The 143,339-nt window shown below is 43.9% G+C and overlaps 7 protein-coding genes and 1 long non-coding RNA gene across 17 annotated transcripts in view; 3 read left to right on the top strand and 5 right to left on the bottom strand.

Annotated features, from left to right (window-relative positions):
* Positions 1-1,465: 1,465 nt before the first annotated feature.
* On the bottom strand, positions 1,466-9,224 carry LOC118222770 (protein FAM199X-like). Of its 3 annotated transcripts, none has more exons than XM_035408593.1 (7): positions 8,702-9,224; positions 7,530-7,721; positions 6,967-7,186; positions 6,326-6,478; positions 6,029-6,190; positions 5,149-5,376; positions 1,466-4,584 (listed from the first exon to the last, which is right to left on the bottom strand). In XM_035408593.1, the coding sequence occupies exons 2-7, from the start codon at positions 7,694-7,696 to the stop codon at positions 4,414-4,416; spliced, it is 1,101 nt and encodes a 366-aa protein (XP_035264484.1). In that variant the 5' UTR covers positions 7,697-7,721; positions 8,702-9,224; the 3' UTR covers positions 1,466-4,413. The 3 variants fall into 3 exon arrangements, with proteins under 3 accessions (XP_035264484.1, XP_035264483.1, XP_035264481.1); XM_035408592.1 differs by having other exon boundaries at positions 1,466-4,587; positions 7,530-7,732; positions 8,702-9,222; XM_035408590.1 differs by having other exon boundaries at positions 1,466-4,587; positions 8,702-9,219.
* Positions 9,225-14,316: 5,092 nt separating this feature from the next.
* Positions 14,317-26,109, top strand: LOC118222769 (LON peptidase N-terminal domain and RING finger protein 3-like). Its single transcript, XM_035408589.1, has 12 exons — positions 14,317-15,116; positions 16,452-16,570; positions 16,806-16,928; positions 17,259-17,411; positions 17,658-17,922; positions 18,217-18,307; positions 19,547-19,661; positions 19,781-19,902; positions 20,510-20,668; positions 21,305-21,467; positions 21,698-21,847; positions 22,492-26,109. The coding sequence occupies exons 1-12, from the start codon at positions 14,462-14,464 to the stop codon at positions 22,648-22,650; spliced, it is 2,274 nt and encodes a 757-aa protein (XP_035264480.1). The 5' UTR covers positions 14,317-14,461; the 3' UTR covers positions 22,651-26,109.
* Positions 26,110-31,368: 5,259 nt separating this feature from the next.
* Positions 31,369-66,706, bottom strand: zgc:66433 (uncharacterized protein LOC321250 homolog). Of its 6 annotated transcripts, XM_035409367.1 has the most exons (13): positions 66,540-66,706; positions 62,497-63,469; positions 50,621-50,697; positions 46,840-47,008; positions 45,982-46,114; positions 44,753-44,911; positions 42,953-43,000; positions 38,965-39,123; positions 38,423-38,540; positions 36,182-38,134; positions 34,432-34,565; positions 33,247-33,280; positions 31,369-32,964 (listed from the first exon to the last, which is right to left on the bottom strand). In XM_035409367.1, exons 3-13 carry the CDS (start codon positions 50,685-50,687, stop codon positions 32,798-32,800), a joined length of 3,141 nt encoding a protein of 1,046 aa, XP_035265258.1. In that variant the 5' UTR covers positions 50,688-50,697; positions 62,497-63,469; positions 66,540-66,706; the 3' UTR covers positions 31,369-32,797. The 6 variants fall into 6 exon arrangements, with proteins under 6 accessions (XP_035265258.1, XP_035265257.1, XP_035265256.1 ...); XM_035409366.1 differs by lacking the exon at positions 62,497-63,469 and having other exon boundaries at positions 66,540-66,705; XM_035409365.1 differs by lacking the exons at positions 62,497-63,469; positions 66,540-66,706 and adding an exon at positions 66,293-66,437.
* A 1,378-nt stretch (positions 66,707-68,084) lies between these two features.
* Positions 68,085-71,986, bottom strand: LOC118222767 (lysozyme g-like). Its single transcript, XM_035408588.1, has 6 exons — positions 71,615-71,986; positions 71,321-71,413; positions 70,829-71,016; positions 70,080-70,218; positions 69,513-69,615; positions 68,085-68,385 (listed from the first exon to the last, which is right to left on the bottom strand). Exons 1-6 carry the CDS (start codon positions 71,616-71,618, stop codon positions 68,331-68,333), a joined length of 582 nt encoding a protein of 193 aa, XP_035264479.1. The 5' UTR covers positions 71,619-71,986; the 3' UTR covers positions 68,085-68,330.
* On the top strand, positions 69,656-71,332 carry LOC118222768. The gene is made up of 2 exons (XR_004764328.1): positions 69,656-70,321; positions 70,394-71,332. It is a non-coding gene; the product is annotated as an uncharacterized LOC118222768 (long non-coding RNA).
* Positions 71,987-72,352: 366 nt separating the features above from the next.
* LOC118223705 (lysozyme g-like) lies at positions 72,353-75,094 on the bottom strand. Its single transcript, XM_035410604.1, has 5 exons — positions 74,970-75,094; positions 74,551-74,634; positions 74,093-74,295; positions 73,330-73,468; positions 72,353-72,995 (listed from the first exon to the last, which is right to left on the bottom strand). Exons 1-5 carry the CDS (start codon positions 74,971-74,973, stop codon positions 72,862-72,864), a joined length of 564 nt encoding a protein of 187 aa, XP_035266495.1. The 5' UTR covers positions 74,974-75,094; the 3' UTR covers positions 72,353-72,861.
* A 592-nt stretch (positions 75,095-75,686) lies between these two features.
* ids (iduronate 2-sulfatase) lies at positions 75,687-82,929 on the top strand. The gene is made up of 9 exons (XM_035410603.1): positions 75,687-75,974; positions 76,338-76,474; positions 76,622-76,799; positions 77,123-77,211; positions 78,242-78,442; positions 79,127-79,297; positions 79,631-79,757; positions 80,997-81,170; positions 82,034-82,929. The coding sequence occupies exons 1-9, from the start codon at positions 75,896-75,898 to the stop codon at positions 82,567-82,569; spliced, it is 1,692 nt and encodes a 563-aa protein (XP_035266494.1). The 5' UTR covers positions 75,687-75,895; the 3' UTR covers positions 82,570-82,929.
* Positions 82,930-121,339: 38,410 nt separating this feature from the next.
* Positions 121,340-143,339, bottom strand: part of aff2 (AF4/FMR2 family, member 2) — a 176,879-nt gene continuing 154,879 nt past the window's right edge. For 2 of the 3 annotated variants that reach the window (XM_035409111.1, XM_035409114.1), the window contains exons 10-21: positions 140,624-140,783; positions 137,909-138,937; positions 137,634-137,749; positions 135,115-135,361; positions 134,202-134,338; positions 133,558-133,621; positions 132,365-132,501; positions 131,554-131,625; positions 129,809-129,902; positions 129,392-129,441; positions 127,455-127,675; positions 121,340-126,273 (exon numbers count right to left, since the gene is read on the bottom strand). In XM_035409111.1, the coding sequence (XP_035265002.1) occupies positions 126,152-126,273; positions 127,455-127,675; positions 129,392-129,441; positions 129,809-129,902; positions 131,554-131,625; positions 132,365-132,501; positions 133,558-133,621; positions 134,202-134,338; positions 135,115-135,361; positions 137,634-137,749; positions 137,909-138,937; positions 140,624-140,783 (2,449 nt within the window). In that variant the 3' untranslated portion in view covers positions 121,340-126,151. The remainder of the gene's footprint in view (positions 126,274-127,454; positions 127,676-129,391; positions 129,442-129,808; positions 129,903-131,553; positions 131,626-132,364; positions 132,502-133,557; positions 133,622-134,201; positions 134,339-135,114; positions 135,362-137,633; positions 137,750-137,908; positions 138,938-140,623; positions 140,784-143,339) is intronic. The other variant, XM_035409112.1, reaches the window with a different exon arrangement.

Raw genomic sequence — 143,339 nt, 5'->3', positions numbered from 1 at the left:
ACCTGTCGCCAGTAGCCTAAGCTTACTCAAAGGTGCTTCTTTTATAAATGCTAATCTGGTAATTGAACAATATAATAGCAGAGTTAATTTGTAAGAGTGTGGTACGTATAAGTGCATTTTCTATGCCAATAAAGATTTACAATGCATTTAATTCTGAGAAGCAGAGAGAAGGAAGAGAAAGGGAAAACAGAGATGGAAGAAAGGAGGAGGGGGAGGAAATGAATTCACTGACAGGAACAGAAAAGCAGCAATTCCACTCCATTTGACCCAGCGGTTATCCTAGGCGGCAATGATATCCCCAGCAATGGATATACCGCACATATAATGCATCCAAGACAAGTCAACGAGAATGGTAAATGAATACCGGTCCAATCATTAGCAATCCCCCAGACCAAACCAGCACAAGTCTTTAACGCTCAACCTATGCAGTCTCCGTCTCGTACTGCTAAATTCTCAGAAGCTGGGAGAAATAAATCATCGTGAATCCGGGGGAATAACAATCGTTGCCATGGTGTTAGGCAAACTACATCAAATGCGTGCTCTGCGCGAGATGGTGCACGAGACTAATGGAGCGAACAATGCGTTTCAAATTGAGGACACGCTGTGGTCACGTAAAGCCTGCCCAGCAAGTCGGTCATCCTGGAGAAGCTGTCTCCCGCTTCAGAAGAGCCTGACGTTCGTCTATTGTTTTTCAATATGCGATTAACACTGTGAAAGTCATAACTTAGACCACTGCATCCAGAACGATACCTAATCTAGAACTGCACAGCTGTTGGCGTCGGACCAAAGTACCCTATCAAACAGGAAAAAAAGATTTATTTTAGCCTCACTTATTGCAGATCATAGGCCTACGTCAATTAATAGGCTACACTGACAACAAAGTCATTTTTTCCATTTCCTTCCAGATAAATGGACTTAATGCAGCTAAGCAAACACATTACTGCGCCGAGGACAGTGACGAGCCACTAGCCCCATGATTAATCACAAATCAATGCAGACAGGTTCATTTGCACAGAATCATCCCCTTGCGTAACCGTTCTCTTTGGCTCGGAGTTTATTCACATAATGTATTTATTCTAGCTAATGTATTCCTTATTGACCCCGTCTCCGACGATACCGGAAATTGGTGTGCAATTAAGTAGAACCGATGAGGTCTTATATAGCAGTTATCGGCTCCTTATGGTCGTTACTAAACTGTATTGCGTACACTTATGACATAAACACAAATTAATTAAAAGCCAGTGAAACCCTTAAAGCGACACCGAGAAGACAAATATAATATATGAAACCTTTTTATTTGAGAGAAAATGCTCAAAATGTATCACTTTGTCAGCAATAGCTCAAATTTAAAACCGTGAACATGAGAAAATAACACCCGTAGAATCTGGAAAACAGATGTAAAATTAAGAAAGAAAGGAAAAACCTCAGTCATACGTCGCTATAAAAAAGGACAATGGAGAGCTCATGCCTTTTAATCGACGGACTTTAATGAAAGATTATCGGACAGTGACGTACTACTTTTGCGCTTGCGCGAGGTGTCAGTGAAAAAACAGACCTGTAATCATGTTTCACCAATATATTTAGCAATGATTGCCTTACTCTCAAAAATGAACTCATACGCACCTAGCTGCAAAGGTCGAGGGACTCACTGTTCAACTAATTTAAATACATAGTTGATTAATACAATGTTGTTTTCGGTGGAGAGTCTGAAATTTGCCTAAGTTTGGGCATTGGATTTATAAAGCAGTCTTATAAGAAAGCCCTAGGCAAATTATCACCAAATAACAAATGGTCGGATCAGTGCTTTAAACGAAGTTACATCAGAACTCCACTCAATAGATAATCTAATGAAATTCAAATAAGTACAGGCCCATTTCTCCTATTTCTTATTCTACTAATGATAATAACAATTTAGATAATAAACTCGTAAATTCTATAACACAAACATTTATTAATTAAATCTAATGGGCCAGCACAAGTTTGACAAAGTCCCCACTGACATCGTTGGGAACAAAACCAATTTTCCACAACAAATAAGCTTATGCAGCCAATTAGACAAGACAATCTTGTTAATAAATGCATTTCAGGTTTAACTGTATACTAACATTAAATGTTCTGAAAGGACAAATAACTATCCCAGAAACTATCGCTTGGGGTTGTTTTTTAGGTAAGATTCCACAAACGCGTTTCATGGAATATAATTTCACCCAACATATGACCTTTAAAATATCATTTTATTTCATATAGGCTGCAGATATAACGTTTCAGCCTATTGATCCCTTATTGTATCCCTTAAACAGAAACTGTAAAACCACAAACTGGAATTAGAAATGGCACATTTTTTAGTAAATACGTTCATTATTCAGAAACGGTAAACAAAAATTAGGTAAGAACTGTAAAGTTTGCATACATTAAGCATATATATTTGAATTAAAAATTCAAAAAATGAAATCAATTTATAGTCAGTCTCTACCAAGTTATTTAAAAAAAAAAAACATTCATTTCAAAAGCAAGAAACACAGTGAGACCTACTGCCCTCTTGTGGATATTCCAAAAAAGATTCCAGAAGAACACTCATCACAGAGGATATATACCCAGCAGAAAAAGGTTTTAATAAATTTTGTGACACAGTAAAAGCGTCTTGGATGACAAAAACCATTTTACAGAGAAAATATTTTCAAAAAGTACTATTTATCTGTTATAGTCCCTTGCAGTGCAGATTCCAGCATAGTAAAATACAGCATATGGTTCTCAAGTTTAAGACCAGAGATTCATGTCCCCTATAGGGGACAAACTCGAATTGTCTTGAGGATATATAAAATGCTTAAAGAACACTGTGTCTCACGCGAGAGGTCAGATGCCTAGAGGATGAACGGATAAATGTGTTTCAGAAAAACAGACAAATCGGTTGTTGTACGCCAGTATTTATCTTTTCTCAATTTCCAAAAGAATCTTGACATGAAATACACTCATTTAATGTACAGCAGATATCTTCAACAGCAGTGTTCAAGTAATGAGATTAAATGCTTCCACAGTAATGTACATTAATGACTGGAAAGGAACAGGACGAAGGAAAATGTGATTATTTTCAGTTTTTCAGTACGATTTATGAGAACACCCGCATAAGTTACAACATATTATTTACAGGTAGACTCTGTACGAACAACTAATGATTATCTTACAGTATGCCATCAAGTTTAATGCCTGCATGTTTGTATGTCAAAACTCCAGTCTTTGGGGTGCTGCATTGGCAATGTAGGCCTTGGAAACCAAACGTGGATAATTTAGCCAATCAATGATGTAAATTAAGCACTTAAGACTGCGAACACACTGAAAACCAACAGACACTGTGGTCCCCCTAGAATTGACTTTTGAGATCCCTGGCTTAATGGCCACACGAACACAAGAGTTTGGCCACCAGGGGGTGCATCCGTTCATAAATATTACAAGGTACCAAACATCAGTAGCATCGTTGCTTAGTCAATACACTTCCACCAGAAGCAATTCTGAGAATCACAGAAAGAGAGAACCACCAAAGCATCCTACACTCCTGGAGTAGGCAGAACTATGGCAGAGGTATGGCAGAGCTACGAACGGAAGATATCTGGGTCATGTGTAACAGGCTGACGCATGTACAAATATCCTGAAAGCTGTAGCTACAGTTACGTTAGCGAAATAAACTTTTGCTTGCATTAAGACTTCTTATATTTATCAGCTAGCAAGCTAAGCAGATTAGCTATTTTCTCAATTTGTTATAGACCCACATTCAAATTTGAATGTAAACTGAACCAACTGAACCAACAATTGGGGGTAAAAAAGGCAAATACTATGTTTGCCTCTGCTAGTTACAACTTTTATCTACGAAGGCAGAAAATATTAACAAGCAATTTTTTAATTTTATCAATATTATACATTTTGATTCATCAAAGTACCAATGGCCATGATTTCCTTCAACACAAGTCCTGAAATTCAGTGTTCCCTCTATGCCTTTGGGTATATACAACCCACGCAAAAATGCAAAGTCATGTCCGTGAAGAGCCTAGCAACAAATGATTATAATCATTATAATAATTACTTCAATGTGTCAATCGCTGACATAGCAACACAATTCGTACAGCGACTTATCTATTGGAAACATAATAAGAAAATAAACATCTATACATGGTCAATAAGTGCTTAATTTTCTCTGGATTTTGTTTAGGAATTTGTTTAGGAGGTGAAAAATGTGGTATTACATTTTGGCAGCCTTTGGAGATCTGTATGATCATCCGTGAAATCTAATTCTCAGCTGGATAAATTAACTCTGGGGGCAAAGAAACAGAGGCCAGAGAGAGGGCGGAGCTTGCATGGCAGGGGCACCCACCTACGGGGGGCTCCGGAGGCTTAGAGGGAACACTGAGCCGTTCACTCCTGTCACATCAGGACGTCCACGTCGTCGCCGTGGTCCCTCTCCTCGGTGACCCTGAGTGACAGCACCTCTTCGTTGAGGAAGAGGCCGCTCAGCTGCTCCTTGCGGGCCTGCCTCTGCTCCTTCAGCTGCCTCTTCCTCAGGGCTTTCTGCTGCTGCTTCCGCTGCTTCCACCGCTTCTGAAGGGGGGAGGGATGGGGGGGGGGGGGGGGGATGGCCGTCAACACACCACGCAGGCACATGGCTAACTTCAAGCAATTCACATTTTCCTATCTGGGATGATGGAATAGTTCCATAGTTACATTGATCTAACATGGAATAGTTCCATAGTTCCATTGATCTAACATGGAATAGTTCCATAGTATATTGGTAAAGGTTGGCAATTATTTGGGGTTTTTTTTGTAAGGATGACATTTTAGTAGCATTCGAAAGTGAATTTAGAAAACCTGCTTATGAATCACACATCAAGTTTTTCCTCCACTGTACTAATAGCTGAGCTGTAAAACCCATCCTTTGCAGCAGCAAAAAATGTAAACCTCTTAATTACGGGTCTATTCGCACCACACATCCTTATGCAACCAGCTGAAACGAAGACGTTAAAAAACGGTGAGATATCCTCAGACATGCCTTTGAGGACGCTCTGAGACAGTGAGAGATACTGTACACTGGACATGCCAGCTGTGGCTTTCCACAGTCGCGGTGTTCAGGAACCGAACGGCCGCCACGCGGGAGACCCTCACCTTGGAGTCGCGGATGCGCTCGGCGGCGCTGGCCGACAGGTTGCCGTCGCTGTGGGCGTGGCTCATGCCGGAGGCGGTGGAGGCGGAGCTTGCGCTGCTGCTGGCGGCGCTGCTCACCATGCTGCCGTTGCTGCTGCTGCTAGCGCTGCCGCGCTCGCTCCTCTTCCAGCTGTCCCGCGTGCTGCTAGCCCGCTGCCGCGGTCCGTGCTCGCGGATGTAGCTCCTCACCTGCGCCGCGGCGAGGAAGGGGGAGGGGGAAAGCGTTACGGCTTTACCTGGTCCTGTCCTTACACATAATCAGGCCCCTTCATTCCAGGAGGACTCTGGATTCTGTGCCAACTTCTGCTCTAAACTATTTCATTGGCTCGATCATATTTTGAGCTTACATTTGTAAAAACACCAGCTACAGCCGCAGACTAGTAGTTGTTTGGAACAATAAGCATGTAGACCAGCACTCCAAGACCGGAGTTCTGCACCCCTGATCCATGCCCATAATGGCAAGCTCCTCTCTTTATTGGCTCCAATCAAATTTGGCCCATTCTGTGCCTGGTGCAACCAAGCAACCCACATCAACAGCTGGATATGTTCGAGAAACAATTACCACACTCACGGGTACACCTGAACCCTCAACCTTTCAGCTCCAAGTCCAGTTCCCTAACCATTATAACACACTCCTGCCCTAGGTCGAAAACGTTGGCCCCGTTTCCTCTCCCAGGTTTCCTATAGGTCATTGTAACAGGTGGCTTTTGTACAATACTACCAAAAGCATTGGAATCACATCAAAATAATTCAAGCACAACATCAAATCAGAAGCCAGTAATTTATGCAAACTTCCATACGCAACAATTCTTTTCCTCTGCGACACATTCAAGGCCCTTACCTGCTTTAGCTTCTCATCGGTCAGGCAGTTGAGCTCAATGATGAACTCGCTGTCCGTGGGGGAGATCTGCGCACACGGGTCGATGATCTTTATAATGTCCAGCTGCTCCCTCAGTCCCATCTCCATGCTCACCTTTCGACTCAGATATTCGATGTATTCCACCTGAATAGGGGAGATTCCAAATGCACATGGCTCAAGGGTATGCACACATCTGATTGGACACATGAGTTTCCAGTGAAGACTCTTGGCAGACATTGAGTGATGACCGCAGACAAAAAGGAAAGGGGTTTAGGGTACCTGCTCATCGTTGGTCATGGCACTCCAAGGAAGCTCGTCCAGGTTCCTGTGCGGTTTGGTCTTCCGCTTTGAGACAAGACAAGGAGAGCTGGGTACGCTGGGTATGATGTCAGAAAGCACATCACTTCCACTGGCGATGTCACTTCCTGGCAACTGAAAAATAACATGGCACAGCCATTTTAAGAGACAGACTTCAGGATTTGGAAAGTTCAATCTCTAAAAGCAATCAAACTGACAGAACCAGAAAAGGATAAACCATTGCCTAAAGCACAATCAAACCATCGAACCATTTTCCAATACAGATTTAGAAAGATGCTGCCTGTCAATAACAAATGGTAATTTACTTTACGTGTTATGCAATTAATTAATTTTAAATACTTGTGCAGTGTTCAAAAACATGAGTGAGGATATGAAGATCCACGGCAGCCAGTGACAATGGCCCCTTCAGTAAGATTTTGATTTGTTTCCTAGGCATGGCCCTGTGTCTTTGCCAAAAACTTCCCCATGAATCTTAATACGCATTTCAGATCTCCAGTACTCTGAAACTTGTGCACTAACTACAGTAATTGTGAGGCATTCCTTTACCAAGTGAGACACAATCTTAGCACAGATTATCGCAATGGTCAAAGCACTGCACATACCTGCCACTCAAACTCACTGTCGGACCAGTCCCAGTAGGTACTGATGGAGGAGGACACATCGCTGCAGACGCTGCCCTCGGGGAAAAGGTCGAGAGAGGTGAGCTCCTGCTCGTCCAGCAGAGAGTAGCAGTCATCCTGGTCGCCAACGGAGACCGAGGAGAACAGCTCCTCGCTGCACTCTGAGCTTGCCACGCTGGTCCCACAGGAAGTAAGGTTCCATCTGGCAACACAATCCGCATAAACAACAAAGGGCATGAGAGTCACAGACATAATACGGTTGTGTAAGTCTCTCTGGATAAGAGCGTCTGCTAAATGTCTGTAATGTAATGTAATACCATGTAAACAGATCGCATATTATGCATAACAACAACAAGAACTGGCAGAAACTCAACCGATACATAATGGAATACGTGGAACAGTTCAGTAACCTATTGTGGCCATCTGCTGGCTAAGAAAAACACTTCTCTCGAAATGTAACTTAGGGTAAAGGACACACTTCATTGACAAGCAGGAGTTTTGTACTGGAGCCGCAGCGCGCATGATTAATTCCTATCTCCACTCACCTGTTGCTATGGAAGCGGCGCAGAGGGTCTGTCCGATGACAAGAGGACAACTGACAGCCGAAGTCACTCACGTCTAGAGTGCAATCTTCGCTAAGGTTTCCTCGCTGTGACAGCAAGGGAAACGGCTCTTCGGGGGCGAGAAACTTTTCGTACAGATCTTCAGACATGTTTACCTTCGATGTGATGGTAGATCTGAAACAAAACTTTGGAGTCAGTGCGCAACGAGGCAGGTAACGTCAGTGTTGAAATAAAGCATCATTTAGCGAAGACATTACATAACATGCAGCTACTAGCTAGCTTGTTTACCAGTAAGCTGAACGCCGACTGAAAGCTAGTTAACGTTATCTCACCAAACTAGTCTAGGTCGGCCAACGGCCCGCCTGACAAATGGCTACATCCTAAACGGTAACAGAACGTATTGCTCACATCTTGAATTTGCAAAGATATCTGAACTATACAATCTCTGATCGGTGCTAGCTAACGTTGGCTAAGTACCATAGACTACAGCTATAGGTAGCTGATGTTAATTTAGCTAACCAATACGTTATAGCTGACTAGATGTAGCATACAAACTGAGTGAGGCAGTAGATTAGCTAGCCAAATAAACAAGCCGAATCGACATGGCTAATAATGTTCTATTAACTATCTACAATCCCAAAGTCAGCAAGTCAAGTACATATCAAAACAGCAGCAAATAACACCAACGTTAGCTAATTTAACAACGCTACAGTAGCCAGCGTTAGTTAGTGTAATGTAGCCAACTGACCAAGCAAGCACATTGCTCCGTCTAGCAACGTTAACGGTCAGCTACCGACAAAATGTAAATCCTGTATTAAAAAGTAATGTTAACTTTCGCTAACAAATGTGCTATTGGAAACTAATGCCAGCTGTTATTTAGACACCGTTCTACTGAATTTGTGCCGTTGGCAATCGATAACTCGACAAATGGCGTTTGTTCATTTTTTGTCAAGCTAGCTAGCCAGCTACATTTAGCTAACCAGGCAAATCCGTGTAATCTGGCTAACGTTAGAACAAAAGCCGGATTCGCTTATTTGGGCTGCTAATGTTTTAGCAAGTACCTAGCAACTCTAGGTTTGTACCTTTGGTAAACATAAAGTCAATAAAATGTAATTTAAGAAAACATTAACTTCGTAATCGCATCGTTTACAAACCTGATGATTTTTTCGGACGGGACAGGATTTCACTGCGGATCCACTCCATTTGCCAAACACGTAAGGAAAACAAGGAGGCTGTGCTACACAGCCTTAGCCCAGTGATGTCAAGAAGGTGGATAAGAGCTGGTCACACATCGAGGATTAGCTACAGCACCATCTAGTCTGGCGGATTTTATACTTTAAACCGAAAAAAAGGTTGAGACGTTGTTAATGTAACGTGTGCTGTAACTTCATATCATTGAAAACGCGACATAACACACATAACTCACATGTTTACCTCCCAGTTACACAATACACATATGATGTAATGTTTCAGGTTCAGTCCACCGATTGGTCCGATGCGTTCCATATTCATTACAATTGAAAAACTAATTTGCAGCGCCCACAGAAATATCACCACATAACGCAGCCAGCAGTTGGTGGCAATGGACATAGCATTTTTTGAAAAACACGTAACACACATGTAGCTAAATCACAACAAAACCATACCCCATACACATGTCATGCTACAGTGAAATTACTGAAATGACGTCACCTCCGAAATGACTTCACTCAGTGAGTGATCTCACCGACTGAGTAATCATGTTTAAAGGAAAATGCAACATTGAAGACTGCGTTTCCTGGTGAGATCATCACAGTGAACGGTTAGGCCAGTCTTTATTTACTCAACTATTATCGGACATATAAATTGTTCAATGTCATTAAAGCTAGTCTGCTACAGGAAGATTAAGAGCGGAACAAAAACGTCTAATCCAGTAGCTACGACAAAAATATTGCCCCCCAGACGTGTTGCTTTGAGTATGTCACACTGAATACCTCTCCTCTTGTTCCAGTATAATTGAGCATATACAGTCTCAGACTCTGCCAGGGTAACATTTAGAGGTTTTAAACCCCTATTAACCCATACTCATAATTCACATCATGTTGTTGCACATGTTATCTTTGAAATGTTGTGCAGTTTAACTACACTTAGTATCAGATATCTCATTTTTAGATTGTCACCTTTGAGAAACAGACAGTATAATTTGATCCGGAAAACGTTCTGTGTAACCACAGGAATGTTGTCTGTCCTCTCTCTGTCTCCTGCCCCCACTGGAAAGAAATGGAACGGAATGTCTTTCGGCAATAAGGGTCACGTCGAAGGTCTTCTAAATGTATACGTCCTGCAGAGTTCCTCTCTTTTAAAAGTTTTATTGCTTTATTACATGAAGACTCAGATCACAATAACGGTGACCAGAGAATACCATTCAAAGATCACGTTCCTTTTGATTTTAAGGTTGAATGCAATCTGTGACATTTCATTGAAATCACTGATTGAAAATTTTAATGCTTGTATAGATAATGGTTGTTAACTTAGGCCTGATAGTTGAAATCTACACTTTTAGAAGCAGTTCCGGTTTTAAGTGGAAACCAAGTTTGGATACTTAAAAAAAAAAGCCCCAACACATCGATTTGGTCTTCTTCCTCCTTTCTCCCATGAAAAGAAAGGTGTCTCTTTGGAGAAAGCTCCATTTCCCTTGCAATTCTATGCTTTCTGACAAGAACTCATAGAATCCATTCTCTATGATAAATAAATGATGATTGGAGAGCTGATGTGCAACTCCCACCAGCTCTCCTGTCACTGAGAATGTTCAGGCGGTTACAGTAAGTGATTGCTGGTGGGGGTTCCTTTCCAACTGAGCAAAGCTGCACTGCACTGCATATGCTCTGTGGTCTCAGAGTCAGACACACTGTACTGGAAGACCAGTCAGCACTGCAGAGTCTACTATTATCACCCAGTACCGAGGGCTTCTGATGGAGGCTGAATGTGGTCATTTCACTGATATAACACATTTTACCACTAAAATCAGCACGTTTCACAAGTCAACGGCACCAAATATACATATGTAAAATGATGACACCTAGAAACCCAAATAATTATAATGCACTAATTGCTATTCACCAGAAATTATGTGTGTCGGGAAATAATAAAGTGCAAAAATGTCCATTTTTAACTTGAGATAACAGCGATTACAATGAAAATTAACTGATATTACATAGTTAGATATAAATCATGCAACAGAGGAAAGTGTAGAAGAATTTTGTTAATGGCCCACATCTATGAAAACAATTTTAATTTTCCTGTATGACAGTTTTTGTCTTATCTGCCCCTAATGATATATTCAGAAATTTTACATGCAACCCAAGTTCAAGATAAACGATACTTGTATCTTGTATCTTGCAAGTTAGAACCATTTCCACTGTAGTGTCTTCGATCAATCATCCCATTTTTATATGTTAATGTTGCACTAGTTTGTTTCTAGAAATAAATCAAGCTTATAGGGATTGTATGAGAATTTTAAGCAGATATTTATTCAGTTAAGTGTGCACAACAGACCACCATTCGTGCACTGAGCAGTAACAATTTTTCAGATTCAAAAGCATGGATGAAAAGCATTTGCCCTCCGAAGGACACAGAGTACTGGACTCCAATACAGGCAATTCACTTAGCATGCTTTTTTAATCAAAATAGATTCATGTGTCAGTAGGTTTTCAACTTGTGTTTCAACCTTGGGATAACTGAAGGCTACTCACAGCGCGTTAGCGACAATGCTTGTGTTCCCTCCCACCTCTCAGTATGTCACCCTGCATCCACGCATGGCGTTCGACGCATCAGAAGGCTGATATTCTATTCTCAGAACTGCTCTGTGAGGACAATCTGCTCCCAAAGTTACATAACTGCCTGTAAGCAGGGACATAAATGGCCTTGCCACTAAAGTGAAGTACAAGAGGACTAGATTAATTTGCTTCAGATTTTACTGTAGCATACGTATATATTCAGTATATATTCTGTTAATGGCAAACTTTTAAAAAACCAATTGAAATGCCAAAAATGTCAAAGCAGTAAAAACATTTATTTTCAAACACACAATATATGTAACCTACATATGAAACTGCTTTTTATTGAAACCTCTGATCAATCTAGGTACATGCAGTGAAAGAAGAAAAAAAAAACAGAAAAATGAAATGTGATGTGATTGCCACTGGGTGAAATGGTCACGTAAAACCATTATGTAATGATTTAACTCAACCATTCCATCTAAACATATGAGCGCACCCAAACCATAACAAGAAAATGCACCGCATGTCAATTACAGAACCATCATGACCCTTCAACGATGGAATACAGTTGTGTTTCCATTAGTTTTTGTTCAATACCCAAGTTGTACTGCAGGCATTGTCTGCTATGGTTCCAGCAAAATATTCATATTGAATTGGGGTGGTTATGAAATATGTTAGTGACTTGGAATTGTGAGATGCACCCAAATACTTATAGCAAATATAGTCAGCTGCTAACAGCTGTTGAGGAGAATCCATTGATAAATGATATATTGTCATTTCTGCTCATTCCACCTGTTTGTGGCTATAAGCGTGGTACAGGCCAGAACAGACGATCATCCATTTAACAGGAACACAACGGCCATCAGTCTCTGTGAGTTTGATTGGTGCCAAGTCATCACACTGTCACAGCAGCACAAATGCACTGAATCAATTCACCTTTCTACTAATGTTTTATACTGTATTTGTTAAAAAGACATCCATTTGAATGGAAACATACAGCTTTCCTATCAATCTTTTAATCGGTTTATTTTCTGTGATGTTTATTGCAGGATGTTTACTGTAATGGAATACTTGGTCAAAGTTACCACATGGTTACAATCCCAATTTCCCAACCACTATCCAGCACAGCCACGATTCATTAGCCTGGCAATAAGAAAAAGGGGTAATGGAATTCTTTGTGACTCCTAGCTCCTGTCAGAATCTATTATGAAAAAAGTAAAAATGGATCAGGTCTTTTATGAATAATGCAAATTTGCCCTTTAGGTACCAGTCACAAAGGTACTACATTAAAATTCTGCAGGGAAACAAGTGAACATTCTTGATAAGAAATGTTCAGATATTTACTCCCTTACGGCATTATTTCTTTGTGTACTGTCTAGGGGTATAGTCTTATATATATAACAAATATAACTGATTGACCCATTCTGTATGCTGTATGTCCATTTTTTATTATTTGACTTACATACAATGATAAATGAGAACCTGCCTGTATTATTGATCTTAGCTACATTAGTATAAATTGATCTCAACATGCTTACAGTAGCGTCAGTTAATTATTTATCAGATCTAAGCTGGGATTCGTGTATGAGCGCCTGCCAATCACAAATAACAAAAGAGAAGCTGACAGCATGTTTAATAATAATCTTGAAAACTAATAAACAACTAATGATCTTATCTGCTCACTCATCATCTCAATGGTTTCCTGTTAATTAATAAAATAGTTACAATACAAATTCTGTTGAATCTCTGCAGTATTGAAAGAGGTCAATTTCTTTATATTCTTATAATGTTATGTTGTCCAACTTAAATTTTATTATTTGAATATTACTGTCAATAATCAAAATAATATTTCTTCAACTCCAGTTTGTAATTACAGTGCTCCTGATATGAGAACATGACTACAAAACACAAATAATAAAGGGGGATAGAATGCTCTGAGAGCAATACTGCTTGCACCCATTCGTTGTATTTTTTTCTTATTATCTACCATGTATAATTAAACTGGCACATTTGATGTGTTCCCATTTTATATAAAAACGTACACTTGCTTTCTTCACAGAAAAGAAACATATGCCTGTGCTTTATATTGTGAAGACAGAGGTGTGGTATGCAGAGTAATTGTAGGAGCATTTTTAGGCTGGATCCTTATAGGTTAACAGTGATGGAGTAGGCTACTCCAGGTCATAACCTACTCACCGTGTGAGTTGGTAAAATATTATTGCAAATGAGTCTTGTGTAAGATGTGAAAAAAATGCTATTGCGACAATGAGTGACATGGAAAAATAGGTTTCACCCAGCATATTCCCTAGTCTTTGAAAGACAGCCTATTTTCCTAAGCAAACTCTAAACTGTAATGTGGTCCAGGACGTCTGACTGGGAGACTGGTGACCCAGTTACCCAGACTCACTAATATTATCAGGAAGGTTGTCCCAGCCTAGTTTAGAATCCTGTCTGAAAATGGGATTGAGACCATACGATCAATTCAAGATGACCCATATGTAGAACGGGGCAACTGTGGTAATCTTCCACACAGCTTCCATGTGACTCTTTTAACTGCCTAACTACTATGCTCATATTGATATCCTGTCCTGTATGTCCTTTTAATACTATGCAGTCATCTTGAAAATGGTATCACTGGCTTGATTATGAGGCCATAACATTATTTATATCGGTGCGTTGGTCTGCCAGACTTTTATTTGTGTCATATGAACACCTGTTAAAAACAGATACATATGGTGCGAGTATATTTTACTCCTTAGATTTCTCTTTGCTGTTGTATTATATGCTATAAAAACCGACACACAGAGAAGTGTGGACTGTAGCCTACTTCAAACACAAAATATGCCGCCTCAAATAATGAAAATTAGCCAAAAAGCACACTTTACTGAGACAGAATTAAAATGTTACAACTGACTTGTTTTGTAACAGTTACCGAAACCCGTCCAATGAGAACAGCTGCCAATGGTCACGTGACATAGTTTATGTAACACTTTTTTTTTTTTTTTGACGTAGGATCTTTATTGCAGAACGATGGGTTCATTACGGAGACGCGTGTGGGGCAAGAGGAGAAGAGCAAAGAAAATGCGACCGGTATCTGTTACTTCCGAATACGGAACGATATTTTTTAACAACATATAATCATACCTGTGTTTAGATATGGGAGCGAAGAGTGTAGAAGGATTTGTCATGCTGGAGCTCGCTGCCGAAGCCTTCCAAGCAAAAAACTTTCAGCTTGCCGCTGACATCTACGAATGCCAACTACAAAATTTCACCGACCACGCTACTCAACAGGAGCTGTTATTGAAACGAGCTGATGCGTTGGCATTTGATGGCAAGCTTAGCGAGGCTTTCGAAATATACCAACGGGCTTCTAAAATCGACAGGTTGCGACCTGCGCAGCTTGAAAATCTGACTGAATGTCTGACCAACAGCATCCTAAGAAAAGAAGGGATTGTCAGTCACAAGACCCAACCGGAGCTGGACACTATAACATGCGGCGGATATGATGCTTTCACTTGTAGGATATGTTGTGGATTTCTGTGCGAGCCGGTAACACTGCCTTGTGGACACTGCTTTTGCAGAAAGTGCCTGGAAAAGGAAAATGTGCCAGTTTGCTGCAAAGAATGCAAAGACTGTTCAAAACTCACCGATGTACAGAGTTACAGAGTCAACGTGGTCCTTAGCAACTTGTTGTCCAAGTGGTATCCCTCTCAGCTGCTTGTAGTTGAATTGAGGCATGAGGGGAATAGGTTATATGCAGAGAAAAAACTGGAGGCTGCTCTGATGAAATACAACGAAGCTATACAAATAGGTAATTGAATCATTGTGGATGTTGATGTATTTTTATTTCCTCATGTGCTTGCATGTCTTCATTGCCACGTTATATGTTGGCTAATGTCAGTAATTGTTTTATAATTGTCTGTGTTCGTAATAGTGTCGTATTATATTTATGAAATTGTTTATTTTATGGTGATCTCATGCCAACCGTTTGCATTTAGTTTATGATGTCAAGATAGGGTATTGGATCTGACCGGTGACTTCTTGAATAACACTATAGCCTAAATTATAAAATACAACGCATTAGAATGTGATGATTTGCAGTTAGTTAAATTAATTTGGTTAACGTTTTCAATATGGTTTTATAACAAGAGACGTTAAATAATGCTCGCTGTCTGTAGACAGTGAATAGATGTAGGCGTGGAAGTTAAATAAGATGTTAATGTAGGGCAGCGGAACAAACATTGCATAACCTCTCGCTGCATTTTTGTTAATCGCCACTGAGCGCCTTTGATTGTGTAATCTACAACAGCGCCAAATATGTAGGTCAAAGGTTCTAAATGTTCGGTAAAACTCTTTTTTTGTCGTTGATGAACGACTATTGAGTGTGGTAGAAGTGATCATGGATGTTATCTTCAATTAAGGTAGCCATTGATCCGGAATTCTGATACTTAGGGAAGCAGTCCTGCCCTGAAATAGGATAGCTAGGCTACTCTGGGGAAACGGGATGGTAAATTTAAAAAAACGAATATATTTGTTTAAAACGGCAAGACTTGAATTCTGGATACAAATTTCACAATTCCAGTCTACTCCATTCTATATCTTACCTAAAACTTCTGTCTAAAAGTTATTACAGAAACTTTCTTGCTCACTAGTCTTACGTGAGCAGAGCTTGTGGAAATTCTGGTGAACGGCGCATGCTCAACACCCAAGAGCAAATTTCTGCTGCTGTCACAATGAAGACAATGGTTTACTAAACTGTAGATTGTTATTCAGAATAGTCCTAATAAAAATGGATACATGGAATATTTAGATTTAAATTTAAATAGCTACAGAAACAGACTGACGGAAAAAAAACGAGTGAGAAGCTGTGTGAAATGTAATGTAATATCACTTTTCTGACCATTTTATGGATCATGGGAGAAACAAGGGGGCAATTCAGTTCAAATAGTGTGGTTTGGCATGAAAGTTAACGGGGTTTTTTTTCCCCCTCGCAATGTGTTATTAGGAATGAGGAATGACATTGTAATATACTTAATATCCGTACACATAGCTGTTCTGCCACGATGTAAAGAAACCATATTTAGAAACCTATGGAATGTGTACATTTAATATAATTTTTTATATTTATTTATTTATTTATTTTTAGCTCCAAGGGACCATCTGCTGTTCAGAAACCGTTCACAGATTAACTCAGCCCTGAAAAAGTTTGATGATGCATTGAGTGATGCAGACACAGCATGCAAACTTCAGCCTCATTGGATAAAGGTAACCTTCACTGGTTTGGCTCTTCTAAAATATGCCTATGTCTATTGTTATTTAATTAACTTCTGTGAATAGTAGGCTTCAAAAATATTTAATGTTTTTATTTATCATTTTCTATATAACCCTTTGTATGATGATAATTAGTGTAGTCTTGATTTGACAGAATGTTGATCAGTTATGGTGGTGGCAATTCAGCTACATGTACCACTTTTTATTAAAAAGAAAACTTCTTTTAAAGGGACATTTAAGGAAAGCACAAGCTCTTCTTTCGCTGAAGAAGACAGAAGAAGCTTTAACAGAGTACCTGTTCTGCATTGCTCTAGAACCGGAAGGCAAACTAGCAAAGTCAGAAGCTCAAAAGGTAAACATTCTTGTACACATCTTTTGGTCTTTTTTTTAAATAGTTGTGTTTATAATAATCCTGATACTTCGCCATCACAGATACCTTTACCTTCTTCACGTTTTTTGACCTTATACTAACTTGTATTAGTACAAACGAAATCTTTGATTCAATTAATGGTGCAGTGGAGAGCACTGTCGTGTATATGTATTCCTGCTCTTGCAGTGTGCTCTAGACCCTCCAACCCCCCACCCAAAGTTTGTTTTACAACTGAACTTTCCATGCACTTAGAGAAGTAGCTGGATCCGGTAACTCTTACAGGTGTGTTAAATGATGTTGTGTTTTATTTAGCTGCTGAGTGACCTCTTCGCTCCAGTTCCCGATGACGTCCAGGAGAGAATACCAGACTGCAGTACGCTGCTTTCCTCCAGAGCCAGACTAAAGGGAAATGCAGCAACCTCTCTGAGTTCGTTTGGCAGTGCCGGCTCAGTAAATCTCTACAAGGTGAGGGATGTAGTCAGTACTGGTTTCCGTTTAGCTGAATATGTGAAACAGGACAGTGCATTTTCCCTTTGCTGGATGATATAAAGAGTGCAATGTGGTATAAGTTATGCTGCACTGTGGAACATGTAAATAAGAATGACCCTAACTAACAGTGCGCTCTCTCTTTCTCTCTCGCTCTCGCTCTCTCTCTTTCTCTCTCTCTCTCTCTCTCTCTCCCTCTCCCTGTCTCCTTCTTGCACCAAGAAGAATGGAAACGCATCTTCTCCAGAAAATCTGAAGCCGGTGCCAGCTTCAAATCGACCGAAAGAAGTGGACAGTGCGAAACTGAAGCAGGCCTGCTGTGAGGAGGGTAAAGAGGAGGGGGGCATCTCCTCGTTCTATCACCCCACCGTTTTGGACAGGTGCTACATTCTCAAACGCAAGCGCAGCGCCGAGGAAGACGTCGAAGAGGAGGAAGAGGAGGACGGAAAAGCCGGAGGCAGAGAACGGCCGTGCAAACGCTCAAAGTCAGGTGAGCTCGAAGACCACTTGGGGCTCTACGGCGCCCCCTTGTGTTTCACGGGCATTTGCTCCTGAAAATTGATTTGTGCTAACTGGGGGGGGGGGGGGGGGGGGGGGGAGAAAATTCAGGAGCACGTCTACTATTTGGGCTGTATTGGCATGCTCTTAAATTTAGAAGCACATCTGCTAGCAGTAGCAGAAAATGTTAGCGATAGCACACAGCCATGTCACGTGTCAGATACTGAGAGTAGCTCAGGCCCGGTGAACCAGTGGCAGTGGTTCTGATCCCTGATGCTTCTCACAGAGGGAAGGCTGAGAGACGGGGTGTCCTCCTGGTCCTCGCTGCTTGCAGACTGCATTGATGCCGCCGACCTGGAGTGCTCCTTGTGCATGAGGTATGATGCTGCCATTTCCCGTGGACTACTGCTCTTTAAACGTCCAGTCCTCTCTCACTGGCTACGCCATGCTTTTTATAAACCCAGCTAAAGAGTGTAGTTGCTTTCTTGTGGCTTTTTGTCTCTCAAGATTCCTTAGAGGTGATGTTCTGAGATCCTGTTCTCCATCTAAAACTAGGAACAAAGTTTTCTGTTGTACTACTTTTTTTTGTTTCACTTTGAGTGAAATGTATGGGTTTCCCTGAAAACAAAAGTGTAAAAATAAAGACACTGACAATATGACAAACATCAGGAAACGTCTGCCATTTAAGTTTGTTATGTTTTCATAAGACGCCAAGGCAGTATTAGAACAAAATAATAATGTTTGATGACAACAGGCCTGCAACACACCGGGTGACATTCCTGGGAGGGACAGAATAAGTGGACACAGGGAGATGCGATCATTCCAGTTTCCACTGGTGTTTTATTGTATGAGAGAGAGTGAGAGAGAGAGAGAGAGAGAGACAGATGAAAAGAATCGCACCTTTAAACCTTGGGCTGATTTGTAACACAACCCCAGGGCGTGTGCCCTCTTAACCGAAGTGCGAGGCTCCAGATTGGCCCAATTTCCTATGCTAAACCGAGCCCTATCACAAGGCCTTTCATAAGCTCACGTAAGCTTTTCAGTGGCATTTGATTACATTTACTAACCTGTGTTGCCATGGGACCATTTAATGGGAAGTGGAGTATATTAATGATCTAACGGCTTTGGCCGATTTCACAAACCAGGGTGACTTTCAGAGATTTGTAAATGATTAAACAGAAATGATGACTCTCAACATATATAGCAAATAAACTAAAACAACGCAAACCGTAAAATATCAATGTCTTCAAAGTACAGAACAGTTGTTCTAGTTTTCATATTGAAAACTCTGCTCTAGGTCATTTATGAATTGAATCTCTTTATTTTAGAAACCCAAAGTATGGAGAGAAATGTAACATTTCCTCTGTCGACATGTCTTTAACCTGACCTCACAAGTCAGCCACGCATTTACAGAGTCAGTATCTTGATTGTGTTGTGTTGTTTTTAAAGCTAGCTTTGCTTGCATATATTTTATCAACAGAGAAAGGAAGGACATACAGAGACACAGGGGTGTTCTACTAGTGGGAATGATTGTGTTTAGATTTTGTGAGCGTGTGACAGGAATTTCATTCCATCGTGTATGATGAAGTCTGCCTTCTCTCCCTCCTCTTCCTCAGGCTTTTTTACGAACCAGTCTCCACGCCGTGTGGACACACCTTCTGTCTGAAATGCCTGGAGAGGTGCCTGGACCACAACTCCAAATGTCCCCTGTGCAAGGAAGACCTCTCAGAGGTAGAGTACAGGCCAGCCGGTCGCCCCCCCCCCCCAGTCAGATCTGACGTGGCTGCGGTCCAGGCATTTAATCACTCGCTTGCCAACGCATCACATTTTTGTCCTCCCTGTGCCCACAGTATCTGGCCCAGAGACGGTACTGTAAGACGTTCCTGATGGAGGACCTCATCGCCAAGTATCTGCCAGACGAGCTCGTGGACCGGCAGAAAGTTCACGAGGAGGAAATCGCTGAGCTGTCCAAGTGAGCCGTGAAGCCGTTAGCGAAATCAGACCGGGGCGCTCTTTTCGCCGAGCGGGATCACTGAGTCAGCGGGATTTCTGCACCGAGTAAAACCCGGAACCCTCCCAAATCTGGAACATGGACTGAAGTAAAAAGTGCTGTTCTGGGCTTTACTCGGCGCAGTTATTCTGGTAACTCAGTAATCCTGCTTCGTGAAATACCCCCGCAGGCACACATTCAACATAATCACAGTGTTCATCATCAAATGACATGCTTTGAACAATAAACACAACCGACAGTTTTTATTTCCATTTTTATTTCCCTGAACTGTTTTTTTGTTTATTTCATTGGCCACGAAATACAGCTCTGTATGTGTATTAAAAAAAAAAAAAATTTTTAATGCATTTTTCACGGATCACGAACAGGAACATTGTGCTAATTTTAATATGGGCTTTGATCTATTTTACTCGCTAGCATCCGTTAGAACCCTTTGCCTGTGCGCCAGCCTCTTCAGCCGTAATTAGGTTACGGTACTTAACCCAGATAGGGCCTCCTGTTCTTTAAAAACGAAACGGCTCGCTGTGCAGCGCGAGGCCTTCTCTCATGGCCGTGTCATTTCCTGTTGCAGCCTGAATAAGAACGTGCCTATATTCGTCTGCACCATGGCCTTCCCCACCGTGCCCTGCCCGCTGCACATCTTCGAGCCGTGCTACCGCCTCATGATCCGCCGCTGCATGGAGATCGGCACCAAGCAGTTCGGAATGTGCCTGAGCGATCCCGTCAAGGGGTGAGAGGCCGGGTCCCGAAACGGAGCCCCGCTCTGGAGGGTGGGGGGGCTGTGGGGTGGAGGGGGGGGAGGGGGGCTGCCCACCGGCTGTGAAGATTTTTGTGCTGTTATGTGTCTGTGGTTGCGTTTCGGTGCCAAAAGAGGGCTTGGATTAAAGAAAGGAGCATTCACTTTCATCAAAATTCAGAACAGAATTGTTATTTCGTTGTATGTTTTGGGTAGTGGCAAATTTAATTGAAATTTCAGTTCAGTTTAAATTTTTACCAGGATCTAAAGAGTTAAAGTATTTCAGATATGTATAATGACGTCAGAATCTGCTGTCCGCACGGAAGGCTTTTTTAAATGTGCCTTCAGGATCAGTGTAACAATCAGGAAATGCATGGATGTTTACTGTGACCTAGGAAGTAGATACAATTTGACAGATGGAGCTGGATTATATTTTACGCAGGAGCAATATGCTCACAATCTGACCAGACATGTCACCCAATACCACTCTATAGCAATAATGTTTATCTGGCATTTAGGTACAGAGGGTTTGATTGTGAGCTAGGGTGATGCTGCCTCTGGCCCTCTTCCTGGTTCAGCCTGTATGTTACACGTACCGTATCCTAAAGATGTTTTTTTCTCGCGGTTCAGTTTTGCAGATTACGGCTGCATCCTGGAGATCCGGAGCGTGGAGTTCTTCACGGACGGCCGCTCCGTGGTGAACACCGTGGGAAAGAGACGGTTCAGAGTCATCCAGCACAGCCAGAGAGACGGATACAACACCGCAGACATCGAGTACCTGGAAGACAAGAAGGTACGATCGGTCTCCTAGAATGACTGACCTTTAGCATTTATTTCAGCTGACATTTAAACGTATTTTACTAGGCAAACTGTTTACCTGGTCATTTTCTAGTCTTTGGGCTTTTATTTGTTTGCCGTGGCTGTTGTTTGTGGCCCGTTATGAATCCTGTAGTTTTGGATGAAGGGCGTGTGTGGTGTGAAGTCGGCGGTGTGAAGCAGGAACTGATGTGTTGTGATTGACAGGTGGAGGGAGAGCAGGAGGAGGAGCTACGGAAGCTGCAGGACTCTGTGTATGGTCAGGCCTTAGTCTGGGTGAGCTCCCTCAAGCCTGAGCAAAGGGAAAGGATTCTGGGACACTTCGGGCCCATGCCAGAGAAAGAGCCAGAACCGCAGGTAGGCCGAGCACCATTTCTTCCAGGAGTGTTCCTCTTCTGCAGATATATTTAGCCATGTAGAAAGAACAGAGTTTTTTTTACATGCTTTTTTCATCTTAGATTTAAGATTGCACTTAGTTTTAGTTTTTTTTATCTTTGGTTTAAGAGGTCAGCTCGTTCAGTGAAAGCAATTACTTAAGAAATTCTTGAAGTAATTTCATTCCTTTCAGTGACTTACAAACCACAAGTTTAAACAAATAGTCGGATTCATGTCGAAAGTAAAGGAATAATGTTGAAAGGTTTGAGCGATATGGTCCTATCCGCAGATAATTTATTTGTAAAATACAAATTTAAAAATGTTCATATCTTTCATTACTGGATAAAAAAAAATTCACTAGTTTCCCTGTTGTATATTGAAAGAACAGCCAGAGAAAATCCCTGCCTTAATAACTTGAAAATGTTTGATGGAATGGAGTAATCGGAAGCTCTCGATTACCTTTAAGCAGAACTGCGCCAGATCAGTTTCTTTGTGTATCAGTGAATTGGCCATTGTTGGCTGCTAGTGTCACAACCTAGCGTCAGGTTTTTGGCTAATGCTATGTGAATTAAAACTAGGCCATATTCTAGGCTAGGCCATAACGCCGTCATGTTGACCTCTCCTAGGTTGGTCCCAACGGGCCGTCCTGGTGCTGGTGGCTCCTGGCGGTCCTACCGCTGGAGGGGAGGGCCCAGCTCCCCTTCCTGGCCATGACCTCCCTCAAAGACCGGCTGATAGGCATCCGGCGGGTGCTCCTCTTCATGTCCCGAAACCGCTCCCGGTGACCTGCCCGCCGGCGACCGTCTTCCCCGCCCGCGCGCCCGCCTTGTCCCACGACTCGCCCTTTCAGGAGACCAAACCCCACGACGCCTTCTGTGCAGAAGTGCCGCCGGGAGGTGGATTTACTGTTATTCACTGCTATCACTGACTGGAATTTGACATGAGAAGAAGGAAAGAAACACAGAGTGCCAGTCATGTTTCTGGATGTGGTACTCTTCTCTGACTGTGATTCGCAAACCTACGTGCTTTAAAACAGGGGTGAGCTCATTGGACAGGACTGTTGCATCAGCGGGCAGGTGACCTGGGAGGGACGTCCTGAGCTAGTTTCAGCGCGCTTCATGACCCTGGCCCTGCACCTGCTAAACGCTTCCCTTCTAGCGGCGTGATGGAAATCTTGTCGGACTTTTCCTAATGAGACACCCTGGGTTTCATTTTTTTTTCCAGTGTTATTTATGGTCTGTGAGTGTCACACTGTTTACATCACTTGGATCGATGATTAATCAAGCATTATTCCGGTGAAATTATTCATTTGTGAAAGGCTCTCCTTTTGTCCATGTGTTACATGTTGTACTGTTCTTGGCTGCTTGGCTAACAACTTTATAAATTATTATCCATGATCTTCTAATTAAAGTAATAGAAACGACGCACCAAGCAAGTCATTGCAACCTTCCAGGGCTGCCCCAACTGCTGTTCACTTGTGTTTAGGAAACTAAAGTCTGTTTGAAGGACTAAAAAAGACTCATATTTGACATATTTGGACTGATTGGTTTAATAGAACATGCCTGTGACATGAGACCCTGACACAACATTGCCTTATTTTGTCCTGCTTGACCGTTCATGTACATGCTGTGTAAGGGATAAGAAAAGGGGACATTGACAACAATAAGTAGCAGTAAGTTCGGCACACTCTGATGTCCTTCCATTTGTCAAAGTGTTCTTTACTCTTCAGAAAAAAAGGGTATCACTATGGGTTTTAAATACATTTACACACAAACTTTTCATTCCCAAAGCTGAAGGATATTTTTATTTATGTTATGTTAACTGAAATGTATTTCGTCAACCTGAGTTTGGGGGGGGGGGGCTGGGCTTGGGGTGGAACTCACCCACTCTACAGGTGCTTTACGATAATTAGGTAGGCAAGATGTAGAAATTCCGGGACATCAATGACTAATATTTATCTAGCCCAATCGCCATGTTGGCTGATACCAATACCACCCTGTTTTAAATTATAGCACAAATGCTAAATGCAGCCACGTTTCCACATCTATAGAAGATGCAGATGAGCACAGATATCAAACAACCTATAAAGGAAAGATTTTACAAATTTTATTTTTTTAAGAAATATTTTAAACCTAGTTTAGTTCATTATTGAGTGGGGAGCATGAGTCTAGAAAACTACTGAATGTCTATAGTTTACTTGTGAGTTTGGCTGATAAAAATGCTACATTTAAATAAATAATAAAGAGATTCAGATTATTATGATTACTATGATTATGCAATTTATATCCCCTCTCCATTATAAGTATGTATCACCATCATATCAGCCATAATTTTAGCTCTGGGCCGATATTCAGTAAATTCATCTTAAGCTCTTATGGTATTATTATATTATACAATATATACCCCTGTTATCTTTGTGAATCCCTAGCTAATCTAGGACATTTTCATGCAAAATATTATTTAAAATATTCACAAATTTTGCTCCAAATCATAATTCCATACACCTGGATAAATATGGATAAAAAAACTTGTATGTGTTAAAAAATGAAAATAGTCATGTCGATATTAACGATGCTGAGTGTTTAATCTGGATATTGAACAAGAAAATTGGGCTGTTCCATTCCTAATCCAAAATATAAATGCATATCATGTCTGGAAATTGGCTTTTCAAAAGTAAATGTGAAATGCACAACAGTGCTAAGCAGTAATTGTTTGTTTCAATACCGGAGGTTTAATTGGTTGGTATCATCTGAGCCTGGGTCTGCTGTTGCTTATCTTTAACACATTTTAATCGTCTTTCTGACACATCCTGAAGAGCACTACCTTCGGTATTCCTGCTTTTCACTGAGCTAGGGTCCTTTTCCCTTTTGTGTTGCCTCTAACATGTCAACAAAAAGTAAAACATGCTTCCCGAGTGTGCAGATGCTTCTAAAGGCCAGAGTTACAAAATCTATTAGTTACTAGAGCCCTGTGTGTCTCTTTTGCTCTTGTTAATATAGAGAAGGTTGGCATGTTGAAATATTCCATTATAGGTTTCTACTTAATGAAGCTTGTTTTAAAAGAAGAGTGTTTCAAAAGACACATGTGTAGTGCCTTATGTTTGACTACATTAAATGACACCAGTACCATGCAATAATAATAATTCTTATAATAGAATTCAGCAGAAAGTAGCTTTTCCTGTAGCGCTTAGAAAGAATCTTTATGTTTTTATAATTGAAACAGAGCATCTGTTGCATATTCATGTTCCACTTCTGGAGACCTAAGACATCATTTTACAATAAAAAATTTAAATGATACGGGAATTCAATTTTTGGGAATCAAAATAAGTTTTTATCAATTGGCTTGATAAATATACATTTTTACAGTTGCTTGGTTCTGGCCAGAGCCACGTGTTACTCCTTATTCAAAACAAGGCAAATACTCTGGAGAAAGTCGAGAGTAATCACTTCCAAAGTTAAAACATTACAGTGTGGACACATTGTAAAGTCTGTCTCTATGGCCATAGGGAATGGAACAGGTGCTAGTAGCTCAGTTACTGGAGTTCTAAATGTCAGGAAAAAAAATTAATGAAATCACGGGCGACATTTTACATGAGCTGTACTTTAATAAGGTGTTTGTAAATCATATTAGCAGTAATAGGTTGTATTTGTTGATAAATGCTTTATTATGTGACAAAGTCATGAAGCTGTTATGCATGTTGTATGATGATCACATTATGAAAGAACAGGAAGTTACACCAAAGTGTAACTGCAACCATGCAACCATTACAGATTCAATTAGATATTTTTACATTTTTATTTCTGTTATTTGATAAAATTGAAGTCTTACAAGTGATAGATGGTTAAGACAATTCAACCACGTGGGACATTTGGATAATGCTATAATGGTAAAATGAGTTGCATTTTCCTGGCTTTTAAAAATCCAATACTTTGATTTGCACACTAATTATGAATGCTGACCTACCTCTGTGACATATGTGCATTTAGCTAGTAATCTGCTCAAATAAGCTAATCAAAGACAAATATTTTGATTTGGGGTATTTATATTTCTGAAGTAGCGACTAGCGAACATAAGTTCTCTTTTGGTGGCTGTGTGATATTTGTAAAATTGCCTCTTAACAAAATCTGTGTTTACACAACTGAATGTATGTCATAGATGTAGCCGTTCTGTCTGATTGTGTTAGAATAGTAATTGATGATATTGTTATATAGTGTACATATTCTATTAAAGTTTTGTTCATAATATGTGAATTACCCAATCATTTCAACTCTAGTCTAGTTTCTCTCTCCCCCCCCCTTCTCTCTCTCTCTCTCTCTCTCACACACACACACACACACAAATAAATCAACTCAAAAGCTTCCGAAATAAACTTTTTGAGGACAGACTTTTGGGAAAAGAGGTCATCATAGCAACCTCGTTACACGGTGGGAGTGAGCCGCATAGACTGAAACACAGGGGCCTGTTTCTCTGTCTTGCGGGAGACGGGGTGGAAGCCTGTGCAAAGTCAAAAAGCTAGAGGGCAAACTCGTAACTGAGAATCGGTGCCGTTTACGCAAGCACATTGATGTAGGTCAATGAAAGGGGGAAGGAAAGGCAGCCGTGACCCAATGACCCACATAAGCTGTCTTTGCTCCGCCTTTTCGGAGGACCCTTAGAGGAGACCGTGGGCCACCGTGGCCTCTGTGGGCTGAAGGAGCACACGCATTAAATGAAAGAGACAGGCTCGATTTGAAGTCCCTCTGCCTTAATGGAAAATTAAATGAGGCTTATGCAATGGCGACGGTTGTGTTGGGTAACCTTGAAGAGGGAGTGGAGTGCTAAGAGTGAAGGAAAATGATAAATCCAGCAAGATTCTTTTCTGGGGAGCTACAGAAGCAGAGTAAATCAGAAAACAGAGAGTTAAATTATACAGAATACTGGCAACTGTCAACAGTACTCCCAGTTCAAACATTAATGACTTTTATTAACTTGGTTTTGTCAAATAGCCAAGAGTGCAAGTTTTGACCTGTGGTAAAGACAGAAATAATCTAGACAAGAACCTGGGTCTCATCAGAAGCCTTCCCTGCCTCTTTCCAAACTCAGATCATTTACCACAGTCCCTGGGCCAGAATCCCTTCACATACCCCAAGTCAGTTTTATTCTTTCCAAGTAGGGTTACATAACCAAAAGGATAAGGTCACTAGATACAGTGGTTGCTATGGGAACCTGGCAGCTACACCTATTCCTGCTAATAACAAAACACGCATCGCTATGGACAGAAGTAGGCCAGAGCAGTGGATTGTGGGATTGGGTGTTACCTAACTCACCCAGAAAGGGCCGCTGGGGAAGCTGTGCGAACTGCGTGATGGAGCGTGACGCCAGTGTGCGCGGCTGTGGAAGACGGCTTGCGTAAGCAGCGCGTCTGCATATATAATGCTGGACTCAGACGCGGGCACAGAGACTTTCTCTCTACGCAGGCACCCTCCCCCGCCCCAATCTGTATCTTGTACTCTTGCTGCTTCTGACACTGCCTCAGTACTGTGGTTGTGTAATTTGCCGACAGCCTGTCACAATGTCTAATCTTCCAGCCGCGGTAAAAATAGAGGCCTACTTTTATTTGTGGCAATCTATTATTTGTGAATGAATTGGGTTTGCGCGGTCATGAGGGAAGTAAAAATAAAATGCGTCGCTCAGTTTGCGCCATGGGATAAAGAAACAGAGCTATGCATTCATATTTACGACTAACGAGAGAACTGTGAATTAGCCTATATATTATGACAGATTCATTGCGTAAACGGTGTTTATAGTTAATCCTACAATCATCACAGTAAAATGTTCTGCTCGCAATGTAATCAAAATGGGCGTCTCACGCACAAACATAGAACAAAATTGGCATCTGGGCTCACTTTAACAGGTAATTTAACAAGGAAATATACAAAGTATATAAAGTTAGAGTAGATAACGTTATTAAATCGTTTCAAATGTGCACTGACAGTTCTACGATGTTACTTTTTTTTTTTTTTTTACTTTAGAAGTTAGATTTTAATGATGATTTGACTGTTTCCGAGCATTTTTATATATAGGTGTCCTAAAATGTTACAGCTACCAGCGTCCTGAAGCAATTCTACTGCCACTAGACTCGGAATGGCACCAAATAAATAAACCAGCGCTCGCTATCATTTTCAAGTTAGCCAAGTTAGCCAACCCCTGTCTTGACATCATCCCTATTGTTCAATTCCGATTAGTCCAAGTTGTAGGGGCCCTATTTAAAAATGTTTTCTGACACGGCTAGACAGCAAAACCTAGTTTGACCAACCATCTTTTTACGCGTATTTCTTCGACAAGACCTTGTCTACCATGTAGTAAGCCTATATGGCATTTTAATTTTACTGTACTGTTTTTTTTATTATTACGTTGGAAAGCAGACATGCGCCACCTTTTGGATTCTGAATCGCCGCTGCGAAGTATGGAGAGCCAGCTAACCTGCTGCTACATGTTTTCTGGTGGCTAAGTCACCGGGAAACCTAGCTATAACAACGAGATATGTACTTCTTCGCTAAGATCCTATCTACTGTAGTAGTAGCGTAGTATAAAGCGTTTTAGGTTTACGAATGAGTGTTTATTTTATTATTATTAACTGTGAAAATGGGGACATGAGCCTGGTCAATTCGAGTCCCAACTGCAATGGAATTTTTAAGCCCCTGGCGCTAGGTTTGAAAAGGACGTTCTGGCAAGTAGGCTACAGTGTTTTTAGAGTACATATTTAATTTAATTAAATGTCGCATCCCATAACAATACAAGTAAATGCATACTGGGATGGTAGGTATGCCTTGCCTGGGCAGCATGTCATATCCTACCTGTACACCACTGTGAGTTTGGCACTTTTTAGGGTTTCCTGTGGAAATAATCACAATGACCACAGACTCTCAGCACTTAAAAACATTAACTTCTGAACCTTCTGGCCTCATGTGAATAGACAGAATTCACAAACAACTTCACACATTCACACAAGCTAATAATCTTAGAAACACTGGGTAGCAGTGAGTCCACAGAGAGTCTGTGGTCATTGGGGTTATTTCTCCAGGAAACCAATAAAATTGCCAAACTTTCAGTGCTGTATAGGTATGGGGCATGTTTGGCGTAACTTAGTGTAACTTGGCGGGATGGCATACCTGCCAGGTATGCCATCCCGCCAAGTTTGCATGTTTAGAGTGCTGACCATAACTAAGGCATATTTATTTCTTGAAAATTAGGGCAAGTACAGAGATATTAGGAGTTATAGCCTAGTGGCCCATTACCGAATACCGGTGGCTCAGGTTGACCAAGAAGGCTTTTTTTATACCTTTTGTCTGCAATTGATTCTTTTTCTCCAAATATATAAAGTCCGTTTGTATAAGCTGGCCAATCTCAGTATTGCTGTAGAGCTCGGAAACTTGTTTTACCAGCCCGGCTGGCTCCTTTTCACTCCATCAACTGGCTATGGGTCAAGAGAACAATACTTAATTTGCAACCAGTGACACTATATCCAATAACAAGATGCAAGATCATTGGGTGCATTCGCATAACAGAATGGTGTCTTAGCAGGATAAACCAGCAGCTAAGCCGGTCAGGAGGATCTTTTTTTTGTTTGTTGTTGTTGCAACTTGCTGCCCGATTCACGCGAAGTGCTGCCGAGAGATTGGGAGCCAACCTGAGCCAACCCGGAGCTAAAACGCGGTGCCCATTTTTCACGGAGAAACGCTTTCCTCGGTGTAAAGAACGTGTTATCTTCGAGCAGCTGGGAGTAATCTTCGCCGACGCCAGTGCTGCAAAAGCAGCCTTATCTGTTGGCCTCGCAGCCGAGGCCACCGAACAATGGAGATTTTATGACTGAGTGCGTCAGCTAAGTCCCCCCCTGACCCATTTGCTTTTTGTTCACTGGAAACATTTACCACGTGCCCGGTCTGACGAATAACTCCACTAAGAGAGAAAAAAAAGGGGAGTCAATGTAGTGCGGCCTTCTTTCCGGGGGGTGAGTGGGGGGGGGGGGGCATGAGTCTTAATAGTCGCCAAAAAAAAACGAAACAATAAAACGTCCGTCTTTTTACATAGCTTGGTGCCATAAAGACAAAACTTCAGTTGCACATCGACAGCAGAAGCCTCCCACGTGCATAACGGTGACCCTGCTCTGTGCCCGATGATGTTTCATTCAGCGGACTTTAATGCAGCGCTGGATATGAGTAATGTGGTTGTGTAACCTGGAACATGTCATGGGAGATTAGTGACACAAAAGGGAGGCCAAGCCATTGTATTTCTGGAGAGCAACTGTCTACTTGTCCCCGGTCCCTCAGTGAAGTGTGACCATATTTGATGCTGATAATGAACTGGCCCTGCCTAAACTGCATTTTATGTTTATTGTGCCAAATGCTTTTTTAACAGGGGGTTTACAGACCCCCCCCCCCCCGAGGGTCTTTGGAGGTACTGTAGGGTATCCCTGAAGAGACTTTATATGCAGTGACTATATGTAGATCAAGGAGTATATTTATAAATATAGAAACTTTAAAAAATATATAACTTATAATGGGGGTCCCCTGGATGCCTTTGAGCCTGGATGGAGATCCCTGGGTCAGAATAGTTTGAAATCCCCTGCTTTAAATAAGCATCCCAGTGCAAGAGAAGCTTAAGAATGGAATTTTGTGTATGACTCATTGCAGTTCAATTAATTGAGAAAACCTGCAATTTGGAGAGCCCTCTCCATTGAACAGATGGATATAAACTAATAAAAATGCGAACGTTTAAAGAAAATGGTTCCAAGCAAAGAATAGAGTGCCAAACTTTCAACGTGTATTTAGTCACATTCCAAAATGAAAAACAAAATTAACACCAAACACCAAATGAACCCCAAAAATGAGCACTTTTAATCCACAAAAATAAACCCTAAAAGCATTTGAATATTATCAGAGAGCCAACACAGTAAGGATGTAACAGGTGCCTATTAGTTACAGTAGTGCCTGGGTATTATATCGACCTAGCTTCTCTTTAAAATGAGCAGGATTTAGATATCCTGACCCTACCCTTTGCAGAACAAGGCCCCATTTGTTCCTCTGGCATAGGCTACCAATCAGTCAACTATAATTACAAAAAGAACAAATAAATACAATGGTACTATTTATCCCCTTCAAAGGTTGCATAAACTGTTGTAAAATGAACATTGATGTCATACAAGATGCTATTGCGCCCTCTACTGAAACACATTTGCCACTGCAGTTCACAAGATATTTGTGAATGCATAATTCTTTCCTATCTTCCATCATATGGACATCAAAATTTAATCCACAGGAGACTCTTATAATTATAAGCCAATAGATTTTGATGGTAAATATCGAAAAATTCTGGAATATGGCATGGCTAGGTGAGGGGGAAGCTGTTATCATTATGTATTCTTGTATTATTTTTTATATTCAACTCTACATTTAAAACAAATGCAACTATAATGGATTTACAGAGCATGCAGTTAAGGTTGAAAAATAAACACACTGATAAACTTTGTGTAGCAAATAGTTTATAAAGAATACAAAGTTTATTAAAATACAGTTCATTTTCCTGCCACACAAAGACTGTTGGAAGGCATTTTTCAAACATTTTGACTCAAAGTCCTCATGTTTTAAGAGAAAAATAAAACATCAAACATATGTAAACTTTAAACACAACACCCTTTTGAGAAACAATGAACCAGATACTAAGAAGAGAAGTGACTGGGGGATGCTTTTAAATGTGTAAGATTTAGTACTGTAAAAAAAAGGTCAGCGAGAATACGCCATTTATCCAATTTGATGAACTTCCATTTTTGTGCTTTTCTATCAGAATTTACAGCCATTCTTAGATTTTAAAAATTAAATCGTATAAATTATCTCCCCATTGAAGCTTTTATTGAAGAAGACGTGTGCTAGTGCACTGTAATACTTTTCCAGGCTGTATATCAGATATTCAATTTAAAAGTGGGAACAATTCCACAAAACCTCAGCCCATGTTTCTTTTTTATTCCTACGGGCTTTCCTCCAGCGTGGGAACTTCCGTGCTGCTCATATGGAACTGCAGGAAAAAACAAGCTAAAGATTGAAAAATAAAATTTGCCCAGGGGAAGAATACAGCACATATATGAAATGTAGGCATTTTCCTCGTCCTATTTTGACATAATAATAATAATATTAATAATAATAATAATAATAATAATAATAATAATACATAGTATTAATATGTGATATCATTATCATAGCATGTATAAACCATTATAAATTTAATAGTTTAATAGCAATTGTAGTAATTGCATCATCTTTATAACACAATATTTCTACTTGAGACAAACTGTCATTTCATGATCTAGAGGCAGAAGGAGGATAAAAGAGTGAAACAGAGATTTCGTTATTTGCATCTTTTTACTGCACATATTATATACAAGTCACAAATTTATTGTGTTTGCACTTTGGGAGGCGAAATACAAAAATAGAACGCAAAATACATAAAAAGTACACAAAAAGTACATAAAAAGAATAATAAATACAGAGGACCCTCCAGCAGGGACTTTGTTCCACGTCGCACTGTGTTTTTTCCCTGAAATTCAAGATCAAGGCTGGTGACTGAAGAATGTCAGCATGCGTGCGCACGCAGAGAGACGCATGTGGACACCTGCGCTGGAATAAAAACATCGCCGTAACCCCGGGTAACCCCGCGTAACCCCGAGCGACGCCGCGCGGCCGATCGCGTCTAACTCGCTGCTATCTTTCCATGGGCGAGGGTTTGACATTCCATTTCAAGCAGAAGCCTGCGGGCGTTACGGAATAGAGTAAATATAAGACATTTAAAAAACGAAACAAAAAAAAAAAAACACTGTATGTGCAAATGTGTTCATGTTCGACAGTGGGGGTTGGGGTGGGGAGGGGGGTGGGGGCACATTGAGCAGTCCTGTGTGGATATTCACTGCACGATCTGGGGCATCTCGCTCCACGCCTTGGCCTTCTTTTTGGCCAGGGCCAGCCAGGGCGGCTCGTCCTGGCCCGCTTGCACAGGTGGGGGGTGTGGCGAGGTCCTCTTCCCGTCCTTCTCCGTGGCTGCGGGTTTGGAAATCTCCAGGGAGCAGGATACTGTGGAAACAGAGTGGAGGAAGATTCACTATGAGCCATTTCTTCCCAAATTAAAGTATGCGTGTTGTAACACACTGAAATAGAACAGTTACTGTGCATTTCAGGTACTGTCCACAGGGAGACATAGTGTTAATTAAGTTAATTATGCACAGCTGCACTATAGCATGATTCACAAGAGAACGTAGCCTGTATTTTCATAAACAGTCAACAGTCAAAGAAACCAAGAAATATGTATTTATGATTAGAATTTTCAGGTGTGTGTAGAATGGGAAGGGTACTAACCTGTAACAGGTGAGGTTGAAAGATTGGCTTCATCCTGCAAGCACAAGATTAATAAGAATTGAGTACAAGACCTCAGGGCTACCATTAAAAACTGCACAAAAATACACATTCAAAAATACACATGATGCAGTCAGTAGTAAAGATACAAAAGAGGTCCCTCGTGACTAGCTTAGCAAAACTGTAGTGCTGGTGAGTGGCCAGCAGGTGTCAGGCCTGTCACCAAGAAAAAGAAATTACTGAGGTTGCACCGACATCCAGCTTCAGGAGAGGTCATGTGTGAGTCAGTGTGACAAACCGGGCCACTGCATCGAAATTACACAGTAATTTAGAAAACCCTTCTGAGATAGTATTTGGAAAAAAAACTTTTTTTTAAACCCCAACCTTGCATCAGGCAACATCCAACGCTGCATCTCACAACTATCTGGTTGAAAACTGAAAATGTGTTCTCGTAACATGCATGAATACATTATTTACATCATTAAAATAAAAGGTTTTAGCGAAAAGGGGGCCTTAATCTTCACATAACGGTAAGGTTCTACCCACTCTAAAACATTGTTTTCCAAATTTACAACTGCACAGAAACTGTCGCTTTGTACAGTGATACACAGAAAGGGAGGCAGCATTTCATATCAATGCACAGAGAGTTATTGGCTTGGACTAATATTGAATATTTCATTTAAATGGTCTGTATAAGCCCTAGAGCACCTGACACTCAGATGCAAACCAATAAGATTAAGGGATTAGCCAAGCAGGAGTAACAGAAGTAGAAATGGATGGATTTTTACCTCTGAGCCAGTGCTCTAATGCTGAGTTTTAGCAAGTTCACATATACTAGTCAGGTTTTGAGTGAAATCCAAAGCAAACATGGCCTTGCAACAGTGCTTCCAAAATTGAGGATTGGGAGTTCTCCATTGGTAAACTGAAGGGAGTGAATGCCTTACTGTACATAACACAACATTCTGTTGACATCTACGCCTGTTAAATTAAGGTAAACACACATACACAGGACACAGCAGTTTCGATATACTGTATGACCAAAAAAAAAAAAAAACAAACAAACTAAAAAAACTCTTTCCACATTTGAACATATGTTGGGCTATATTTTAATGAAGATGGGTCCCAGGGAACATAGTAGCTAATTAAGTGGATCGTGGGGTCAGAAAGTTTTGGGAATGCTCGCGCTACCTTCTCAAGGGAGCCTTTCCGGGCAGGGGTCTCCTCTATGGGGTTCTCCTGGAAGCTCTTCTGTTTCTGCTTGGCGACGGAGATCCAGCTGGGCGAGGTCCCTGGCTCTGCGGCTCCCTTACTGAGCGCTGCGTCTGGAAAGCACAGGAGAGGCTGAGGCTGGAGCCTGATGATGCGACCACTCGCGCACACATGCGCACACATGCACAAAAACGCACACACGCACAAACACAAACACACACACACACATACAGACACACACAAACACCCACACGCACGTTCACACGCACACACACACTCTCACATATACATGCATACACACACGCACACTCTCACATACACATGCACGCACACACACACACACACTCTCACATACACACGCATACACACACGCACACTCACATACACACACAAACACACACACACACACGCACGCGCGCGTGACCACACTCACACATGCGCGCACACACACACACATGCACACACATGCACAAAAACGCACACACGCACAAACACACACACACATACAGACACACACAAACCCCCACACGCACGTTCACACGCACACACACACACACACACACACACTCTCACATATACATGCATACACACACGCACACTCTCACATACACATGCACGCACGCACACACACACACACACACACACACACACACATACACACGCATACACACACGCACACTCACATACACACACACACGCACGCGCGCGTGACCACACTCACACATGCGCGCACACACACACATGCACACACATGCACAAAAACGCACACACGCACAAACACACACATACAGACACACACAAACACCCACACACACGTTCACACGCACACAGCAGTGCTAATTAAATCACATATTTTAAATTATGATGGATTCTGACGTTTCTTAGGTTTCCAGTAGAATGTATTGATTGATATGTCAAGATCAGAAAAACATAGTGGCATTGAGAATACATGGCCAAGGGAAATAATTTTGTTTGTTTTGGTCAGGACTTTCAATTTAATGGTGGCTGCTCAGCCAATCGAAGATGCAGGCAGTTCCACACTAAGGCCTACTTGTGGAGGACTGAGATAATACAGGCTGTTTAAATTTGGGATGGTGTGGACACCTGTATATATATAAAACAAGAACCACATATTTGAAAACACGCAGCAATACTAATATGCATAAAACAGTAATGGTATCATGAACCCACAGGGTCAGCAATTATTTCTAGGAAGTGCTCAGAGCATTGCTCTCTTTCTTAGCATATAGCAACTGGCCTTTGGATAGTCCTGAACCCATTTTAACATCTTGCTGACCATGTGACTCCAACAGGCTCATACAAGGGTTTAATTATGTGCTATTACTCTGGAATGAGGTCAGTGGATTTACCGCTACCCACAGACACATATAGACACAGTGCTTTGCTGTGGAGAGAACATGGCTCTCTTTACTTACTTTTAAAAGGAGCACAAAAATCTCAAACTCAAAGATTTTCGCTATCCAAGTCACAGATAAGAAATGGCTAGGAGTAAATAAACATTTGTCCTTTTACAAACAAAAAATGAAGAATGATAATTTTTTCATGGTTTGGTGAGTTCAAAGTTAAGGACAAATGTTTACTGAATACAGGCTAATGTCTGGTTTTTGTGATCATAGGTTTACCTGCTGAGTCGAAATTGGCTCTATTGTGTCAATATTCAAAGCCGCCATCCCTTGTCACAAACAATAATTTAGCCACGTATGGGTACCTGGTGTTTTCCTGAGCTTGGAGGCACTGTCTTCCAGCGGGTCAGGCTTTTTGGCCACGGTAGGTCTGGCGCTGGGCAGCCCAGATTGGGGGCGTCTCGCCGGTTCCGCCGGCTCCACGGGAAGCCCAGCCACGGGGGCGTCCCCGGATCCCTCCGCACTGTAGCGGAGCAGGACCGGGGTCCTCCTCAGCCTGATCCCGAACGGGTTTTCGGCGGCGCCCGCGTCCTGAGCAGGGGGCTGTCTGAGAGGGGAGAGGGGCGTTGGGCTCTGGGGCGGGTCAGGACAGGCCGCTGGCTCGGAGGCCGTCTCCGGGGCGGCCTGTTGGAAGGCCTCGGGCCTGATGGGCGAGGCGAACGGGGGCTCTTTGGAGGTTCCGCCGGAGAGAGACCTCTGCCAGGCGGGCGCGATGGTGAACCTCGCTCTGCTGGGTTCAGGAGCGTCTCGCACGTTCCCACGATCCTCTTCCACGCTTGGGCCACTGCTGGGTTCCTCTGTGTCCTGCCCTACGCTGATGTCAGCGCTAGGGGACGGCTTGTGCTCAGGTGAGCTGGGTTCCTCGCTGCTGGGGGAGAAGGCTGCCCCTAGTGGCTGGGGTGGGGCGGTGTCGTCTGTGACCTCTAAGGTGAACAGCTCTGTGTTGAACTCTGACCTCTCCACTCCTGCTGTAGGTAAATAAGACCAACTGCCTGACAGAAGGCCCTGGGCACCTTCCTCCCCAGAGTCCAGGTCCCCAGAGTCCAGGTCCCCAGAGTCCGGTTCTGGCTCCACCTCCTTAGTCTCCTCTGGGTCTTCAGGCTCATTGATGTCTGTAGCCACCTCCACTTTCAGATCGTCAACATCTTCCTCATCATCCTCTACATCCTCCTCCTCAAACTCTGCTGTGGCTTTTTGCTGAGGGGCCTCTGGAGCTATCCCTACTCCCACTTCCATTATTCCCATCTCTTCTCTGACCTCCACCTCCTCCCCCTCCTCCTCCTGCTGCTGTATTACCATCTTCTCCATTATCACCTCATCTTCCTTGATTACCACTTTATCTTCTTCCATTACTGTGTCTTCCTCCTCTACCTCCTCCACAACTGGTTCCTCCACTACTGCCTCTTCCTCCTCCACCTCCTCTGTTACAACCTCCTCCATAACAACTGCGTCTTGTTCCTCCACCTCTTCCACTACCGCCTCTTCCTCCTCCACCTGCTCCACTACTTCCTCCTCCTGCTCCTCCTCCATCACTTCCTCTTGCTCCATCACCTCCTCCTTCAGAACTTTCTCCCGTTCTTCTGCTTCTTCTCCTTTTCCAGCAGGAAGGTCTGCCTCTTTTTTGAGGGGAACTTCAGCAGGGCTCATCACTTCAGCCTCCTCATCCTCATCCTCGTCCGATTCCACACTCTCCTCTTCCTTGACCAGCTGTTCATCTTCATCACGAGAACCAAGGCCGCAGCTTGTGTCAATGCTGGGGGAAAGAGTGCCCTCCTCTTGCTCATCTTCTCCCTGGTTTACAGCAGGTGAGGAGGGCGGCCGGTCCATCGGATCGTCGAGTGGGTCCTTGGCACGCGAGCGCTCACCCTGGTCCGCGCTGACCTGCAGGTCCCTGGCATCTGGCTTCAGCACAAACGCGGAGGTCAAAGGGCACTCCAGCGAGCTCAGCACCTCCTGAAGCAGGGACCCCGCCTCCTCAGCCGGGACCTCGCCGTCGGAGTCCAGCGCTGCGTCGGCGTAGTGTCCACCAGGGGGCGCCAAGGACACCGGGGATTCCTGGAGATCCAGGGCGAGGTCTGCCTCTGGGAGAGACTTTTCCTCATCCAATTCAGCCTCGGAGGAGGAAGAGGACACGCCCCCGGCCTCGGCCGGATCATCTGGAGCCCCGGGCTCCTCCGCCATCGTCCTCGAAGCGGGCAGGACCCTGGGGGAAACTTCGGCCTCCTCCCCACCAGCGTCAGTCTCGATCATCTCCACGTCTGGAAGACAAGCATCCACACCCGTAACAAAGCCGCCATTTTACCACCATCAACAGCCCAATCGCAAGTCTGAACAAAAGCAAGTCACCTCAAAGTTTATCAGTTTCAACTAATAAAGGCCCAGTCACATATTTATTCATGCACTACGTCATTGACACATTCAGTTATTCAAAACATTTCATCCACAGTTGCACTTCCCAATTAAAGGTATGGAGGTGAAAAATCTTCATCCTCAACTCGACTCCACGTGGAATTATTATGAATAAAGCTGCAGCCATAATCGAGTACCTTCATTCTTCTCCTCCGCAGACAGCTCTGTTAAGACCGCACTCGATGGTTCTTCTTCTACTCTGAGCGGCACTCTCCCACTCAAAATCTTCACCTTGCTGCGTTCAGGCACCTCCCTCTGAAACAGAACATTACCCACTTTTCAAACTATTAACCTGCATGACAGACACAGCCTCACACCACACCGTAAATATTTACCGCCAACAGAATACGGAAGGCCCCTTGAGTTGAGTTAGCTTCCACATCAGCGTAATGTGTTTTAAATTACACGAGGGGTCCCTAAGGTGCCGTAATCCAAAATACACAGAGAGAAGTAGCGCCGAGTCAAAAAGAGAAAGATGAAAAAGACCTGTGAAGCACCAACAGGAAGACGAGCTAACTGGCCTCTACGCTGAGGACCGTCTCCTGAGGGCAGCATGTCGAGGCTGGGCAGGTCTGAATGTGTGACTGGCCTGGGTGGTGTGGTTTTTGAGGGCCTCTGTCACAGTGATTGGAGAATGCTTTTTGGGGGGGGGGGGGGTTGTTAGAGGGAGGGTCCTTACGCTGGCAGGCTTCCGCTTGGCGCAGGCCCTCTGCTTGACGGCGATGCGATGGCGGGCGGCTGAGTTGTCCAGGCAGGCGGCGAAGTTGGCGGGCTCGCTGAAGTCCAGCGGGAGGCAGTCCAGCGGGCTGACGGGTCTGGACGAGGCCTCCAGGGACATCTACCGGGACACGGAGAGCCAGACTGCAGTGCGTGACTCACCGTACGGCACGCAGCCGTTTCACAACAGAACATCCAGCTCCAGACAAACAATGCTTCACTGCCACCACAGCCAAACAAGGCTTCGCTACTGAGGACTAGGCTGCACCCTGGAATAATTTGTTTGTACTGTGACTTACTCAGAATTCTGCATTACAGTTCTGACATGGAAATGGGAACGGTGCCTTGACGTTTTGTTTATTCTTTTTAGTCTTATCTATCTACTTTACGTCAACTAACAACGATTAATGGAAATTGAAAACCCAAATTTGTTTTAAGGTTGTATGAATCCAAGCATAGCTGTTTTGTTCCCCAGACTAATCAAAGTGAGTTTTATGAAGTATGGACGTTCAAACAACCAGGAATATGTACTTCTTACAGAACGTCAAGATCTCCAAGAATGGTACTTTGGAGGGGGAAAAAAAACCTAAATAAACAAATAAGCAAAGTAGTCATACAAAGAATTCACTCAGTACTCATCTAAGGACTGTCTACTCAAAAAAGGCATTGAAAAAGATAACATGGGCATCCACTGTCAAAACAATTATCTCAACAAGGCAGCTTGAAGTAAATGCCCTGTTAAGTCCAGATATGTGTTGAATGACATCGGGCAAGCCAGTGACACAGCTTTTTTTTCCCCCCCTCCTCCTGAGAATGACCCTTGACGCCTTTCTTTCTGCAAGAATCCTCTTAACGTTGATCTGGGAAAGGTTTCAACTGCTCACTGACAAAGACATTCTTTGAGTTGTTTTCCTTCTTTTCCGTTTTTTGACAAAGGAAAAAACAAGTCACGGAAGAACCCTCAGCTGGACAAACATGCCGTTACGGGCAGCGGTACTGACCTTTTACCACCCTAGCGCCGTCCAAAAATACCCTCTCTTTGAAGTCTTTGTGCTACATCCTTGTATTTTTCACTTAGTCACACAGCCTCCCCCTTTCTTACCATCTACTACACTGTTAGTTCCTGGCTATTCGCTGTAAACAGAATTCACCTGACGTCACCAAAAATTCCCGATATAGACAACATATGATCTCATTCCTGGCACAGAAGCCATATTTGTTATTTTTTTGTTTTGCATCAACAAGCTGTGGATGAAATAAGCACTCCGATACATGGACGTTAGCATTAGCGTCACTGCTGACGTCTCAGAGAACAGAGCAGGTGAGATTTCACGTGGCCTCAGTGAGGTGGCTACGTCTGCAGTGTCCTCCCGTGTTCCTGCCTGTTTCTGTTCCAGGTTCGGCTAGGCAGTCAGAGGGGTGTAAATACGCCCGTTTCTAATGGAGAGTCAAGACCACTGAAAACACCCGTAGAGCATCCACACTGAAACTTCCCAATGGCTCCCACAGTCAGCACAGGACAACGAGGCCTTCAGAAATTTGCCTTGGTGAAGAACTGTGAAGACTCAGCATCGGAGCCCCAGAGGCTGATGGGAACACTGTCTTTGATTTTTTTATAAAAGCTGGAAATAACGCTGCCTTTTCATAGTGCCCAAAACACTCTCTCTCTCTCTGGTTAGAGCTCAGGTTCAGCCAGAGGGGAGCTGCCAGAAGTGCAGCTGACCCCAATTTTGAGCGGGGTCGGCTTGCGTGTGTGTGTGTGTGTGTGTGTGTGTGTGTGTGTGAGAGTGTGTATGTGTGCGCGTATGTGTGAGTGAGTGTGTGTGTGTGTGAGTGTGTGTGTATGTGTGAGTGTGTATGCATGTATGTGTGTGTGTGTGTGTGTGTGTGTGTCTGTATGCGTGTGTGTGTGTATCACATGAGGGCACTTGTTAGAGCGCATGCCCGCATGTGTACATGTTGTATGCTCGTTTGTTTGTGCGTATATCTGAATCTTAATCCCTGTGTCTATATATTTGACGAATGCATAGTGTCGTTTCTTTTCTCTGCAGTATCTCCACCACGCCAGCAGCTGGCACTGATAGTAATCCCAGGCAGTCCTGTCCCATTGCTCGACTGTATGCCCTCCCAACAGACAGACTCACAGGAGATCTCTCCCCACAAGCCCTCTGCACCACAACAACAAAAAGACTCATAGCTTATACCTAAGACGGTCAATTAGAGCCCAGCATTGGGACCCATTTGGGGAGTAGAGACTAGAGACTGCCAGTTATCTCACCTCTGCCTTCAAGCAATCAGCTAACAATATGAGTTGAGTTTTTCGGGCCATCCCAGAAGATTCCTCTCTTCACATCTGTAATTCTGTAAGGACTTAATCACGCCTCCTGACATTCCTCGCTGCCAGCAGCCACTGGGAGCGCAATCGAACCGCAAATTTGTTTTAAGCGCTGGCTGAATTAGATAATGTCATTTACAGGCAAAGAGAAATTCACCGGGGTACGAGAAACCAGGACTGGCGGGCGAATTCCCACAGACCCATTGCTTTAATCTGCTCCCCCCCCCTTGCTGTCGATGAGTTAGCCATGATACAAAATCAGCAACAAAATGGCAGCCATCCTTACTCCTAATTTCTCTCTTGTGACACCCCCCCCCCCACCTCCCCCATATTCGTTGCAAGCTGCATTAGTAGCTCCTGAGGCCTGCTGAGACCATAAAAGTGGAAGAGCGTTTGCCAGGAACAAAACCAAGCATTTATGAATGTGTCCTGTCAGGGCTGTTTACTAGTCACATGCTTAACTCTTCAAAGTAAACACGTTCCCTAGGGTCCATTTTAAAGGATTGAATTTTCCCCACAATATAATCTCCCATGCCGTCCTTATCCACATGCACACACAAACAGATATAGAGCTAATGTACTGTTTGTATGTACAGTATGTGTGTGTGTGAAGAAGAAAAAGGAATAGGGCCTCATGACATTTAGTTTAATGAACAAATAGGATGCAAATGATGCCTTTTGCTACCACTTTTACAGCAGGTTTGCTCCTTGTAGCATCGAGCACCATATACTGGTGAACCCAGGTATCAGCTTGTGTGTGTGTGTGTGTGTGTGTGTCAGACCTGGGTCAAATACGTATTTGTTTTGGATTCAAATACTTCTCTCTGCTCTACTGATCTTGCCCGGTGTACTTGAGCCTGCCAATATGACCAGAAGGTGGGGTTTGCATTTTTTGAGAGTTCCAATACACCAGACAAGATCAGTAAAGCGTAGAAAGGTATTTGAATCCAAAACAAATACGTATTTGACCCAGGTCTGGTGTGCGTGTCTGTGTGTGTCAGTGCGTGTGTGTGCACGTGCGCATGATCTGTGCTCTGACATGCAAAGCGTCAGCCAGTGATATATGGTTCTGTAATGAGGCTCAGAAAAGTTCTTGTCTTCAGACAGTCCTCAGAATTCAGAGGTCGTGCTCATGGAGTCATCCTTCATCTCTCAGTTACCCTGGGGTGCGTCAGCTACAGAACCCCATAGCTGTACTACAGGATCATCCCTAAGTATCACTGGGGAATTATTTGGTTTGAGTTCCGTACACAAAAGCTCCTCCCCCACCCACCCACCACGCGCACTCTCCATTTTCCTTATAAATTACTACAGCATGTCACAGTCATATCCAAATGAAACGGAACAGCTTGCAAATGTCAACTTTTCATAAGCTCCCAGCTGATCTGTTAGAGGGAGCGTGGCAGTAACCAGTAACACAAAATGGGTGATGGGAAGCCATCATTCACAGACTTCAGATTTCAGCTACCATGTCTCACAGAGGAAGTGCGGGACAGGAAGTGCAGGACAGGACGTGCACGCTGTTCATTTGTCAGAGAGGCTCCAGGGAAGCGTTCTCTGCGGACACGCCTCTCCGCGTGAGCACGGGTTCTCAGGGGGGTGGGGACTCGGTTACCTGCTCATCCTCGCTGTCCGATCCCTCCAGGCTCAGCGAGCTCGTTCTCTGGGCCGGGTTAGAAGACCGAGGACAAGGTGGGGGTGGGGGGGGCGGTGGGGTGGGGGTGGCAGAAAAAGACATTTCACAATTCAACATTTCACAAGAGCAGAGGGAATAATAAAACTATTCCAGAATAATGTGAGCGAGGCTGGCACGCCAACATTTACTGCGCTGCTAAGCTAACGTGGCAAACATCAACAGTGAAGAAAAAAGTTTTCCTTTTCAGCTCCAAAGCTCACTAATCTAATGCCCACAATGTTAGCAGTGTGAGAAGGCAAGGAAGGGTTTTACTGTTTAGGGGTTTATGTAATGTGGAGCAGATAGGGTATTTTAACTGGGAGGGGGGCACACGGCATTCCTCTGCAACGTTTATTTCTTGTCCTCTCTGGTTCGAACACCTGATCACACACAGCAACACCTAAGAAAATGTGACACGAGCTGGTCTTTAAATGACACCCTTGTGGCTATCGTGGAGTGTCCCTGTTACCCGACTACATTTCCCTACCTTCAACACCATTTAAACTGCCTGTGCCTCAGGTCAGTGGTTTAAATACTTTCCATGTAATAACTGCATGCAGTGTACACCGGCTCAGTGCAACTGTACCCTGACTTAAGCTTAACCAGTCCTGCTTGTACAGGCCCTGCCTCTTCTTCCAAAACAGCCCCCCCCCCCACCCCCGTCCCCCAATCCTCTATAAACCTGAACCTGAACTCTTTCTCACAATGTGTCGGTAGCTACATGGAAAAAGTTTGATCACCATGGAGATTTTGCTCCTGTTCCTAATTATTAAATCAACAAATTTATGCTGAAGAACCTCCAGAAAGTCCGTTAAAGTAGCCGCAAAAAGTCGACCGTGAACACAGGGTTCACCCCACCGGCTAATCAGCAGACAGATGACATATTCCTACCTAGAAACTGCCTAGGCAACACACTATACACAAGCCTCCTTTTCATGCCTCACTATCTCCCTTTTCTTGGAGGACGCAACTTCTTGGGTCCTCCTGCTCGCCAGTATCTTCATCCTGCAGGGCCTCTAATTGGTTGGAAACCACAATTTCAAAAAGGAGGCCAGCCAGTTGGACCTTCAGACAGTGATCCTTGCCGTCGAGATGCTCAAACAGCAGGCAGTGAAGGCATAATAATTCTCTGTGTGCGAGACATGAAATCCCTGTGCGGCTCACGTACGCGATTGGCCGCATATTTTAACCCCTATGCGCAGCAGGCAACTTTCCCAGAGTCTGACTGCAATGCCGCCAAGTCACTGACACCAAGTCTCAACAGTGCAATCGTACCAACAGCACAAAGGTACCTCAAAAACATTACAAAGCGCAAAAGGGACAGAATGGTCAAATTATATCAACCTCAAGCCTGTTTTTCATTATAATAATGGTAGTTAGCAAAGGAGTGCATTCATACTATTCCCAATGCTTAGTCCTTTATTATTTTTTTGCTCTCGTGAGCATGGAAAAATCACAAAAAGCTCCTTTGCTAATGATCGGAATGCCAAATTAGCTAGCCCACTGGCTAGTCAGTATGCTATCTCTTTACAACACTAATAAACACAAATGAAACACTTTTTTTTCTAGTGTGAGGGGGGTACTACAGGACTGTTGGGAGTTTTTTTGTGTGTGTTCGGGGGGTACTGTAGTATTGTTGGGAGTTTGTTTGTGTGTGTAGGGGGGGTACTGCAGGATTTTCAGGAGCTTGTTTGTGTTGGGGGGGGTTGGGGGGGGGTGGTGTTGACGGAGAGGCCCTACCCCCTGGGAGGACCCCGTCAGCACGGTGTGCAGGGTGGAGATCTCCGGGGGGCTGCAGGGCAGGCCGTCGTCCTCAGAGAGGGTCCCGCCGTCCTCCCCCTTCTTCCCACAGACGAGGGACTGGGGGGAGCCCAGCCTGATGGCCTGCTTCAGCTGCAGCTGCAGGGGGTGGGGTGGGGGGGCACCAGCGTGTCAGTGGGGACCCCACACAGACGCCCACACAGGTGGTCCTACAGGCCACACTGATAAACTCCATTCAGCCACACTCTTCTATTCAGGTGTAGTATTTGCTGCATTCCACTCAGTCTGGAACACTCATCTACAGTCTGTTAAGTTAGATTTTTTTCCCCGCATGCCAGAGTCTCCTGCGTGTCTCATAACGCAGGTATGCATCCTTGTATATTGCAGTCGTTATGGGGAGAACAGCTGTGATTTACACACAGAAATAAAAACCAAGACGGTTGAGGACAGGACCGAGAGTTAAGGAAATACCTAACGTGCCGTAACCTGAGAACGGACGAGGCCGCAGATCTGACGCAAGGACTGTGGAAACGTACGAAACGGGCCCAGCTCAGCAGCGCACCGCGAGGCGACTCGATAAACACCGGAAAGATCCGTAACTCCCCGCTCCCGCTCCGAAAGAGGGCTCGGCCTTGCGAAACGTCGCCCCCCACCCCCCCCGCCCCCCTCCCAGATGCGTTCCTGCCAGCAGAACCCACGGCGCCTCCCCCGCCGGGGCAGCTAGGACTCCCGCTAGCGTCCTGGTTATTTTTCCTGTCGTTGCCGGAGCTGAGGAAACATGTCCTCGCAGGACGGGTCAGACCATCGGTATGCTGTGGTGAACCTGCCTCGGACGGGACGGGGCCTGCCGCAGCCCTGAGTCATTTCGGCAGCCCCCCCTCCCCTTCTCTGCCCTGGATCGTACTACTACCCGCTCCTCCTTCAGTGGGCGGGGCCGGTAGGCGCTAGGCAGGGGATAGCGGGGGCCACTCCAGGCGCAGCTCTGTGTCCTTGGGCTTAAACGTTAGCCGCTTATTTCCACCCCGGGGCGAGCGGTACCAGGGCGGTAATGCAGATTATCTCTCTCTCCTGCCGCCGCGAAAACACGACCCCGAGCTCCTGTTTGTGAACTCCCGCGGCGCGGGGCGAGTGGCATGGCCCCTCCCCGCCTCTTCCCCCGCCCCCCCCCCCCGCCACCCCGCTCCCCACCGAAGCCCAGGGAACTTTACCTGCAGGGACTTGACCTTCCCGTGAAGGCTGTCCTGGGAGGACGCCAGGCCGTCGTTGGCCTCCGACGAATGGGAATCGGAGACGAAGACGCTGTCGTGTGACATGGCCTTGCTCCCCATGTTGACCTTTGAACTTTTGAAGAACAAACAAAGGAGGGAGAAGTTTAAAGAAACGTGGAAATTTCAAGAGCTCCAGTGAACTGAAATGGTCTTATCATCTTGTCTGGCTTGTATGATATAGCGGTCGCTGAATCATCAGAGACATTATGAGTCAGAGCCAAGTTTCCAAAGAAAAAGTCAGAAAAGTGAATCACTATCGGTTCTGAAGCGACTATGCCTAATGAGTGGAAATTCACTTACAGCTAACGCATGAAAAAGTGCAAAATACAGCTGGTTTATTATGAAGAGGAGTACGTGGAAGGCAGAGCATTAAGCCCCTGATGTATACCTCCTATTAGGAGAAAATTGTGTCTTTACCGTGCACGATAAAGACCTTCAGTGACAGTAATTTAATCAGCGTTTTCACTGTTTATTCTGAGGGGGGTTAAATGGTGTATACGTGGGACGCCAAATAAACTTCTCTGCCCTTACATTACCAGACCGCTTCAGCAATCCATTCGATAGGCATATTCACGCTGATCTACACACATTATTAACCTTAAAGTCAATTTGAATGCCAGCAGGGGGACACTGAACCATATAACAAGTATATGACTGTATCGGAATTCTCTCCAGGACACAATGAGTCCTTTGATTCGCTGAGAGCCGCTGAAAGAAGACACAGAGTACTGCCCCAGAGACAACCGCTCTGCTGACGTACCGGACGGCGAATACGGTCACCGCAAACAGCGGTCTTACCCAGAGTCCTCGTCTGCCTCCGAGTGGGCGGGCGGGGCCTCTGGGCCGTTGACATTGTCGCTCGATTGGCTGGATTTCAGAAGGTTCTCCTCAGGTGTGGCGGGGGCCTCTTTTCTCTTCTTCTTCACAAAAAAGTTCTTGAATGTCTGAAATTTGGACTTCTTCTTCGCTGAAATACAAAGTGTTTATTAATCGCTGTGCCTAGAATTTCCTGCCACAGAACCCAGCATGATTTTCACAGCTCTTTCATATAAGCAGAAAAAAAAAATCCAAATGATCCCATCATTAATGACTTACAATCACAATTCTCTTGTATGCCAATGCACATTCACAATTAGGCTCATGGCAGTATATAGGCCTACTTGCTAACACATTGGACTAATTATAATGTCAACCTGGCCAGGCATAAAAGAATGGATCAAAAGAATTAGGCAGCTTCAGCAGATCATAAATGATGCCTCCGAAGCCCAGTAACACCTCTACCCCCAAACTCATTCAGTTTCTAACTGTAAGAACTGACCTCCACCCACGATACTGTATTACAGTAATGGAACACAGCACGGGCCTAACTGACAGCCAGACTGTGTTTTAAATGCATAAATGTACTCTTGGAACTATTACGGAAACTGCCAGACCCTGACAGAAGATCACAGAGTTCTTCAAAGAGCAGATCTCGTGAGGAATTTCACATCAAACAGCGGTCTTGCGTTTCAACCCCGAAAACTAACTCCCTCCCACACCTTAAACTCATCTGACCAGCTGGCACAGTGCTGGCACAACATCAACTATGCCTCCTGAAACAAGCCCCCCCCCCCCCCCGCCTCACTCCCCCCTGCCCCCATGCTTTGTATTCTCACCCACCGGAGCAATTAAAACCCTGCAATACTCCTCTATCATCGCAGACGTTTTATCTGCTCCCCCATGCAGTCTCAGAACGAAAGAGTAGTCTGCCGTCGGAGCAGCAATAAACCCCAGGTTGTATTAATGAGAGGGGCGCTAAGAACACTCCCCGCGATTTCATTACCATTAGCACTCACTCAAAGAACACTCAACACCCGCCCCCCCCCCCCCCCCCCCGTAAATCCAAGTCACCTGGAACCTTTAATCACTGCCTTTATTTTCCCTCCATGCCCTGAAATGCGTTGCGCAGGAATAATAGCCTGCAGAAACGTTATCAGCTGATACAAATACAAGGCGGCGCTTCCTCTGGAGGAAGCCATGTGTTGTTACTCCAAAAAGTTTACATTCAGGGGAGAAGAAAGGCCAGCTGTGACGGAAAAGGTCAGGCTTATTAGGAGCTCAGAAGAAAGACGCTCAATATTTCGAGATGGGAGGATCACGTCCTGTGCAACTGTGAAGCACTGACCTTCTGTCAAAAAAGCACGGCACTTTATTAGTCTGCGTGTGCAGCTCAAGCCCCGAAAAGACCAGAGGAGACTATATTTATATATATAAACCCAGACAATCCTTCTCTGGCTCGCATGCTCTGAAAATGCTCAAGATCCAATTACAGACAAGGTCTGGCAGCATCTGAGTTCTTTAAAATAGGGGGGGGGGGGGGGGCGGTCAGGAAGGGCGAGGAACCCGCCTCCCGGGCACAAAAACAAAAACAAAAAAACAAAAAAAAAAATCAAACACAGCCAAGGAGGGCGACCGCAGCTGATGGCCGGGCAGTTTGCATGAACGGATGGATTTGGACCGCAGAACGACCGCGCTGTCCTCTCTCTGACATCCCGCCAGGCTAACGTCGTTGCGGCGTGGCGGGCAGCGGGGGCCACAGGGGTTTTTTTCGGGCCCTCTGGATCGAGCCACGAAGGCGGCGTGCGGACCGCTCTTGGGGCACTCCGGCGGGAAAACCCACCGCGGACACAACGGCCCACCCCTGCTCCCACTTAGTCACCCAATCAGATTAAAGCAGAAAACCGTTTACGGCTCGTCCTATGAGAACCGCCGCTGTCAGGGAGATTAAGAAGGGGCGGGCCGCTTTTTTTTTTTTGTGGGAGCACCCTTCAAGTACAGTAATTCAGTTTCCTAGCACAGAAGAGGCCCTTTCTTTAAGATTATGTGCGTAATTACATAACTCAATCCGGTTCCACATTCGTAAGTGGCCAGTGGTGCATGCTCCCTTGAGACTAGCATTAGACTAAGCATTAGAGGGTTGGATTTCAGCCACCAGTTTCGCTTAGCGTGCACAATCTGCTTCTCAGGTTGCTCTGTACAATTTATATTCATGTTCAGCTGCCTCGACCGGGCTGGACTGAGTACCATCCGACTGAGTGACAGGTGGAGGTAGTGGCTCAGCTGGCTCCAGGCCCCACCCACGCGGACAGGTAAGCCGCGAAGGGATTGCGGTAGCGCGGATCGCTGGCACGACGACGGCATGACGACGGCTTTCTGGTGAGATTCCGAGGGGCAATTAAGCCAGGGGCAAATCCTTGATAAGTGCAGCCACGGGGACGGCCGCCGCCCCCCCATCCGGTCCCCACCCCCAAGACCCACGGCCATGCACACCTCCACCACTGACAAACCATTCATTTCAATAGACCCCGTCTCTCCCCGTTATAAAATAAATCCAATAGAGGGGATTACCTCTCCAGTAAGTGTGACACATCCTGAAGGAAATGGCTAATCCGGCTGCCATTTCCTGTCCAGTAACAGAGCGTGTCTGACCTTGCCGTACACGCCTTTCCTGCTCCAGCCAGAGCAGACAGAGCCAGATAGAGGAGAGCTTTGCTTTCGCTCAAGGACTCAGGACCGCGTATGACTACCAGTCTCTTCGTTTCACTTCCTCTCTGTGAGCTAGTGAGCTTCGCTGTGAGCTTCACTGTGAGCTAGTGAGCTTTCTGTGAGCTAGTGGGCTTTCTGTGAGCTAGTGAGCTTTCTGTGAGCTTCACTGTGAGCTAGTGAGCTTTCTGTGAGCTAGTGGGCTTTCTGTGAGCTAGTGAGCTTTCTGTGAGCTTCACTGTGAGCTAGTGAGCTTTCTGTGAGCTTCGCTGTGAGCTAGTGAGCTTTCTGTGAGCTTCGCTGTGAGCTAGTGAGCTTTCTGTGAGCTTTCTGTGAGCTAGTGAGCTTTCTGTGAGCTTCACTGTGAGCTAGTGAGCTTTCTGTCCCAAGAGACTATGTGTGCACTATGCGGCACTGAACACATCAGAACAACACTTTGGAGCATACAGTACCATCACCTAGAAACCATTTATATCATTTAAAATGTTCTACAATATGAAAACAGTATTTCAACTGCCATTGAAACTATTAAGGCAGCCATCCATAAATACTTGTAGAAAGCCTCACCACTCAAAGCACAATGAAAGCATCACCCAAAGTATATATTCCATGGCATTACATAAATCCAGAGCAGGCCCTACTGCTGTATAACTGAAGGAATAAAGCTTGCTTGAAGAGTTATATATATACTCATTAGGTAATAAGGAAAGCAAATGCAGAAATAGCCTTTCCCTCAAAGTTTTCACTGAGCATAATTTAAACTCTGCAAATTACCTAGTATGGGTTTTAAGACAATAGGAAAACACAGGGAGACTGCTGGTAAATCTGAATTACTATAATTTATACTTGGATTAAGCATTTTACTTCCTTTGCAGTTGTCAGAGACTAACCAAATTTCTCAAAGAGGACAACTTCAAACAAACAATGTTCAAGCTACACTGAAATAAGACACTAACATTAGGCCTAAATCGGCAGCAGACCACTCGTCATCCTTCAAAGCACAGCCTAGCATGCCCTCTGGAAGCCCTACACAGGAGGGAAGCCTTAAAGCTTTTACCTGGACACTCCTCCGGGGTTTCTGCTGTCTCCTGATTGGCCGTCACATTTGGAAGTCCCGACGCCATGCTGTCGTCACTGCCGGAGACAGACAGGCATCAGTTATTTTTGGAACAGCTAGTGGAGAGGTACCTCCGTCAGACTGACCCCTCTACTGCCCACCCCCCCCAAAGCGGCACGTGGTTTTATCCCCCCAGTTGTGTGTCTTCCAGAGGACTCCCTCTTCCTCATCCTCCTCCTCCCGCTACGAAACACAGCAAGTGCTGTTTCAACACCCCCGGGCAAATCCCGTCTGATAATTCCTAAACCTACACAGCGCGTGGTTTACGGCAAAAATATCACTGTTACATAAAACGCAAACCCGGCTGAGTAAATTACTAACGTTACGACAGTAAATCTGCATCTGCCTTGACCGAACACTTCTCACGAACAGCCCAGCTGACTAAGAATGTTACATAATTGCAACGCGGGCTAGAGGTTAAATGGTGAAATATACAGCTACTATCCGTTTAACCCCGAGAACCCGTCATGGATCTCTCCACTGGACAATAATACAGACAGACACATATTTCTGCTCCAACACAAAACACAAGCAAAATTAACAGAGCACATACCATAGAAGTATCAGCTTTACCCTAACTGGCAATTGCACGTTTCAAAAAAGACAATTCAAGTCACTGCGGAGTAAGAAGACTGGGTTCTAAAGGAGATTTGGGGCGAGGAACAAGTTTTAGGCGGTGACAAAAGTATGCCGCTTTATCACGGCGGGACAAGGCCGACTGATGATACGAGTGACAAACAGAGTACGGCGGCAGGAGGGTTGGGGTTGGGCCCGGGGGGGGGTGGGGGGGTGTGGAGGGTGGAGAACAACACCCAGCCGAAAGCAGAGGACGGCGCTCTCTCGCTCTGATAAGCAGCTGCCGTCTGTGGCAGATAATCCGAAAAAAAAGGGGGGGGGGGGGGGGGGGGGGGGGAGTTTCCCACCGCCGCCCCTCTGGATCCAGCGGCCGGCTTTAGTCCAGGAAACAGACCGCGGCGTCTCTGACAGCCCTCTTCAGCCAGAGAGGCACTGGGACGGCTAAACAGGATGTGGAAGCGATTTAGACCCGAGCGACGCCAAGCTAAAGCAGTTACTCTCCCTTTAATGAGAATGATTCGGAATACAATTAAGTCCGAACGTCGGACTTCCTGTTGATATTGCGCAGGAACCTGATGGGGCCAGAATCAAGACAAGAATCAATCATTTCCAAGATGGGAACTGAGGGTGGATCCCACAAGAGTCTATTACTGCTGCATATTTCACCAGGTGGATACGAGAAACTGGGGCTGCGCTCTTCTCTCTCCCAGCTCCGCATAAGAATTTCAAATCACTCCAGGCCGTATGGATGTGAGCAGCTTATGAATAAAATAATTTAATAATTCATAATAATAAAAAGAAGAGCACTCTCACAGAAAACGCTGCATAAATGCATCTTAAAGTATGTGGAATTTAAAACTAAATCCAATCATATAAGGGGTGCACCCATAAAAAAGTGACCACATATTCCCTGAGTTTTTGTGTCCAATACATTAAATTGTTTATGGTAAACAGCACAGCAGATAGCCATCCAAAAAGCGTTAGGCAAGAGACAACCCTCCAAAACCAGCTTTAACTGAAGTGCGAGACAAAATTCCATGATAACACAAATCCAGATGCAAATTTAAAATAACATATCTATCAACTGGGCTGTGGCATGTTGGAGATCGTTTGGGTATCCCAGAATCTTTTGTAGAGAAAAATGGGGTGTTACACAGAAATAAAAAATGAAAAACAGAGCGTATGATTTAAACAAGGAAGATTTCTAACAAAAACACTCCACTGAAACATGTGGACTTCAGTTGAGGACATCACTGTTACACACCGAAGAGACAGGATGAGCTTCTTAACAAAAAATGTTCTCTGTAAATGGAATGAAAGAAGTGAAACATTAGAACCTCAAATCTGCACTCACCCAAGTATGCATTGGGGTATAAATAACTTTTAAATCTGGAGAAATGGTTCAAAATTTAATTCCATCTAGATTCGGTATTAGTCATTGTGCCAAGAGTCGATAATCTGATCATATTCACTCTAATCTTTGATAATACTGATCTCATATTCAGGTTCAGCTCATATTCTGGACCGCTACCTGCCCTGGCTGTCTCTAGCACTTAAAGGACAAGTGCTTCAGCATTTAGGTGTGCCCGTCATGGATGTACATTTTGGCAATGAATATTAAAGTCAGACGTAATAGGACACTCTGAAATCTGCTTTGAGAGGCTAGATTTGGGCCTGAATCCGTAGTTGTAGTATTACTGCCACTTCCTACCAAAACAGTTATGCTGTGCTTTCAATTGCCACCCTCCCACTGCCCAGTAAGAAGAGACCACTGCCATGATTTTTCACAGACATGAAGTCTCCCAACAATATAAGCATCTCAGACAATATACGGACTAGATTACACTCTGTGATCTTGCCTGTGTATACTGAGACTACCCACGATTCAACTAGAGGTTGAGGTCTGGCTAATGGCATTTGTATGTTTATGTTCATAGCTTCTTACCCTTAATAGCTTTGACTGAATAACCAGAAATATGTAAAATATGATAAATATGCAGTGTTTGGAGAAGAATAAAAAAACACTGACTATAACCCACTAGAAATCGAATTCCCCCCCGGCACAGTTACGCACACACACACACGTGCATACAAACACCACACACCAACGCACACACGTGCACACACAGTTAGCCATTGAGCGAAATAACATTTGCTGTCCTTGAGCAGTCAGATAAAAAGACATTAAACAAACATACAGTAAGCCTGATCCGACAGCACCTGAAAAATACTGGATTCCATCCGCATTCTCAAGTAGTGTGAGAATCATTCAATATATCATCCATAATGGCACTAAGGAGAGGTGATGGGGATCTGACATCATCTCCACTGTCAATGAGCAGAGCGTTGTCAGGGCACAAGGAATGTATGCTTTTTTGTTTTACGAAATGTCAACAAAACAAGCCAAAGCAGACAAAAAAAAAAAAAAGAAATAATGAGACAAAAAAAATCTGTCTAAAACACACCAGTTTTCACTCCGCGTTCTGAGTGTCAAAACCTGGCTGCAGCCTTACCAAGACGGCAGGTTAATTTGCCGCTGACAGGGCGGAGAACTGCCTAATTCCCCCCTCGCCGGAAGCTTCCGTGAGCAGGCTGAAGCTGACAGTAATTGGCTGCAGCTGGAAGCCTGCTATCACCGCACGGGCCAGGCGTCGCTAGAGAATGCCTTCGTTACCAAACTCCGATCCATCCGCAATTAGAACACATCTCAGTACGTCCCCTCTGCGTCCACCCCTACTAATCAGTTCGTGCAAGCAAGGCCATCGACGCAGCCAATTACCCCTCTCCATTCCAAATCATTACAAATGACACTGTAAAACAAAATGCGAGTCCCCTGCCTCTAATATATCAATATATATATATATATATATATATATCAAACCGCTGATTGTGAACACATGCTCGTCAAATGCAGATCGCACACGAGCTATCCAACATACTTTGAAATCGTGCTGTGAAGTAGGCAATGTGCGGAGATGAAAGTGACAAGATTTAATAGAGCTGTAGGACAACGGACCATGCGGAGGACGTTCAGGCAGGAAGCGCGGAACATTCTGTCCTCGGTTACAACAGCGAATGAAAGGCACTGTTCCAACAACCAGCAAAATGTCACTTACAACAACAGCCCTCAGCGTTTACAGTAACAGATGCTCACAAGGTTACAGTCTTGGCAAAGAACCTAGCTCTTTGTTGACAAGAAAAGAAACAATTGAGCACATCTGACATGTTGCTGGATGAGTGCACTCCATCTTAAAATTACTCTCAATGTCAGCAATATATGGGTGTTTTTTTCAGTCAAGGATGTTAAGTACAACCAAATAATTTATGTAAAGGTTTGGCAGGAATATGGGATTTCATTATTAAAAGTCAAATGAGATGTGTTTAACAGGGCAATACTGATCAGCACAGTTTCCTCATTCTCATTTTCAAACAGTATACTGAACTCTAGAGTTTATATGGAGCATACTTCGAGTTACAGAGAAGATTCCAAGCAGATTTATCAGGGAAACCATTTGCCAAGTGCAACAAATACTGCAGAAGCCACTGACAATCTGCAGCCAACTCACCTTTGCTTTCAATTATTAATCAGACGCACAGCAGCAAAGAATGCTGGGAATTTAGGGTTAGCGGCTAAGCTGTTGCTCTGGGAATCATTTAAAAATTCCCGGCGAGGACACACAGACCAGAGAGATGGCTGGATTAGGCCCGAACATTCCGGGATGCTTGTCAGGGGGCCGGATTAATTCAGGCCCTGTCAAACGGAGCCAGAGGCTGGCCTCCTGCTGACCGCGCGGGGCTTCCCTAAAAGAGGGCCATTCCTCAGCAGCGTTTTCTCTGACACATTTAAGACGGCGACACAGTATGGGCACTCACAGGGGATTTTGCATGATGAAGACCCTGTTGGGTTCAACCGTTGCTTTGCTTTTTAGTCAATAAAATATTGGGAGCTATAATCCAGTGTGCGGACATCCATTTTCCTGCAATCTTCACACGTACTTTTATCCTACACCTGGCCAAATAACTGGTTGGATGTGCACACAGCTGCTCTACTGTGCACTCACAGAGGATCCACAGGCCCAACAGTGCTTCCGAGACGGGTCGGCCTGTCAACCTTACGTCAGGCGTGCTCGTGAAACGGGCTCCCCGAATCGCACCGATTCAGAGACGCGGTCCTCTGCCCCGACACGGACTTTCTACACAGGAAGAGTACCCTTCTGGAACATCGGCACACATATACGGTTGCTATGGGCTAGTGGGAGGTTGCGTAACCACGGCAGCAGGATGTGCACCGACCTCTGGGAGAGAGACGTACGGACGTGACGGACGTTCCCACAGCCGCTCCGTCCCCTTTCCCTCCCGACCGGATTCTCCGCATGTGGTCCCCACGGCCCCTCTGACCCGCCCCCAGAGACACACGGCACTATTTTCACAAGAGAAAACCTCACTGAATGTTCCCCAGTAAAGTTACAGCCCTAACAAGCAAGCAGGGGCTAATGGACTAACCTTGGATGGTTTCCAAAGCTAGCGCTTGGCAATGACGTCCTACTTCATTTCCAAACTTTTGTGGGATTTCAGTGGAGACAGTGGGCGGGGGAGGGACATAGCATTAAAGGACAGGAACAGAACAATTCTTAGACTGAAGTGAAAAATGTTTTTTATGGATAGATAACAGAGAAGATATGCAACAGCTGTGTAACTGCTTTTTAGTAATATGCAACATGTGCAGGGAAAATTAATGTGGCCACAGAAAATAATGATCAAATGGTAACTATGAAATTTAATCAAACTTCATGTTCCACCTTCTCTCTGCAATTAAGCAATTAAGACTTTGCTTTATTGTAGTCACCTTTTAAAGCAAGTTATCATCAAGTCATTCTTTGTTTTGCAGTTTTTTTTAAAATTTTTTTAACAGATCTGTCTTGAAAGCCTTCAGATTTTGTCACCTCTGTTACGCAGTCATGGATTACTGAACACCTTACACAGGCATCTGAATAAGACACCCATAATACCTTGATTAGTGATTGCATACACAGTGATTACATAGGCTACTCACTACAACACCATCTGGCCTAAGTCTTTCACAGCTGATGTTGACAAAACAATCACCCAGTGGCATGTAATTTAAACCTACCTTTAGCCTATCCTATGGACTAGAAGTCAGTTTCTCCTTTTGCTAAAGATAAGTGCAACATTCAGTATTATACACTTAATAAATTAATGTTTATATATTAGCTACAAACAAATCGATAACAGGCTATATGTCACTGGAAGACAAACAAGATGTAACTGGTTACAGGCACTGTATGATTGAGACGCAAAACAAATTCTCTGTAATCGGATCCCAGAACACCTGAAATCTGTTAAAACGGTGATTGCAGTGCTCGGCAAAGGTACCACACCTAATACACTACACAAATTTCCAGCTGACACGCCTACGTGCTTACACTGTTCTGCCTGAGGAGAGAGAAAAAAACGGATGGGACCACGTTGTTCTATTTTGCAGTTGCTCAAGTCAAGCCGACTGACTGAAAAATGGATGCTTTGTTTTTTTGGTAGCACACCAAAATGCCTTTAATTAGAGGTTGGGAAATTACACATGACATGGACGTATGCAGAATGCCATTAAACGCAGCTACGCATGTTAAGAAAGTAGTACAGCCTGCAGTAACCACAGCAACTAAAACTGGAACTAAAATCCAGTGCAAGGAAAGGACACATTTCGCGTGTCCTTTGGAAGCTCGGTCCCACTCACAACAAGCCAAAAGAAATCACGGAAAAACAGGAGTACTCGGTAAGAATTAAGACTTGAAACATTTACGCTACGCTTCGCTAAACCTCTCTTCGGTAAGTCAGAGGGAAATTAATCAGACAAGGGCTTCCACTAACGTCAATGGCTAATGCTGCTCTAGTACTAATCCACTACAGCAGGAATTCTGATCCTTTACAAATGTTTCTAACCCTTGGTCCAATTACATTTTGTAAGATGAGTGTCATGACCCACTTAGCAACGTAGTTGCTACAAATCCAATTTAATTATTGATATGCAGCACACGAGCAATCACTAACACCCTAGAAAGCCTCATGGGTACCTTGTGAGAAAATAGAGCCTAGGAAGGGTGCGGTTGGCTGTAAAAAGCAATCAGACTACATATCAGCTTTGTAATAGCCCTTCACTTCCTGTATGATTCCTACCATGAAACCAAACGCTTCAGAAGGCCTTTTCAAAAATTTGAGAGTTTTTCAGAGTTTCAGAGTTTTTCAGAACACACCTTCAAATGATGTTGTTCACCTGAGAGTTTATCATATTAGGCTTAACACGTCAGAACAAAGATTGCATTTTATTTTTTGAAAAACATTTGGTTTCATTACATTACATTACAGGCATTTAGCAAATGCTCTTATCCAGAGCGACTTACACAACATTCTGAATAGCATTTACATTGCATCCACTTATACAGCAGGACATACAGTATACTGAAGCATTGCAGGTTAAGTACCATGCCCAAGGGTGCAACGAAGCCAACCGCACTGGTGCTAGTCAGCAACGTCTCTCTACAAGACCAGGAAGTGAGCTTTCCACCGAAGCCAATGATGTCACCAGTTGCTTCTTTTCACACTGCTAAATCTAAGGCCAACCTTGCACAGACATGGGTGGGAGGAATACATTTCATTAGCTTTATTTCAGCTTTAGCAAGAAGACCACTGGCACCCAATCAACCAGTGGGGGGTGCTAGAGAGCGGCAAGGGACAGATCCCTATCCCTGGGCAATGCTATCACCTACCGCCAAATATTATCCTGCATGGCTACTGGAACTAGTGCCTCAATGGGGTGAGCGACCCAGACCATCCCACTGATTTTTTGTGACATGGTCTAATTTTCATCGATTCTTCAATGAATCTGTTCCATGATTGGATCTACAGACTTCTCAAGCCACCTGAGACCCAGCAATGACCCAATCACAGCCAAGTTCTGGCTCCAGACTCTCCAGTGCTGGAGAGATTACAGAAGAATAAAATGAAATTCTTCCATTAATCACAGTTGGGACATCTTTTGACATTCAGTGGGCAGATCACACTGGAAAATATGCCAAGCGTATATTCATCAGAAACCGTTATCTCTACCAAAAAAACAAAGCAATCTCTCTGAAACTATTCATCTTCTTGTCCTTGCTGTCACAGTCAAACTTTGGGGAGTCTTTTAAAAAAATTTTTTTTTTTTTTACAGGGGCTGATATTTATTCATCTGCTCTAGGTGATACAACACACAACGCTGACATGCCAAGCTAAACAAAAAAAGTATTTTTGGACCTTGGTATGCTCACAGCAGGCTGGTAAATATCATTGTCACTGAGGTCCTTTTAAAAAGGGCGAGAGTATTGAGCTTCACTTTTAAACCATATGAGCCTCTGCTGTACTTTTTATATTAAATAACAAAGACTTCAATAACTTGCAGCAATCACCCGTCACCAAGATATTATATGTCCCCAAGAAGCATATTTGTCACCAACTGAAAACAATCACTACATGTCAGATTTGCTAGCTTCAGTAGAATTAGGCCTAGTCAGAAAATCTTCCTGAAATAAAGATTATATACGGTGCACTTTCTGTTGTTCCTGAAGATTAACAATATTGAAGTGGTTTATAAATTGAATTAGATGTCCATCTAAATAGTTTGAATTTTCTGGTATGCTTTCTAAAACAATTTTTGTCTAAAAATAGCCTACCTCTAACCACTAGTTGGAAATCTGTGTCAATTCTTCCAAAATTATCCAAACTCACTCTGATTCATCAAAAATCTGTAATAAAGTAAATGTTGGCATTTATTTTGTTGTACAAATGCCTCCACACTAAAGAATGGCACTAAAGGAAAAGTTTCAACCAACCAGAGGAGAATCCTGGGACAGTACAGAACCCCAGATAGAACCCTAGGGAGGGAGAGTTTGTTACGCTGACTTTTGAACTGAGGTCAGAACCAAAACAGAAGACCCAACATTGTACGAGACTCAAACATGCCTCAGATACAAAGTGTGGCTCAATGTAGCCAACACATAGGTTAGCAGTTTTAAAATACCCAGTGATGACGTAGGTCCATAGTGCCCAACCATGTACACGGAGGGCCAAGAGTATGCTGGCATTCCAGCCAATCGCTGCCCCTGCACGAATGAACACACCTTCAACCAGAAAGGACGGAACTAGTTTGTGAAAACAGCAGATGAGGTGATTGGCTGGAATGAAAACCTGAATTCTCTCGACTCTCCATGACACATGATTGGGCACCACTGCTCTAGGTAAACAAACACAACACAACACAACACAACACAAAAAACCCTATCCTGGAAAAACCACCCATTTGCTGTAAGTGCACCTTTCTTCCTAACTCACAACATGAAAAAGAGAGGCCAAAAACCTGAAGAATGAGCAAGAGATTTCACACTTGGTAGGTTGACAAAAGAAAATCAATCTTTTTCCTCCAAGAGAATTAGGCCTACTTCCCAGAATTAAACAAAATTACACAGACGGAGAAAGACACCAATTCCATCAGACAGCAGCTGTTGGATGCTTAAATTGGAAAGCACTAAGGGAACAACAGGGCAGATTAGACTGATATGGGAAACATCAACAAACTTGTTAAAGTACACAGATGAAAAGCAGATGCAGTCCATTCCATTGGCCGAGGCATCCCCAGTTCTAGAAGGTCACACAACTTCAAACTGGCTTTGGTGAACACTGCCACAACAAAGCTACAGCAAACCAGTGCTCTATTTTAAATGTGGTGGCGGAAACGAAATAATAAGTTACAGTACGATTTCATACAAGCACTGTGAAACTAATGGGAATTGCAATAATTCAAGGGTTCAAGAGTGTATGTTGTTCAAAAAGATTATTCAGTGCAGTGACTCAACAATTTTCATTTTGTTCAAAAGCTCACCAAAAGAAAAAGAAAAAAGACATGCAAGGCTACTTCTTTTACACAGTCACGAGTAAAAAGAAAAACGTGGTCCCAAGAAGTGAGAAGACAGGGAAACATGGGTATGTTTCTGTCCATGTTTAAACAAGCGCTGCTCTCAGCTCCAACACAGACAAACATCTCACACAAACAAATTCTCTCATCAGCTGATTATAAATGCCTTTATCAAATGAACAATCTCTACTCCTGCTGCCACTTGAGAACTAGACGATCCCCAAAACGAATTCCTTGAGAGCATTCTGCAGGGAACAGCAGTAAATAATAATCTTAAAAACTATTCCCACAATGTACACAAATGTTCACGCATACCCAAACACAAGAAACACGGTTCATGTTCACAAAACAGACTGGCAAGAGGACAAAGACAAAACTGCCCATGTTTCACTTTAGATAAAAGCTTCACGGATACGCAAGCAGCACGCGCACGTTCGCTAATGCAATATGACATGTTTCAGCAATGCAAGGAGATCCCCACGTGCCCTGACAGGAAATCAAACCAACAAACCATGTGCCATGTTTACTCAGAAACCAGCGCAGACTTACCTTCCCCCCCGCAGGCAGCTATAAAATCCAGCCATCGCTCAAAGATGAAGAAAGTGAGCGAGCAAGAGAACGAGAAAGCAACAGAGACGGTCTCCTCTACTTCATTCTTCCTCAGTGAAGCCCCGAGTGAAAAAAAAAAAAGTCACACAGCCCCGGCGTCGATCTTCAGCCACAAGTCCTCTGATAAGTGGCCCTACGCACACTCAGGCACATTAAGACTGTTCCCCGGCACACTGAGGAGGGCAGACTGTGACACAGTTAACTTTGAGAGGAGCCCCTTCTACGGTCGGCCAAAAGTGGGATGGGATGGGCTGGGTTAGCTCCCCATAGTCCGCCCTGTTGCTCTTAACCGCTTCAAACCCCATCTATTCCTCCTCCTCCACCTCCTCCCACTCCTCCTCCTCCTCCTCCTTCTTCTCCACTCTCCGTCACATAATCCTCACAGCCTGCTGCCATTGTCTCAGCCTGGCAGCTTTAGTGTGGATTTGCCCAGCGTCTCCGTGATAATTAGGGGCGGTGGGTGGGTGGGTGGGGGTTTGGGGGACGGGGGTTGGGGGGGGGGGGGGTTGTGTCCCAAGGAAACGTGAGGGGTGTCCTGCCTGAGAACTCCCTCCATCTAGTCACACAAACAACAGGCCCAGCCAATCAGGAGAGCCGGGCCTCAAAGCCTGAATCAACAAAGGCAACAGATGTCTTTATCTCCACCCCCTTTCGTACCAACTTCGCTATAACCTTCATCGCTAACCACCCGTCCCACAGAGTGGCGAACGGTCTTCCAGAGACGACTTCGGCAAATCACCTCCATCAGCGGTGATCTATTATTTTTTTAATTACCACACTAACGCAGCACAAAGACTGACAGTTTGAATGGCGATCATGTGGAACACGTTATCTAGACATCCAGTCAGAAGAGAGACTGCCGGAAAGAAAGACACTTCTTGTTTTGCGATGGGAATTAGATCATTTTGATGTATGGCAGGGCACAGAGACGGGATTCTTCCTTCATTGGCTGCTTCTCCTCCTGGACTGAAGAGACATCGGCCAAATTAGGCACAAAACAACACAGAAAAACACGCACGCACGCACGCACGCACGCACACACACACACACACACACACACACACACACACACACACAAACAACTGCTCTGCTAGGCCTTTATCCAAGCCTCTCAAGGAAAATATGTGTCCGTGTAAACAACTGCAAGACCAAAGTGTCTACGACATGTTTGTGGCATTTCAAGATTAAATATTTTTATTCAACTGAACGTTGAAAAAAAAAAAAAAAAGAGACACTTGGCCTGTCAGACACAGCAGGAAATCAGTTTGTTTATAAAATGTGCTCTGCCAAAAAAAAAGGGAAAGAACATGAACCTAGTTCAGTCTGCACACATTTCATAGAAATATGCAGCATAATTTCATTCATATGATCACTTCTTAGTCAGATTACATACTTTCCCCTTCAAAGTTGACATGGCCATTAACAGTTCCCTTTTTTAGATTTGCAGGGTCGGCATCATATTTACAGCAGACAAAAAGCTACAATCATTGCAAACCTTCTGACATAACAATCCTTTCTGTCTGGAGTATTCAACACTGCAGATGACAAAGAGGACAATGAAATTTACCAGAGTGTACAGTTATTCAAAAAATGCAGTATATTTTTCTGAATGTCATCCAATGAATATGAATGTATGTGTTCCCCCTTTTAAGTGAAGCACATATCCTACCTTTATTTCCAGAGGTTTGAAGGAATGTTGGCCACATTTTTTCTTCTTGGAAAAAAAAAAAAAGTTCGGTATTTCCTGAAACATTTTCCACGCTGACCCAGCAGTGCTCTGAAACCACGGTCAATTTACTGAAAACTCACTATGAAATGTATTGTCATTAAAAAGCCTTAGAGAGGATCTGTTTGAGATCCACACTCAGTCTGCAGGGGTAGCAGAGACAATCTCTCAATAATCCTATTAGAAATATTATGCACCACCTTCAGGATTTTTCCCACAGTACAGACAAGCCATACAGAATACTGTCAGCGTTCAATAAAAATATTTATAAAAGTTTATGGTCTGAATCTCTTACACAGGCCACATTTCATTAAAGAATGTTCAAATCAGACAGCTGCTTACTTTGACTTGAAGTTTACTATCATTACATTAACATTTCTTAGGTAACAGAAGATACGGCACTAGCCCAACAGGCATTCTCCAGGGGAGAGGGGAATTCTTTTACATAATTTGTCTCGGGTGTATTCATTTCTACATAATCATTTCTGCCTTAATTTATGACCATGACTAAAATACAAGCAATCTTCTGATTATAATGCAAAAAAACATCAAATAAAGGCATTGCAAATGTCCCTCCGAACACTTTCAAGACGCAAGAGTTCTGAATGGCGAATGCGCCGTTTCTTATCTTGACTTGACCGCCCACAATATCTTCTCCTTGAACAGACAGACAGACAGACACACACACAATCTATGCCTGCAAATGAAGCAAGGGGCCCCGTTCTCCTTTCTCTGTCCGATCCCTCGCCTCTTCCACTTTTCTCAGACTCCAGTTTCTTTATTCCTCCGCTGGCAGAGCGATGTTTCTTTACTTTAGAAAGCCCTCCGAATTCCTGCTCACATCTGGAACGCATCGCCCGAGCCGGCGCTCGAACCCAAGATGTAATTAGGGCCATGTACGGCCAACTGTAAATAACTGAAAAAGAAAAAAAAATGATACCCTAAGCGCGGAGGAAAAAGGCTGAAATCGGCAAAGACGCAGCCACGGCGGTCGAAAAGAAACCAAAACGGGGGAGAGATGCGCCAGCATGTGAAAAAAAAAAAAAAAAAAGGGAACCCTTCTTCTCCGGTTTCCTGTCGGTGTTGACCCCTGAAACAGCCCGACGCGCTCGAGAGCGCAACGTGCCCCGGCTCTCTCTCCGCAAACTGACGTCCAGCCGGGTTTTTACTGCCGCTCGGCGAAGCACGAAACCCTTTAGTCTGCATCTGCCCTGCGTTCTCAATCATTTCATTAGCAGTCCGTTCCCTTTCGGATCGTTTAGGGGGTCGTTGTGTGTGGGCACGAGGGGCCACGCGAGTTAAAGGCCCCTCTGGAGGGTTTACGAGACACGGCTATAACCAAACGACTGCACCGGTGGTTTTATAGGACTTTTTGTTGTTGTTCTTGTTGTTTTTTTTGCCTGGTTTGTCCCATCCTAAACCGGCTTGCCACTTGTTATCCATGACAAGGAATCTGGTGCCCCGAGAACTGTGACGACTGTTTCCCAAAGAAAATAGGGCAAATTTACTGGTCAGCTGAGGTCAATATAGATGAAAGTAAACCACAACCACTCAGCAGGGCTGCCCTATACTGAACAACAACATGGAAAGTCCAGGCCCTGGGATTCGGGTGACAAAAGCAGAAAGAAATGCCAGCCCCAGTTCTGTTCGAAAAAAAGAAACACCCTGGACTCGAACCAACCCAGTCACATGACTGCTGAAATCTAAGATGGAAAAAATCTCTGGACCCTGGACCAATAAACTGTTTAAATCGCTGTCACTGTCTTCTGAGTAAACATATAGCCTACTTCAGCTGCCCAGGTGACAGTGATGAACTTGAGACCTGTTCACTCCATCTGAGGAAATGCAATGCCATGGATGCCTACCCAGAATCCACCTGGAGTTCTGACACAAAAGGCCTCCTTTTACAGCAAAGGGATTTCATAAGCTGCTCCTCTCTTCAAATTATCTCCAAGGAAAACAGTAGAGGACTTAAGCTGCAAAGGCTGGCTAGCTTCGCTAACTGACCGACGCCTCCATTAATTAAGCACCTTCAGCTGTAAGCCATGCTTTACAATCGGAATTGGGCTGATAATAAAAATACGCTAACAGCAACAAAAGTGACTAGCCTAGCATGACGCACCCTTATCTCCAGCAGTAGGACATCTGCTGCTGGCCTCTCTTAAATTCTTTCTACACCTACAAGCCTTTTGAGAAGCCCTAAGGTGTGTGATTCTGGGGATTTAGGGCCCGAAAGGGGCTCCTGATCGCCTGCCCCGGCAGACGGACGGACGGACGAATCCAACCTCAGCCCGGCGGGAACGTCTGCAGCGAGCAATCAGCTTTCCCTTTGTTTTCACTCCAGGCCCATCACTCCCAGCACTGCCACACACTGCCCGCTTCACACGGCGTTAGGTCACAGTTGGCCAAGGATCAGCTCCGAATACATCACCGGGAGACGAGATAGCAATGAGCCGCTTGCACAACTAAAGGCCAGAAGCCAATCTATATTAGAACAAACCTCTCCAATGAAAACAACACAATGAAAGTGGGTAAGTATAAGATATGTATCATCTTGGTAGTATATATTTTGCACTTTTACTTGCCAACATACAACTAAAAGTAAAATGTGTCATATTCACTAACATTCTGAAAGGCACGTCAATAATTGTGATAAACATCGGGTAGTGAGCAGTGATCTCAAATTTGGTCAGGGATCGAAGCATGACGGGAAGTTAAACCACAGAATGATGGCCATTTCACAGAGTAGGTAAGCATCAGTCCAGACATTTTATATTTCCTTTGATATTGATCCATTCTAGTAACGAAACACAGCGGAGCTTTCATGAAAGCATCACTAATTGCATGATGACATACTGTAACAAGAACTCCCAATCCATAAATGCATTCATCCATTTTCATTTACTGATGCCCTTCAGTCTACCCCATTCTGAGAGAACTAAAACAATTTGCCCCATGCACAGTTCTGTCTACGAAGCTGGACTACAGTAAGTGCCGTTAAAGACCTTGTTCATATTGCACTTCAGCGATGTCACGTCTGGGATTTCAATGTACTGGTGGAATTCCACTTCCTGTACTGTGTATTTATGACGACAGATTCTCCACGGATAGCTCTCAGTTTACTGTTCCCCCGATCACGCAGACAACTATTCACGCACCAGATACAAAGTTCAACGTGAATATCACTGGGTATACGTATCAAAATTATTAGGAATAAGTATCTACAAAGCCCTTAACAACCCCACGATTCCTCGTTCAGCCTGTATCAATGTTTGTCTGACTTACAGTCCAACACCCCCACCCAGATGATGTCCTAACCAATAAACGTTAACTGATGAAATGGTTATTAAGGACATTTTAACGGTTTAATAACGCGAGAGCATCTGTTGAAGTTGAGTTCAGCAATAGGAACACAATGTCTGTTCCGGGGCTAGAACAGTTAAATTAACTTTGGAGAGCAGACATGATGATGATGATGATGATAATGATGATGATAATGATGATAATAATAATAATAATAATAATAATTATAATAATAATATCTCCAGTGTGTCCGACAGTGACAGTTGATAAAATGGGATACTTCTACGTTTGCAAAATAATTATCCCATTCTTTCATTCGGTATTTTCCAGTATAGCCTACAAAAGAAGCGGACACTCCGAAAACTGTTATCTCCGTAGGCTACATGCTCTAGTTTTTGAACCACAACCTGGCACGTTAGCAAAAATGTTACCTTACGTTTGAACCCCTATATTCATGTCTCGCTTGTTTCGACGCCAGCTGTTGCTTTAAATTCGGTTTTTCGGTTTTATTCTGCAACACAAGTTTGTCCCAGCTATCTTCGGTTGAAGCATGACTGCATTGCCGTTGAAAAAAAGTTGAAATCACTTCTAAAACACTAGGCTATTGAAGTCTACATTTTGAGTCAAAACACGCGTTCTCCTACCGATAGCGGCAGAAACAACAAAAACAAAAAGATACTTACATGCTAGATTACACCGCAGTGAGAATTCTCGTTCATCCATAAAAGAACCAAAACAGCAATGGTAAGTGATTATTACATTTATCCTGGCGAGATCTCGTGTCTTTTAGAAAGAATGAGTACCGCCCTCCTCACCGCAAGGAAGTGAGTTAACAGCATGGAAGCGTTTGAGGAAGGGATAGGATAGGATGTGGAAAGATCATGCAACTTTCAGCTTTCCTCTTAAAACATTTAGGTAGCCTACAATATGTATTTTTAAGACCGCTTGATTTAAAACGTTTTATGCGTCTTGTAGAAAGATAACATCCTTGCACGTAGCTGAACGACACGAATGCACTAAAAACTTTAATTCATTCCATGATGGCAGGCACAATTAAAAAGAAAAAAATTTCGCACTTGACTTTTTGAATTTTTTTTTCGTCCTTTATATACTCGGACCTAACTACTTTACACTGTGTTATGGTAATTTGTCAATAGCATTACCTCATCTAAAGGATTGACCTCGTAGTAAAATTCTTGCTATTTAGCACTATCTAGTGGTCATCTTGCAGCATAACCACTTGTATCAATCTCCCAATTTTAACCGAATAGTTGCAACTTCTATGAAATATTGACTAGATTGATTTGGAATATCATGTGATGCTGCGTTTACAAGTTTTTCATCTACGTTACTCCTTATATTCGTTTGTTTTTAATAAGACAAAAAATAATGGAATATACAGTTTATTCATAAAGTGTCTGGTGGTTTACAAAATTTCACCTCATTATTTTTCATTATTTTCTTTCTTTTAAAACCGTTCATCTTGAACCCCTGGGCTCTTGTCAAAACATCATTAGAGTACTCATTCATCGTAGTACTGATGTCCATTCCCCCATAAATCTGAATATTCCCAACTCCAGCATTGTAGACTGCTATTCCACCTGAAATACACACCAATCTGTGCTTATATTTGAATGTCATTTGTATTCAGGTTATACACACCTTACAGTTGCACATAGACTATTGAGCAACAGTGGAATATTGGTTAGGGATCTGGGAATGCAATACACTGCAGGCTTAGATCCTGGGTGGGGCATAGCAGATGTAATTTTGCGCTTAACTTGAGATTATGTTTAGAAGTCATTTATGCTTGCCAATACACGATACAATGCAATGCGATACATATACCAGTAGCAAATAAGATTTAGACAAAGAGGTGAAACACCTTGTAATTGTTACTCCTAGGACCAAGATGGCAATTTTTTCTGGATCTGTTTGATGAAATCAGTCAGAATTTTAGTGCCTTGACTGATGTGCTGCTCGGTATTCCACTGTCCCTCTGGTGTGTAGAATTTCTTGTCACCAGTGGGATGTATCTATGTATCTGATATATGAGTCCCTTGACAAGGAAAGGACTCTTTGGCATAGTTCTTTTTGACATTCTGGGTCCTTACTTGCTGGCTAAAGTACTTTACAACAAAACAGGCAAATACAAATGCACCTAATCCTCTACAGTATCCAGCCCAGTCTCAATACCAGATAAATACACCAGACACAAAATGCCAGAATGCATTTTTCCAGTCGTTTTATTTTATTGTATATACATTCGTCTTGTTTTCTTAATCATAAATATCTTATTATTAACCTTTCAAAGAAATATTTACCTGCCTGACGGTAATGCAAGAGAAACACACTATTAAACTGTTTTGAAACTTGCATTGCATTGTAGTAAAAGTGAGATCAGAATAAAAAAAATTTAATTAAATCCATGCATGTCTTACAAGGTTTAAATAAAAAACTTTATTGATTGCATTTCACCCTGTGTCAGAGTTCTTCAGCACTGCAGGAGCTGGTGCAGTTGTAGGTGACCTGAAAGAAATAAAGAGAACATTTATACACATATCTCATTTGAGGTTGATCATGAACAACAACGTAAGTTGGGTAATTTACATACGATGTGTATAAACCTTTTAACTCTAAGTTGAAGTCATTCACTTTGTGAGAAATTGGCCAGCTGACTACCACTCCAAAATATGCATAAATATTGCTGACAGTAAAACATTAGCAATGTGCATTTTCTGAGGAAAAGGCAACTGCGATTGCTGCTGTTGGGCCACAAGTTATGCTGTTAAATCAAAGTCACAATTCATGAGTTTATAAAAAGTTTTGAAACTGAAAGAAAGTTTGAGAATCTGAAACCTTTTTCACCACTACATCTGCAAAGCTATGAATCTAGGGATTTATGGCACTGTTGAATGGACATGGACATAAATGTGAAAGCTCTCTACAAAGTTACTGGAGACCAAAATGAAATGTGAGAAAATGCTGTGACATTCCTGCAGGTGTCACTGCAAAACCTGTTGCCCTCTGCAAAAACAGTTGCCTTCCGCTTATTGTCAGTTCCAGTCGACCCCTTATTGGATAAAATGCTATCACATGTTTTAAACTTCAGTATAAACACACAAATAACATACCATTTGCCAGTGTCCATTTATGCCCCCTTGTTCTGCTTACCAAACTCAACTTGAATAATTTCCTGTAGTTCACTTTGTTAATCCCTTTAATAAATTTAAAAGCCTCAATCAAATCTCCTCTAAGTCTCCTTTTACTAAGCATGAAAAGTCCAAGCATCTCAAGCATTTCCTCATAACACTTATCTTATATACCCGGAATCAATCTGGTTGCCCGTCTTTGGACCTTTTCCAGCGCCTCTATATCTTTCTTTTAGTACGGTCCCCAGAACTGCACACAATACTCTAAGTGTGGTCTGACAAGGGTATTGTATAGGGTGAGTATGATCTCCTTAGATTTATACTCAATACTCCTGGCTATGTATCCCAGCAAGCTCTATGTAGGCAAGCTCTCTTCTGAGAACTAAGATGAATATCTTGGCATTGGTTTTGTGTTGATAGCTTGAAAAATATGCAACCAAATAACAATATTTGCCTTGCAGCAAAAAAAAACAAAAAAAAAAGGTAGAACACTCCAACACAGACCTGTCGCGTTCCCTATGTCCAGTCCCACGGTCAGAAGCCAGATTGAACCACCTGATCCTGTGCTTCGTTATTTTGCTGTCTGTGGTATCACTGCTCACTGCACCTGTACAAAATGACACACACCCCCACACACTCATCGACATATCTCCCATCAACTTAAGTAAATTTAGCTGGTCTAAAAAATCTTGTCTAAGAAAAATAATAATGAATAAATAAAATTACCCCTAGGCTAATTATGGAATGTGTTTTAATAATCACAATCAACGTAATAACAATCAGTTATATCACCCAGCTCTAGTTTTTGCATTTATTTAAATGTGATGAAGTGCTCATTGTATGCAGACTTGTTTGAGGAAGGCCTATTGCTGTTTCAGCATGGCGATGCCCTGTGCATGAAGCAAGGTCCTTAAAAAAATTGTTTGCCGAGTTTTGTGTGGAAGAACATGACTGGCCTGCACAGAGCCCTGACCTCAATGCTTGATTCCTGGGTGGTGCAATTGCAGTTGTTTCTTGAGCAATACAATCAACTTGAAATTATGAAACAGGATTGAGACAAAGGTAAATCACCTTTTGATTGTTGTTCCTTGGACCTGGATGGGAATTTGTTCTGGATCTTCTTGATGAACTCAACCAGAAGTTCAGTGCCTTGACAGTTGTGCTGCTCGCTATTCCACTGTCCCTCTGGTGTGTGGAACTGCTCGTCAGCCTAGGAAATATTAAGGTTTTTAATTCTCTATTTAAAAAAAAAAAAAAAAAAAAAAAAGCAACACACCACTGATACAAACATGTCAGAACTATTCCAATAACAGGTTTTACAACTGAAAAAGAAACTCATGAATGTGGCCTTCACCATTGGTATGTATCTATGTATTTGATAACAGGTTTTACAACTGAAAAAGAAACTCATGAATGTGGCCTTCACCATTGGTATGCATCTATGTATTTGATAGGTGGAAATTAGTTCTCTGATATTCTGGCCCCTTACTTGCTGGCTAAAGTACTTTACAACAAAACTGGTTTGCTCTCTTGGCCTGTCAGCTTGGCAAATACACGTACTCTTCTACAGTATCTAGTGCTCGGTCTATTAGATTAATATACAGACCATTTAAAAAAAAAAAATATATATTTACCTGTCTGATTGTAATGCAAGAGAAACACGCTATTAGACTGCTTTGAAACTTGCACTGCATTGTAATGCTGAATGGATTGCTTTCAAAACACAACATCCTGCATTCTTACTTGGGTTCCTCTTAATCTGCAAACAGCACAATACATGCTTTGATACAAATGGACCTCTACTGTACTCTACTGCCCACCTGCTTCAGTCCAAGACTCCAGCCGTTTGTCAGAACCGGTGGGGACCCGGCTCTGGATTCACGGGAAATGGAACTGGAGATCACAACTGGGCCTTTCTGACGACTCCTCGCAACTTTTATGATGAAATCTGTGTACTTGTTCGTCCTGTTCAGGTGCTTCTCCGCCAGCTCGTGGGACGCCTCCACCCCTTTGGAAAGAAAGTAATAAAAGCGTTTGTGGGAAATATCTCCTGTTACATGTCAGTACATGTAAATCTCCAAAATCAAAATCCAGACAAAGGTGAATTATGAGAGCGAAATGGCATTATAGTGGCTAAATTACGGCAAAGGAAAGTGCATTTGTGAAATTAACATGGTTGCCCATTGTCGTGCAGTTTCATAGTATATTACTGAAAAAGGCTGTGCGTTCATTAAAAAAAAAAGAACTTATTGAATATTGCTACACTCCCTGCACAGTCAGTCTGTCCTGATTAGCAGTGTGTTCTTATGCACCTGTTGATTCGGTCTTTGTAACGTCCACATAAGAACTGCAGGCTGAAATGGCAGATATCGGAGAAAAGACGATGACGAAGAAAAAGCACCTTTCTGTGGAGGAGGTAATAGAATGTTATCACAGGCCAGGTTTAGATGATGAAAATACAAAATATTTTCAGATAAAACCAGGAGTGGCAGATCTGAATTGCTGATGTCTCAGTAATTTAAATGATTTGCAACAAAACATTTGTAGGTAACTATGAGCAGCAGTATTAATAATTTCTTGGATGGTTAAAAGTTAAAAGGACTCACCCATTCTGTTCTACTTTTAGTAATTTTCTGTTGTCCAACTGTAACTTCCTCAGACTTCAGCTCTGGATCCACTGCTTTATACTCTTACATACCTGCAGGTGTTCGAATTATGACAACGAATGCTGCAAGTGCATCCAACCAGTAACCTGCCTCCTACTAATAAAGGGGATGGGCAAGTTTTTTTCCCCCCACAGTGTTACTTAGTAGTGTGAAAGATGGGTGCAAACTTATATAATTATATCCTTTAAGGCATATAATGTAATGTAATATATCAACATATTTGACTTCTGCATCTTGATCTGCCTGGTCATCTCCTCTTAACATTACTGCCCATCAGCTGGACCATTCTGAGCATGTACTGACTTTTTTTACTCGCACTACTGGCCAATGGTATTAGGCTACCTGTAGTTAAAAAAACATAAAATAAAAATAAGGTAAATAATATTTCTGTAAATGTAACTTCCCTTCCACCTCCCTCTCACCCCCTTCTCAAATGGTGTCCACTAATTTGTTTAATTGTAATTAAAGCCAAAGGAGGCTATTTTGAGGAAAGTCATGTCTGAGATTAAATAAAATTTATCTTTTTGTGTTTGTGTAGATAGAAATTGAAGAACATTTTTGTACTTTTTTGTACTCTGTTATTGTATAAATGCACATAAATTAAAAAATTATTTACCTAAAGTAAAAAAAGGTGGCCTAACATAATTTAAACTAGTAATTAAAAAAATTCACACATGGTTTAAGTGCAAATTCTCAGCATTTATTACTGGGTATTTTTATACATTTTGGTTTCAACATGTACAAATTACAGCACTTTTTATACTTAGCTCCCCCATTTAAACGAATACAATTTCACACTTTTTTCAGTCCTTATCTATACTCAGACACTAACTACTTAATTCTATGTTAGGGTAACTGGACAATAGCATTTCCTCACCTCATGGATTGACCTTGTAAAATGCTTGCTATTTTGGACTATCTGGTAGTCTTCTTACAATATAGTGGCACTTGTTTCAAATTTCCAATCATATCAAAATAGTATAGCAACATTTATCAAGTACCATTGATTTAGAATTTCATAAGATCATATTTACAAGGTTTTCATTTACTTCACTCCCTATATATATATATTTTAATGAGATTAAAAAATAAACAAGTATGGAATCTATAATTTATTTATTAAGTGTCTATTGATTTACAAAATTTCACCTCATTCGTTTTCATTATTTTATTTATTTTCCCCTCCTTTAAAAACCATTCTTGTTGAACCACTGGGCTCTGGCCACAACGTCACTGCCGTAGTCATCCCCGGTGGTGCCGATGTCCATTCGCTCATAAGTCCGGACATTCCCAACTCCAGCATTGTAGGCTGATATTCCACCTGAAATACACATACATCTGGGCTTAGATTTGAATTTCAGTGGTATTCAGTTTATACCCACATGTTGCAGTTACACATAGTCTATTGGGCAACAGTGTGGAATGTGGATTAGGGCATGCAACGATGACTGCAGGCTTGAATCCAGGGTAGGGCATAGCAGTTGAAACTTTGAGCAATGCAGTTGAAATTATACTTAGAAATAATTTATGATACCTTGGAGAAAGGTGTCAGGTAAGCAAACAAGGAATTACCTGTAGGATACAACGCAATACATATACAATACATGCGATACATATACAGTTAGAAACAGGATTTAGAAAAAGAGGTAAAACACCTTTTAATTGTTGCTCCTTGGACCAGGGTGGGAATTTTTTCTGAATCTTCTTGATGAAATCAATCAAAATCACAGTGCCTTGAGTGATGTGCTGCTCGCTATTCCACTCCCCCTTTGGACTGTGGTACCGCTTGTCAACCTAGAAAATATTAAAGTTTTTCATTCTTAAAAAAAGCAACACACCATCGATACAAACACTGCAGAACTGTTCCAATAACAAATTTTACAACTTAAAATGAAACTCACGGATGTGGCCTTTACCAGTGGTATACATCTATATATCTGATACATGGGTCCCTTGGTGAGGAAAAGACTCATTGGCATAGTTACATAGTTTACATTCGGGGTCCTTACTTGTTGGCTAAAGTACTTTACAACAAAACAGGCCGGCTCTCTTGGCCTTGTCAGCTTGCCCAATACACCTACTCCTCTACAGTATCCAGCTTAGTCTCAAAAGCAGACAAATACACCAGACACAAACGTGCCAGAATACGGTTTACTAGTTATATTGTTTTGATGTCTAGACATTCATCTTATTTTGTTCATAATAAATATCTACTAATTATTAACCTTTTTTAAAAAATTAATAATCTTATGATAATGTAGAAGAAAAACACGGAAGAAAACGGTCTTGAAACTTGCACTGCAGTGCTGAACGCATTGCTTTTCGACACACAACATCCTGCATTCTTAATTGGGTTCAATTTAATCAGTAAACAGCACAGTAATGCGCTGATATAAATCGACCTCTACTCCTGCCCACCTGCATGAGTCCAAACCCGTTGCCATGGTCACCCCAGCCGTTTGTAAGAACTCCGGGGGCCCCGGCCCTGGACTCACGGGAAATAATACCCGCGATCACGGCAGGTTCTATTTTGTGAGCCTTTGCCACTTTTGTGATGACATCTTTATACTTGTTCATCCTGGTCAGATCACTCTGTGCCAACTTGTGGGATGCCTCCACTCCTTTTATAAGAAAGGAATTATTAAATAATTTAGGGGGATTATCTTCTAAATACACGTCAGTACATGTTAAACAAAGGAAAAGAAAAAAAAATCCAGACTAAAATGAATCATAAAAGTGAAACAGCAGTATAGTGGCTAAATCAGGATGGAAATGCAAAGAAGTTAACAAGGTCAAGCACCCATTGTTGTTTCACATTACATTACTGAAAAGTGTGTTGTTCATAAAGGAACAAGTTATTAAATATTGCTACAGACCCTGCACACTCAGGCTGTCCTGTTTAGCGGTTTTTTGTGACGCGCCAGTTGTTTCGACCTTCGTAATATCGCCATAAATGCCGTCTGAAATGGAGAATATCACAGAAAAAACGCGCAATTGAGGACATTTCCTGCTTTGTAAAACAGAAGTGAAAGAAACAAAGATATCCTCAACTCGTGACCAACTAAAATCTGAATATAAATGACAAAGCAGCTTTCTGTGGAGGAGGTAATAAAGTTATCACAGGTTAGATGACAAATGATAAAAATACTAATCTTACCGAGAAAACAGAACTGATTTTAATTAAGCAACTGATGTCTCATAGATTTAAATGATTTGCAAAAAAATGTTTGTAAACAAATCGTTTAATTGAGTTTGGAACTACGCGCATCAGTATTCGACAGTGAATAGTACTCACCCATTCTGTGCTACCTTCGTAATGTTCTGCCTTCTGGCTGAAATTTCCGCGAACTCTCCAGCTCTGGGTCCGCTGGTCATTCACATATCTACCTGTGGAGGCGTTCCTATTACAGTGATGAAAACGGAAAGGACCGCCTACCAATGAAGTGATTCGCCAGTGTTAAGATGGGTATACACTTATACAATTGTATTATTTGAACATGTAGCCTATTAATATGTAGTTTATAGTCAAAAAGAAGTACAATTGTCATAATACTGTCAACGTATGTAAAGACAACATTATTTAAGTAAAACATCCAATGCAATAAGATGTTTAACCTAAGATACTTAGACTGCGAAGTGTTTCAGTTAAATTACATCCTCAAAGTTAAAAAAAAAAAAAAAAAAAGCAGTAAAACGTGTAGATTAAAAGGCTATTCACATTCATGTAAGTAAAAATATAGGTATGGGGCATGCCCCCGCCAAGGCGTAACTTGGCGGGATGGCATACCTGCCATCCCAACAAGTGAATCTACGTTATATTACTTTGAGGACATCATGACAATGTCCAACTAAATATAATAAAAATTCGCATTGTAATAATCCCGAAGTTCTGACGCAGCTATTAGATATATTACAATTACTTTGAGACAAATAAATAGGAAAAGCGAAATTTTACCCAGGGGAGTGCTTTTTTAACCACCAATCACTGCAGACATTGGAGGCGGTGCTTTGAAACAGGAAGTAAATACACTTCTCTAAAAACTGAAGCCTGGAAAGCCGTCGAAGCTGCCAATCGCTTCTTTGCAAGCAAACTTGCTTGATTCTTGATTCCAACGGTTTTTGGCGTCGACAATGCTTTGAAATTCGCCCAAAAGAGGAAACCATTCGCCTGCTTTTATTGCATGTGGCTCCGAGGATTGAGAGCAACTGTGTTGCTTCGTGATGCCTTCGATCGTCCGGACATGGTTTAATGTTAGCGTTTTAATTGTGACATATTTCTCACCGGCGATTTTGTCAACAGGTAAATTGCACAAAACAAAAGTAAATCGGAAACCAGCTAGATTATTACATTGATTGTGTAAAGATAAAGAATTCCTTGGCAACAGCAGGTGGTTAGCATTAAAATGCACAAGAAAGCTAGCTATTTACAGTAGCTTGAGAGCAAAGTGATACTCTCATTTCTAGTCTCTATGATACAGCTAATTCACGTAGCCTACGGTGTTTTGCTACAGTTGGCAACTCACTTCTTTCAATTGTAGCCTAGTTCTTGAACCAAAGTTAAGTTAAGAACAGTCCACGTACATCGCTATCGCTCACGTTCTTTGGTGTAACGTTTAATGTAAATTTGCGGTTCATAATTTCACATAGTTTGTGCACTTTTCAGGCAGGCTGAATGTCCTTTTAATAATATCAGATGATCTGCGACCAACAATTGGATGCTATGGTGATCCTATGGTCAAATCGCCGAATATTGACCAGCTTGCTTCCAAAAGCAATGTCTTTCACAATGCGTTCGCTCAGGTATGTCCAACAAACAAACAATAAAAGATGAACTGAATATTTGAGTTAATATCGAATATAAAATGGAAAAGATAAAAAATATATTAAATATCTACTTTTTGTATTGTATTTGATTTGGCCTATATGTATATGCTTCTTTTTTTCAAGCAAGCCGTGTGCGGACCCAGTAGAACCTCATTTTTAACTAGTCGCAGACCAGACACAACCAGACTATATGACTTTAATTCCTACTGGAGAGTCCATGCCGGAAACTACACCACACTCCCTCAGTACTTCAAATCCCGAGGCTATACCACAATGTCTGTTGGGAAAGTCTTTCACCCAGGTAAACCCATTTTAGATCTTCAGTATTTTCATTTCCAAATGTAGTTATTTAAAAGCAAGACATATTTCAATCCATATTCTTATAAAAATATTCTTAAACCAGCTATATTTATTTGTCTATTTATTTATTTATGTCGCCCCTTCTCAACTAAATTGTATGGCACCAGTTCAGTCTGTATTAATTTTTAATTTATGTGTTTATTTGGTTTTTTTCCCCTTTGTATTTGTGTGAGCTCCTGTCTCCCCTTGCGGCTGTGTTTCCTGTCTGGAGTGTGTCCGACTAATGCGTCTAACTAATGCGTGTTTTATGTCCTGGCTCTGAAGGTATCGCTTCCAATCACTCGGATGATTACCCGTACAGTTGGTCTGTGCCTCCGTATCATCCTCCCTCTTTCGCCTATGAAAAGAGGAAGGTCAGTGTGTGTCCTCCCTACCGCTGTCTTTCATAGGAAAATTGGGGAAAAGTTCCTATTTTCAGTACCTGCTTATTTGTTTGGTAGACACAATTTTGTCAAGGTTGAATTGCAGTGCTTTGGAAGCCATGGCACAGTATTTATCACACACACGTAAGTGCAATGCTCGCCGCTGGCCCAAAAACACCTAAAAAGGCTGAATATAGCCTGTATAATTAGAACTCTGTCTTCTAAATCCTGGGTTTTCCACAGCCTGTCCACGGGCCCCTGGGGGTCTTCGAAGGTACTGTAGATAGTCCCTGACCAGAATTCAAATGCAATGATAACCATTAACCATTTCTATCAACAAATTTTCAACTTTAAAATAATTGTGTAGTTGAATATTAGAAACCATTTCTGAATTATCGATTTAATATAAACACTTTTTGCTAAATATGGCTCATAAATTTAATTAAAAAAAAAAAAATATATATATAAATATATAAAATGGAACCCTGTTTCCAAATTATGATGAGGGTCCCCTGGTCACCTTTGTGCCTGAGTCGGGGTCCCTGGATCAGAAAAGGATGTAAACCTGTTGCAGCTGGTTATTCTGCAATCAGGTGTGCTGTGGCTAACAGTTAAACGGACAGTGCTGGTGCCCTCTGGGTCTATGGGTCTTTTTTTTAGCTCTTGGTCACAATCCAGTGAGATCCAGGTCTCTAATACAGATAAATATGAGTTAGAGGTGAAAGTGATATAGGCCTAGGTTAAATTGAGTACATTTGATTGCATTTTCTTTGTCAGACCCACTGTCACATTTTAAAATCTATGCTTGAAAAAGCTAATGCTAGTCTAGTGATATGGAGACAGTGTTACCATGCTTGAATCTTTTGTCCTCATTTAAAAACAAAAAAAGGTTTAGCTCAGATCTTTTAGGAATGCAGTCATAGTTGCTAACAGTAAGTAACAGTAAGTATTAGCAGTAAATATAGTTTTATTAGACAGCAGTGTGTTGTTTTTACCGGCCTTTTTGTGTGTGTTTGAGCAGGTCTGCAAGGGCGATGACGGCAAGCTGCATGTAAACCTGCTGTGCCCTGTTAATGTGACGGAAATGCCTATGAAGACCTTACCAGACATGGAGAACACGGAGGAAGCAGTGAGGCTGCTTAAATCTGCCAAAGAGACAGACAGCCCCTTCTTTCTGGCTGTGGGGTACTACAAGCCTCACATTCCCTTTAGGATCCCGCAGGTACCTGTACGGTCCCCCTCCCCGGTGGTGGGCCGTTCCAGGCCATCGTCACGCGATTAGGTCCCAGCTAACGCTGATGAACTTCACGCTCCAGAGAGAGCGAGTGTGCGAGAGTTGAGTGAGAGGATGAGTGTGATTGAGTGAGAGTGAGTGAGTGAATGGGTGAGAGAGAGAGTGTGAGAGATTTTTTTATTTTAAAACCACCTTTATTGGGACTTTTTTCAACCAACCAACAAAACAACACAGACAGACAGAGACAGAGAGCGAGAGAGAGAGATGGACTCACTGTTCAAATTTTATGGTGAAATACTGGTAACTGTTTATAATTTCATAGCTTCGCTATTTTACAGACTTTTATTTTAACAATATGGTGCCATCTCAGTTCAACACACAAAAAAGCAGCTGTATGATAGAGCAAAATGAAGAAAAACACCATGTAAGAATACTAGTCATTTGCTGTAAGATTAGAGAGAGGTCTTCTCAATGTCTTTGACCAAAGCCAAGCTTAATGCTGTATTACTTTAATTTACTTACTTTTACTTGTTTGTTTTTGTCAAACCTGTGGACAAATGGTGATTGAATCCAGGCCATTCTCTCTGTGCTTTGTAATGGCAGGGACGAGGGCTGAGGGGAACTGGAGGAATCCCAGTGCTGCCAGCCCCGTAATGATATCTTCTCTTGCAGGAATTCCTGGAGCTGTACCCCTTGGAGAACGTGACGCTAGCTCCGGACCCAGACATCCCGGGCGGCCTGCCCCCCGTGGCCTACAACCCCTGGACAGACATCCGGAAGAGGGAAGACGTGCAGTCCCTGAACGTCAGCTTTCCCTACGGACCGGTCCCCAAGGAGTTCCAGGTGACTGTCTGTCTGCAGTGTGGTTTTATTGCATAAAAAAGTTATTCGGTGATGTTTTGTACAACTAGAGGGTTCCAAGCCCAGGTTCTGAACAGGAAATTGCGAGACAAAACAGATTTCTGTGAAATGCGTTTCATTGTAAATACAAACACGCATTACTTCAGATAGTAATATTCGGTAGTAAGTGTTCTGGCTTCAGTGGGTGCGTTTTAGGCTTGCTCACGTGGGGGTCTAGGCCAGGGTTGTCTGTGAAGCGTATTGTGACAATTGCTGTGAAATACTCTACATAAATAAAATTTGACTGATTGATTGATTGGTTGGTTTGTCTGTCAGCGGCGGATCCGTCAGCACTATTTCGCGGCTGTGACCTATGTGGACGCTCAGGTGGGTCGGCTCCTGAGCGCGCTGGATGACCTGGGCTTGGCCAATGACACCATGGTGGTGTTCACCTCTGACCACGGTGAGATGGCTCCTCCCCCCGCGGGCTTTCTTCCTTTTCCGATTTTGATCGCGCGCTTCCCTGCGTGTGGAACGACGCATACTGTACAGTACAAGACCACCTGTGGTCGACATTTGAATGCGCTCGTTCATCATTCTCACCTGCGGTTTTTTTTTTTTTTTTTTTTTGCGCACACGTGCATTTACGTTTTCCACCACAAGGTGGAGATGTAACAACACCAAATTTTTTCATTTGCTCTTGTCCTCTAAACAAAATGTGTTGAAGGCCTGATGTTAGACCTTAACCTTTAATGATTTTTTTTTTTTAAAGAATGCAATTTGTATAATTGCTTTTTAAAAAGTTTATTTATTTGTAGATATTCTCAATATACTTTAAAAGAAAAATGTTATGCATTTAACAAGCATCCAAGTCTTCTGTGGCTTTTGTTGACTTTAGCTGGGCCTTGACCGGTCTCATACTGATTAAAGCGAAGGACTCTTTCATATCAAGGTTGGCTTTTTAAAGAAATGTTGTGATTGGCGTGAGATTGGAGCAGCTTGTCCAAAATCTCTGGGATTTGGTGAAGTCGGCTTTGTTTTTTTAAAAAAGTATATCTGTATTTTCTCAGGGCATATTATCGACTAATACAGAAGCCAAAATGCTCAAGATATACTCATGGATTTACAGAACACATTTGCTGACCAGTTGTTCTTTAATTGCAGTAATCTGGGCATGTTCAGCCTTTTTATTTACCTTTTTATTTACATTTTTCTATACTTTTCTCATTTTTCCCAAGCAAGTGTAGCTGCTCTTGCCATATGTTGTTTTCTCTGTCGCATTTTGCATTCAGTCTGATCTCATCGTTGCTTGTATTCCAGTTAGTTGGTGTAATTGCTTAGAAAGTCTGTTTTTATTTTTATTTTTTAACAGCTCCTTTGCCAGATGGTGAAATGTAATCGCAGTTTCTATCAGGAATGGAACTTTACTGACCCACGCAATTACTTTTATGGTGTTAAATGTTTTCATGATCTGCATGAAACTTTTACAACTTTGCTAACTTGCAAATCTCATTTTCTCCAAAAAATTCCAAGATTAATAATCTAGGAGTTAAAGTATCTTCAGATTTTCAAATTCATGATTTTATGAGTGCACACGGTGCATCTTGCAAATTTTGCTTTAGAGTGGAAAAGCCTGTTAGATGTGATTGGGGTGCTGTCTTGCCTGCGTGCTCGACCTGTTCTTCTCCTTTGCGTCGTGCAGGCTGGTCACTGGGAGAGCACGGAGAATGGGCCAAGTACAGCAACTTTGATGTGGCCACACGCGTGCCTCTCATTGTCCATGTACCTGGACTGACATCAGCGCCACACAAACTGGGGGAAAGGTCCTTCCCTTACATAGACGTCTTCCGCCATTCCGACCAGCAGTTCACTCTGGGTAAGCACAGGGCCCAAAGCCAGTTCTCCATTACCTGTCTCCTTGTAAGCTAAGCTAAGCTAAGCTAATGTTATTCATTCAAATGGTTAGCAATTAATTCCAGGGACACTGAAGTGCTTATTTTTCAGGGCCCTACAGCGCTTGCATTTTTGGAGCTTTTGCTTCTGAAAATTGATGTGTGCTATCTGGAAAAAAATAATTTAGGAGCACATCTACTGACTGGGATGCATTAGTGTGCTCCTAAAATTTTCAGCTTGGATTCACATGTGTTCCCTGGGAAAAATGTTAGCATAGCCTTATTTTGGGGGCTTGATGCCAGTGGATTACAGGAGTTGTTTGGGGTAATGAAAGGCTGGTCATCTCTATTTTGAAATATGTTTGGTGTCCTTTAATTATATACCTTGCCACTCATGAAAAAGAGGGTGTTTTCTGTGGTACTGACTTTTTTGTGTTTCGTTTTCTGTACCAAAATACATTTTAAGTACATTTACATTTTCGAAGAAACAAATAGTTCAGTAGTTAAATCTTTATTTTGAGGGCATAGAGCTGAAATCTATTCTAGGGCAGGGCTGCCCAACCCTGTTCCTGGAGATCAATTGTGCTTTAGGTTTTTAACTCCAACTGTAACAAAGCGCACCTCATTCAAAATCATATAGATGTTGAGCTGGTAGTTGGCAGAGTCAGGTGTGCCAAATTAGGTTTGGAATGAAAACCTACAGGACGAGTCGGTCTCAAGGAACAGGGCTGGGCAGCCATGTTCTAGGGCGATGAGTAAACCGAAATAATCATCGCCGTGCTGTGCGTAAGGAGAGATTCGCACACCTCGAACGGGAAGTGCACTGCATTCTGGGATTCCTCCGCAGGGAGGGCGGTGAGGGACGTGGTGGAGCTGGTGGACCTGTTCCCCACGGTGTCGGAGCTGGCGGGGCTGAAGCCGCCCCCGCCCTGCCCCCCCTCCTCTTTCGGGGTGCGGCTCTGCAGCGAAGGCTCCAGCCTGGCCAGGAGCTTCCTCGCCGCGGGGCGCCGCCCGAACTCGGAGGACATCGCCTACAGCCAGTACCCCCGCCCCTCGGACGCCCCCCGCCAGGACTCGGACCTGCCCCTCCTGGCCGACATCCGCGTCATGGGCTACTCCATCCGCTCCTGCGACTACCGCTACACCCTGTGGGTGACCTTCGACCCCGCCAGCTTCCGCGCCAACATGACGGACGTCCACGCCGGGGAGCTGTACCTCCTGCAGGACGACCCCGGGCAGGACCGCAACGTTTACGACGGCGGCGGCGGCGGCGAGCACGGCCGCCTCCTGGCCAAGCTGGACGGCCACCTCCACTGGACCAGCACTCTGAGGCAGCACCTGCTCTACTTTAACTCAGGGTCAAAGGTCAAGGGGATGTTCTGAAGCAGTATTCTTTGCAGTGTGTTTATAAAAGGAAAAAAAAAAGAAAACATTGGTATCATTGCAATGCCTCTGCGAATGAAACTCATTTTTATACAGACCTATTTTTCTACTGTAAAAGGGGAGAGCGGGCATGTAATGTCTGCCTTTATTCTTTCATAATGTGTAACTGCACAATTGAAAGTATGTTCTGCTTTGTAATGAGGGATTTGACGGCTGCAGTAATCAGACCTGAACGTAGGCTGAATGCAAACTGGTGCAATTTGTGGAATAATTGAGTGTTTATGCTGCTGCTCCACATTAAGGGAACCATAATAAATTATCACAATGGCTGACTTAATAAAAATTGATATAAAAGTCTAATCCGCATCATTTTTTCTGCCACTGTACTGTACCACGTACAATAGCAGAGGGTGTCCTAATTTTGTTTCATTTACCTTTTCATTAGCAACCAGTCTGCACCTGAAATGGGATGAGTTTGAACCACCTGTCTAAACAAAGGAATAATGTAATCTCAGTGCGAACCACAGAATCCTTTTTATGTTGATGAAGATTATCATACCTAGTGTTATGCTATAACACTTAAGTAGATGCTTAGTCTCACTATTGTTCAACCTACAATGCTGTATGGAATTAAATTCAGGGCCTAGTCCAAGGCTAAATGAAATCTTGAAAAATGCTACCCATTATCTAATTCCAACTGCGGCTTGCGCTTTTACATCATTGAAATGTTGGCACGATGTCCTGGCTTCTCTCGAAGCTGACGATGCCACGTTTTTATGTCACCAGGTTATGAGTTAATGTTCAGTCCATAACGTTGTTTATCAGGCGACAACTCAGGACCGATTTAGGGAATCGTTCTGCCGCTGCATCCCTTGGCATCAACATATGCAGGTTTTCTCTTAAAATTCTTGCTTTGGTCGAGGGAAGAGTTGCCAGAGCAGTTAAATTGATTGTTGCTTTGTGAGAACTTTGAAATTATGTTGCTCAGATACACTTCGGAGGGCTGTGTGAAACTGATGGATGTTTGTGTCAGATTGTGAAAGAGCATAGTTATTTTGCTTAAAATGCAGTCTTGTACTGTAAAATCACCTTGGCTTTTTTGTTTGCTTTACGATTAGAGAACAGACCCCCTTTGGGTTTGTAGTAGTTTTTTTCAGTATTTTTTGCACATCTGCTGTTGGCTTTTGTTTTTCATCTTTGTTTTTTTTTTGTTGGAATTTGACACAGCCTAATTTATATTATAGATGTGACAAGTGTGTTGAAGATGCCTTATTTTTGATTAGGTGTGTTCTGTATTTAAAAAACAAAAAACACAACCCCCCCCCCCCCCCCCCCCCTTCCCCGAAAGTCTATTCCCTTGATGCGCCTGTCCTCAGCGTGTTGTCAAACGTCTGTCTCCTGCCCTCCTTCTTTAAAAAAAAAAAAAAAAAAAAAAAAAAAAAGATTCATTCTCATAAATGCGCGACAGAAGCATGTTGTGCGGAGGGTCCTTGGGGACCACCAATGTATTCAGCTCTTGCAGACGGGCTTGGTTGCCAGCTGGGCCGGAAAATTCCACCGCCGTGTTTTTTTTTCGCCGTCTGAAAGCAAGGTCAGGCCCGTCGGAGACGAATCCAGGGGCTGATTGAAGCTGATATTTTAATTGCTCTCTCCGAAGCGGCGTTTCGTTCGCACTCTCCCAACTTCGTCTCCGCGGTTTTTTAATTCCCTTTCAACTCGTGCGAGTTCTGCTGAAAAATTGTTTTGCATTAATTATTTTTCTTCCGTTTTTTAAAAAAATTCTCGCCCAAAATGAACCGAGGAGAGCTCTTGCGCAGTTACATCTGGAGCACCAGGTATGAATGCTAATGTTCAACAACGTGTTTTATATTATGTAGTTGTCATAGCTTCAGCTGAAATTCCTACTCTAATATTTTTCCTCCTGTATTGAACAGAACAGCAACAACAGTCTGCGTAAGGTGAAAAATAAGCACTTAGATCACCTTAATTGGGTGCAAATGAGCACGTGAGATTTATGACAAATACCGCACCATGATTACTAAACAATGTTTAATGTATTTGTAATCCCCAAAACACATTATTACACCGTATTGTTTTGTCGGTATTATGGAACGGCGAAGGGAAAGCAAAAAATATTTGAATGTTTGAGGAGCTTGTATAGATGCTCTATTCGGAATATAAAATATTCAGTTATTCGAAGTGAAGTTTTTCACTGACAAGTAGAAGGTATATTTTTCTGCTGCACTAAAGATTCAATTTTCAGAAATGTAAAAAAAAAAACCAAAACAACTGCATAAATAATAAACTGCAATACAGTGTGTACCCTTGTCAATTTAACAGAGTATACTATATTAGAGTGTGGTAGAATTAAATGAAAGAACTGTAACACATCAAATAAAGCATGTATTACAACGCTAGTATAATATAAATTATACTGTAATCATCATGGGAGTCTGTGTGGATGCCATTGTTGTCTACAGAGAACGATATGGCGACAGCTCTTGAAACGTCCTATGCACAGTATCCTCTTGCTGTGTTGTTTCACACAGTTCTTGGCAGATTTGGTCTAATGAATCCCAGAAGAGCTCAGTTTCAGCTCACAAAACCCAGGAGTGCAGAGACTTGGGGGAAACTTTGAATGAGTAACCCAACTCCCTGCTGTATGTTCTCATGCACAAAAATGTAAATATTTTCTGAAACACAGGCATTTAAAGGCACCACAACCCTGCAGGGATGTACAAAGACTGATAGCTATGCAGGAAGAACATTACTGGAAGACTAATATTGACAATAAACAATCTGATAGCTGAAGTACTATCCAAAAAATATCCATTATCCTCTCCATCTTTCCGATGGCCCCATCCAAATGTCCATCAAAACGTGTTTGTTTTTAGAGTTTTCTTTATGATTACACTACCACAAAGAGCTGTGGTTTCAGTGCCTGCATTCATACAGATTCAGGCTTCGCGTTTACAAATGAAAAGGGAAGAAAACCGGCACTCCCTGATGAGCATTCATGCCCAAATGGACTGAACGGTCCTAATGGCCTTAATAATAGCTTAAGAGTCTTAGTGTTCATTAAAAAAAAAAAAAAAAAAAATGACGTACATTTATCACCTACTTTTACCAGTGTACGGTTTTATAAAATTGCTGCACGTGCCTGGTTGACACAAAGGTGGCAGTGTGGTGTAACCTAAAAAGTTTAGGAGTTTGGCTTTTAGCCCGGAGGTTGCCAGTTTAATTCCCAGGTGAGGCGCTGGATCTGTACCCTTGAGCCCTGCACTCAACTCAAATTACTTCAATAAATATAAAGCTGCATAAAAGGAAGATTAGGCAAACTGTGAATTGTGTTTGCCACTTTAAATAAGGGTGTCTGCTGAATGAGGGAGACAAATAATGAATTAATATCAGGCACGTTAAAATAATAATGGAAACTGAACGCGTAGCTGGAAAAATGCATGCGTCCGTTGCAAGATTTCAAATATTCTCCAAGGAGCAAATGGTTTTGTTTGATTGTGATGTCATCGACTGTTGCCAAGGCAATGAGAGTGATTGGCAGGAAGTGCAGAGCGTGCGGATAGCTGTAGTGCTGGGGGAGAGGTATGACCAGCAGCTGCAGTGTGAACCAGGGAGGTAGGAGCTCCACGTAGACCGGGACTGGACTTTGGCCCCAGTCTGAATGTGCAGTCTGGTAAGAAGGGGTGCGGTGCACTGGAGATGACTGGAAATTCTTCAGAAATAACAGTGAATAAATGAACTGCCCCTCTGCATTGTGGGCCGATGAATTGGCATGTGCACAATCTCAGCTAACAATCATTAAAGTATGCACAGGGTTGTTTCATTCCTGTTACTTAGTGTTTATTATTTATTATTTTTTCTGGGGGAGAAAAGTCAAGAAGTGAATAAAACCTGTTCGGTATTCCGAAGAATTTTCCCTAGTATACTTGCATTCAGTGAGTGCATTCAGCTGAATACCTTTCCTGCCTTTATTCTGCCATAGAACCTGACTCGGTGCTTTTTTAAAATTGACGATACGAAAATCTTCAAACAGTGATTGCTACCACATTTGTGAGCTGGTATTCGCAGATGGGTCACGGATTTGATCTCGGGCCTCTATTTATTCATGGTGGATGTCAGATTTGGTCTCTGGAATAAATGAACGGAAACATCTGGAGTGGGACTTGGTGATACGTGATCATTTTGATCAGCGTCTGAAGCACCAATGGGGCTCTTCCAGAAAGCTAACTTTACAGCACCGCTGCTAGCATGGCAACGGCATTCCAAGGGTACGGCACCATGCTCCAGGCAAACGGAGGAGCTCTGTTGACGCAAAACTCATCTGCAGGGCCAATAACGGACAGCTGGGCCGTATTATGAAATAGTCTGTGACCTATTAGATTCACAATCAAAAAGACTGATTATGAGCGCTCCCATAATTAAGTTGAAAGTCTTCGGATGCTGTATCCAGTGTCTGAAGCTGAGTTATGGCTCTTGAAACATGCATCCTGGAAGCCAGCCCCCCTTCCAGATACACCGCAGAACAAATGCTTCCTTTTGTACGCCACAAAGTCTCCGTTTTGGATTCTGTAAATTCAGAGAGATTGCAATCAACCCGGATCTTTCATGTTGCCTGTAACAGTAAAAAAAGGACCAGGCCTTGAAGTGTTGTTATCTCGTTTCAGAAATGAAGTTTTAGTCCTTCTTTATCTTTCTGACCTGGCTCCGATTTCATAACAAAAGTAAACCGTTTTTCTCTATACCAGAACAAAACCCCATTGATCTTTGGAGTAAAATAAAACATTTTGACGATTTGGATCATTTTGAAGACACGTTTCAAGATTCTGCAATGTCATTTTTTATGCACCAGAAGAATGTGTCATAATTTATTCTGTCCCGGGGAGTTTTCTCTGGCGTCCCGAAACGGTGAACACAGCCCCGCGGAATGCGCGTGCGCTCGTGCCACTGAAAGCGGATCCAGGTGGATTGGACTGGAATACGGCAGCCATTACCTTACACTACAGGCATTTAGCAGACGCTCTTACCCAGAGCGACTTACACAGCTTTTACATAGCATTTACATTGCATTACATTACGCTGATACATACTGAAGCAATGCAGGTTAAGTACCTTGCTCAAGGGTGCAATGGAACCTGTGACGTTTAGGTTACGAGATCAGTTCCTTACCCGTTATACTACACTGCCGCCACTGCCAGCCTCCAGCCAGGTGGAGGTGCTCTGACTGTGAGCCTCTTGCATCCTGGGGCGCTGAGGCCCCCCATCTGCTCCCCCCCCGCCCCCCCCGCTCTCCAGCAGTCGCAAGTGGATGCAGAGACCTGTACCGCAGACAAGCCCGTGCCCGCCCCACGCCCCCCCCCCCCCCACCCCGCTGCCCTCCGAGAGCACTCCTTTCCCCGCAAGTAAACACATTTTAATGAAACATCTCTCTCCAGCTCAAGCAGAGCGGAGGGGGAATCCTCTGTCAGAGGTCATTGTGTGGTTTATCCCTCTCTTTAGGCCAATCAGCAAAGGTCTCAGAGCTCGTTCTCTCAGTGCATCATTTTATATGTCCACACTTGAATCATCTTACATTTTTATGTTGCTTATTTGCTCGGCACCAGATCTTGTCCTCCAGGTGCCACTGAATGACATCAGTGAGTATATCCAGATGGCTAAAATGCAACAAACAACATATATATATATACATATATATATATATATATATATATATATACACACACACAAGAGTTGCTCTGTTCATAAGAGACTCTTGCCACAATCATTGGCTAGGCCCTATAGTCTTGAGATGTAAAGCCTGTCATTGAATATATTAAGGCTGCCAGGGGGGTATACTGGCAATACACCGGTTATTAGTTGCAGTTAGTGAGGGATACAGACCAGAGGGATACAGACCAGTCCTAGCTAAGCAGAGTACTGTGTGGCCTATACTTAGGAATATTCATTGGTTTGCATACAAGTGCACAGGAGAAATGGAGGTATTTAAGCTTCAGAGTTCCTTGTGCTGAGTGGTGGGTGTGCAGTTGCTGGGGTGCAATTGCTGATAAAAAAGAACAGTGAACCATGTGCATAAAAGAAGATATACAGACTGAAATGTCTGCATTATTTGTCTTTTTTATTTTCTTTTGTGTGCACATTTTTAGGGGTGGCACTGACTATCCGCATGCAATTAATTCATAAATCCTTCTTGACTTGATGTCTAGCTGTGGTGAGAAAAAAAGATGAAAAAATATAAACAGAAAAATAATTTAGTGCAATAACTCCGTAAAGCCAATAACACAGCTAGTCTAATAAATCAATATTTTAATTCAAGGGACTTTTTCAAAAACACCCATAGAACAGCATTTTTTGGTTGATATCATATTGACTGCGAGACTAGAAAATCACTCTACAGTATAATTCTACACTCTCGCTGCATGGTACAGCCCTGATTATACATGTCTCTGTGTGTAATAAGGCCACAGATAAGCGACGCAATAGGTTCCGCAAGCAGCTATTGTGACATCACAGACACATGTATGTTTGTACTGAGTGCCCCGGCGTTTCCAGGGAAAGTGAAAAGATGTGACTGACAGTCTACGCAGACGTCTATGACGAACCTTGGCTCTCCGCTGTCCTTTACCTTCCCTCCATCTGTCATAGTGAAGGGCCTGACCTTCGGGCATATGCGCGCTCAATCACTTCTACCTTTGATGCTCCCCCCCCCACACCGCCACCACCGTTTAATAGAGTCACTGATGAGCTGGGGCACTCATCTCCGAGGGCACAGACCCAGCCCGGGAGGAATGCGCTCTCCACGAGGGGACGTGTGCGGGTTTGCGAATGCTCATTATCTCCGTAAGACTAAAACATTCGCCGCGACTTCGACTCCGGAAATGGATTTGTGTAAATTTTGTCGCCCCCCCCCCCCCCCCCCCCGAAAGCACTGTGAAAAAAATTATTATTACGACGCCGAGGAGGATCCTGTCGGCACATCAAAGGGTTCTCCGACTGAGAGCCGTGAAATGAGACCGCGGACGGCTGACGGCGAACGTCTGCGCGAACGCCTTTTCCGAGGGTTGAAATGGAAGCCGACGCCGTGATTGCTTTAATCATTCCCAACAGATTAAAATGTACAATTGTTTCTTTTTAAGAAATTCAGTCACTTAAAGTGAGTCACTTGGAGACAACCTTTCTTTCTTAATATATACATATCACATATACTGAGAGGCATTAAAAACCTGATATAAAAAAGTTTTAATTTCTTATATATATGCATATACATAGAGGGAGTGGGATGTGGAATTGAGTGCAATCGAGAGAGAGAGAGCAATAGGACATTGCATTTGATATTGGCAACGTGTCCCACTTGGGAGAAGGCAAGCAGTCTTCCTTTGTCCTTTGGCACTAGCCAATGAAAATTGAAAACCCTTTTTTTTTTTTCAGCACTGGAAATCTTTCCAGTTCCAACTATTTGAACCGCAAATGATATCAAACACTAATTTAGATTTTCTCCTAATCCAGAACCTGCACCAATTCTTCAGTCAAACTCCAAATGAGACCTAACTTCAAAGACACGTATTCATCATATTTAGCCTCCCCCTCGAAAGGCAGCTGCCCTATGTTTATTTTCTGTTGTAATCATTCCCAGCAAGAGGCTTTACAAAGTAGGCCTACAACAAACAGGCCAAACATACAAGAGCATTCAATTCAAAATTACTCTAACAATGAAGAAAGAATTGCTATGTGTTCATAACACTTGGAATATAATCATTTTTAAATCACACTATCACTATGTCTTATGGAATAACGGATATATGCATTTGCTGCAGATGTACATTTTTACCATCCGAAAAGCCCCTTTGACTCCCACGGGAATAGTTTAACTGTGCACTTGCTAATTTGCAAAAGGACACCTGTGTCCTGTGTGTGAATTCAGTCGACACCCCGGGTGCGAATTGATGGTCCCCTCCTCTGCTTGACCAATTTTGATCCCGGGCAGCGATACTATTACCCGCGTTACTCAAACCTACAGCAAGTAGGCCAAGGCCTAATCCTTCAGTCCACGTTGTCATACGTCCTTCTCCTCTTGCCGCGAAACTTAACGTTCCCTGTTCTCCTCGGCGCCATCTGCTCTGACTGTCCAGAGTCTCAGCTCTTACGTGACCATCTGTTTATACTTTTCCTACTCGAGTCGTTTCCCCAGGAAGTGAAGTGCTACGACCATAAAACACTAATTCTAACGTCCTCCGGGAGTCAGAGTTTTGGAAAGAGGACGCTGCCTCGGTGCTGCACCCTCCGAAAACACACCAGAGACGGTGGTAATAATAATAAGGCTGTGGAATTAGCGAGAATCTGTCCCCGGGGTCCCGTTGGATTCTTTAAAGCATTCGAGCACATTAACTGTAATGAAACGCGTGTACGTCAACACTGCTTTAAAGGACAACCACGCGTCTCCATTTTAAACATGCCATTAAACGAGGTTCCGTGCCGCCACGGCTATGAAAATAATCGTGCTGGATTGTAGGTTTTCATGATGACAGTGGAGGTGATGCATTATTTGGTGAGCAGTGGAGCTGAATGAGTATCGTGAAATATGCCCTTCTGCGATTCGTTATTGATTAAAAATGAACCCCGGGAATATGACTTACAAGAACATAAAAACGAGTATCCTATTAGAAAATGGTAATAACATTTTGTAAACCGTTTATAGGCCATCTGAAGATGAATATCACCTGCTAGCGTTGCAATTTGGCAAGCGATGGGCTATTGGATTGCTGTTATGGCTGTGATTAACATGTTTGCGTATGCTAAACGTTACTGGATTCATGTAAGAGAAAGGAGCTTTGTTTAACCTAGTAGGCTTGAGTCAGAGATGAAAGACAGTGTCTAATATGTATCATTTATGTTATCAATGTTATTTTTAAAAATATGCTTTTCTTCTTCCTATACCCCGATTCACGATATTAACAATATTTAGACACATTCAAGGAACAGAAAGAAGCTAAACCCGGATCAGCGCAGTAGGTGTGTCAAAGTTGACTTATTATCAGTATAAAACAAAAACACTCTTTTTTATTCTTTTTTTTTTTTACAGCTCGTGTTAAAATGCGATCGGAGACTGGTGTCCAGCTCTTGACGAGACTCATTGATGTTTTAATCGTCGGCTAATTTCCCCCTCTCTCCTTGCGGACACAGTTTGATCCGTCCCGATTCCAATCTCTCCAAAGTAATTGCCATCGGTGTAGCGAGACCCTGCCTTCATCCACTTAGGCTTTTTCTCCTTTTAAATTTTTCATGAGTCCCTTGAAAAACAATCTTGTTAAGAGCCTTGGCATGACAAAAGATGGAGTCCACCACTTTCTGTCAGTGTCTGCAACTGAATTTTCCTTGTAATTAGTTCATTCCTTTGCCCTCGTTTGGGTCCATGCAGAGAATAATCCATCTCACACTTTGGTGAGTTTGGTTCTTTTCGCTTAAATGTCAAGGTCGCATGGTGAATCAGTTCCAAGTTTCCGAATTCACTTTCTCACTCGAAATAAGTGGGTCTGTAGTGATTCACGAGAGAGAACAATCCAGTGAAAGCGAAACTAAGCGAGTTCTTCATTCCAGAATTCATTACGTTTTTGAGATGCATGATTTAACTTTATAATTTTGATGATTAAAAAATGCAAATAAAAAGTATTTGCAAATAAAAAGTAGGTTGTTAGCCATTATAACCTAGGCCATTGGATGGACAGCACAAGCGTGTTGCTTCTCAGTTAAAAGTGGCAAACAATATTCTTAACAAATAAACAAATAAAATTAACTACACAACTCAACTCAAGGATTTCTGTTATTTTAAAATCATCAGATGAAAAATGCTCCCAGATCAGGCTTTAGACTGTAATATTTGTGATTTACCAACAGGCAATTAGCCTGCTCGTCTCTGATTTCTGTGGCAAGTCAGGGTAATTGGAACAAAGTGGGAGTGCATGTAATGTGATTCTTTGCTTTGCCAGCGAAGCCCAGCTTGTTATTACGGACCAACAATAACATTCCTGGAAATGGATGAATTATTCAAGCCGTCCCCGCTGCTGTGGAGCCGCCGTTCGCGGGCCCGATTTCGGATCGGCGGGGCGCTGCGCGCGTGGCGATACGACGCCGTCCCCATGGAGACGGGATTACGCAGAATCCGGCACGGTCCCGCGGTCCCGCAGCCACTTTCATCATTGATAATCCTCAAATGCTTAAACGGTTCAAAAGGAGTAGGACCTATAGGCTTCGACATCAATGCCCACGTTCCCGGAGAATTCTGTTCGGAGACCGCAGGGTTGGTGCGTGTGTGATCTCGTCGAGTGTTTTGTTGTCTCAATGATTGTAAATACGTGTGATGTTTGTGTGGATGTGAAAGGTTGGATGGTTACTGACGCTTAAAAAAAAAAATGTTCTTACTTCAAACTCACCATGCTTCCTGTTTTCCAGGCTCATTGTCAAGCTCCATTTACCACAAATGTCACCTCTGGCTTGTGTCCCATTCACGATCACCATTTACAACTGGAGCATGAGTCAACATGTTATTTTTATCATGATCCCCCCCCCCCACAAAGAAAACAAAATTTCATGATAAAAATAACACACTGACTCATGCTCCAGTAGTTGTGAATCATAAACGTGTGTGTTATGTATGGACCTTTCCACAAATATCTGGGGAAATTGCGATTGATTGTTGTGTCGCTACTTTCTCTAGGATTCTTTAGAGTTGAGCAGTACATAAGACGAATATGTCAATAGCTCGAGGATTCTTGAAAGTGGTCTTGGCTTTGCTGAAATGAATTTTTATTCTTTCACTAAATTTTTTTTTTGAAGTACCGTCGCACTAGCTGAGATTTTGCCACGCCGCAAAATCGTGAAACGTATCCGTCTCCCCTGTTTACTCAGAAAAATGCACCTTTCTTGTGTAATCTAATCTGTCCTCATTGCCTGTTTACCGACATTCGTCTCATACTGCGTGCCGCAGCGTGCGAACAAATATTGTTACGGCCTTATGCTTACTCAGAGGTGCACGGCAAACAGTCCATTTGTTCCATAGATTAGGGGGGGGGGGGGGGGGGCGCAGATTAGCGGGCTCAGGACGCTGTGAATGCGACAGGGGCCGCACTTTTAACGCCACTAAAGCCCGCTCTTGAGTCCGGGTCACTTCACAAGCTGAGTGGTGATTAGTGCGTCCCCCGAATCCGATACCGCGTCCCGTTCATTAGCGAGACCTCTCCGCGCCGGGGAGTGTGACAATTATAACTGAAAGCAATAAAAATGTAAATGACCAAACAACAGCCGTCGTAAAGAAGAAAAAAAAAAAGAAAAAGGCCTTGAAGTGTCTTGCGTGTCGTAGCTGAGAGACACAGGGGCTGGATTTTTTCCGGGAGCTTCCCTGGGAATAGGAGTTATTAATAGGCCGCGGATGCAATGTCTGTGAAAACAAAAGGCGCTCTCGATTCCTGCCCGCCAGGATCCGCGGTGCCCTCTCCCGCAAACAAATTGTATATTTACGCCTTATTTATCGCCTTCTTTTGACAAGACGGATCTTTTATCCTGCGCTCATTTAAGCTCCAACGAGGACCCAATTGGCTCCGTCTACCCCGAGAAGCCACTGTTCTGACAGGAGATAAGAGGAACTCTTCTCTTCATAAATATTTCATTCGCACATCAAAGAGGGAAATTACTGCTAATTACTGTACTCTCCGTTCGCGCAATTCGGAATCCTTTAGAACCGGGGAGATAATTTGGTTACTCGTCTCTGGTCTTTTATCTCTTCCTCGTCGGAGCTTGTCAGACGGCGCACGTGGTAAATGGGCCTCGCAGTGCCCCGGCCATCATTAACGGTCAGAGGCATCTGAAAAGTGTGTTAAAGAGGCTCAAATCAAATCCCCTGGCGCTTTTTAAAAAAAATGACTGCTTTAAGCGTCTATCACGCGAGGTGGACAAGGCACAGGCGAGAATGGGCGAGGTGGATTAGTGGCGGTGCTTAAAAATCGTGTACGGTCAATTCTGGCTGCGACTGTTTCGACCTAGAAACAAATACACGTTATTAGAATGTGTATCTTAAACGTCTGTACTTCCAAGATGACTTTATACTTGTGATTTCATTGCCCAGGCTCTTGCGTCATCTGAGAAACATCCTCATTTAATTATGAGCAATCACGTAATTGCTTTGATGTTTGTAGTTATGAAAATCTTTGGCCCGCTGCACTGTGCAATCACATCTAGAAATATGATACCTAGACTGGTTCACTGGAAATGCTCTTTTTCTCTTTACAATAAAAATGAACACCATTGTTTTGAGCCTATTCATTGTGGTGATCATCTGTACAATATTATACTCATAATACAATCAGGTTAACACTAAACTGAGATGCACATACATTTGAAATGAATGTGTGAGCCGACATTCTCTCTCTCCCTATCTCTCCCCCTCTCTCCCTCTCTCCTTCTCTCTCTCAACTGCTCCCTCTCTCCCCCCTCTCTCCCTGTCCCTCAAATTTAAATTCAAATGCGCTTTATTTGCATGACACATAAACTTATGTTGCTAAAGCAATAGGATATACAAAATGACAAACAGACCCCCTACAACCAGAAGAGAGGAAAAAAAAGAAAAAACAGTAACAACCCCCCCATACCCTTTCTCTCTCTCCCTCTCCCCCTATCTCTTTCTCTAGCTCTCTCTCCCACCCCCTCTCTCTCCCTCTCTCTTGCTCTCTCTCTCTCCCTCACTCACCCTTCTCTCTCCCCCTCTCTCTCTCTCTCTCTCTCTCTCTCTCTCCCTTTACCCCCTCTCTCTCTCCCTCTCTCTCTCTCTCTCTCCCCTCCCTCCCCAGCTGTGAGCCCTGCATGGCTCTGACAACACTGTCTGGAACATGGCCACAGGCCATGGAAACCGCTGCTCCTCGCCGCTCATATGGGAACCCTCTGCGCGCTGTCACATTAGCCCGGCTCGGAAGCAGATGCTGTCAATCACCTCGCCCAGCTCTGCGGGGGGGGGGGGGTTTCTCGTTGTCCGCTAATTATTGGTCGTCACTTCCTGAACAGGTGAAGAGAGGCAGTGAACGCAGTACCCGTCCTGTAGTCCTTCCCCCCCGTCTGCCTGCTCCTCGTTTGTTAATGGGACCGTTTCCACTCTTAGCCGCGTAGCCCGGAAACACAGGCGAGCTGCTGTGCTAATTGGGAAGCACGCTATTCGGTTGAGTCGAAAAGCGAAAACCAGGAGGACCCATTTTAATAGCCAATTCGTAATTTCGGTTTCACCGTGTTAACTAACCGTGACTGGTTAGGCGAACGGGGAAACCTAGTCAGAAGCTAAGGGCTAAGCTTCACCAAGGGCTCTGTGAAGAATTTCATGAAGTGGCGCTGCGTGCCACTTTAATAAATTTGGCCCTGTTTTTAATTGACAAAGTGTCACAGCAGGGACTGCAAGGGGGATTAATTGGGTATGAAGATGCCAAGCCTTAATGACCACCTTTGGGAATGGGGGAAAAAGTCATTGTTATTGACAGATGGGCTTTCTATCAACTTGCTTTTCTTCCGTAAATAATTAGAGTCCCTCATTATGCAAAAACTCTCAAGAATATGAGTGATTCTCATTGTGCACGCCGGCGCTCTTGTCACTTTCATGTCATTGATTTGACAACTTTTGCGCAGCCCATTGTAAAAGATTATCATATACAAATCAACTCCAACAGGCACAGTATCGAAATGTACCACATGCTGGTGTGCTTGGAAGCAAAAACAAAAAAAAAAAAGCTTTTCAGAAACAAGATAATTCTCTACTCCTGAGAGCCTACACACTCAGTCTGCACTGCACAGTGTCACTACATTTGATTATTAACCTGACATGATTATTTACACCGGTCTATGTTGCCAAAATGATTATTCAAAGCATGCTCATGAATAATAGCACATGCGGTTGACACAGATCTAATAATCTAATAATGCTAATAAGATTGTAATGTTGGTTGATAGTAGCTATATGGTGATTTGTGCTTTGCTTTGCTATCATACTCTCACAATGAAGTCTCTATCTGAAATCACAAATCAGCTTTAAATAAGAAATATACACAGACGTTTCACATCCAGGCCTGCATCACAGCTACAATTGTACAATTGTTTTTTTTTTTTTAACAGACTTTTTATTCATACATTATCACACAGAAAGGTATTGAGTATTTACCTACTTCCTGACATTGGATACTTCATTTTATGTCATTCTCTGAATAAAAATCCAGGTTGACATCAAGGTCAGCGAAAGAGAAAAATCAGCCCATCACTTACAATTCCCTAACATAAACACACCTACATGCCCTCATCCACCCCCACTGCACAGCTCAACACAACATATATTTAAAAAAAAGAAAAAAAAAGATCAGTTACAAAATCTGGATCACCATCCTTATTTCTGACTGGTGCAGTGAGTCTACATGGGCCCTGTGAAACAACACTAAAAGAAAACACAAATGTTTAACCGGACACCCCGTGTACATTACACAGCTGCACAACAAGCACGGAGTTTCAACTTCAAAAATTCCATCACCCTTCCAGCAGCCCTTAATTTAATTAACGAAACGCAGTGAACCTGAGGTATTTGCCTTTGACCGAAGACTGCGGCCTGTGTAGCCTTCCTTGTAATGAATTATTTCACACCCAAGGCATCTTCTCAATAACCGTGTTGTTTTCTCTCAGTGGTAACCCGAAGAGGAAGGGGTTAGTTTATTGAAGCAAACACTCACTGGGCTGATTTCTCTGTAACCTATTGTTTGATACTCAACAGTGGAACATCACTTCTGTTGTTTTATTGATGAAGCAGTTTAAGGAACCGCACAGCCCAGCACGTGCACACATGTGAACATTTTCAGCAAGTTTTCACCTTCAGCTTCAGTAATCGCATCTGTGCGTCCTCCTCTTTCCAGGCAAATGTTGATGAAATACAACTGTTTTGTGTGTGTGCGGGCATGTGTGTGTGTGTATGTGTGTGTGTGCGTGAGTGTGCGTGTGTGTATATGTGTGTGCGCGTGCGTGCATTTGTGTGTGTGCGTGTGCGCTTGTGTGTGTGAGTGTGTGTGTGCGTGTGTGTGCGTGTGTGTATGTGTGCGTGTGTGTGCGTGTGTGTGTGCGCGTGTGTGTGTGTGTATGCATGTGTGTGTGTATGTGTGTGCGCGTGCGTGCATTTGTGTGTGTGCGTGTGCGTGTATGCGTGCGTGTGTGTGTATGCATGTGTGTGTGTGTGTCAGTGTTGAGGAAGCGTTTTCATTAGGAAGAGCTAAATGAAGGACATAATGAAGGGCCCCGGGGCCCTGCCTCAGAGCCTAATCTGTCTGCTGCACCCGCGACCGCGAGACTAGCTTCCCCTGCGTAATTAAACCAGCGGCAACGAACAGGCAGCTCCAAAACGCTGTAATGAGATTCTGATGCGCACCCCAACCTCCCCCCCTTCCTCCCGTTTCCCCCCCCCCCCCCCCACACGCACATTAAACTTTCACTACGCAGTTCAAACTCGCTTCCTTCCGAAGGAGAAGAGAAATAACCTGCAAAACAAAACAGGAAATATAGAAACGCTGCCCTGGTCTCCGAACTCCGTATTGTTTTTGTGAAATCTGAAAATACAGAGTGAGCCGCAATAATAATTAAATGCACGTTTGGTCTCCTCTCCTGTACTGAGAGGGGACAGAAGTGTAAAATCTTGCTGAAACGTGCTCTGACTTCATTAACAGTATGCTAATGTCCACTCTAAATAAATGAAATCTAAATAAATGAAATTTCCTTCTATAATGCCTTAATTAACGTCCTAATTTACAGTATACACCAAGAGTTAAAACAAACTAAACATATTTTAATGTATTTGTAAAATGTTCACATACTGTTCACTGAGTCACATCCTGTGCGCTCTGTAGAGTAATTCAATTTGTAAATCCGTCTTTTCACATGCACTTACATCCTGATTCGTAATGTTTTATTTGGCCCTTGGCATTCTCAGGAATTGGGGTTTTTGTTCAAAGTAAAAAAAAAAAGAAAAAAGATTTTATTTGAATTAAACTGAAACAAGCTTCCATTAAACATTGAGGTCTTCCTGTGGAGAACACTTCCATGTGCAAGTTTGTGAGTTTGACTGAAATGCCTCCTGTGATTATATTCAATTATAAATGCCAGATTCAAATGTTTTCTGACGTGGCTTAGAATAAACAGCAGAAAGGACAAATACACCGTCAAACAAGCAAACTGACTAAAATCCTATCCTTCACACCTCACTGAATGTGGTATGTAACCCCCGAAAAGCCATTTTGAAATGGTTAAATATAGCCCACCCACTATTTATTTACTACTTTTTTGGTGCATGTCTTTTAATTCATGCATTTGTTGTTGGTGTCACATTATTATTTGCAAACATCATATATGCTGCTGGCAGTCCACATAGTACGAATGCTTGGTACATGCTGTGTGTAATTTATTTTCTTTCATTTTATTTATCCTTTCTTTAACCAGGAAGTCTCACTGAGATAAATAAATAATTAAATAAATAATTAAATAAATAAATAAATAAATAAATAAATAAATAAATAAATAAAATCATTTGAAAGAGAGTCCTGGACAAGATGGTAGCAATACATATGTAAAGTTTCAATCAAAAATACTATTATGTTCATTTTGTATGTACAATACAACAGTACATACAAAATCAACATAAATAAATTATTATTCAAAACTATTAAAAACTCAAAATAACATCTTAACATTTAAAACAGTGACGTTTTTGTGAAACAGTGTTTTGTACGATATGTTTAAAAAAGGGATTATTTCACACAGGTGAATATGATAGCAGCTACAGCAGTTTCTGCAGATTCAGAAGTCTTATCATACACAATAGGAAAAGCAGATTATTTCCAAGTCTGTAGAAATCCTGGGAACATTAGAAGGCAACCATTTAATGGACCAAAGCTGGCAACTGCTCGCATTTTATGAGAAGATGGAAGAGTGGTATGGGAATTTACGCATAGCTAAGTGTTTTATGAATAAAGCATATCAGTGTTGCCGTCTGCAAATTGTTAATAGTTAATGGTTATATACTGCCTGTATGGCTCATCTTTTGTAAATGAATTCGATTCTATTGTCAGTCATGCTTTCCTTGACAAATCACATAAGCACACAAAGAAAAAAAAAAAAACAGCAAGTATAACAGCTACCAAGTATCCGAAAACAACAAAAAGAAATTGTTCCTGATATTTCCAGAAATGTGTATGATGAGGGCCTGAGGGCCTGAGGCGTTTTCCGAGCCCACAGGCTATTATTCAGTTTTCGGGTTTGAGAGTGTCGTCCCTGCACACGCAGGCACGGGCGGGAGCCGCGGGACACGCTCGCTAAATGCCAAGTCGACGGCGGCTTGATTCCCGGATTCTACGCGGCCCATTCCCGAAAGCCCGGAACGCCGCTCGGGTTCCGCAGGAAACGAGAGCGAGGGGCGACAGAGCGGGTGGGCGGGCGCTCCCGCCCCTGTTGGGTTTACGTAGCTGGGCTCCAGGATAACTGGGGAGGAGCCGGGCTAAAGGAAGAGGTAGCCGCTGTAAAGCTGCTTACTGCCATTAAAGACTGTGCCAAGATGAATGCCTCGCGTCAGAATCCACTTAGTATCGGCGCTTGATTCAGGGCTATCTTACAACCATATGTGCCTCTCTGTGCTTTACTCTTGCCCCTCTGGCAAAGTAAAAAAACAACAAAAAAACAGCAATGAATAGGCATTAGTAATAATGTATCTGAGCAGAATAAACTCACAGAGATCCTGACTGAACCACGATCGCTGGTGCTTTATGTTTGCCTAATGCACTGAAAGCCCAACAGGAGTAAACGGCAAAAAAAGTATTGAAAATTATTTTTTTTAGACTTCATGTTTTTAAGGGCAAACGGCTCTGCAGATTTTGTCGTACTCTTTGAAGATCAATTTACAGGAATGTGGTTCCTGGCCAAAAAAAAAAAAATCAAAGCTTAGGAAAATAAGTGGTGTGTTTCACATCTTTGAAAAACATAAAATGTTGTGAAACATATTTTTTTTTCTACATACACTTCAACAAGGATCTAATTTTCTAGCTGTCTTCTGTGTGTGCATGGACTAAACCTTGGCAGAGATGTCAGCGTTAAGTGAAACATTAATGAAAGCTTGAGATTGAGCTGTGGTGAAATCTGGCATGTTGACATTCAGGTGGGCACTGTACAGGTGTGCTTTTGATGCCAAGGTCAACTTGTGGTCAGAGAAGATGTATTTTAAAATGTATTTTGGCTGATCACATTTCCCTGCAAATAAATGAAGCTGTATGCCAAGGACAGTGACACAATACCCCCTGTGGACCTAGTCCAACTGTTAAAATATGAAATATTTTTATCACAGCAAAATCTGCACCCAAATCAAAAGCCCACTGTTCACTTGTAAATTGTGACAAAAATAGCAAAAATGTCCATGGGAACACAACACACGTACCATTTAGAGTTGATTGAATGGAAGACGTCTGCATATCATACGTCTGACACATATATTTAAAAAATAATAATGATAGACAGATAAGTAAACATTTCTGCTCAAATCTCAAAGAAATCTGCGTTTTTACTTTGAACTATTCCATGTTTTTTTTTGTATTCTAATGAAGTGTGCTTACTCTTGAAAAGTAATTTAATAGGCAGTCTTGTTCTTGCCGAATAGGTTATTTATTGGTTGTTTCTCTTTTTATCACAACCCTGCGAGCTGAACAATTTGAGTTTGCCATTAGCATGCAAGGCTCGTGAATATGTATTATTTTAAATCAAAGTGGCGCTGTGAAGCACAGACGCTTGAACTGATTTAAATTTCCGCCTTTGTGTTTGACTGAAATAACTGCCTGTTTATGCCCTTTCGAGAACATGAACCCACTGCAAGGTGAAGCTAATAAATCACACTTGAATAATTCCTTGCTTAAATTTCAAGCGGCTGCCTCCAAATTGAATGTTTGCGATTTCCTGAATGAAGCTGCTCACAGAAGTGAAGCCTGTTGCTTCATTTAACGGATACTCAGCTTCAGTTCGGTTATTGGCAACCTGGTGAAGGTTCACACACAAATGTTGATATCCAGTTGCTTGCTTGCGGGCAATATTCTCTGCATAAAATATAACCTACATGTACTGATCTTCCATGTGCTCACTTAATTAAGCACTTGCTGAAAGATCATGAATATGTGAATAATTGCAACGACTGTGGATGCTAGTTGGAGAATGTTAGAAGGAAAAAGAGAAATTATGAGACAGGCTTATATAGCCAAGAGATCCAATTAAGGGAGGAAGATCCAGCTGACGGATAAAAGGGCTTTTATTCCATTCTGAAGGTTACTGACACTAAATTTGGCCACGTATAATTAATTAAAATCTAAATGAAAACAAAACAAGGTTTGAGTGTCTGGACACTTGGAAATTAAATATATTAAAAGACTGTTATACTACAATACCTAACTTAACTGGTATGTGGTATTGTAAAACTGTTTCTTTGTCTTTTGAGAACACTTATTAGAGTCAATGGCTGGTGTAACAAATAACATAAATAATTAAGCATAATTGGTTGTAAACAAAAAGCCACATATCCTGAATATAAAATTGCACAATATAAGGGAAACACACGTCAGCTGGAATATCAACAGCCTTCTGCCCTTTTAATGTTTCTCTTTATTTATTTTTGAAAAATAAAATACTGCTTTTAAAAATCAGAATGGAGAGGTTTCAAAAATAAATTACAGGCTGTCCTTGAACTTTATGAATGAACAATTGACAGTAAATGCCAATAATATTTGCTTGTGAAGTCATTTATATTTAAGCCAAGGTGCATATTTGAGAGCATATTTCTTTGGAGTGTTTAAATTTACTGAAGTGTGGGTTCACTTGCAGGTAAGACTCTGAGAATCTTATCTGCAAATCTGTCTTTTGCAGAGGCACTGAGATTGTTGACCAAGCCTCCAGCTCTTACCAAAGTGCTACTAGATTGCAGTCCGCAAGAGACAAGATGTTTCCGTGGCAACACACCAGAAAGCATTTTCATCCGTGTAAGAGCATCGCCTCCTGTGAGGGCTGAAGTATTTTAAGTATCCAAAAATGAGCGAGACATGTATTATCAGTCAACGGGTTGAGAAGGAGAGGCACATCAGCTAAGCGTTTTCCCTGTTGTTCTTTAATGACAATTAACCTGCTGTAATTAAAGACACTGACCCCGGAGGTGTCAGTTTGTTTGAACCTTGCGCCTGTATCAGACAATGATTCAAAGGGAGTCTCATGCTATTATGCTAATTAGTGACAGTGGGTTGGCCTGTCTGTGAGAAGCTGAGGAAACATTCTTTAAAAATCAATAAATAATAGTTTTCACTGACATGCCTGAAAGGCTCATTTAGATGAAGTGAATCACTTTATTGGTGCTTTTATCATGCTTCACATTCCAGACATCCTTAAGCACATTCCCAATATAAGCACATCACATATGATATCAAAAAAGCTTTACAAAAGAAAGATTCCAAAGATTTTTTTCATCTTTTCATCATTTGGAGATTAAGGTTGGGAGACCTACCAATTCGTAATTGACGACTGGTTAATTGTCATTAATGAACAATAGTACCAAGGTAGGCGTGGTATTTCCTCCTGAATTTAAGTGGTTAAACCTGATCTGCCTGTTTGTAAAAAAACATGGAAAACACATGTGAAGATGCACCTCCAGGGAAACAATGCAGTTGGGGGTTGCCCCAGTGCCACAGCAAGCCAATGGCCTTTTACGAGACCAATTTCAAAAGCTTCAGCACGTCCAACCAAGCAATTTCCCTGGGTTCGATCACAACCTTGTTTCACACGTACGGCGTCCGTGGCCAGTGGCATCAGGTGAGGGGGGAAGGGGGGCGGGGGGCGAGGGAGGAAGCGTCAGTAATGCCTGGGCGTGTGTCACGGCAGCGCGGAGGCAAGATGGAGGGCGCTGTGCTAATGAAACTATCCCGGGACGCGCGGCTGTTGTGATCGATACCGGCACTTCATCTTCAGAGCCTGCGCGTGCACAATGAAACCGCGAAAAAGGTCAGAGCACCGCCAGATCGCCGCTCCTCGCAACGCGCTCCCCGAAGCTCCGACTCGGATAAACGATTCCGTTCTTAAGCGCTCCTCCTCTGCTCGTCCTCCGTTAAAATTAGCCTCCGAAAAAAAAGGCAAAAAAAAAAAAAACCAAACAAAACAAAACCGATTTTAAAATGCGCAAGAAATTGAATCGTGGGGTGTAACGATGACTAGCTGTGACCCGAAATGCAGTACATCAAAAGAAAGACATTTCGTGTGTGTTTGACTGCTCTGTGTGAAGTTGGGATTCAAGGCAGACTCCATTCTTCTGTTTCAGGCTGGCAGGGCCAGGCTTTTTATCTTCTTGAATTCTCCATTTTTGTAGCATTCATGAGGGAATACAACTGATACGTTTCAACTGTTTGCTTATCACACAAGCAAAAACACTGTAATATATTATTTTCAGATGTCAATCCCTTTATCTAAAACAAAACAAAAAATCTTCGGAAGGATTTGCTTATTTGTAAGAACTGTTTAAAGTATGGAGTTATTTTCTTGCTGGAAGTGCAGGAGTGCTGTATGAGCAACTGCCATAACTGCCTGACAAACTTAAGGGGCAACACATAATGTGCTTGGCCTGACCCCGATGACCATTTTGTCTTCTTTTACCGGCCCTCAAATGGCCATAAATGAGCAATAGGCTCCACTTTCCTTTGATAAAGCGCAAGCAAACGCAACTAAGTTCACCATTCTATTAGTGTTCATATTTCATTGCTTAGTGTTTGAAAGGACACCTCATTCGACCAGCACACTCAAGGAATGGAAGAGAAATGTGAAGTGCAAGAGACTTAAGTTTAAACCTCTTCCTGTTACGGACGTAAGTACAAGACCGATAGGAGTAGGCCAGTCCAGTGACACTGATTCATTTTCTGCAAAGTCCTTCCGGAATGATCCTGAGCTGAATGATCTGGTCATTAAAAGAGGGTGCAGCCATAATGAAGATTAAAAAGGGGAGCCCTTGGCCCACCGAAATAAAAAGCTCGCTATTCCCTCTGCAACGACTCAGAGGGAGGATTTCTCTCAATGCTGAGGGTGCGCTTTTATTTCCTCAGCAGCCGAGACCTGAGGTTTGCGCTCGGAGTATCGCTGTGGAAGAGATTGATCTTCCGGATATATACTTGAGCAGAAGAAAGCGAGAGGGAGAGATACTGAACAAAAAGGCCCAGAGCTCTGGGCAGTGACTGAGGGACCGCAGACACTGGAGTCTGGAGGAGTGTTTCAGATGCGGCTCCTCGCCGGCTACCACAGAAGAAGAAAAACTCGCCGGCAGACATTTTGCGTATGACACGTACTGAATGGGAACCAATAGGTGTTGGGGAACAGCTTGTGTGCAGAAGCCGTGATTGGAAGGAAAAAATGTTTCCAGTCAGTTGCAGACAGACCCATCAAACCTTGAGTTTGATTTTTGCATTAATAGTAAATAAATAGATAAATAAATAAAATGTGACCTTACGTTGAGAACTCACAATCAAAAAGAAAAGAAAAATAAGAAAAAAGAAGAAAGAGAAAGAGCAGCAGAGACAAACACGCATACAAACAGACAGGAGAGAGAGAGAGAGCAAGAGAGACATACAAAGAGAGAGAGAGAGCGTGTTGTGTTGTGTTTGCACCTAGCTAATCACGGATGGCTTCGCAATTTTGTCAAGAGTGAGATTGGCAGTGTGGTGATGTCATCTCCTCTCGCACATGATTTATTAGGCACATCAAAGGAGCCAGCGTTCCTGGAGGAGCGGGACAGAGAGTAATATGGATTTGTCTCCGCGCTCTTACCTCCCCATTTGTTTCCATTACGGGCCGTCTGCGTGGGGCTTCGCAAACAGCACCGGAGAGGCGTCATCTCGGGCCCTAGGAAGAGCCTCTGTGCGCCCTGATTAATTGCCCGTCTGAAAGTTACTTTGGATGCTGTCAAAATTGCACACCTGTCCCTCATCCTCGCCCAGGCCTGCCCAGATGCTGGAGGAACTAGCTTGTCCGCGATCAAAACAGAGGGGGAAAAGTTTTCCGTGAAATTTTTAAAGATAAAAGAGAAAATAGTCAATCCCTTATTTTATACAGTTCGATTTTTCCGTAACTAGAACGGGCTATGGATTAGCATTAATACAAGAATATCAAAAGACAATTAAAATCCAAAACATTATTGTGAACCAAAAATAATAAAATCATTTATTTTTTGTTAAATCGAAGGCCGTGTTCAAATCAGCACGCTTGCCTACTATTGAGTATGCAGGTTGTATATGTGTAACTTGTGTACTCAGTAGGAGGCAAGTGAGCTGATATTATAGTATTATAGCACATTTTCCGCCCCTTGAGAATTTGCATCAGTTCAGCTGAGAGCAAAAAAAAGAAAAAAAAAAAAAGGCTGTACGCGTCTAATGGTAACCCCAAATAGCGCTGCGGAAAGTTAAACGGCAGGCACACAATTCACTTAACCGCTTTCTCGGATTGATTTCTTTTCATCGTGTGCAGCGCTACGCACCGCGCGCAGTCGAGATGGAAATGAGACCGCGGCCCAAAGCGTGTGTATCGATTGGCTATGAATACGAATGTCTTCCATTTCGCTTTGGAAACGAGCGGGCGACATTGCGAAAATAGCTACACCCCATTGCTCGCGTCTACAGTCAAAACTATAGAACGGGCGTCATGGTACCCGCTTTATGGACCTCTTTATAATAAATTTATAACTGCAGGCCTCTATATTAAGTCATCATCCCTCATGAAATATATAGAGCAATAATAATTAAAAAAAAACCCAAAGTTGATTGCGAGTGAGTCTCGGAATCTGTCAATTTGATTTGCCCATTGGCAGAGGGGCCTACATTGTGGCTAAGTCTGAGGACTCTATTATTGGTCTGGAGACCCCTGGAGACTCTCCAGTTCTCTCTCACTCTCTCTCTCTCTCTCTCTCTCTCTCTCTCTCTTTCTCTCTCCCTGTCTTTCTCTCTGTATGTCTATGTCTCGTTCTCTCTCTGTCTCTCTGTCTCTCTCTCTGACTCTGGCTACCTGTCTCTCTCTGTATTTATTTCTTCCCCTCTGTAGCCAGTCTTTCTCTCTCTCTCTCCCTCTCTCTCGTTCCCCTCTGCTATCTATCACATGGACAGCGGGCTGGCGGGTGCTCCCGCTGCGGTGGCCCAGTGCCCCCCCCCCACCCCCCTCTGTTCTGCCCCCCCTCCCCCCCCACTTCCCCAACCCGCATCCCACGCAAATTCCATCTCTCCGACGGAGGGAGAGAAACGATCTCATCACACGGTGTCTTTATCGCTTCCCCAGATCTGGGGAGGGTTGCGTCTCCGGCACCGCTGCGGAGTCCAGATTAATTGCACGCTGTTATTATTTTCTCCCCTGGCTTTTGAAAGCCGTCCGCCCCCCTGCGCCCCGCTGTGTGCTCCTCTAACGCCCCCCCCCCCCCCCCCACCCCTACAACCCTTGCCCCCCCCCCCCCCCCCCCCCCCGCCCCTTCAGGAGCAGCTGGGAGGAGCGCCGGCAAGCTGAGCCATTACCCCCCTCCCGCGCGGGTTCGAGAGACAGAACTGGAGTGACATCTTAAGTGCCCCCCGTGACACCACACCGGTGTTTACGATCCTCACGCGCAACCGACGTGGGACGGGTTTCTCAATTAGAATCGGCTCCCGGCTAATGACGGCCATGTTCTCCCCATGTACAGTTCTGATTGATAGCCACCGTGACATTTCACGCGCTCTGCCTAGGTGTCTGAGAGCGCTTCGGGAAGGCAACGGCATGTTTAAACTTGGCATTCTGCACAAGGGACAGTTAGCTTTGTTTATTTCCTGACTTCATAGACAGAATACCGGGGTCAATGTTCTGTGACATTTCTAAAGATGAAGACCTAGATCTGCAGAGATGACTCAGGAGCTGCTTTTGAAACCACGAGTCGTGGCAAACTGTTGTTATGGCTGCCGCTTCACCAGAGAGGTGGCAGTGCAGTATAATGGGTAAGGAGCTGGTCTTGTAACCTAGAGGTCACAGGTTAGATTATCAGGTAGGACACTTGCCATTGTACGCTTGAGCAAGGTACTTAACCTGCATTGCTTCAGTGTACTGTATATCCTACTATATAAAAGGATGCAATGTAAATGCTATGTAAAAAGGTGCATACGTCGCTCTGGATAAGAGCGTCTGCTAAATGCCGATAATGTAATGTAATGTAATGAGTGGATTGCCTGTGTGTAGGAATCTCCTCACCGCAGGTCTAGGAAACATGTCTTTCTCATCAGGGTAGCAGGCTCCTCTCCATGTGACAGCATTCAGCGTCAATGATGCCTCACTGTGTGAGCAATACCAATCTGACAGGTTGCCAGTTTGAAGCCAAGAGGAGCCCGGATGCCTCCTTTGTCTGTTTTTTTAAGACCGGCCTGAGGAGTGAGCACACAGTGAGCTTCTTACCCAGGGCAGGAGTGAAGACCGTCCATTTTCCATCTGTGAGCGGACTCCCTGTGGATTGAGTTTGAGCAGGAGGTGAGATAAGAGAGGGAGAGGGAGAGAGAGAGAGAGAGAGAGAGAGAGAAAAAGAGAGCGTGAGAGAGAGAGAGGGTGAGAGAGAGAGAGAGAGAGAGAGAGAGAGAGAGAGGGAGAGAGAGAAAGAGAGAGAGAGAGAGAGGGAGAGAGAGAGGGTGAGAGAGAGAGAGAGAGAGAGAGAGTGGGTCAGAGAGAGAGAGAGAGAGGGAGAGAGAGAAAGAGAGAGAGAGAGAGAGAGAGAGAGAGACAGAGATTGCCCTCCTAACGGACACACGTGAGCTCACGGGCGAAAACAAAGACTTGCACTTTTCCCCTGTAATTGCTTTGGATACACGCAGCAGAGCATTCTGGGATGGACTGTCGCCCTGTTATCTTTCATCTCTCCTGAGCCGGTCTCGGACATGCCACCCTGCTCGGACCCTGGCCTTGGAGCGCTCCTGGGGAATTATCGGCACAATTCACAGTGTGTGTGTGTATGTGCCTGCTCTGTGCGCATATGTGTGTGTCCGTGTGAGCTAGAGTTTCTTCCAGTTTGCTTTTGATCAGAGTTTCTTCACTCCTTTTAACTGAGAAGCAAAAATATTGCGATTGGCTTGAGGAGCGAGCTCGCTTTGTTTATGCTTTGAGCTAAAAGCAAACATTCCGTCACGGTGAGTCATCGCCGATGTCTCGCTGCAGCACCCTGGCTTGTTTACACTGGTGTGACTCCCCCCCCCCACCCCCCATACGAACACACCCCGCCGAAAACAAGCGGAAGGCCTGCGATGCGCAGCGTGCGAGGGCTGTTTTTTTTCTTCCTCGCGAACACGCGTCAGCGCACACACGCTGAAGTCAGACACATGAGACACATGAGCCAATCCGGCTCTCTAACACCTTTGCCATTTGAGTGACATCACCACAAACGAGTCCACTGCATCCCGTGTCCTCCATTACCCTGTTGAAGGATTGGCATTAGCATAATGGTCTGAAAAACGTACACTCTGCGTACTATAAATACTGTTCGGTAACACATTCAAAGATGCCTTGTTTGAATGTGGAAGGTTGAAATGCAGCGAAGGTGGGAATAAATTGGCGGTTCGACAGCCGCGCGGCCCGAGAGGAAATGAGCGGTTTGAGACGAGGAGGCCGTCTCCCTCGCTTTCGGTTTTAAATTGACCGAAATGATGACGGCGGAGCCGGCGGATTTACCACCCGCCCCGGGCCGAGGCCGCTCCGGGGCGGGGACGCCGGTCGTTTCGGATAGCCGTCAGCGTCCGTGAGCTTTGCCCGTCAATTTTCCCCCCGGGAGCCGTTCGCGCCGGGGCGGACGCGCGGCGAAATGGAGGCGGCGTCCGTGACGTCGGCAAACAGCCCGGCGACGGCGGCGCCAACTGCCCGGCGACGGTTTTCCTCTATTATGGGATGTGACCTGCATTACTCTCTCGCGGTCAACCCGGCAGCACCTCGTTTCGAAGGGGGGGGGGGCGTTCCTCTGCCCAGGGCATCGAGGGCTTCTTTCAGATATCTCAAATTTTTGAGGCGTTGTCACCGACAAGCTTCTTAGAGCCAGGAGTACATTACTCAGCTCCCGAGTGCTGTGTTTTTTTTTTTTTTTTTGGTACGACCATTTAACGCTGCTTACATTTCTGTAAAACTGTATGCATCAGTGCTGGTTCTCTACCATATCAGACCACAATATCACAGGGTATGTGTGCTGTCTGAGGCTCTAGCTCATGATTCTAAACAAAAACCTCAGATGAAATAATCCAACCACTTACGACTGCTCAGGGTCATGGGGGGATGGAGTCTATCCCATCATGCATTGGGTACATAAAGGCAGTAAAACACTCTGTACAGGTCACCAATCCATTGCAGGGCCCCCCCACATCATTCACTCACACATTCAAACCCCAAGGACAGTTCAGACTCCCCACTTAACCGAGCCTGCATGTCTTTGGACTGTGGGAGGAAACCGACAAACTCTTCGTAGAAAGGCCCTGGGCTGGGACTCAAACTCAGCACCTTCTTGCTGTGAGGAGACAGCACTACTCACTGCACGGCCACGCCAGAGCAAATAGTGACTGAGCTAATTTAAAAAACGAACAGCAGAAGTTGGCATGAAAAAACTCAAAACCCTCATTATACAGCCCTGTCTGAGAGTGATGCCTTCCACGCCTACCATAATACAATCTGATTTATCTCAACTGCAGCTTCTTTGATACGCTTTGGCAATGTTCTGTGACAAAACCGCATGGTGATCTGTACAAAAAAGGAGTTTGACAGATTGCTTGATTGACTGTATGGAAGTTTATTCTCTCAAGGCAAGAACGTGTATTGTGTTATCTTGCCTGTACTTGTTATGTGTGATTGATTGATAGATAGATTGATTCAATGATTTGATGGTAAATGTAGGTTTATTTTCAGTTAAAAGACAAAAGACAGCACTTTCTTTCTTGTACGCTAATTTTGAAGTTACAAAGTAGAGTTTTGTTTTTTACTTTACTACTCAATGATAATGGGAATTTTGTCATTTTATCAAATATTTTGTTGCATCTAAATAATTTTCCCATTACCATTGAGCTGAAAAGTTACAAAAAAAACATGTAAAATGCAAAATGCCAAAATCAATTCTTGACCCTTAAAAATACTGTATAAACAAAAAAGTAATTTTTTTGTTTTTGAGTTACATGAAATCCTTGCAATGGATATCTCTTGAGAAGTACCACCATTTGCTGCCTCCACGATGATATGCAAATTCAATAATTTCCTCCAATATCTGATCCAAATCTCCATGTTCATCGGGGTCGCCAAACTTTTAAGGATCAGAAATGCGGTACACTCTTGCACACGGGCACAGATGGGTAGAGGCGGAGGTCTGCGTCGTGCAATAACGTCCTGCGGTATTCCACAGCACCGAACCGCACATCTAAACAAGTCCATCGATTGCATTTTTTTTACCCCTTGTAAAAAAAACACCGAAAAGGGTGTCCGGTGACAGGACCCGGACGTTGACGAATGAGGGGCGTTGCAGCCCCCGTGGATTCCCTCCGAAAACGCGACCGTGACACGGCCTCCGGCGGCGCGAATGCGACGGCGGTGCGGACCGCCCGCCCGCCCCCTGGAGCCGCCGCGGCCTCCCGGGCGGTTTCGCCGGTCGACCCCTCGGGGGGGGGGGCGCAGAGGCACTTCATCACGCGCCCTTTCGCTCTGACAGCGGCCGATCCGTCACCCGCCTTCCGCAGATTAGCAGCGTTCATCACCCCAGCCCGCGTAAGAGGGGCGACCCGTGTGAGAAAAAAACATTTAATCTGCACCTACGGCCAGGCCAAAGCGCGCCTTTCTGCTGTGAGTATCTACCCCTGAACTGCGATACATCCAGGGTGTGTTCCTCTCGCCTCTCGCCCAATGCATGCTGGGATAGGATCCAGCACCCCTGCCCAGGATAAGTGGGTATAGGTGATGGATGGATGGATCTGCCTCTGAATAAAGCTGAGGGTTTGAGACAGGATGGGATCCACAGGCTGACCTGTGACTGAAAAAAAAAAGAACTATTTAAAAAATGTAATTGGAAGGATCTACTTTTAAAAAACCCAGAATGGGATTACACTGACGGGGTTTTTTTCTGAACTCTGAATAACAGATTTAAACAAATAAAACTTGCTTGTGACTATATAACAACAACAACAACAACAACAACAACAACGACAATAACAACAACAACAATAATAATAATAATAATAATAATAATAATAATAATAATAATAATTAATTTGTAGTAATTATCCTATTTATATACTTAACTTTAACTTAACCTTAAGTTTTAAAATTCCAATGACAGTACAGCCTCCAAAAAATTTGTGTTTCCAAGTTAAGGTCAGATTTTATTATGGGCTGGATGAACCTGAACAGAGCTGGGGATGCAGGGCTAAACTGTAGCGCTTAATAGCACCGTAGCACAGTTTGTAGAAAAGGAGCTGCCTTTGTCCATCTGTTTATACAGAAATACTCGGGAAGCCAGATGGCTTACATCCCCGTGTGAAAGGCAGAGTTTTGTTTCTTTAGTCCTTACAATATGACATCATCGTGATTCATTTTTCAACTGTGGGTGTTCCAGCATTCAGATGGAGCCTGACCTCCCTGGGCATTCTGAACTGTAAGTCTGACCTTTAGAGGCAGTAGTGTATGGCGCATTTAATGTAAGGCCTACATACATCACTTGGGAATGTAGTAGCAGTATATCACAAAGCGGTAACTTGCACTTGACACGAACCTGTCAAGGTGTTTTTCAGCGGATACATGGAGAAAAGAACAGAACATCAACACGGAACTTAGAGTGCCGCCACAGGCCCTCCCGCTGTGAGTTCGGGAACGTTCAGCGCGTAGGTGTGCGTGAACGTGTTGGGATGCAAGCGTTCAGTAACACACGGACTGAGACTGTGTTTGACCTTGGCCATCCCACCCGCCCCCCCCCAACAACCTGCCCCCTCCCCCCCCCCTCGACCCATACCCCCCAAACCCCCCCAGGAGCTGTTCCTCAGCTCACATTGCTGTCGGCCATGCTACCTGCCCGGTCAGCAAAAACGGAAAACTCGCCGCAGCCGGAGAGAGACTGCAGGGTCGCTGGAGACTCACCGCCGGGTGGTGGGGGGGGGGGGGGGGGTGAGGGGGAGGGGGGCGGGGGGGGTGGGGGGGGGGCGGGGTGAGGGGGGCGAGGGGAGGCGGGGGGGGAGCCCAGAAGTAACAGCAGGGATCTGCTGACAGGCACAAATGCAGAAAAACAAAATGGCTTCACCCCACTTCCTGCTCTGGGGCTACGACGATACATCCTCATTGCTTCACCTGAATAAAGACCCAAACAGAAGCCCGTCTGAATGAGAGGCATCTTTTTCTCAAAGACAGGGGATGCAGAATGTGGGCCCATTTTGCACAAATGCCACCTCTTTATTATTTAATGAGGCACAGTTTTTCATTCGTTCTAAAGTTTTTTTGATATTTGTGAACTACAGCTCTAGACTCTTGATGTGTGTGTGTATATTACGTGGGTATTTTTGGTGGAATAAAGTTTTTGCTGTGGCCTGATATAGGAGTGAACCATCATTACTTTATAGAGCTGTATATATGAAATTAAGCCTGGATAACTGGTTGAAACAAACATCACTCTGAGGAATGGGGTCCCCCAAATGGATCTTTAAAAAAAAAAAAAAAGACTTAAAAAGCTACAAGAATGATTAAATGTCTTATATGGTGTCAGGGTGAATTTCAACACCGCAAGTTTATCTCTTTTCCTGCCCCACACGCTCATTTAGACGTCTGTTAGGTGAGAAAGTGCTGTAGGAGTCTCTCACTAAGGTGTCGGTGGTGGAGCAGAGAATGTTCACGGCTCTCTCCTCTGGGGTTACAGGAGGGGGGGGGGGCAAACAGACAGAGCGTGCCCCCCACCCCCCTGCTCCCCCCGCTCCCCCCTCCCCCCCCCACCCCAGGAGAGGGACTCCGCAGGAGGGAGGGCGTCTGTTCCAGACGGGTCACGGCAGAGGTCGGGCCGCAGGTTCGATTTGTCAGCGGATAAATGATGGGTCCACATCTGGAACAGTTCGCAGAATGAATAACAAGCGACGGTCCATACATCACTGCCCTCCCTCCAATCTGCCGGGCGGGGGCTGGGGGGGGAGGGGGGGGGCAGGGGTAGGGGGGGAATGAGAGAAAATAAATTCTTATTGTAACCTTGGGAAGCGCAACAAACGTTGTCAAATGAGGCCGCGCGCAATTTGTGGGGGACGGAGAGGGAAAGCTGCTCTTTGTCGGGCGCGGGGAGCGATGAGGTGCCGGCGGAGGGGCACGCCGAAGCGCGGCGGGGTCCCGGCGTATTGATCTGCGGCCGCCGCGCCTTAAATCCTGACAAAACGCGCTGTCGCCGGCTCGGAGAGAAACGGGCTCCCAGCCGGGCTCCCGTGGACAGCCGCCCCCCCCCCCCCCAAACTGCAGCCGCGCAACACCCGAGTCTGTGGTGGGACCACGCGGGACGGTTTAAGGAGGAACAAAAAATTAGAGAAACGAAATTTTTAAAAGAAAACGTTCACTAAGGCAGTCCCTAGACAGGGCTGTTTCTTTGCAGTGTGGCCTTTTGTAAGACAAACATGCTAAAATAAAAAAAAACTGAATAATATATAAAGATCATGCTGTTGCTTAATATAAAGTCGAAATGTGCACAAGTAGACATTGCATTTAAAAACACACAAAAAATTATGTGCCCATCATGGACTTAATGCATGTGTGCAGTCATTTCTCCTCCACACATCCAATCTTCAGTGAGCATACTGTAACTTAATTACATTAGCAAAAAAAGGACACTTACTATGTTAATTTATGGTAATGCGCCAGTATTAGATGCTAATTATCATTAACTGCTAATATTAGGCTATGTTATTACAGGGACTGGAATGGGATCCTGTGAGTTTTTTTTTTGAAATGCTGTTAAATATTTCCCACTTTCGGGACCATGACGGACTGTCAAGTGCAGCTAAACCCAGAAGGCGTGTGTAGAATGTGTGAAGAGGCCGCATTGCCCGAGTGGAATTTATCCCCCAACACGCTGAAGATTCAGAGATGGATGGATGGCGGGAGGGCTCAATGACACTGAGACTGACTGCCATTTTAGCATGCAATCCATCAGGATTCATTTCAGCCCAAAACAGACCAAAAAAACATAATAATAAAAAATAAAAACAATTTGGAGAAAAACAAAAAAACAAAACAAAAAACGGACCTGTTCCACAATGAAATGATGCCTCAGAGATTAAATGGAAGATGAAGTAATGAAATGTCGGGAAATAAAACAGGCTGCAATAATTGTATTGGATATAGCCATTTAAACCCACTCCCGCTGCTACATTGCTTACATTAGCACATGCAAAATGAGTCCGATGAATCTATTTTATTCTTATTAGCCCTGATTTGTTTTTAATGCCATTGAAGAAAAATGTCAATACTTCACTGATCTGGAACATTGCAAAGAGATTCCATTTTGGAATCAGACTTGGTGAAAGATACTCATAAACAACCACTGAATTACTCTTGCAAACACTCTTTATTGTGTCAACCCAAAACGAGAACTTAGCAAAGGTGAAGATCAAGGGAGAAAAAAAAACAGATACAGAGGGAGAGATGGCTTAATGTTGTGAGAGTGGGGAAAAGCAGGGAACATTTTAAAATGTAGAAATGATGGCTTCTGGTCTGCCTTTGCAAGACTTTCACTTATTGTCACAGTTAATTGATTAACTGTGTTTTTTTCGATTAATAATCTTTGCTTTGTTATGAGTGGGAGTCTGTTAACTGTAAAACTTAAAACCAGTGGGAAGATAAGTGTTGTGATATTCCAGGAAGCACATGTAGGGGATAAAGATGTGTGTGTGTGTGTGCATGTGTGTGTGTGTGTGTGTGTGTGTTTATACACACAGGCAGGAGCTTGGGGCCAGAACGAGGAAGTATCCACACTTTCTCTGTCCTCCCCCACACTTCTCTGCTTGTTGCTGGTGTTAAAGTGCAGGAAGAAGCACGTCCAGGCTTCCTCGCCTTTGCACGGGAGCTGGCCCTCCAGGGACTGTTGTGTCTGGCCCCTGGCCACAATGACTCACTTCCTGTCTGAACCGGGTCGTGCACAGTCACAAAGTGACACCATGAATCAGAGAGGTTTGGGGGAGGACGGACAGACATGGAGTGTGGCCGGCATTGGTGCACAGAGGATACTCCTGCACTGTGCCACTGTGTCTGCTGACCCTGATATACGCAGGTACATTATTAAACCCTTTTTACAGCAGGTTTTTTTGAATGTTTCTTTTATGTATTCAAAATTCTAAGTCAGTGTTCTAGAACTCTATTGCGCTCAATTGCCAGAATTGATTGTTACATCAGCTTTAGAATGTTCAGTCGAGAACATTCTGATCACGCAACCCTTAAAGGGTTAAAGCCACATCGCTGTCTCACGGAGGCTCCTCCCACGTCCTTACATAGTCCCGCTGGCAAGGTGGCAGAAATGAAGCATGATTTAGCCGGGCTGACGAAGCCGAGAGCATCTTTCAGGACCCGCGTCCTTCTGTTTAATGACGTGAGAACGGCAGAGATCATAGCAGCACATCATCTTCCCACGCACAGTGTTAAAGTGACAGGTCAGCAAGACCACAGCCAGCATTCTGTTTCACTCTCAGCATTTCCTTGCAGCGTTGTCAATGCAAATGCTAGTTTTCTCATACACAGTTTGCTTAACTCACTTGTTCAAGAAACGTTAAGAACAATTGTTGATTAAATACCGCACTCATGACTATGTTAACATTTAGGGAATGCTAACACACACTAATGGTGGTGGTGGTGGTGATGGTGATGATGCAAATATATTCAATGCTTTGAGATCATGAAGACTGAAAAAAACCTTCTATTAAGCCCTTAACCGAGGAGGAAGTCTACGAAGTATTGGAGCTATTCTGATTGACAGCACACCATTATTAAACCAGAATACTGTATAAAAATGAAGCATTTAATTAGATAGCAGTTAATGTGAGCAAGCTGTCCATATCCACCATGGGTGCAACATGGGTTAGTTTTCCGTGAGGGCTAGAAAGCTGAGTGCAGTCTTTGCGGGAAGCACGGCCTTTGTACAATATCTGAGCGATACCGAATTAAGCCTGAACTCGTTACCAAGCAAACGGCCTGCTAAACTTTCTGCTGAAATCCAAAGTGAATTTCCGCATTACGTTACAGAGAGCGCCACATTAAAACTCCTCTCCTGTTCTGCTACAGGTGCACGGCATGCGACAACAGAGTGCCTGTTTCTGCACCTGCAATAATAGCTTCAGCCGAGCGGAATCCGAGGAAGTGTTAATTATGTGACCCAGAGCTGCGCGCAAAATGAGAATCTAATATCAGGTCTTTTTTTTCTCCGGCCGTCTGCACAGCTCCGTCTTGAGTAACCGAACAAGCAGCCACTTAAGAGTCAAGGAAATGCATTGTGCTATTTTCTTTAGGATGTGGCTTAAATCAGGAATCATTCACTGTACTGTAAATGTTTAACTTTAGTCTTAACCTCAGTTTTAAATGCACATGGGCAGCTATCGCACAAATGAAAATAATAAAAAATATTAATAAGATTAAACAAGATATACTACTACTACTACTACTAATAATAATAATAATTCGTAATGATTTGTCTGACCCCACTATCCATGTATCCACTGCATCATGTGCGACACTTCCATCAATTTCAAGGCTATACAGCATATTCCCTATAGGAGGGCTGCTTGTCTCATTACAATACATCCAGCTGTCCTCTCACATTGGTCATACAATGCTTAGGATTGGTATGTACTACACTTAAACTCGAATGATTTGCTATAGGATTGTTGACGTGGTGTTGATTTTTTTTCTATTGTACGTAAGTGTCAACTTTAAACATTTGATAACAATAAATGAATTGTTTGGATTTGAGATATAACATACATTACCAAACGTGGACAGTCAGTATATTTTCCACACACATATGCAAATCTTTCCGCACAGATCTCCTGAGCATTATCATGGCAATATAACTCATTTAGCTAATATTACAGAGCAAGCAATTCAAGTCACCTTGTTAATGAGATTCTTCAACTTAAACAAAATTTGCACCTGCAACCCGTAGAAATACAGCCGTAGCAGATGAAAAATTACCTCGATGGTGTGCAATGCCATGAAACTGTATCTTTGAGATGATTTTATTGCATGGTTACCCTAGGCAATTAAATCAATAAATCTTTACTGTCAGTGAGCTGGATAAATGCCAAGAGTAAATGAAACTATCAGAATCTGTAAATAAAAGAGCAGTTGACACATCATTTTGGAAATTATTTACCAGAGTGAAACTCCTATTTCGAGAAAGGATGTCTGTCTGGTGCTATAAACCTTTCCAAATGACCCTGCAGTGTAAGGCTACATCAAGGATTCCATAAATTAGCCAGCGCGATGAACCCTGTGGACTGATCATGCGATTAATAAATAAAAAGCCATTTCGCTTGTAAATGCAGCATTCAGAAAACCAGCAGAGCAATTCAATTCCATGACCAAATGTACAAGCGTGCTCATATACGCCCCCTGCTGCCAGTTTGAGAGAGTGAAGACAACTTGCGGTTCTCCTCCAAAACACGTGGTGGCAGCCAGCTGCTAGCCACCACAAGCTGGGCATACGTAGACCAGTGGTGGAGGAGACCCAATCATACACATTTACAGAGAGCAAACCGCGGGTGCCTGGACAACAAACAATGAATACTGCAATCCCCACCAACTGAATCCCTCGCATACATCACTCTGATGATGGAAAGGCAATCGTGCACCGCCCTTGTAGGGGGATGAGCCACAGTCGGCACGGGTCCGATTCGACTCCGAGACCGTGGTGCTCGTTCATGCACCACAAGCATCGGTGTTATCGAGTGAGTCACCCAGCGGCCCATCATCAAATGTTTTTAAGGAAGGTGCGACGGAAGGTCGGCGGGATGCTGCTGGCACTGGCAGATCACATCTTCAGGCAATCTCTCTCCTCTATGATCCCACCATGGGAATGCACTGCTCATTGCTGAGGGCTGGCGGGGGTTAACATGACGTACGGTAAGCGTTGTGGTGGCTCGGATGGGAGAATATGCAGATGTACAGCGTGTGTGTGTGTGTGTGTGTGTGTGTGTGTGGGTGAACTGCACATCACGTGGCCTCCCGCGGTGACAGTAATGATCGCGGAAAGTGTTCATTACAGTCCACGTCAAAGACCGCGAGGGTTCTGCCGAACAAATTGCAGAGTACTCCCCCCGGAGCGTTGCCGAATGTAGTCACAGGAAGTCTCCCGGAGTCCCGGTGGGGGGGTACACACGTGAAACGAGTCCCTGGATGTGCGGCGAGGAAGACAAATGAAAAACTCACCTTGGCGGAAAGACCTAGAATCAGCATACGAGCAATTTAAACTGTGGCGAGGGTGCGCGATTCATTTTCCTCTGTCGATGGCACAGTCAATTGAGACGGTTTTCTTTTTTTTTGGATTTGAATAAAAAAAAGGAAAAGGAGTACAGCAGCGAGCAGCAATTCCCTTGGTCCTGGCTCTCCTTACACCCTGGATGTGTTCCTATTAAAGAGATTAACAACTACATGAACTTGAGCCCTCTGTGATGCAGAGATTTTGGTAAACTTTTGAGAGGAGCTGTTCACTGCTCCCCCAGGCACATACTTTTGTGGGACTTTCGGTACAGAACATTCAAGGAGCTTGGTCCAAAGATGCTCTATCCAGACTCTTGTGCAAGCTGCTCAAACTCAATAGACGGCACGGTATTTTAGTTGTTTTAAATACGGTTTCAAATTGTGGCGACTCTAAGATGGCAGTCCTGGATCGCACATACGTGTGCACAATGGCCAATCATGTAATATTTTTATTATAATATAATTTACAAGTACATTTTTCATATAATATGAGCTCTCTATGTATGAATTCTCAATCACCACTACAGGAACTGTTTAGGGCTCTGCTGATTATGTTCATTGGTTTGTCACAAGGCCATTCTTTGACAAAACCACAAGAATGAATGCCTGCAGAGAGAAATGTCCATAGATTCAGCACACTAAATGCTGTGTAAATTCAAAATGGTGGCAAATCCAGTATGTTGGAAGCTGTGGGTCCTTGAAGAAAATTTGTTCGTCATGAGGAAAGGGACCAACTGTACACACAGCATTTTGTATTATTTGTCAAACAGGGCTCATATAAGCCAAGCTTTTGACATGGACGCTACAGCGCCACCGAGTGGCCAATCCTCAGCGTACGCTAAGATTTCAGCCACCCACGGAGGCCTACCGAGGTTCAGAAGCCTGGCGCGTACCAGGAAAAAGTTATTTGAGGGCGAAGGGAAGGAAAAAAAGAAAGAGAGTCCTGACAAAAACAATAGGGTTCCAACACCTGCGGTGCTCAGACCCCTAATAATACAAAACAAACAATCAAGCCACAGTGGAAACAGTGGGGATGTGGAGTGTCGTGGTGTGCTGGGAATTGTTTTGTGGCATAATGGAGGGAGCGGGAATTTGTAAATGATTTATAATAAGCATGTCCCAGAGAACTGAAATCAGATATTGCCAAGGTAAACAATATATGCATCACACACAGGTGTAATTCAGCAGAAATCCTACTCTTTGATCTTTACTTACTGTCATTTCATTTTTTAAAACTTTCCAAAGAGGGTTGCAACCGTGTAACTTCTAAATACCCTTATTTTTGTTTACGTGTGCAGGATAAACAGTTTATGTGGACTAAAATTTGAAATTAAACATTGACAAAATGTGTAATAGATTTTTTCTTCCTTTTGTGTTCATTTTTATAAAACCAGTAATATAATTGGGCCATCTTGTTGAGAAGGAATTACCATGGTTCATACAATTTATTTCATTTTTACTGAGACATTAAACATTTAAAAACATAACTACATTTTAAATTTTTGTTCATTACATATGACAGTTTTCTTATAAAATAAACATACAATAGGCAAAAATAAAATAAAAAAATCTGCAGAACTTGTGCAACACATTTTGAAATACAAAGCAAACCAGGCAGGAACATTTTCTTTGTACATAACGCAATAAAAAGGAACTCTTACAACTATACATTAATGAATCGATAGCATAACAGTTACCCTGCTCTGTACAAAACAAATCAATCAAAAAACTTTACAGAGATAGCATGCCCGACCAAAGACCCTCTCTCTGTCATCGCGGTTCACTTTTATACAACATCCTTTTTCAGCTTCCAACCAAACCTTGGCAAGAACGAAAAGGCTATTTACTCTGAATGGTACCCTGTCCTTCCCTGGTGTCTCATATACATGTAACATCCTGCAGGGATTAGGTAGCATTTAAGCGTTTATTTAAAGCTTGAGCCTCAAGGTACAGAACGCTTTATTGGCTTTTCCATGGATTTCAGGACTGCTCATCGTGTCTCGGGTAATTTGCTTTTTGATCATTGCAAAAACATCGAAATTCATTACGCACTCTTTTGCTAAGATTATCGGAGATCAAAATGTCAATTAAGTTTTAATTGTGAAAGTTGGTCTACCTGGAATGAAACTGCCTAAATGGGATTTTGTTCCATAATTACCGTAAAAGGAGGCTGTGGACCAGTTTTAATTCAACATTTATTCTGATGTTTTTGAGTCACTGGGTTTGTAAAAGTGAATTTATTTGTCTTTGGGGGATAGTGTTGATTTTCTGTCAAATTTGCCAACTGTCATGTTAAATTCTTTTAAACGATTCATTTAAACATACAATTTAAATAAAGTTGGTTTGTTCTGCTCAATTAAGTAGCTCTTGATGATCATTACGGAAAACAGCCATGTTAAGTAAATGCCTTTTTTTTGCCTTTTTGTGGTTATATCGGAAAGTACTTTACCTATATTATTACTTTATCTCTTTTATAAAAAAAAGAATTGGATAGTACAAATATAATGCACTCCAAATCAGAGTGAAATGAAGGAAAGCAGAGGCAATACACTGAACTGGATAGGATACAGGATACTAAAGCTGAGGGATTTGAGAAGTCACAGATCTGCATTACCTGCAAGGCAAATGGATTTCCGACACAGTCGTTTCCAAGTCCAAAACACATACTTATGTGGCACAATCCTTAACACAAAAGGACACAAACCATGAAGCACTTAATTGTACTGTACACATATACACATTTGGACAGCGAGATCATCCTTAGATAGATGCTCTACACGTATTCACCTAAAGTCAATTTGGTCAGTTACAGGGCTATGTGGAATTTTTTTTGTATGGGGAAGAAGAAACTTTAGAGTATCAAATATAACATCTTGACTAATCTTTGCATATCAGTCACTTTGATGAAGTACAGGTCAATATGAACAGTATTCACAGTACCACAGAGTGACTGAGATGAAAATTAGCAGTCAAAGACATGACACTTTATTCACAAACAAATTGTTAATTACTTTAATAATCCAGCATGTCGTTAATGTCCAACGACTGTGTGTCCATAATTAACGGTTAAAGACCTATTTGGCATTTGTTATGTCTGTGTGTTTTGAAAGCCTAGTCCAGTTCACGTAGATCATTTACATCCACCACGGTTCTCAGTAAATATTAATCAGCATCGAATTATTAGACCTTTAATTGACCAACATGGCAAATTAATTTATGTTAATGAGGTGCTATTTACAGTGTTTAATTTGCAGAGCTAAGAGAATGCCTCCGGCTGGGCGTGTGAAATTGGAGATTGTTTTTCCGCGATACTGATTTTCACGAAGTGAAACGATGGAAACGACAGTCGAAAAAAAAAAAGCAACAACATAAAAAAACAACCACAGAACAGATGGACAGATTTTCTCAGGCTCTGTGTTGGTACATTCCAAAAAGAAAAGGAAAAAAAAGCAGCCTTTTCATCTCTTAAGAAATAAATAAATTACAATATAAGACAAACACATGAAAAATGCTGGGTAATGCCATTATAAAGTACAACGCCGTTATGCTGATAGTCTGGTGAAGGAATGCAAGGGAACACACACATTGAAGGGATTTCACTGAGCGTGCTCAGACCAAGGAGCCCTGTCTTCCCATAGCATATGTCCCAGCATGCAATTCTCTAACACTTTTCCCTTATTCAGACTGGTTTTTGGAAGGGGGGGGGGGGGGGGGGGCAATGGCACAGAGCTTTGCTTGTTTCAGCACAGGAGTATAGAGATAAAGAGAGGATAGTCATTATCTCCTGCTTTGTAAACATAATTGATGACTCCAGTAAAAAATACCACTGCGAAAGCATAAGACTTTAGTGTGGCTTCAACTTTTCATATTAATTTATTAGAATACTGCATATACCTACAAGTGACTCACTTGGGGCCTGTAGTTAATGAAAATATTAAATTAATTGCGCAAACCTAAAAACAACATTAAACAAACAGGTATTAACTTTCACAAATATTACCATTCATTTCAAATATATCAATTATTGCGTTAACTACATCTGTAGCGGCAATATTCTTGCTAAAAAGATGATCCAATAAAAAAAAAATCCCTTTAATGATGAACTATTAATATCAACACTGTCATGACCTTCAAATGTCACCCTGTGAAATTTAAAAATGCTAAGCATGGAGCAGGTTAAGCTATGAATAAGTTTTCATTTTAGCAGCTGTTTCATTTTGACTGGTAACAGATGGCGCCTCATTCAATTTTCTTAATATTTTGTTTTGGGGGTGGGGGCTACGGGGAGGGTTTTCTAATAAGAAAATCGATTTCGCGATCTCAGTGGAAATCATCCATTTCCAATCGGCCCTTCTTCCCCATAACAGAAAGCAGGGGCGTTAAACAGGCATCCTCTGTGCCAAGGCCCGAAAATATAGCTGCTTGTTTATACTATGGGATGGATGGGGAACGGGGCGCCAGCGCTATTTGGTATTGACTGACTGCCAGAGGGGCGCAGATTTCTCCGACAGAACGGCTCGCCTCTGACGAGCGCGGGAACAGCTGTGAAAAAGCCACTCGGAAATTTACAGACCGCTCCCTGAAATGGGGACGACAGTTGGTAACTTTGGACGAGGAGAGAGAATTTTGCCGTGATTTGCATAAAACAAATACACACATCTTATCTCTTTATCTTTTTTTTTTTTTCATAGTTTCTGTACTCACTGATGATTATGAGATAAACAAAAGGTGAAAAATCAAAGAGCTGAGTTGCCATAGCCAACAGCTAAATCTGAAAGGGCTTGGCAGGCTATTCATTTGCTATACAATGCATTTTGTGTTGTTGTTCAGAGAATCAGTTCTGGAAATTTCTGGAATATATGATGTACAACCATTCATGTTTACCTAAATATTGCTAATAGTCCTTGGAGTGGTATTCTATGGCTATTGCACAATAAATTTCGTTTGAGTATAATTAACACTGATTGTGTGGCTACGTACATCATGTAAAACACTCTGCATCAACAGAAACAAGATTTAATGTCTAGTACGAGCAAGTCATTAATTCGGTATAATTATTTACTTTAGTGTAGTCTGTGTTCATTATTTGTTTGTTTTTGTATTTTTTTTTCTAGCGTCACCACAATACTAAATCAATTAGAAATTTGAAATAAATAAGTTACACATTTGTATTCTTTTAAAGCCAAAACTGGTATCACCATCATCAGTAAAAAGTATATAAATAAATAACTGTGGCTTTATGAAAGAATCTAATATACCAATATGGTATGGAAAAAATCACTTAGATTGATTCTCGTTCTTAAATATAGACTCTAATAATTTTCCACTGGGTTAGGAGGCACTTTTGTAAAAAAATTGGTGGAGAGCACATTTTTTCTTACATCTTCTCTGTCTCTCTCTCACATTCAGCTTAGAATCGGACAAGAGAAACTAGCCGGTTGTTCAGTATGAAGGGAGTGACTGGTGAGCTCCGATACCCAGGTTCTGGGGAACAGCCTTTCCGGAAACTTCTCTGTATCACATGCACGCCATTTAACCGACGCACACACCCGAAAACAAAAGAAGGCAGCACATCCTCATCTGCGAGACCCAGAAGAGCTTCCTCACAGAAGTGTGCACATCTTATTATGACAGCTCCGAATGGCAAGTTAAGCTAACAGATTTTGACAAATGACATCTCCGCACAGAGACTATATATTTAGGCAATTTGTTTGTGTAATCACGGATTCCCAGTCGAGATACTTATGTGCGCCTGCATGCAAAAAAAAAAACCAAAAGTTAATATTATAAAAGTAATATTGTAGGTATGTATAAGACTGAATCTTACACAAGACTCTGTCATGTTACAGGTTTTTTTTTGCTAATCATGATTACTTTGGAAATATCTGTCCAAACACATTCTCAGATGAAGGGCTTTGTGTTCTGTATATTAAAAAGATGCTTTTCTCTTAGAGACACATAATGTATTCCGCCTCAGGCTGTAGCCTGTACAGAAGACACCAAAACGATGAAATAATAATGTAAAAAAAAACAAAAAAAAAACACTATTAATTTAATTTACTTTTGGTGCGACTTTAGTTCACAACAAGGCAGTGGGTCTTTCGTAGAGGCAAACAAAAATGGAATGTGTAAAACAGAGAATCATGCTTGGTTGTAAGAGCTTTGTTTTATCTGTAGAATCAATTGCAATAAAGCGTTGTTCTTGACAAGTTCAGTTGTTTTGCAGGTTCGCCTTACTGACTGCCCTGCCTACTGCTGCTTTTATGAATGGATGGTCCAGGGAAGCTGAACTCCACTGGAACATTAGCATCTACAAAAAATTTTGCATGCTTAAAATATCAGATCCTGCGAATCTCAGAATGACGTCTCAAATTTGTCGGCTATAAAAGTGCTATGAAGATGTTCTCTTCAAGATGTTTGTAGACAACCAACCAGTTCTTTCACAAACGAATTACAATTGGAAATATGGAATATAGAAGTGTATGTGCTTCATGTCTCTCGTTATAATTCATTTTGAAAGCACAGCTGCAGCTGTCTGAGATGTACTGTGATGAGTATAACACACACCTCCCCCCTCCCAAAAACAAAAAACAAAATTAAAAACAGAAGAGAATCTAATTTGCCATCAACCCTCTCTCTCAGCGTGCCACTCAAAGTTCATGCACAATCCTGAAGGCTTCCTTTCTGCGGACCATCACAAAATATCTGTGGAGCCAAAAAATAAAAAAATAAAAAAAAATTAAAAAATTCTGTGGCTTGTTCCAGGGAATCTCAACATTCCTTCAAACCCAGGGGGGGGTGGGGAAATTCGACATTTTCAGGAGCGAAGGCAAACAGAAAAAAAAAAACCCAGGCGTGCGCGTCCGTGTGTCTGAGCGTGTGCGGTGAATGCTGGCCTTGGCCTTGGCGGGCGGAGAGGAGACGTCCCTCAGGGGGGCGGGTGGAGATGGATTTGCTGGCTGGTAGAGGTAGTGATGGAGACGTGGGGAAACGAAGCGTGGCGATGGTTGCTGCGGCGGCGGTTGCCGCGGCACTATAACAAGTGGGCCTCTATCCGCAGCCAGTGCAGGCCCTGCCGCACGTAGCGCACCAGTTCCGTCATGCTTCTCTGCTGGGTCAACGGGTCCATCACAGAGTCCAGGTCTTGAAAGAACTCTACAGGGAGCGGAGGAGGAAGGAGAGAGGGACGGAGTGAACAGAGAGGGTGACGGAGATACAAAATACCACTGACCACGAACTGAACGGTTTATCACGCCATCCATGGAGAAAAGACAAAAAAAAAACTGACCTCCTGTGTGTGTGTGTGTGTGTGTGAGTGGGCGTGTGTGCCTGTGTATATTGACCAGAGTTATTATTAGAGAGTTCATGGAACAGAGAGGAGCATTGAATAATAGCATCTAACGGCCGATTGGATAATGGCACGGACAGCGAGAAGCCATTTTAATCTGCTTTCCTTGCAAAGGAAGGACAGGAAGTGACAGAGAAACCCACGGGCCTGCTTTGCAATTTGGATTGCGTCTCGCTGTCTCCTGCCGACGGATCGATGCGGTCAGTACTACGGCTGTGGGGAGCGTCTGAGGGCTCAGTTACTCCCGTTCGCCGGGCGAAGGAAGACAGAGAGGGAACATATCCCTGTTTAATCACCGGACCGGCCAGTGTGGTTTTTACAGGCCTGCTAAATTCTGCTCCTCCTGACTTATTCATGTTACTCAAACCAGACGATAAAGTGAGACGGGCCACCGAGGAGTCAGCGCTGCTCAATAACAGAATCGCAAAAACCACAGGAAGTGACAAAAACACCGCGACTGCATTTAACGACTGCTTCAGCCTCAGTCCTCTTCAGCGTCATGAAGGACATGAATGTCCTCAATCGCCATTAAAAAAAAAAAAACACGTAGGAGGGCTGCATTATTTATCATGAAAAATTACTGCATTCGTCATTTTTAATTTCAAGTTCGGCAAAAATAATCTCCGAGGACAGGTGAGAAGTAAATTTCCCACCGGTGTGAGAAAGTGCTTTCTCACTTGATTATCACATGGAATGGTTTACTGTGATTTGCATGGAATGCTCAGGATATCTGAGTACACTATTATGCTTTTATACATTATTTCATAGTAAATAAATAATAATAATAATAACAACAACAATAATAATAATAATAATTATTATTATTATTAACATTAACAAGACAACATAATTAGTACTACTAATAATTTAAAAAAAAAACATCTATATCATCAACATCAACAGCAAAAATGACCATAACAACAAACACCAGTGACAGCACTGATGGCCACGGTCACACAAGTCCTCCTCCCACCCTAACCCAGCGCACCTTGGCTCTCGCGGGCCAGCTTGTCGGCGGTGTCCCAGTGCTCGTAGCTGCGCAGGATGTTGTTGGTGATGTTGACGTGGCTGGCGGCCATGTGGTGGATGCGCTGGGGGATGGCCACGCTGCCGCTGGAGGAGGAGGAGGAGCCCGGGGCTCCGCCCCCGCTGCTGGCCGAGCTGACGGGCGACGGGCTCAGGGACATGGGGGACGGGGTGCCGGCGCTCCTGGAACGGGACAGCAGGGAGGGGGTGGTCAGAGGGTTTGGTACCAAAACGCTATTCCTTCCTATATATATTTATAAAACTTTATGTGGCAATTGATACATACATATATATATGTATCAATATATATATATATACATATATATGTATATATATATATATATATATATATGTAGATATATACATATATATGTATGTATCAATTGCATAAGCAAATATGCAATTGCATAATCAAAAGCATATATATATATATATATATATGCTTTTGATTGGCCTGGTTTAGTCAAATTGAAAGTTATAAAGTGAACTGCAGAGACTGAAGCGACAGGTAGAAAGCTGCAGGTGCGAGAGATACAAGGGGGCGGCTCCGAGGGGTGACTGAAGCCGCCACGCGAGCGTCATGTGACCGCTGCGTTTAAACTCAGCGCTCGGCGCCGCCAGTGCCACCGCCCTGGGCCCCGGGGGGGAGGGCGTGATTCCGTTAGAGAAATCCACACAGTTCATGGATTCACTCCGCGCGGCTCTAACCCGGGAAGCCAGTTGCGTTACGGCCGTGCGTTTAGCCAATGACGCCCTTTCATCAAGCCTAAGCGCTAATCGCTAACGCTGATTCGAGCCGCCCGAGCGTCCAACCAGAGCGCCTTTTCTTGCCAAACAATTACGCCTTGATTTTCTGTCAGCCGGTTCCAGCCATCAATCAGAGGACATATTCATCAGTCTTTTTAGCGGGAAAGCCCAAACAATCAGGCTGCGGGTCCTGTAATTCGGCGATAAATTGAAAAGTCGCTCGCCCCGTGAAGTTAAATTATGTTCCCTGTCAACTGTGGCGCTCGTTCTTTGGGCAGTTTGGGGTTTTTTTTTTTTTATTTTATTTTTTTTACTCAAATAAACAATCCCCCAGAAGGAGGAAAATGAAAATAACACATGATTCGTGATTGCTGAGGAGACACACACACACACACACACACATACACACACACATAGAAAAAAAAACCAAAAAAAAAACCCCTAAACAAAACAAACAACGGCCCGGAGAAGGAGCCCAAAAGGAATGTAACATTGATTACAGCTCAAGCGGTTCAGCGCGAGCAGCGCGAGTGGATTAAGAAGCTAACGGAACCGCGGCGTTCGCTCCGCGCCCACTGGAACGGGGGGAGCCCAAGGCTAACGGGACCTGACAGCTACGCACGCTACAAAAAACCAGCGGGGCTCAGGGTTCCAGAGGCGGTTTCTCACACGGGGGGCTCTCGGGAGGGTGGGGGGAGGGGGGGGGGTGGGGGGTTGACTGTAGGGTCCGCCCCAGCGCACGTCGGAGAGAGTCCGTTGCAGGGACGTTTCTACTGCATGTCATGGGGTCACTGTTGTGGTTGTTCCACTCTGAGAGTTTAGCGGGTGGTTTGGTTTGGGATGAAATCACTTATGTGTCAACCCACTTGATCCCAAGGATCACCGTTTCACCCTCAGAAAACAGAGCAATGCAACCAGCCTCCTGCCATCCTGTGCTCTCCATCACATTTAATTCTTCAATTTTTATTCTAAAAACAAGAGCTGCACCAAAATCTATATGCTGGATACACATGCATTGAAACATCATGTAACAAATGGTCTATTTCAAAGACCAAAATAAGTACAATACTAAAATGCTAATACAGGCAGTGTGTAGGGCGTACAGATCACAACTGTGGAATATAAATGATGAATTTGAACAACTTGACTCACTTTCCGTTGGATCCCCATGGTGAAGGTGCTTGGGAACTTTTTGCTGAATTCTGAAACAAACAGGCTTGTCAAAGCGCTGATTTGCACACAGTGGGGTAAATTCTAACTTTCATCAGCTCCGATGCCGAGGCTGTGTAAACAGCCACAGCAAAATAACCGCAAACCTTATCAATGTTGCATGCAGAGTGTATAAATTCAATTTGTACACTAATTTGGAACATGATTGGCATTTAAAATGTGCATGAAATCATTAATGATTAAACGCACTTCTACAAGCCAATTCTACGACACACAATTCTGATTAAATAAATTAGACTCAGATACTAATATTTACTAATATGAGCTGTTGGCTATTGTTCCCCCCCCCTCTTGCTTGCTTTACATAAAACATTGAAGAGAGGGAAGCATGACAGTTACCTTGAAATACTCCATAAGAGAGCGGGAATACTTCAGAGCGTGATCCTTCTTCAGTTTAAACATTCTTAAGTACAGGAGTGATAAACATCGATAGCTGCAGGGAAAAAAGAAATGACGAACACAAACGTCAGTGATGTATGAATTTGTGAAAAGCCACTGACGTCCTCCACTGACACACGCCGCGGGGGCGCATCGAGGATTGGGCTGGGCGTGCCAAAATCCGCACGCTCTCCGAGCACCTGAACAACGGGCGTCGCCGCCGGTGGCTGCGACTGGCGCGACCTCCGTCACCTGACAGACGGAGGACGTTTCGAGCTGACGGACGCGACCTCTTGTGGGCGGGGCGGGGCGGGGCGGAGCGACAGGCCCGTTGTTTTGGGGGGGGGAAAGCGCCGGGGCGGTGAAAAAAAGACGAACGGCGAACGCGCGCCCGGGCGACACCGCGTCCCAGACGCCGTGTTTTCCGCGGGGCCCTTTCGGAGAACGGGAACCGCCGCGCGGCGGCGGGACGAGCGACCTTTAGGCACTGAGAGCGTGACACGCCAGCTGCCCGTGACATATGCACGAGCCCCACGACATCACCGCCGCTCTGTCATATTAATAAGTCATACGGCAGGCTTCTCAAAAGCTCCTCCAGCCTAACACACGACAGCAGATGTGCAAATGGGACGCGGCTCCTCGAACAGCAGGCACTGTGGGTGGAGTGAGTGTGCAGACTGTATGACTGAGAATCTCTGCCTCTGAGTGCATCAAATTCACCTCTCAGATCATCTATTCATCCTTATTAATCCTGATGATGCCCCTGGTTTTATCATCCGACACTTGCCTCTCTGTCCACCTTAGGCCTTTGCTTTATGCCTTCAGTCAATTTGACAGCAGAAACACTTTGTTCTGAATTTTGTGTCATTATATTACACACATGCGGAGGAAGAAAAGCTAAAACAGATAAGCATCAGACAGGAATTCCTTTAGGATATGCATCATAACAATTATTTAATCATGATGTACAACATGCAATTATCCTTAAGAGCATGGTGCACTTAAGCTGGGCAATTAGTCTAATAATCATCTACAAGACTGAATACCTCGCAAGCGAGCGTCTACTCCACAGCGATGAACAATGATCCTTAAGTGCAGTTCAGCCCATAGGAATGTCGAGTCAGTTAAAACGTGAACATTTGCGGTAAGTTGTTGCTCAAGGTTAAGGAGAAAGGACGCTGCTGTTAGCCTGAATTGGGGCTAGATTCTCTGGCGTCCGCAGAGAGTGTAACATTCTTCCAGGAGACAAACAAGCCACTGATATTTGACAGGCATCGCGTTCGCTCTCTCTCCCCGTCGGCATGAGAATATACGTTTCGGCAGCTGCCTAGAGAAAATCATTAGTTATCCCCTAATAGCTTAATGAAATACAAGAATAATGATCCACTTTAAGCTGATGAAGTGCTTTGGCTGCGTCTTAAAGCACCCTTACAGATACATCCGATTGTGAAGTGCGATGGCGGGGCAGAGATAAACAGTGTTTTTGCGAGTCAGAGGACTTAGCGTTTACTTAGCAATGGATTTCAGCTCCAGCCCCGTGCGCCCACACATGCACACCCCGCTACAGCTAATAAGCTCGCTTGCCCCTTCCCGCCATAACAATACATTCACCGCCTGCCGTGGAGGAATTACAACCAAACGTGTCACGTGCGAAGTACGTCAAGAATGGCGGCAAAAGAGACGTTTAAAAAACCCGTACAGCTTACCATAGGACGGCTAGCTTCTTCTCCGCCACTGTGGCTGAATGACTGGTGAAGTTCTTTAGCCTCATTGCATACCTGCGAAAACAAGAACCCGGCATCAGACAGGTGTGAAATGTCATTGTGGAATGACCTTGTGACGTGTATGTAATGTTACAGTGGTACATACTTTCATATAATGTAATAGAAAGCAACATCACAACGTGTACCACTGCAACACTGTGTAATGTTACAGTGCCACACAATGTAATACAACGTAAGAGAATGCAACATTACAAGCTGTAGCACTGCAAAATTATGTGATGTTACGGTGCTACACAACGTAATGTAATGTAATAGAACGCAACGTTATGCGTAACACTACAACGCTGTGTAATGTTACAATGCTACACAACATAATATAAATGTAACGGAGCGCAGCGTTGCAATCTAACCCCCAGGGGCCGGAGAACTGAGTGATAAAATAATGCGTGGCACCAGCAGAAGGTGCTGGAGGCTCAGAGCGGGCCTGTGGAATGGCCAGCCTCTTGACTCATTAGTATATAATGGCTTTTGATGAAAAGATTTCAATCAGCGGTGCAGCGATCTCTCGGGGGCCGCGGTGTTTGCGCGGGGTCCATCCATTTCAATTTTGGGTGACGCTAATGAAATGAGCGGCGCTAATTGCTCGACTAGCGGGACGGAGCCGCTCGGCGGCGGGTCATCGCGGGACGCTTCGCGGGGGCGGAGGCCCGGGGTTCGGGGGGTGGAGCTGGGAGAGCGGGAGGCGAGGCGGGGGGGGGGCAGGGGGCGGGGGGGGCGAGGGGCAGGCGCTAACCTGATGAGCTCCACGGTCTCAGAGTACATGGTGTACGGCGACTTGGCTTCCAGCGGGTCCCGCTCCATGGCGTTCCCGCACTCGATGAAGGACAGGGCGCCGTCGGCGTAGTTCACGGCTTTGCCGAACTTGTCCTGCTGCGAGGCAGAGGCGGGGGAAAAAAACAAATAAAAAAACAAAAACAAAAAAAAAGTGGGATTACACACGTGAGGAAAGCAAGAGAGATGCGCGAGAATTCCCGCCTAGAACAACGGCTCGTGAAAAAAAAAAGCCCACAAACAGATATCATCGGAAATGAACTCAGGGGCGATGGCAAACAAATGTTATTTCGGTGTCATTACTTCACGGGCCTAAAGACTCCCGCGGGTTTTCCCCTCAGCTCGTTCACTCCTACCGATGCAATCTAATACGAGAACCAAATCGCGCTGCGTTTTTCTCAAACCCTCACTGCCGGGGGACGTACGCATCAACGCCCGACTGCAGGCTGCGCTCCCGTCCGCAGAGAATCTCACCGCGAAGGAGGCTCTTCGCTCACTTAAGTGAGACCCTTAAACACAGGCCTGGGCGGCGAGAGAGAGATTCATTACACCTCGCCCATTACAATCGCGTAACACGGGCAATCAATTCCCCCCCCACTTTGTATTCATGGCCGGCTTTACATCCAGGTTTTCAAATTTATGGCCTCGGAGATGTAACTTTCAATAAAGGACAACGGCGTGAGAGATAATTGCTGGAATAATTACTGGAGCCCTATATGAGCCTGTTTGTAAATCACGCAAAGAGCTCTTTGCTGAAGGGAGGCACAATGTATGAATCCTCCGTTTGAGCTCTTTTCACATCGTCTCACTCACGCAGGAAACGCTTCTGTGCGAACCGTCCGCCACTCCAGTCCTGGCCATTGTTAGCATATTGTTAGACTAAAATTAGCTATTAATTCTTATTGCTATAATACTATCGCTGCAGTATTATCTATCCAATGCACGCTGAAAGACACTGTGGGGTTTTTTCTCCGTTCATTTGAGAATTTGATCACCGTCAGCTCGTGAGAAAACAAACGATCAGCCTGCAGTTATTTGCGTCTTAAAACTGCCATTTTAACGAGGCTACCAGGCACATGGAAAAACAAACAGTCAACCTGCAGTCCTTTGCGCCTTAAAAATGTCACCTTAACAAGTAAATAAAACCGTTCTTACCAGTGCATCCGCTTTGTGCTTTAACTTCTTGGCTTCCTGCATATAGTAGTCTGCATTGTGTAATCTGTGGAGGGTGTCGGCAAAGCGCACGGTTCAGTGAGTCTTATCTTCGGAATATTCAATTCATACATTTTTAAAGTTGCCTGTGTGATGGGCAAACATTATTTTTTGCGAAGCCTTTTTTTTGTTCGCTGCCAAGGTCAACCAGGCAATTACAGCAACTTTCTGAATCTGTTGAAGAAATTATTCCAGAATTTTAAATGTGCGAAAGGGAAGATAACTATTTGCCATGTACACATGAAGCGCAGCACCATTTGAAACATAATTTCATCTCTCTATTGGCTTCTGTACCGCATTAAAAAAAAAGAAGTATAATGAATATAGCTCCCAGAGTGAAATTATTGGGAACAATGTGTCATTTGCCTCGCACTGAAACAATACGATTATACAAAGGATAGAACTAAATGAAACCATTGACCCAGTCGCTGCTCGCTGGGAAGCGATGGCTTTTTGTTAATAATGCATAATGGATGGTTAAAATAGCCAAATGGAACCTGCTCGAACCCGGGTCTATGATTTGTGTGTAGTGGGCGGGCGAGCTTTGTCCCGGTTTAATCTTCCACAAAATTTTCCCGGAGACGTACGTGTCATTGAACATCAGCTTGGGCCTCCGGGGTTCCGAGTGGTCCATTGACGTGGACGACGGGGTGGACCAAAGGTCAGGGTCGGGCTGACCGTTGCCGTGGCAACTGCTGGAAGGCTTGCCGTGGGCATCCTCTTCCTGCGAGATGCGGGGACAATTAAAATGATAATTAGCGTCCTTCGCTTTTCCAACAACGAAGCACTTGTTTCGTCAAGGATATTTTTCCGCTAATACATTTCTGGCTCATCGCCTCTTCAGTTTCTTAGATTAAATTGGGGGGGGGGTGGGGGGGTGGGGGGTTATTCAACACATGGGACCGATATTCATGCCTTCAAAGCTATCCTGAGCACCCTCCAAAGCGCGATTAAATAAGGAAAAACACAGGAAATGTTGAAAAAAGCCTTAAGCAAAGAAATGATCTAAAGTAAATGTCCAGCCCTGAAATATTTACACCCACTGAATTACACAGTCCTCATTTCGTTTCCCTAAGTATAGACACACAACAAAAATGCTGTTAACCATTGGATATAGGCTAAATCTGCATGTAATAATAAAATCTGTGACTTTTTAAATATATATTATGCCTGATATTGATCATCACTCGGAAATAACTTAAGAGTAAATCAAACATTACATTTGACAACATATCTATATCATATCACATCTATATCTGTATTTTTCTGTTAACATCATAACTGCATGACATATTGAAAGCGTAAAAGAACGAAGACCATGTTTCCTTGGGTTTACAAAGGTGCGCTTGAATCTAGGTTGACAAAGCCTTATGCACAACATGAAAACAGCTAAACTAGCTTTCCAACCTGCCAAAAACTGCCATCAAAACGGAATTTATAAGCTTAGTGAGTTTTTTTTCTTCTGGTCAGCGGAATGACCAGGCTTTCCGCTTAGCTCGCCTTGGAATGTGCGGCGGGTTTGCCGTCCCCTTTGCGGTGCTTGTGCGAGGAGGACGAGGAGGAGGAAGAGGAGGACGGAGGAAAGGAGCAGCTGGTGTTGGAGGCGCTGGGCACGCTGGCGCCGCCCTCCTGGCTGAAGGAGCTGCACTCGCTGCTCCTGCGCTGGCGGACGGGCTCGTCGGAGAGGGGGGACAGCAGGGGGGGCAGGAGCCGGTCCTCCTTCTTTCTGGGCTGCTTCTTCGACGAGCTGCGCGTGGGACGGGGGGGACGGGGGGGGGGGGGGGGGGGGGACCATCGGGGTGGGCACCAGAAGAAGATAACAATGACTTACTGGGCTGCAGCCCCATACCAGCACACATTACACATTTGGAGGGGATTCTGCATTCTCAGAAAAGCCAGCCGGTCTGGAGAACAAACACCACTTCTGCCATTACAGTGGCAGCTTGGATGATGAAAGTGTTACTTTATGCTTTGTGAACAGGCCTTGCAGCGCTGCAGAGGAACCGGTAAACTCGAAAATGGCCGTCAGAAGGCACTTAATATTCATGCTGCTTGTTAGACCATTATAATATGAATATAGTCCCCTGGAACATGAGTCATCGCTTTTGTGGGTAATTAAGCCAAATCACCCTGATAGTGCTTATACAACAATATGCCATCCCTGGAGGGAAAATACTCAGAAATGTATACAGTACGACTGCACCATTCAAATGCGTGCTATAAAAACTGTAGAAAACATTTGGTCAGCTATACCAGGTTGGCCATGTCTGGAAATATAAATTGCTGCGCACAGATAATATTTTTGCATGTGGATACGTGCAGGCACACAACCACAGACATGTATTGACACCCGTGTGTGGACACGCAACACACACACGCACACGTGCCAAATAGATAAATGAGCCAGCTGTATTTGTGTTGGAGACAAAGTAATCAGGTATCAATCTGAGAGACACAGACAAAAATACAAAGATTTCAGCTGAAACTATATGGTTGCTGCAATATCCAGCTCTCAATAACATGCACTGTAACCACTCCATACATAATTTTCACAGGGCCATACATTACTGCACGCATGTATTCTTGAACAACCCTGTGTTTGTAAATGCTACCTCCACCATTTGTTCTCTAATACATGCTAATGTCTGCATGGATATGTGGCATCAGTGAACACTGGTGTATTGCCTGAGATGCAAACACCCCATAGACAAACTCCAACTGAAAAAAAAAAAAGATGAGAAAAAAATCTACCGAGAATTTTTTTTTTCTGTTTTATTTTCCCTTAACTGGACCCTGAAGGACGGCACAGAAACCAGACCAGAAATAACCCTGCTGCAACGACGAGCTGAAAATATTGATTGACCAAGCACTGGAACGACAGCTTGATGTGACAGGGGCCACTTGCGGTTATATTTACAGTAGCTATAAGATCCACTCCAGGACTGCAGAGCAGGGCTTGTCTCACTGGGGAACTCATCGGGATACCATTCCCAGCGAAACGGTATCAAAATAACTGTGTTTTTCCCACACGGGGACCAGGGTTATCATTGAAGCATTTTATACACTTGGAGAGAAAAAAAAAAAAAAGTGGAGTTGAAAAGTTGCGCGGTGTACATCGGAGCGCTGAATCAATATGGGGTTTGAAACCCCCCTGAGGACGCAGGGGAAAAAAATATTTATTACTTTGCTACAACACTTTTTACTGTTTTACACAACCGGGTTATTTTTGCCTCCATCACAAAAAACTCTGGGGGATACGACAGAGCAGAATATGCTTACAAAGGTGTAGAGTGCCTGAAGCATTAGGAAATATGTCAAAATTATGTATACCTGTGTGTTTGTGTGTGTGTGTGTGTGTGTGAATAATGTATACCTGTGTGTGTGTGTGTGATTATGGATCCCAGCCCATTTAAAACACAACAATATTTTGTTTCAAGGCAAAAAAAGACCAATATCTCAGAGCTTTATGTAATTACTAAACGGTGTAGGGATCCTCCAATTTGACTAAAATGGTAAGCAAATGGTAATCTCTTCACATATTAAAAAGCTGCTGAGAAGGCAAAATCACAGGGTCTCCAGGTGTGAGCCAGAGTTCCTGCTTCACAGAAAGGTGATCCCATTTAAGAGATCCAGAGCAATTAGTGTCAGAGCAGTGCGGAGGAGAGTTTGGGCCGGGGGGGGGGCAGACCTGGCGACCCTCGCCATCCCTAATTGAAAATCTAAAATTAGCCGCGGTGTGCACGCGCCCGTGTGTCAGTCTCAAATTGTCCCTTAATGCGATTGGACGACGCAGGCCGGCGGGCAGGACCTGCGCGCGGTCTCCCTCCACACGGGACCCTGTCCTCCCCAATCCTTTGATACACTGAGGGAGCTCCGCTTCCATCGCGGAAGACCCTCACATCTGCCCCCCCCCCGAAGCTGAGAGAACGAGGCTTTTAGGCTCGCGGTGCTGCCCGCGGGGCCAGAGAGAGCGACGGCGGACCGAGCGTGCCAGACGGATGGACGGAAGCCCTACTCACTCTTTTGTGCTGGTGGCCTTGTGGTTGTGGATGGGGGATATGCAGGGGGGGAGGAGCAGCGAGTCCTTCTCCAGCCGTAGCTTCTTGTTGCCGCTGAGGGCGTCACAGTTCTCCGACTATGGGGAGAGAGGGGGGGGGGGGGGGGGGGCGGGGTTAGGGGAAACATCACAAACAGAAGCCGTCAAACCACAGTCACCGTTAAGCTCTGAGGCAGATACGTCTGCAGGCCGGAGTGGTCAGCCCGACGCAGAGGCGGTGCGCGAAGGCGCTCTTGCCTTGTGTTTCCTCTTGGATTTGCTGGGCGGCTTTTCGGCGGGGGTGGAGGCCGGAGACTGCCGCCGGTGCTTGGCGCCGGCGTCCCGGGGCTCCGCCTTGACCGGGGGCAGCTCGGGGGGGTCCCGCCCGGGGACCCGGGACAGGAGGCTGAGCTCGATCTTGACCCACAGTGACTTGATCTCGTCCAGGTCCCTGAGGGGGGACAGCAGCTCGCTCTGGACGACGGGGATGGGCGAGAGGAGGGGGTCCTCCAGGGGGTCCGGGATGGAGGCGCCGCTGCTGCTGGCCAGGCTGCACACGCTCAGGACGTTGCTGTTGCAGTCCTTGGCTTTGAGGAGCCCCAGGCCCCCCGGGCCCGGGCACAGGGGCGGGGCCTTCAGGAGCTCCTCGGGGTCCGAGTGGCACTCGGAGGACGACGACTCCGTCTCGATGAACTCCTTGGATTTGGGGGTGATCTTGCTGGGCCCCCGGTGTTTCTTCTTGTCCTGGACGGGGGCCGGGGCAGGGGCGGGCGCAGGAGGGGGGCGGGGCTCCTTCCTGGGGGCGGTCTTGCTGCCCGCGCCCCTGCTCCTGGGTTTGGGCGGGTCCGGAGGCGGAGGCTCCTTCTCCTTGGGCGTGACGCTGGGGTTGCCAGGTTTGGGCCAGCTGCCGTGCTCCTCGGTGCTGGAGGAGCGCTCCACCTTCTTGGGCTGCTTCTTGCCCGTGCTGCGCCTCGGCGGGGCCAGCTCCGCGCTGGCGGGGGATTTGACTTTGGCGCTCTTGCCCTCGGGGGCCTTCTGGCCGGTCCTGGGCTTGGCCTTCTCCCGGACGGGGCTGAGCAGCGCCCGGTCCTTGGCGTCCGGCGGTGCCAGCGGGACGCCCGCCTTGCCCTTGCCCGTTCCCTGGGCCTCCGCGGCCTGGCCGTCCTCAGGCTGGGCACCTCCGAGCACATGGCTCTCTGGCTGGGTGTTGATCAGGGCCTTGTTGTGCGGATTCACTTTATTTAGCCACTTGTCCAACTGCCACTTGTTCGTAGACGGAGGCTCAGGCTGTGGAAATGGGGAAGATATTGATCAAAGTGTTAGAGGGAAACATTGGAACCTGGAACCCGAGTCTATAAAAAAAACAAATGAATCTCCTAAAACCGCGGAACATTGCATTTCAGCTGAAGTATTTACTTTTTGTCTACACAAACAAAGTTTGGCATTTTGGCGAGTAACACTTTTAACGGTTAGTCAAAGTTAAGGGCCGCAATTCATCAAACCGAGGCCTTGGAGAACCGGGGTAAGAGAGCGTGTGGATAAATTAGGCTTTAAAAAAACAAAAAACACAAAGAGAACACCACGGGCGAAGCCACCAGCGGCCATATTTAAGAACGCCTTCACACCAGTGGTGCTCAGGCACCTGAAAAGCACGCATGAAGGGTCCCCATCAATCACTTTACCACACATCATTTGTTGTGTGGCATTATGCTTCGCGGTGAGGGATAAATCTCTCAAATGAAATCATAAAGACTGTCCTGAACGATTTGCTAAATGCTAGCAAATCATTGAGAAAAGTAGCAGAAGAGAATGAGCGGGAGAGAGCAGGGCTCCATTAAAACGGCCAGCCGTAAAGCTTGGTTAGCGCGCGATTCAATCAGATGCAAGGGCCCATAAAAGGTAATCTTCCACACTATTTCACTCCGCAGAGCCTGAATTTACGCCGCCTCGGCTTGGCAGCAGGGTTTTTTTGGTCATTACAATGTGAAATGGAGAATTTGGAGTCAAAGGGACCCCCTAACGACAATAATGAACTCCGTAAAAAAACTGACAAATCAGTGGGGCTGAGACACTCTGAGGCTTCTCGGACTGTTAAAATAAAAATCGCCGGTAAAGTTAAATTTTTCAAGAAGGGGCGAAATTTCGAACAGACGAGCGCATTCCCGACCCGAGGAGCAGGAGGCATCTGATTGGCCGACCTCGGTTTGAGAGACGGCGGCTCTGCACTCCGGGGCCTTGGGAGAGCCTCGGTAAGAACTGTTTACTGAAGTGGAACATGCTCAGCGCAAAAAAACCACCATGGTGTGGCTCCAAAGAAGCTAATTAAGTTTTCAGGAGAACTCTTCAGACATGCCTTCAGTGCAGGGCTCTTCTCTCCAAGTCTTGTGGAGGAAAGAAATTACCACACGGCTCCAACTTTCTCTCTCTCTACGTCTCCGCGTATTTCTTGCAATGGTAAGTCAAAGTAAAGGTACATATACGACTCCCCTTGTGTGAATAAATTAAGTGCTATCTAGGCTTTTAAATGCCCTTGTGGGTTGTTCTGAGAAAATTAGAAAATGTAGCATTAAGCAAATACATTAGCAGCTCGTGTTATGTTCAAGTTTCAATCTCTTTTTGGCATCGGGATGCATTAAATCAGCAATGTGCATCCGTGACCAAGCATATTAGCGCTGAACAAACACCCACGTTCGAAATGTACCCAATATGTCGCACCTGCGTATGCGTGTAAACAAGTCGCACTTGCTGAATGTACACAAGGATGCTGGTTGAATGTGTGTGATGCAAACCATATGTGGAAATGTTACTTTGGGCTTTGTGTATGCGTATTGTAGGTGAACTGACAATGAAGACAAATCTCTTGGAGGATGATAAATAGTCTATCTATCTATACAGAGTGTTCTACTGGCGGTGATTTTGTGAAGCATGCGGGGGCGCGGGGCAGGGGGGCAAGGGGGCGGGGGCGGGGTCTACCTCGGGCGTGGCGGTTCGGGAGGCGCCGTTGCACTCGCTGTCGCTGGAGCTGCTCTCGCTGTCCGAGTCCGACTCCGAGCTGCTTTCCGATTCGCTGGAGCTTCCCGAGGCGCCGCTGGAGTGACCGGGCTCTCCGGTCCGAACTACGGGCCCGGGGAGACTGCGGGGAAACAGGAACAGGACCCATTAAAAAATTGAGTCACCATGGCGGCGTTGCTCAACATTCCTACATTGCAAATTCTAATTCCTGATTGGGTTAACACTACATATGGATGGTCCGGCAGTGTGGAACGGCCGTTCAGAGCGCTGTGCTGGATGCAATTCCGTGCGGGGCACAGCTGCTCACCCCCGAGCTCCTTCAGTCAATATCCAGCTGTGCAAATGTGTAACATGAAAAATTTCAGCCACCTACAGCTCGTCACCCGGGATCAGGGGGTTCTGCCATGCGAAGGAACACCCAATATGAGCTTTCTGGGACCGCCGTGAGGACACGACACACCGGCTGAATGATGTATTGATTGTACCGCTGGAACTGTGGTGCTTATTTTTCGAAAAGCCAGGAGAACAGTTTTTTGTTCTCCAGGCGCACGCACACACACACACACACACACACACACACACACAGCCCAGCCAAGATTCGGCCAGCGCCGAGACAGACTGCTCAGTCTCTACCCGCTCCCAGCAACACTCTCTCCGCTGCCAAGAGGCCACAGCTGTCAATCACAGGGTGTCAGCTGCCAGCTCCGCCCCCTGGTGCACCAGCTGAGGAATAAACAAGCTGGAGCTGTCTTTGACTCACTGAGAACACGTGTCATTCGCCGCGACCGTACTGTAAATCAAACACTGCGCGAAAAACGGCCAGAGTTCTGCCGAAGTCGTCATCTTCTCTTTTTCAAACACCGCTATTAAACTAAGTATGTAAATCGCATAAGCTATTACGGAACCACTTATTCCATAAAACTAATGCATTCACTGATTATACCCTGTGTTGTTCGCGTTTTCTTTTTTTCTCTTTTTTTTTTTTTTGTTGCCGGCAGCACATTCTACAGCGCACGGCACGCGAGGAGGAAAAAAAACTAGTTATGAAAAATAATTAGGTGCCACCGCGCGGGTTTTTGGAGAAAAGGCGCGGAAGCCGGCCGAAGGTGTCTGGAGCGTGGCGGCCGAGCCGCCCGGTGATGAATGGTCCCCAACGAGGCGGTTTGCTTTGCCCCCCCCCACCCGCGTAGTTATTCTTCCGCGCGCCGGACGTGTCAGAGCGCGCTCTCCCTCGCGCGCGGCCTTGATTTATTTACTGGATCCGGAAAGGCCAGGGCTATCTAATCCAATAAAACTCTCATTTCCACAACAGCCCTCGGTAACTAAGAGCTCCGATTGCGTTGCACGGGAGACAAACACGAGAGGGGAGAAAATTAAACACATCTCCAAAAGGTCATGCGGTTTTTTTTTTGTGTTTTTTTCCCCCTCTACATCGGAGCACCAAAGTGACAATGTTGCAGCGAGAGAGAGTTATTATGCTGAGAGTTGTGGTCTGGACTTCACCATCTTTTTAATAATTATGTTTATAACTGGAAGAAGCCAGAATCCTATAAAAAAAAAATAAAACAAGACCGGGTTAAAACCTAGCACATGGCTGGACCTAACACACTTCATCCGGCCGACCAATGGTGTGACTTCATAACTCGGCCGACCAACGGCGTAACTTCATCGCTCAACTCACTCAGTCGCAGACATTCGCGTTTGTAGGGCTGGCCCCGCTGTTGCGGTCCAGCCGGAAACACTTATAAAGTAAACTTGTTCTTCATATTCTTGGGTTGGTGCCACTCTATTATGACTCCTGGCAGTGTAGTGCAGTGCAGAGGCTGGGGCCAGGGGCTTTGAGGGCGAGCGTTCAGATCTCTGCCGGGCGCTCTGCTCTGCTGCTGAAGCCTGGAGCGCAGCACTTAACCTGGATTGCATCAGCAGGCAAGCAGCTGTGTAAATATGTAATATGTAAAAATTACAGTTACGCAAGCGAGTTCCTGGACACGGCGTACGTTCAGTTCGGTGTTCAGTGATCTCCGCCAGTTCTTCAGACACCCCCCTGCCCCCACCCCGCCCCCCCGCCGAGCGCAGAGACCCCAGTCACCCGTATTTGAACTTTTAATGGCGGAGGGGCGCAGCCTGACAACTGCATCAGGGCGGTAAGCGCCGAAGGAGCAGTGGAGACTGTAAAGGAGTTTGGGTTAATGATTAAAGACACAGGAGAACACCTCCCCTAAGGCACACACACACACACACACACACACACACATACACACACCTCTGCCACAGCCCTGGCAGTGCCCGCTGAGTGTGGCACCGCCTTGGCGTCTCGTCTCCACCCACCCTCCAAGTACCCCCCTCCCCACCCCACCCCACCTCCCCCCCCCCACCCCCCCACCCCCCCCTCCCCCCCCGCCCTCCACTGGCCGCTGTCTGGGACGAAGGCCAGAGACGCCGTATGATCTCATTTTAATACACAGGGGAGGCGGGGCTTTCAAAACAAAGCCAATTCCCCCGATGGCGTAAGCAGCCAAGGAATAATAAAGCGGGGGGGGGGGGGGGGGCACTGTAAGTGCGTGTGAACACTGTGTGCCACTTACTCCGTTACCGTGGCGAAAGCTACGGGCGGAGGAAACCAGCAGCTTGGGCGAGGTCCCTTTTCCTTTCAGGACTACACTTCCCATGTGACTGA

This window comes from Anguilla anguilla, chromosome 3 (genome assembly GCF_013347855.1).
Source record: "Anguilla anguilla isolate fAngAng1 chromosome 3, fAngAng1.pri, whole genome shotgun sequence".
Taxonomy (NCBI): Eukaryota; Metazoa; Chordata; class Actinopteri; order Anguilliformes; family Anguillidae; genus Anguilla; species Anguilla anguilla.
Note: the sequence above shows the minus strand (reverse complement) of the source record. Positions and strands in the feature narration are given on the sequence as shown.

Excerpts from the sequence above, each read along its gene's own strand:
- LOC118222770 (XM_035408592.1), bottom strand. The coding sequence starts at position 7,696 with ATGTCTGAAGATCTGTACGAAAAGTTTCTCGCCCCCGAAGAGCCGTTT. Across the intron at positions 5,377-6,028 it reads CCGATGAGAAGCTAAAGCAG|GTGAGGAGCTACATCCGCGA; the intron begins GTAAGGGCCTTG and ends GCCGCGGCGCAG. Across the intron at positions 4,588-5,148 it reads AGCGCATCCGCGACTCCAAG|AAGCGGTGGAAGCAGCGGAA; the intron begins GTGAGGGTCTCC and ends TCCCCCCTTCAG.
- ids (XM_035410603.1), top strand. The coding sequence starts at position 75,896 with ATGCCTTCGATCGTCCGGACATGGTTTAATGTTAGCGTTTTAATTGTG. Across the intron at positions 75,975-76,337 it reads ACCGGCGATTTTGTCAACAG|GCAGGCTGAATGTCCTTTTA; the intron begins GTAAATTGCACA and ends TGCACTTTTCAG. Across the intron at positions 76,800-77,122 it reads TGGGAAAGTCTTTCACCCAG|GTATCGCTTCCAATCACTCG; the intron begins GTAAACCCATTT and ends CTGGCTCTGAAG.
- zgc:66433 (XM_035409364.1), bottom strand. The coding sequence starts at position 60,802 with ATGGCTGGATTTTATAGCTGCCTGCGGGGGGGAAG. Across the intron at positions 38,135-38,422 it reads TGCGGAGGAGAAGAATGAAG|ACGTGGAGATGATCGAGACT; the intron begins GTACTCGATTAT and ends CTTGTCTTCCAG. Across the intron at positions 34,566-36,181 it reads CAAGCTCAGGAAAACACCAG|ACGCAGCGCTCAGTAAGGGA; the intron begins GTACCCATACGT and ends TGTGCTTTCCAG.
- LOC118223705 (XM_035410604.1), bottom strand. Across the intron at positions 74,296-74,550 it reads GGACAGCCTGAGTGTGCAGG|GAGTGGAGGCATCCCACAAG; the intron begins GTCTGTAGCAAT and ends TTCTTATAAAAG. Across the intron at positions 72,996-73,329 it reads CAAGGAGCAACAATTAAAAG|GTGGAATATCAGCCTACAAT; the intron begins GTGTTTTACCTC and ends TGTGTATTTCAG.
- LOC118222767 (XM_035408588.1), bottom strand. Across the intron at positions 71,017-71,320 it reads TACAAAGACCGAATCAACAG|GGGTGGAGGCGTCCCACGAG; the intron begins GTGCATAAGAAC and ends TTCTTTCCAAAG. Across the intron at positions 70,219-70,828 it reads GGAGTCTTGGACTGAAGCAG|GCTGACGAGCAGTTCCACAC; the intron begins GTGGGCAGTAGA and ends AATATTTCCTAG.
- LOC118222769 (XM_035408589.1), top strand. The coding sequence starts at position 14,462 with ATGGGAGCGAAGAGTGTAGAAGGATTTGTCATGCTGGAGCTCGCTGCC. Across the intron at positions 19,662-19,780 it reads GCAAGGAAGACCTCTCAGAG|TATCTGGCCCAGAGACGGTA; the intron begins GTAGAGTACAGG and ends CTGTGCCCACAG. Across the intron at positions 19,903-20,509 it reads GAAATCGCTGAGCTGTCCAA|CCTGAATAAGAACGTGCCTA; the intron begins GTGAGCCGTGAA and ends TTCCTGTTGCAG.